This window comes from Cyrtonyx montezumae, unplaced genomic scaffold, assembly GCF_038088225.1.
Source record: "Cyrtonyx montezumae isolate F1298 unplaced genomic scaffold, pur_monq_1.0 scaffold_4, whole genome shotgun sequence".
Taxonomy (NCBI): Eukaryota; Metazoa; Chordata; class Aves; order Galliformes; family Odontophoridae; genus Cyrtonyx; species Cyrtonyx montezumae.
The window spans coordinates 13,938,878-14,083,056 of record NW_027072045.1 but is presented as its reverse complement, the minus strand read 5'-3'; the positions used below and the strand labels follow the sequence as shown (position 1 = coordinate 14,083,056).

The window sequence follows — 144,179 nt, the reverse complement described above, 5'->3', positions numbered from 1 at the left end:
AAGGCCCTTCCAACTTGGGCTATTCTACACAATCTTATCAAAGATACAGCCTCTATTCACACCATTAGAACACATGGCAAAACAAAAGGGAGTCCCACGACTTGAGCCCTGTTCTGATCCAGGCCCAAATGGCAGCAGCGCTTGGTACTGTCAGGTTCTGACCCCACTGTGCACCTTCCTGCCCAAAGCCATGACAGTAATGCTGAGCAGGACCCAAAACCTCTTCCAACGTGCTCCCATCCCCACTCTGTTCTGTGCAGTAATAAATAGTGATCAATCTTGACAGGGAGCATCCAAATGCCTGGCATGCTGTAGAAGGTGAGGGCAAGGCAGTATCTGCCGCAGAGATGATCCCTGGCCTGCGTCCCACAATGACCCCAGAGAATTCACACCACCCGCTCCCTCCTCTTGAAAGGTGATAACAAAGGTGTGAGTTTCTAAGCCTGACTGGCTCATAGAGTTAAAACCCAATGAACCTGACCAGATCAGTGATAAAGCCAGAGCTCTGCTGAATTGGTCATTCTCTTGCTCTCTCGTTCTCTCGCCTGACCCCTCCTTTGCATGGTTCACAGAATCGGCAAAACTCCCTGACACAGAAACTGGAAGACACTCGATCTGTCGGTAACAATTTCCAGCAGCTTTGATGGGAACAGGCAGAACACAGGATGAATACGAAAGGGAAAGTAGAAGGGGAAAAAAAATTCCATCTCCCATTCCCCTTGCTCCCTGTCATTCATTCGTTTCTCCTTGGCTTTCTCTCTTTCCTTGTGCTCCACAGGCACCTCCTGCCTGCTGCTGAGCAGATGAAGCCTGCTCACAAGCTGCAGAAGGTGTCCCAACCTGAGCCAGGAAACTGAACAGTTCACCATAGGGGAAAAGCTGTGTACACACAGAAGCATGGATGAACTTTCTTTCAAGCCCCATCTTCTCTTGGAATGTTCTGGTTCTTTGCCCAGGCTCAGGGTTGCCAACACTGACATGGAGACCTAAAAAAAGTAGAGTGCTGATGACTACTTTCCCAGGCCACTCATCTATGCCCACCCTGACCAGAAATCAGATCAGCAAGAAGTACGTGAAATGCAACTGTGGAGATGCAACACCTTTTTCCCCCTTCTCTCTTGAAAAAGATGGAAATCCAAAAGGAAGGCTTTACTCCCTCCTCAATGGTAGAAACATCACAAGTGTGTTAACAGCTGCAACAATCCCAGGATAGAAGAGAGGGCCCAATCTAACCTTGGAAGTAATCAGGGCTAAGATTGTCACTGGAGTCACATTTTTTCTCCCCATCCAGCTCTTCTCAGAGCCCATCCTTGCTGGCTTGGAGTTATCGTGGCACATCAACAAAAGGAGACCTAGAAGACTGCAACTGCCCTCCCTGAGACAGCTCATCCAGAGTTATGCCAAAGGCAGCAGCTTGTTTCCTCCTCGGTTGATAATTACAGCAGCTAGAAAACACCACTTGCCATGTTGCCTTTAATTCGTACCAGCAGAACTGACAGCTCCAGCTACACATGCTCAAGAGCTGCAGGTAAGAGTCTGTGAGGAATTGAGCTGCACCAGCCCTGACTGCAAAGGGCTGAGACCCATCTCAGTCCTCACCATTCCCCCCCTTTGCTGTGCTTCGACTCATTCTGCCCCCTCTGCTTTCTGTACCTGCTCTGCAAGCTGAATTGGCCCCAATTGCCTACAACAGTACAGATGGAGGCACGTCAAAACCTAGGGAGTCTCAGCCACAGAAAAATCAAGGCAAGGAAAGGATGCAAATCAGACTCTGTGCAGCTGCACGGATGTCATGCAGTCTATGCTTTGAGGCTGTCCAGCACAGCCACACCAGCTCTGTCTGTTTGAAGTGAGCAGTCAAGTATCTGGACACCAAGGATAAATAAGATTTCTACTAATACTGCTTTCACAGCAAGATACTAGAAAATTTAGCTGACCTTTGTTAAATAAGCTCAATAGGTCCCCTGAGAGATGGTGAATTACTGTAAGCCAAGCATACAATATCTGCCCCAGGCCACAGCCTGCAGAAAGGATTTTTCCTGCTCAAGAGGCTGCAGTGCTCTCCCTTCTCTGGGCAACGCATCTTTTATGCCAAGGGGAATAGGGCATCCCAGCCTACAGCTCAGGAAGCCAGTTGTGCCCATCAACAAAACCATTCTCAGGCTCTGTAACAGTGAAGCTTTTGACTTGCAGTACAGGAAACCTCTCACTGAGAAAGCTAAGTGAGCTACAGAGCACCGCTTGCCTGGTAAAGATGCATCCAACACCACGTTATTTGGTATCCACAATTTCCCTGGGTGTCACTACTACTTCCTCTCACATCAGAGTGAGAAGGAATAGGGAGGGGGAGAGAGAAAATTGGAAACTACATTTTTTCTCATCCTCATTCTTTAAGCAACCCTTGGTTAACTGAATAGAGATTTGCCCCTTCATGGTAAATTGATATAAATTTGATTCAGGATGGTTTGAGCTACCTTTATTTTTCTCCCTCCCCATCTCACCCCACATCCTCAAGTCTGACCACTCAAAAGTTCTTAACTGAAACAGATCACAGATTCTAGTGCCCATAAAAATAGGAACATTTTTATGTTAGTTTTGAAATCCATTTTAATAGCCCTGAGGGACCACCTCGTTCCAGTGAGGTGGGGTGGGAGGTTGGGGCAGGACAGGACTACCAAGAGAGAGGATCATTCATTGTGGCTGAACAGGCACAATTTCATTTGCCAGGCTCTGAAATGAGAAACTCACTGCTGATGAGATCAAAAAAGGAAAAAGCTCCTCTGTCATTTTTCTCCTTTTCCCTACTCAGAGTCTTTCTTTCCTTTTCTTTCTCCTGCCATCCTCCCCAGCCTTCCAGCAGCCTCCCTGGAGACAATGGGGAAGAGAAGCAGAAAGGTTGGTGTCTCAAGGGGAACCCACACCTCTCTCGATATTCAGAATATTGCATATGAAATGTCAGAGGAGTTATCAATCTTACTTTGATGGAACAAGGAGTTTCATTTGTTAGTGCAGGATGTGAAAGGGGCCATTCAGAGCCATACACTGACTCTTTAAAACACATTTCTCCCACAAGAGCTCTGTGACTGCTCACCCTACAAGGCATCCAGGTAGGAAGGGGAACCACATCCACTCCTGCCAGTCTGCCACAGGCAGAGAGAGAGCAAGGGGCATGCAGACAAGTTGAAGTACACACAATGGCTATGGTGCTGTACACAGCAGAAGCACAGGGCAAGGACTAACTGTCAGCCAGTAGAAAGCCACGTACACTACTTCAGTTGCCCTGTAACGTCTGATAATGCAGCTCAAAATACATAATGAAGTTGCCAGACCCTCTGCTGACACCACTGACTACAGCACCTGTGAAACAAACTGAACTTAGTCCTTCTCTTTGACTACAGCCTCATCCCAAGCCCTTAGCTACCGTCAGCATTTCAACCTCTTCCTCACCTCCTCCCTAGTGAAGACAGTGCACACAAAGAAGCCTCAGCAAGGACTGGAGAGCAGCCCAAAACTGAGATATGCCATCCCCATCTCAGTGATCACATACTATTCACAGCAACCTAGAGAACTGGCTCCATAGAGCAGTAAATGAAGGTGGGATCAGGCTCCAAAGAGACCAGTGGGAAACAACAACAGATATCAGTACATTCTGAAAAATATAAATAACACTACAGTACTACAAAGTTCCCAAGAGAAACATGGGTCAGCCACGTGAAGAGTAAAGATAGGGGGCAGGACTGCTCACTGTTAAAGAAAGATAATACTGTTATGGACCATATCCTATAACTTTTATATTCTGGTCTGCGTGGTTTTCATCAGGCTTGTCAACCCTGAAGTTCAGGAGGCTGGCATTTCTAACTCTTGCCTACTTTCCGTGTTGCATGATCCACAGCCCTCAAGTTTGTGCACTGTCCCCTAGTCGGGCAACCAAAAGGGATGGGTTTTAATCTTCTCCTCATTCATCTCTTTTAACACCATTTGCTTTATCCTAAACATAAGCAGTTGTATTTGGGGCTGAACCAGATACTACATGACCCAGTTCCTTTTTCGCTTGTTACTAACTACTGTAACTTGCAGGTGGATCACATATACACAGACTCCAGGGACCTGCAAGAGACTGCAAGCACTGTTCTCTGACCAACATTTCCAAACCTTAAAAAGAAGGATTTAATTCCTAACTGCACATTCTCCACTACTAAGAACGTTCCGCTGCTCAGAAGTTAGCATACGGAGCTCAGGAGGTGGGATAAAAGCCTGGACACCCCACCGCACACAGTGCCCACCCTTGGATTTAAGAACATACTGCTGGAGAGAAGTAAAACTCCCTTAGATCCCAGGGAGCTACAAGTTCTATACAGACAAGCCTGGAAATGCTGGAGAGCTGCTGCTTCCTGCAGCACCAGCACGCTGCAATGAGGTGCTGTTGTTTATGACAAACCACTGCACAGAAAAAAAATCTCCTGGTCTCAAACCTGACCTTTCCATCAGAGGTCACCAAAAAGTCATCAGTGATTTCATCAGATATCCACCAACTCAATTGCCCTGACGTGCACACATAGCAGTAACAATGTATGGGTCACACTCATTTCCTCATGTGAGTCAGTCACTCTGAGCCCAAGGCCACCAGTTAGGAGAAAGAAAGATCGTCCGAGATCTTGAATTAGATTTCTGCTCTTGGCTCAGATCTCATTCTCAGAAATATGCCTACTGAGTGATTACAGGAATTATACAGCCAGTCCAGTGTTACAGGAGGTTGTCCGAGGGGGCTGTGCTGCAGCAGCATCAATCAGCACGGCTCTGCTGACATCCCAGCATCTCAACACGGACTGTGGGTCTGCAACATCTTTATGCCATGAATTTGGCAACTGCCTGATGATGTTAGCACAGGAAATAAAAATGAAAAAGAAAAAGATGAAAGAGTGACTATTTCCTAAAGAGAAGACGCTTGCTCTAGCTGTCAGTGATTTACAGGGTCACGCTGTTTATTTCTGACAGATTTTATTATTGATCATGCTCTTTGCTAGAAACACTAAGGAGCCCCCACACAGGAACTTGGGCCACACAGCACAAGGTGGTGTACAAATACAGAGAGTACAAGTCCCTGCCAGGGAGATAAAGGCACCTGAGTCCCACCAGCTGCTGCCACTGTAAAGATACTGCAGATTCACAGCAGGACGTAAAAGAGGCAGTAGGGGAAGATGGCAGGTGTCCAGAGGGCCAGTACATCTCTCAGCTCAGCACAGAACAAAAAGATTCTCTTCACTCCATCAAGTTTATAGAGTTAAGTTCACAAATGCTGAATGCTTGCATCATTTTTAACGCTTTCTTACTGGTCACAGGGCTATCAAAATGCAGAGGAACTGCCTGTGCAGCCAGAATCCTGAACAGGAGATTACCCAATAATAATTGCTACTATTGGTATATTAGTACAGATTTATACAAGCAGCCTCTATCAAGAGAGTATTGTGAAATAACATTTGCTTTGCTCTTTGCAGATGAATTAGAGGCTTTACAGGTTAAAAAAAATAAACACCAGTAAGCTGCTGCAAAAGCACACTGAGGTAAAGCAGAGCTCTACAGACAAGTGCACCAGCTCCTGCTTCACCTGTGATCACCCTCCCAGTGGTGTAAATTAAGAGCAGTGTTCCTGCAGTGCAGCAGTTCCTCCAGCAATATGGAACAGTGCAGCTCACTGCTTTGTCCAGAAGACCCACAGACAAGAGAGAAGCAAGAGGGCATGACCGGGCCCATGTGGTCAGCCCACACCTGCATGCTGTGCTTCACTGCTGATCGCAGCACTGGGATCTCCCATTAAGGCAAAGCCCACACTCCACAGAGTTCTGCACTGATTAGTAATGACAAAGCACTTGTTTCAACAATTTGCAATGAAAAGTCTGAAATGTGGTATATTCTGGATGCACGCTTGAGTGATGGAAGCACTGCCAAGTCTCATAATCATATGCTGAACCCATATTTTTCCCTCAAGCAGCAGCTCCTGGTCTTGTGAGCTTTTGAGATCTTCCTGATAAAGGCTTCTCTTACCTACATGAGCCACACGGCTCAGACCTCCAGGCTGGCCCAGCTGCCTGCTTCTGGTTTCCATCTCCATCCGTAAGGCACAACACATCAGCCACTGAGTTGGTTCTCAATCCTATTTGAGCTAAATCAGCCTACAAGGAGCTAAAAGCCTGAAGAACAAAGCAGTGGGAGCAAAGACCAGTCAACAAAAGTTTCGCACAATCCTGGTCTGTCAAAATTGACACAAACTTTCCAGACAGTTTTCCATGTGTCTGAAGTTGGAGTTAGAATTACCAACTCGATACACACTTATTTCACTTATTATTTAGATCTAAATAAATAAATTATCAACACCAGGAAAAAAAGTGAAATGACAACGCAGCAGGAAAGTAAATGAATACACTGGCCAGAGACGCAGTGTGGGAGCTCTATAGCAGAACTGGCAGTCAGCCTCCCTATTCAAACCAGGGTCACAGGTGGAGGTTACTCTGGGCTGTGTCCCACCAGGGTTTGAGTATCCCCAGTACTCTACAACTTCTTGCATTTGACCCCTCCATAGACATGACTGCCAAGTGGCTCATACATGGAGATAATCAGCCACCTCTGACCTGATTTGCCAGCTGCTTGGCAGGAGTGACACAGAATAACTCCACCACACCCAGTCAGTGCCTTACTCAAGTGTTACAACAAACCTCCCGCAATAGTACTGGGAGCCCAGCTGGAGTTCAGGGCCCCAGAAACGTGTCACACCATCAGCAGACAAGACAGAAAGAGAAGAAGTGACACACAGAGGTATTCTGGTTCAGTTTAGCTCCCACAGCAGGTGAGACTAAAAACAAGGTCTCCAATCCTCTTCTCACTTCACAGCATCATGAAAACGCCGCTAAAACATCCTTCCTGCAGCTTTCTGCATTTGTTTTGCCAACATTACCAATACTTCATTCCAAATACAAATTGTTTCAAGTTCAGACTTCACTTTTTCCTGTTCACAGACCTGAGAAGGAGACTCTCTAAAACATCATTCCTTGCGCAAGGAAGATGCTCAGATCTTTACCATAGTAATTCACCTTCAGAATAACTTTGATTCCTGAGTAAGATGTGAGGTCACTCTAGTTATTTATTCCTTCAACCACTGAGTGGACTAACGATGGTAAAAAAAAAAATAGCCAGAGGATGGGAATTTTCAGATGCACCAAGACATACACGTGCCTACAGGACTGTAAAAGAGCAGCAGATGGTGGCCCTGTTAAAATTACCAGATGCAAACACACAGTGCTATGGCCTGTGGTAACATTCATAGGACCATGGGACTCCTCCACTTTGGACAGCAACACACCTACTTTTTCCATTTCTTAGCTTCTGCCAGCATTTTTCTAGTTAAAGGAAAAGCAGAAGGAAAGTTAAAGAGCAGCGGCTGCTCCGGTGTCTTCTCCAGATGTTCAGCTATGTTCAGCCCGTTAACAGTTTGAGAAATCATTTGTCAGCAAAGGTTTTGCTGCCTTGCAGGCTTATCTCTGAAACAACACAGTACTTACAGAAAAAGTTGCTCTCACCCTGCCACACTTAGCATCTAGAAGCCCCTTGTCCTTACTTAACCCAGCAGGTCCCACATTCTTTCTTTAGGTTGCAGAAACCATTCAGTGCTATGAGGGATGAGGATGGGAAGAGGCATTCACCCAGTTAGGACTGCTTGCCTACACTCACCACCAATCTGAATATTACACAATAAAGTTGACCCTGTCTTCCTAAGTCCAGTGTTCCAGCACATCTCCTTGCTGAAGAAAAGCATCTTCTGCTGATTATCATCCAATTACCATTACGATTCCCCGTTACAGAGATGTAACAATATAACAGCAACCGATGCAATGAGAAGATGTTAAAAGGAAAGAAGAAAATTGATTGAATGCTCACTCATCTCCAAGGATCAAGGCTCACAGGAAAAAACTCCAAAGGAGGAATATCCAACAAGAGATCCTTCCTCAGTGGCAGTCAGCCCTTAAATGAGGTCTAAAAGCAGTGGAGCCTGGCTCCACCCCCTCCTGTCACACAGCTGAATTGCCTTCACCTGTGCTCCTAGCACTGACCAGGTCTTTTCTCCAGGTGCTCAGCTGGTGGTTCAGGCTGTGACTCAGCAGCTGCCATACAAGGGGTCAGTAAAAGGGAGAATTGCATCAACCAAGTGATGATGCTGAGATCAGGGTGGAGCAGGGTCTCATGTCCAAAGTTGTAGCAGGTCAAATTGCAGATGGCAAGGGGCAGTCACAGTGGGTCAGTGTTAGGATCTCTTAGCACCTGGTCTCCAGGACTTGGAACTGAACCACAATGACAAGAGCTAATTGCCAGAGGGATACAGTCAGGACCAATTACAAGTGTTAACTGCCAGTTAAAATGACAAGGCCAATGTCAGAGCCACTGCAAAGATCAATTATGGGATTCCTGCAAAGATCCACATGTAGATAAGAACAAAGCCCACCTGCAACCACACAGACAAACCCAGGCTAGGAGCTTCCAGAAGAGGAAAATGACTTCTTCCCTTTGAGGCAGCTGGGAGACAGAATCCCTCAACAACATCATGAATGAGATTCACTGAAGTTCAGAAAACAAGGCTGATTTATTCTAACTGGGGTTTCTGCCCAGAGGCCTTCGGTGTTGGTAGGAATGGTGTAAGGTTTGACTTTACCTACTCCGCAGTGTTAACAATCTCGTGGCTTTAAAGAGCTACCCAGAGGAACAAAAGACAGCTGCATTTACAAAGGGCTCACTGAAAAGGAGCAAAAAGCATAGCCCTATCAGCTCTGAGGAACCATCCAGGTGTGAAATCCAGATCTCCTGTACTGCTTCTTTGCTAGTGTTAACACCAGTGAAACCAGGATCACAGGTTTTAAGCCCAGCCTTGCTCTCTCCATGCTTAATTACCTGCCCATCCACAAACACATTACACAGTGTGTGAAAATGCTTCTCAGACCTCTGCTAAGGCTTCCAGTTGTTTCAGTGCAACAGACAGAGCTCTATGAATAACCTTAGGGTTTTCCCTCATGTGCAGAGCCTACACTTTGCTCTTAGGGCCCAGTTCAGCTTCTAAGCTCTTCTCCATCCACTCTGAAGGCATCTAGTAGCAACTGCAGCACAATGGAGGCTGTGGTACAAAATACCCTCTGCAGAGCATGAGGCAGGCAGAGTAGCTGCACATACAGATTTGTGTGGGGCCTAAAATTTAATCTGTTAAAAGGGAAACACCTGGGATCATGCTACTCTACTGAAATGCAAATTTCTATTCCAGGTTTTATCTCCTCTGATACCAACCTGACAATACCTGCATGATCCCAACTTATAACTTACCGGGTATCCATGCAGACTGACCTCTGGTGTAAGACACGCAGCACTCCAGATTTTCACACATGGAGATCACAATTCTCTATATGCTAACCCTAGAAAGGCTGCATTACATGGCTCTGAATGCCACAGAGGTTGCTCAGATCTCTTCAGATCTGCAGAACCCACAACAACAATGAAATTGGCTGCAACTTCCCAGCATATCACCCTCGCAGCATAACCAAGGTGACACCAAAACCCCAACCCACAAGGCCTGGCTTTCTCATCCAAGCACCCACCATTACAAGACTCAGCTTCCAAGCTATACCCAGGTGCTGTGCCCCAGGCTTGGGGACGTATCTCTCACCAGCTGGTGCAGGTTTCCTGAACCCTGTGCTGCACTGAGGCAGCCAGTCAGCCCTGCATTACCTTACCAGCTCACCTCCGAAAGGCAGCTGTAAATCCAAAGAGGCATTATCTTACCTGCCACAGTAGTGCCTCCTTGACTGCCAGCAACGGCAAAGGGACTGGTGAAAAATGCTGTAAATTAATTAACATCAGACCTCTTGTAGCTGTTTGTTACTGTAAACAAACATTTTAATATGCAGTAATTAATTAAATCTGCCATGCTGTCCCCCTCCTCCCATTGATCTTTCTTCAGCTTTTCTTCTGCTCTGCCTCATCTTTTTCGCTTGGTGAAACAGATCACTTGCAAACAGAGACACCACTTTCCCAGTGGTCCAACAGCAGCGACCCAATTCAAAGAGATCACTTTCCCCTTCTTAATCAAATGCCATTTCCTTTTTTTTTGCCCATACATACTGGCTCCTCCTCCTCTGTATATTCATTTCTCCCCCCGACACATTCCTAGACACATATCAAATGTAAATAAAGAGCTATATATAAAACTAGCTTTTTGGTAAGGATTTAAGCACTGTGCCAGCACTTCCCAATTGTACCTCCCCACCCAAAAAAATAAAAATAAAAATTCATCACATCTTCACCCTCGTACATGCTCCATGGGTGGAACCTTTTCAGCGCTGCCTGACTACATCACAAAGGTCTTTTATTCTCTCATCTCCAAACTAAGCCCTAAGCACAACCCCAAACTCCCTCTGAAGCTGTAGGCAAGTTGCACCGGACACTAATCAACCAAACTACATTTCCCAGCTAAGCTTCGATGGCCTGTTCACAGCCCCAGAGCAACACCGCTCTGTACTTTACCTTTCTCCCATCCCCAGATGCTAATAGAAACTAACCAAACTCTATGATTTCTGCCACACTGTAGGGCCCCACAGATGTCACCCATACAGGAAATTACTAGTCACAGTCCCATCCTGGTTCCCTTTAGCATCTTCAATTTCTCAGTTCCACGCACCTAAAATCATGGTAATATTTGGATGCTCATAGCACTGCCAGATGAGGATGGGGATTCCAGGTGGTCCACTTACATAATAAATGCTATGGCAACACATGCTGCCTGTAGAACAATTGCTCTTACTGAAAAGCAGTACCCTCTTTGCTCTTGTGAAGCACCTCCAAAAACTCTTTATAAGCATTCTGTGACATTTTATTGCCACAGAAAAATACCTGCTGGTTTGGGTGGAGCTAAAGCAGCCCTGTGTGAAACAGGAAGCAGCTGGGGCAGAGCTGAGCTACAGCCCCTCACCTGTGCTGGGTTATGAGGCACAGAAAGTCACCTTTCTGGGCAACCAAAACCATTGCCCAAAGAACTGGGCCTGGGCTGGGAGCTCTGAGTCCCTCTCTGCTGTCTGAATCACCTGGTACAATGCTTGCTCCCTTCATCAGAGAACAGGATTCCCACAGCCTGGGCAGGTTGGCCAGTAGTACGTCACCCACGTGAGAGCACAAGGTCTGATCCATGGCTGAGGAGCATTCCCCAACTTTCACGAGGCCAGATCCAAAGGCTGCCTGGTCATTTTTAGTCTGTGGGTTTATGCAGCAAAGCCAACCAGAGCCTGAGTACCCAGCAGCTCTCAGGAGCAGGCCCTGCATTTGCAGTTTTATTATCCATTTTTCTTTTAATGTCCTGCACACTTGAGAAACCCTGTGTGAGAGTCAGAATGAGAGAGAGGGGAAAGAGACAGCGAGGGAGAAAGAGAGCTCATCATGCCCATAAAAGGGACAGATTCTGATTAGCTGAAGTTATAAAAATGATTTATACTTGCAAACATTATTTCTACTTGTATTGTTTGCCTGCAAGCGTTAACATCACGTCATGGACACTGTAGCCAGACTCAGTCATCCCTTGAGACAGGACAGATGGCTAACGTCCCCTTCCCATCAAAGAAACCCCCCAGTGCAGAATTGGGGTGACCAGAAGAAAGACTTTGCTCTGGCTCTTGGCACTTCTGAGCCTCCTGGGAACATTCATCCTAGCGCAGCCAAACCAGCATCCCAGGCAGCGAGGAGAGCGATCCTGATGTCGGCTCCTTCCCCTCTCTGCCTGGCATTTCCCGACCAGGAGAAGCACGCTGCGTCCTGCCTATATTGTGCGCTTTCCCCGCCTCCTGCCAGCCCAGATCTGGGTTTATTTCCTCATCCGTGATTATTGTAAAGAGGAGCAGAATGAAATGCAGATGCAAAACATGCTCGTAAGAATTTCCTCTCTCTCTCTCCCCCATCTGCCAGAGAATAGATTTTAATCTTTAATCCATGAGCAATCAGCGAACACTAGCGAATTGCAAATTACAGATGTTTTACTGTCTTTGGCATTTTTAGCTTCCTCGCTTCCCCACTGCCACTCAGTGTCTTTCTCACATCCTCCCCTCTTCTGCATTCATGGAATGCCACGCGCCATCACCAAAACCATATGACACTGTCATCATTTGGTAATTAAACCTTTACTCACTTTAAATACGCAAAGCTGGCTGGGGTAAGCGGCACTTAACCCCTTCCTGACAGTCTCTGTGTATATTTAGAAGGAAGGAAAGGGAGGATGGTGGAGAGAACAGTAGGTGAGGAGAAGCCCTAAGTTTGAAATGACATCCAAGTGCTGAGGGCTCTTCTCAAAAGCATCCCTGCTCTCAGAGAGGGCGAAAGAGATGGCAAAAATCTCTGTTTGTTTCCATCTACCTTGCTGTCTGGATGTGTGTTACGACTAACAGAGAAGTACTCAGGCTCCTGTTAGACACACCAGGGGCTGATGGAGTTTGCCAGGTCCCAAGTTAAGGTACTCTCCATGAAGGCTCAGTGCAACTTTAACCCTTCACCACACAAGAGCAGACCTCGTGCTTCAGGTTGTTTACTAGCACAAGCTGTCCCAGCCTGAAGTCCCCAGTGTGACTCTCGGCTGCTCAGGAGGCCTCCAAGGCAAACTAAGTGCAGGCGTAACACGCTTGAGATGTAGGAGCACGGGTCACCCCTCAGGAGGAGTGTCCAGGTGGCTTGTAACCACCCGTCCTTTCTGCTTAACCTCCAGCAAGTTCAGTCCAGTCAGGCCCCTAGTACATACATCATCTTACTTAGTTCCTTGGAACATATTTCAGCTGCTGGGAAAGAACTTCTGTACTGCCTCAACTACAAGAGGAGAGACAAGGTACAGCACAAAATGACTCCAGCCAGAGCTGCTGAGCTGGGATGGATCTCCTGTCCTAGGGTTGGTCCCATTCGTGAGGCAGCAAGGCTTGAAGCGCAGGAGAGTGCTCATCACCCCAGTCTGTGAGAGCCACATTCCCAGTGCCATCACACTCCTTTATGGAAGGAATCCAAGACAAACCTGACATGGACAGAGTGAGACATGGCAAGAGGAGGAGAGATGGAGAGGGAAGGAGGGAGGGAGAAGAAAGAGAGGGGAGAGAGAAAAGTGGCTGCAATTATTTTGCCACAGATTGGCAGGGCCTGCTTTCCCTGTAAGAAGACTGCAACATTTGGGGAAACATAAATAACAGTTGACAAGAGACGGCACCGCAGAGACAGGCAGTAATTGTTTCACCTCCCTCTGTGCCCTGTCCACTGCAGGCTCCCAAGGAACTACCTTTGTATCTTAGCTCGAGGCAGCAGCTCAGGGCCCCTCTGGACCAGGAACAGCGAGAGCCTTAATCATTTTCTACAAGTTTGTCAATTTAACAAGTGTTTGCCCAAGGGGCACCTGTCTTCCTGCCTGCCTTTATTCCTCTCTCTGCTTGTTTGTTTGTGAGCTGGGGCATTCTGGCTGCTACCACCAGCACACCAGCTTCACACAAGCCTGGCTATAAGCAGGATGTAGCCAATATTGGAAGCAGCATGGTTAACCCCACTTTCAAAAGTTACTCACTAGTATCTCCACTCTCTACCTTCACCTCCTCTTTCCTCCACCTCTCCTTCATGTGTACACGGTCTCCTGCAGTCACAGAAACGCTGATCCTTCCCTCTGTCCCTGGCTGACTCCCTGCACTGGAGGCTGAGCCTAAGGACAGCAGCTGAACCGAACCCACCAGAGGACTGAGCACTGCCCCTAAGCATGCTGCCTTTTGGCCAAGCCCCTGCAGGACCAGGGGCAGCAGCAGGGAGCTCAGCTTCGTCCCCCTTTTGGAGCAGTAATCCTCTGCAGGGCATCAGCTGGAAGCGTGGGGCCATGAGCAGGAGTGAACACTGAGCGCTGGTGGGAAGGGGCCCTCCCCACACCCTCTCAGAGAGAGGTAAGTTGAAACACTGAACTTGGACGTTTCCACAGTACTTGAGAGTGTTAATAAAAAATAGGCCCTGAAGCTGCTCTTCTTTCCATTTTTCATTTGAAAGCCATAATAATAACAAGTTTCCATAAGAAAGGATTGAAGCACCTGGTTTTAAATGTATTCTTCTGCTTCAGATTTTTCAGGACAGAGCTGACATTAACAGATGCTGTTCCAGTTAGCCATAACCCTGAATATTATCGCAACACACCAATAGAACAATTCCAACATTATCTCAACAAAACACTGCCCCTTCTCACACTGTCTGAGCTTCTGTTCTCAGAAAGCGTTGGACTTCAGTGGCCACAGCTCCTGGGCTGTGTCCTTGGCCCAGCCCTAGCCCAAAGCCTAGAGCCAAGCCACTCCCCTGTGCAGTAGAGTACAACACAGGACACAAGCCTAGAGGTACAGATCTCTCAGCAAATTCTGGTAAAAATGAAGAACCTTCAGTCTTTCTATTTTGACTCAAACTCTAGTGTTTGCCAAAACTGTCAACCTCACAGCAAGACAGAACAGAAGCATCAGCTCTGGTGAAAACCAAGCATCCTCTAACGCTGGTGCTGCAGGATACAATGGTTTGGTTCCTGTTGACCTAAAACTTCACTTTAATTACAAAGATCAGCCTGTTGCTACCCCAAAGGGAAATTTTAAGGCTTGTCCTACAGCAACAGCAGCTGTAAGAGCATTATGGTGACCAACTAAACTTTGTTACAGACACTTGGATAGCTAGCTCAGTTTCACTCTGACTTCCCTGCACTGTCGCTTCAGTATTGGTTGATAAATTTATTCCACTAACAAAGAAATACATGAGGGACTTCGAACCACATCATCAGGGTAGGGACAAGGACTCTCTCTTTGAGATGGGGTAAGAGAAGAAAGATCTGACTGCAAAACTCTGTGTTTTCAGACACTGCTTTTCTTACGGAGGTGGGTAGGAAGAGCTCAGGCAACAAGACATTGCTGCAAACAGGCAGTAGCAATAATCCAAGAAACCTCTGCCACTATTAGTGATTTTTACACCGAGGCTGGCCTTGAGCTTTGTACTCAGGTCAGGCTGTCACTGTTACAAGGGGAGACTCTCCTGGGTTATGGTCTGTTTGAAAAAGGCAAGCAAAGGAACCTGGCTGCCTGGGTTACAGCAGGCAGGTTACATCTCACGGAAATCATACAAGAAACAAACGCCCCAAGTTTGATGGGAAATCTTCCAGGAAGACCACTTGTTGCCTTTTCTTGATCTTTGAGATGATAAAACAATGTTCTGCAAAAGCCAGGAGTACAACAGCAGAGACTTGGGATTGTTGCCTCTGAGAAGGTGTCAGTGTGAATAACAATGAACCACAGATCCCACTGTTCCATTCCAGCTGCAGGAAGCCTACAGCTGGCAGCAGAATTTGTCCCTGTAAGAGGCCCTGTGCTCTCTCTGTGTCTGGAACTGTATCACAGCTTCTCCAAGACTCACTGCCCCCAGGCCCTCCACATGCCACCGGTGGTATATAATCCCAGCCTTCTCACCTCTGGCAGGCAGGCCTTTAAGAAAAATGGGTGCAAAACCCAGGAAATGTGTGTCCTTATTAATCACTGTTAGGGCTGACAGGGGAGAGCCAAGTCTTGGGGCATATCTGGATGCAGCAAGAAGGGAGTGAGAACTGGAAAGACCACTTCCCAAACAGCAAACAAGGCCCCAGAGCAGAGCCCTGGGTGACTCAGATGCAATCAGAGAAGTGGAATATGTTTACAGGTTCCTTTCAATCTGACAGGAAGATGGACAGAACCGAAGCAGATATCCTGGGGCATTTTCTACATGCAGGGTATCACAATTTGAACAAATTTCTCTCTGCAGAGCTCCTCCGTGCATGTCACTGCCAGGAGAGACCTGGGCAGGACAGAAGGATGGAATATGCAGTTGTTCAGCACTGACCAACAGGGATCCACCAGTGTCGAAGCAGTGGGGAGACAGAGAAATTTTTAGCAGATGGACCTGATTACCTCTGCTCAGTCCTTCCAGTCTCCTCCAGCTGTCTGACCCACAGACACCTCTCCCTCAGGTGTTCCCATCTCTAACCTAGCCATTTCACTGGCACAATCAGCCTGTAAGTGCAGGAACTGCTCCAGAGGGTAGCTTGAATGGCCAGATGGACCTCCCCTGACTGCATCTCTTGTTCTGCTGCCTGTAGTGAGAGCCTCAAATAACCAGCACTCTAGCTGAACAGATCCTTATTTAGTCCTGAGCCATGTATATGCAGTGCAAAGACCTGCATACCCTCTGTTCTGGCACATGGAAAGGCCACATAGAGTAATGCATGTCTTAGCAAACCACCTGGCAACACACAACAAGTAGTGCACACCATGAACTGCAAAGGGAGATACGATGACTGCCATGGAAACAACTGCCAGCCCGGCTTTGCCAAGGAGGAGTACCTACACTTGGCCAGTGACCCAGCAGGGAGACCTAAGAATAGGAAGCCATCTGCAGACCACTGCTTCCCTTCCTCTGGGCTGCAACGGCTGTCCCCTGGAGCCAAGCTTTGACTTTGTACTTTCCCAGTAAAGTATTCTCAGGATCTGCTTTCTATTTTTCCCAGAACAAAGTTGCTGAGGTTACCCGGGATCATTCCCAAGTGAGCAACATTGATTACAAAGTTCAGATAGCTTCTTCTTCGCTCCTAGACCTCTAGGAGTCCACTGATGCTGGACTCTGCTGGCCTGTGAAGGCTTGCAGCAAGGGGATGAACAGCATTTGCAGAAAGCCCACAGGGGAGACTGGTGGACTGAAAGGACACCCCTATCAGTACCGAGAGGAACAAAAAGAGAAGTCCAGAAGTACTATAGTTGCCTTGAGAAAAGGGCTGGCAAACTTCTTGTAAGAAATCAACTCCAGATGGGCTTGCATAGAGCACTGTCACATGTACAGAAACCTGGCTGGTGGCCCGTAAAGCAAAGGTAAGGTAGCACAATAATGATCAGCACAGGGAAGGGAATGGCTGCATTTGGTGTCAGGCCAGTTCACAGGTTTGTTCATGATATGAAGCAATACGTATCAAGCACGGCAGTGGATGATACCAAATTCTGTCACCTGTCAGCTCAACAGCAATGATAGGGCCAAGATAAGATTCTCCACTCATTTTTTGCCTATGGTCCAACACAGAAGGTCCTCTGCCACAGCTATGGCTCCAATACCCATTCTTCCTTGATCACTTCCATTTCAAGTACAAAATAAAACTCTGCCTGCTCGGCACCCAGGAGTCCAAAGGACAGTCCATCCTGCAAAGCTGAAGGCAAGTTCATGTGCTAGGAGTTACACAGTTAAATTTAACTATGCTTAATCATGATAAAATCCCAGTATGAAAGCAGATACGGCATGAACACCAGCTATACCATAACAACTGCCCACAGGTGCTTTCTGATACCTAGGAAATTCACGGTAGCTTAACCCTAACTTAGCCCTAATTTTTTTTTTTTTTTTTTTTCTGGGTGGGTGGGGGGAGGCAGAATTTGCCCTTGATGACTTTGCCCTTATTATAGAGTGCTGCAGGACGAGCCATGCACAGAAACCACCTGAAATTGCCAACATTCAAGGCTTTCCCAAACTCAATTCACCCCACAGTAACTTTCTGGTGGAACCCTCAATAGCCACAGGCAGGAATTAGCTGCTTCCTGTTACTCATGTTGGGCATTTGCACAGACAGGACCAGTCACTCCCAGTAAGTGACTCGGGCTGGTTGCCAAGATCTGTGAAATCAGTACTTCAATTAGCTTGACCTTAAGCCTGTGACAAACACCTGCCAGTCACAGAGCAGGCAGGTACCCTCACACACCACTGGCATCAGAGAAAGCAGATGGAAGAACAAGAGGAAGGTGGCTTTTCAGTAAGTGGATGGAAAGGTCAGGTTAGAAAAGGAAGAGAGCTGGCCCTCAGCTACAGCACACAAGTTCCATGAGCAAGGAAGGGCTCCACTCATAAACGAGGAGAAGAAGACAGAGGAAGATCTCTCTAGATGTATTGAGAGTAAAGCAACCAGGATTTGACCTGTCAGTAATGTGGAGTGTCCCAAGAGAAGGGATGGAAGCCTTGGAATTATTTATGCCATTTGAAACTTGCTTGGATGCAGTATCTGATTATATGCAGCCTCTGCCGAATGTGTGGGGAGGCACAGCCAAAGGACCAGCCCATATTCCCTAGATAGGAGTGGTCCCTACTGGGACACAGATGACGTGAACCTCTTACCCATAGCACTGTGCAGTGGGCAGCAACGCAGCCAAATGCCACACAGCAGTACTAGGGCTCCTTGCAAGCTCCCGAATCAGTGTTGGAAAGTTTGGCTCATCATCAGCCCCTGATGTGAGTTCCTTCCTTTGCCCAAGCAGACTGCTGATTAACTAGGAATTAAGCTGGCATGAGACAAGAGCTCACTGATGTCTCTATAATGCTTCAGCTGATAGACAAAAATAACTTTTGTTTTGTCTATTCTGCTTCATCTTCTGCAACCAGATCTCACACTGGCAGACTGTCAGGCAAGGTCCTCCCGGTGCTGTCGCCCTGCACTGGCTCTCAGCTGGCAGAGAAGCACGGCTCAACCACGCTCCCTGCCCGCACTGACACACACAGCCCCTACCCACACTGACACACACAGCCATATGCAGACACGTATGCATCCATGTCCCCACACACCCACAGCCATGTCTCTGGCACGTGTATGTGTTCACATACGAGAACTTCTGGGCTGTTTGCACATGGACACACACAAAATGCTGAGGGTTGCACAGGTGTGTGTGCCTACAGTGCGACACTGAAACATTTCTTACTTCCCCCTCAGGGACAAGCATGTCACCGTGGAGGTGTCTGCATGTTTGGAGATGCCCTCCCTCAAACTGATACATTCCCCATCATCCAGCCAGGGGGCCCAGTCAGGAACCCAAGTCAAAGACTTGTCTGAAAGACAAACCTTGAGGCCAACCACACTGTACAGCCAACATGGGGGTCCAGGAGACACCCCAGCTTTCCTAAAGCCTGCCCAGGATGGTGAGCCTAAGGCACAGAGGTGCTCCTAGCACACAGACTGATCAGGCAAGGGCCTGGGGTTAGGCAGAGCTCCCAGAGAGCAATTGTATAGAGCAGCATAGGGCCTGAAGGCTTCAGCAGGGACGTAAGTGCCCACAGGGAAAAAGACTCTCTTGAAATACACCTTTGCCTTATAAGTGACACCAGGATATCAACTAATTAAACAGAGTCATAAAATCACAGAATAATTATATTTGGAAAAGACCTCTAAGATCACTTAGTCCAACTATCAGTGCAGCCCCACTGTACCCACTGACCACATCCCTCAGTGCCACATCTCCACATTTCTCAAACACCCCCAGGGAAAATGACTCTACCACCTCCCTGGGCAGTTCCAACACTTCACCGCTCCTTCTGAGAAGAAATGCTTCCTAATATCCAATCTGAACCTTCCCTGGTGCAACTTAAGGCCATCATCCCTCATCATATCAATATAATAACAGTTCTGTCAAAATAATATGTCTCCCCTCCACTGCTACACTTCTTTTTAGGTAAACTTGTACCTATGAGACCTGTTCACCAAAAAAAAATAAAATAAAATAAGAAGTAATAATAATAATAACCAAGTAATAACAATTGTTCTAAATTGTATAGCTGAACAAGAACATCAGTTGTTCTGGGTGTTTTGTTACGGATTGATTTGACTCTGACCCACATGAATGAAGGTGATGGCCCAGCTGTAGAACTGTTAGAGAGGAAAATGATCTTTATACTCTGAAATGACTAGAAATCTTGTTCTGTGTTTTTAAAGAAGAAAGCTGTTTCAACTAATAAAATATATACTGAAGTACCACTGTAGCCCCCAAACCTGGTCACAGACACAAATCAGCGTGAGATCCCAGCAGATTAACAATAAACTTGACATCCTTTCCATCTGATTGCTGAAGTTTGAGCTAAGCTTCTCCTCGCAGTTATATTAGGCTAAAAATAGACGTTTTAAAATCCTTCAAGCTGGGAGCTGCATGCCATCACCCGGCTCCAGGGGCTGAGACCAAGGGGAGCTGCTGTAGGGTGAGGCCCACGACAGCAGCAGCCAGCCAGGTGGGGGGCAGCCCCGGCGCCCTGCAAGGAGTGCACAAACCCAGTGGTACACATTCGTGCAGGGCTCAGGCTGAGCCTGGGAACGGAGTTCTTACACGCTAACAGCGACCGAGGGAAATAACAACATCCAATCTGTGTTTGGAGAGTGCTCCCCAGGCTAAAGGGCACTCCGTTCATTACTGCGTTACGATTCCTGTTGCTTCTGGGTGTTGATCATTTGCGCTTGGAAGTCTAATTCGTTTGTAAGGGCATCTGGAGGTTGAGGTGTTTTGTGTGGGTGATTTCCAGTCCTACTTACACCTAAAGGTACGTATTTTATTTCTATTCCACCTGAGCAGGCCTCCTGTGTGTGCAGCTCTCCTCGAGCCATCCTCGAACCAAGGATTTGGGCACCTCCAGCTGAGGCCAACAGAGAGCAGGCAGAGCTCAGCCGAATGGCACCGGCAGCATTGCTCTGAGGCAGCTGCTCTGTGGGCATCCCACTCTGCGCACAGAGAGATTTGGGGCCCGACCTTCCCCGCTGCTGGGCAGCTCTGAGATGCCAGCAAGGAGGGGTGGGGGCAGAGGGACATGGCCTCCTTCAGTCCACCCAGCTGGGCAGTGCCAGGCCTGACCCAGGCAGCGTGGCCCAGGGGGCAGCACGGGGGGCTGTCGAGGCTTCGCCCCCCTCCCTGAAAAGGAAACCTGAAATAAAAGGCAGAGAGAGCCTTGTGTGTGTTTTTATTATTATTATTTCTGATTAAAGAGGAATTCATTTCATCTTTGCCTCCTGCCAGGGGCTGAGGTGCCGCCATTGAGGTTAACGGTGCGGAAGAATACAAAAAAATTTCATTGAGGAGGATTATAAAAGTTACTAGCTGGAACATTAACAGAAGAGTAACTTGTAAAAAATGCAATATTACAATATTCACAAGGACGGTAGAGCGTGGTAAAGCTATAAAATTCAACATTAAAATCTTCTACAGCCTAGATAACCTAGTTAACAAACATGGCATTGGAACTACTTTTTTTCCCGGGGCCGGGGGCGGCAGCCCCCTCCCCCCCCCACGGGCCGAGGACATCGCGTGGGGACACGCGGCCCCGCTCGGGAGCTGACGAACTTTTTGTCATTAGCAAAGTGTGGGGCAGCGATTTGCCTCATCCAAAAGCACGGGCGGGGAGCGCCGGCTCGTTGCATTTGTCACCGGCTCCAAGCGCCCACATAAATAACGGCCAATATTTATCGCCGCTCCGACCGAATTCCGCCCGGCGAAGCGCCGGGAGCGCTGTCAAAAAAAAGAAAGAAAAAAAGAAAAAAAAACCAAACAAAAAGCACGGAGGGGAATCAGACGCCGTTAGCACTTTTATCACCGGCGCTCATAGTAACGTTCTCCTGCAAACGCTCCAGCCTCGAAGAGAAAATAGACGCCGCTCTCCCAAAATGAGGGCGGGCTGCCCCGAAGCGCTGCCCGGCAGCAGAAGTTGGCCGTCCTGCGGGAGGGGAGCGCACCTCGCCGCGTGTCCGCCGCGCCTGCCGGCTCGGGGCTGCGGGAGGCACGGAGTGTGCGAGGGCCGGGAGAGGGGAGCGGGAGGGAATCGCTCGGAGCGGCTGCGGAGCGACGCGCGGTTCCCCGGGGACTTGGCAGACAGTTTGTGGAGATGTTACTCCGGAGTTTCAGACTATGATAAATATGATAATTTGTATAAAATTTGAATGGGTTCTTGTTTTCAGGGAGAATGCCTCCGATGATGAATGTTCGTGATTTTCAGATAGATGGCTGATAAAAAGTGTATTGAATTGTTGAAAGCGATTTTAATTTTAATTCTCTACCTGCAGATGTCTGATAATAATAATGTCTCCTAATAAAATAGGAAGGTGTCAGTTTAAGCAGCAGTATTTCGCTTCACTTCATCCTTCCCATCCCCAGACTGTGGCAACATTAACCTCTTCTTATAAAAAGGCACATAAAATTATTATAATTACAGAGTTATTAATTTTAAAAAGAGGGTTAGCAGGATTTTTTATTATTATTAATAGAGCTCGCACAGTACCCCTGCAAGTAAATCCCCGTGTGAAACGATGGATCCGATTGCTAATTCTATTATTAGATATTGCCTAGGAATTGCCTTTCGGGTTTTTAATTAGAGTAATTGAAACTAGATAGAGGCGGGGCTAATTATTTTTATTTTCCCCCTTTGTTATTATTTAAAAGTCATCGATAACGCTCCCCGCATTCAGATCTCGGCTTCGGAAGGAGACTTGCAACAAAGCAACAAAGGGAGGGCGGCCGGATCCCGGCTGCGGGCCGGGACTCCGCAGCCGGCGGTGCGCGGGGGCCGCCTGGGGCTGCAGGGGAACACCCCCCTCCACGGCTCCGGCTGCCGCCGGTCCGGGGCTGCTCCCCATCAAACAAACAAACCGAAAAAAAAAAGAAAAGAAAGGAAAAAGAGAGAGAGAGAAACAACAACTCCGGTAACACGAAGTCAATGACCTGGCAGTTACACTCTAATTAGTGCCTCCTGCAAGCAGCCCCCCCCAGCCCCGCCACAGGCGGAGGCACATGAAGGCGGGCGGCGGCGCGGGGACCCCGAGACCCCCGCGGGCAGCAGGGCCCGAGCCCACGGAGGGACCCACGCGGGACGCGGCCGGGGCCCGCACGCTGCTCCCACCCCCCGCAAGGCCGGTCTGAGTCGGGCCGGTGGGGAGGGTGAGGCGAGCGGCAACCCACCCGACGGCGTAAAGTAGCGCGGAGGGTGCGAAGTGATGGGCGGTGTTCTGAGCTGCATCACCTGGCAGAGGGGACCGGGACTCCGTGGGGCAGCACGGCGGTGTGCCCTGTTTGTGCGGGAGCGTTCTCCAGGTGCATATCTCCGCACACTTAATGTGCTCGAGCTGTCTGAAAAAGAAATGGCTACGCGCCGTGACATATATATAAATTAAAGCCTCTTCGTTTTGATACAGTTATCCGCTTTTGTGTTGCACATTTTGTATATATATTGCCACTTAACTCCTGTCGTCCGGACTCACTTCGGTGTGCGCTGCAGTCGCGAACCCACGGCTGTGCGAGGCGAGGGTGTGCGGGGTGGGGGCAGCAGGAGCGGGGCCGCGGGCTGGTGGCAGGGAACCGACGTGCGTTGGGAGCAGGTGGAGGGCGGCACCGCTTCGGACAGGCGTTTGTATAGGGGCAAAGGAGTTGAAATAGCTGTGACAAAAATTGCCCAGAAACGAGTCTCACAGAGCGGGGAAGCAGGAGCAGCTCGGCGTGTGAGGTATTGCAGTGGAACTGCTTCTGCTTCAGACCCCGGGATTAATCAAAGAAATCGGTGCGGTTGATGAGGAGTTATTCAGCAGCTGAGCTCTGGAAAGCTGCATCCCTGCTTTCTTTATACATTTTATTATTTTCAATTGGGTTGAAAAATTAGGAGCGTTTAGAGAAAAGAAATACACATTTCTTCTTCCAGCGGGCTGGAAAGCTCTGCTTTTATCCCCCACCCTCCCCACACACCCCTCCTTCTCTATCCTTCCCTTTCTATTTTTACTTCTTCTGAAGTTTGCAGTGGGGCCGAAGGGAAGGATGCTACGGAGGCAGCCGGGAGCCGAGCGGCTGCTCCTCGACCCTCCCCCCGCACCGGGCCCGGCGGTGCCCCCCCCCCCCCCGGGGGCGACCCCGGCGCTCCGCACCCCGCGGTGCCGGACGGACAGCCCCAGCTCCCGGCGCAGCGTCTCTGTCCCCCTGTCAGGACTCAGCCCCTTTGTCCGCTGGCGGGGGGGCAGCCGGGGCCGGGCCGCAGCGGGGACACTGCCGGCACCGCGTGTTGGGCCCCCCCGGGCGCTGCCGCCGCTCGGCACAGGGCCGCGTTCCGCCCCGACGGGCCGGGAAGGGGGTGAGGGACCGGCGCGGCGCGGTGCGGGGCTCGGGCCAGTTTATCAGTTGTTCAAGGACCCTTCCCGGACCCACAGAGCTCAGGGGCATTTCTCATCTCCACTCCGAACAGGGAAGGGGGAAAAAAAAATAAATGCAGTCAGCTATCTTTAATCATTGACTCGAGGGCACATTTCACATCATCTCTCAAATCTGCATTTTTTATGAAGTGGCCAAAACGTGTGCTGGGTGTCTAATTTTCTCTCCCTTATAGGCGCTAAGAAGAGTAATGAGAAACCGGCTGGAAATTAACTTGCCTCGGCCCCTGCAGCCCGCTCCCCGCACACAGCCCGTGCCCCTGCACGCAATTCTATAGCAGCGGGACCGCAGCGGGGGGATGGGAAGGAGGGGTGGGGGTGCGGATTGGGGTCGGAGCCACAAACTTCGCCTTTCTCCGCCGCCCCCAGCCCGTGGCGGGGATTCCTGTCCAGGGACAATGGCCGCGTTCCCGTGGCGAGGAGAAGGGCACACTCGAGCCACATCTCCGGGTTTTGCTCTTCCCACTCAGGAACCTCTCCCAGACCGAACCCGGCCCGCAGCGCGCCGGCAGCTCCGCCAGTCCCGGACCGAGAGCTGCGGGAGGCGGCGGCATGGGGGAGGACATATATTTCCGAGGTTTTAACAGACGGAAACGCATTATCGCCGTCGTCGTTATCGTTCCACTTATTATTATTATTAATTCACGGGCTACAGGAGTTTTCCACAGCGCTTTTCCACCGACGCGGGGGAGGCGGCCGAGGACGGGCAACGCGGGGAGGTGTACCCCTGCCCGCCCCCTCCGCACCCGGGGCTGCCCCTTGCCCCCCTTCCCCACCCCCCTCCCCACCCCAGGCTCTCCCGCACTGTCCGTCGGGGGCCGGGAACTGTTGCTGCTGCCCGGTGCGTGTCCGGCCCGCGGTGGGCACCGCACGAGGAAGGAGCGGGCAGTGGTGCTGCGGGGCTCCGGGAGCTCCACGGCGTGCCGTGGGGAAACCGCCTCGGCTGTCATCCGTGTTTCTGCTTTCCTGTTCTAATTCTGATGTCTGCGAACTGTCTGACAGCTCTTGAAAAAACTTTCTTTTCTTTTCCTTCCTTGTCTTCTAGTCTCTTATCCTTTTTTTTTCTTTCTTTTCTTTCCTTACGTCTCCTCTCCTTTCCTCTCTCTCCTCCTGTTTCCCCACTCCCCGTGTCCACAAACTCTACAGGATTTATTTTCTTACTTTCTGTTTCCCTGTTTCCATATTTTCCATTTTTCACATTAAAATCGCATCTTCACTCTACTTATCCATCCATCCATCCATCCTGTTTTCATCTGCAAATTAAACGTCCCCTTCTTTCATTCAGTCCTTTTTTCTCTAATATCAGTAAAAATCAATGCGTGTCTCCTGTCCGCCCATCCATCCCGATTCCTATCTCTCACTTAGCTCCATCCTTTTTATTTTCCCTTCTTCCACCAGCTATACATTCCACACTACACATTCTACATCCGCAGCCCCTCGGATCACCGGTGGTGCCCCGCTTTTCCCTTCCGGCAAAGGCGACGGGGTGTCTCCCATCCTGTACCCACAACCCATTGCACCCCTGACCCACAGAGTTACTGCTCAAATCCCGGCCCCAGGGGCATCCGCCGGCTCTGGAAACTTGTCCTGAACTGCCCGGGGGAGAAAGAAGGGAAGGGAAACGTCGCCCGAACTGCGCCTGGGCTTGGTGGGACGGGAAGGACGCGACGGGGAGACCCGGCCGTGTGCGAGCATTCGGAGCTGCGCTTCTCGACGGGAGCACCAACGCAGCGCGGGACCCCCCCGGGTGCGACTGCAGCGGCCGCCCCGCGCCGTCCCGGCAGCACCGCACCGCACCGCAGTGCCCCCCCTGGCGGCCCGCGGACAGCCCGGGCCGGGCGGGCGGGGCGGGGACGGTGGGGCCGCTGCGTTTTGGTCATTTGATTGTTCCGAAGGCCGGGGTTAATCATTGCGCCGTGCTGCCAAACATTGCCAGGCTGCCCCCCTGGGGGCCGTGCCCCTCTCTCCCCGCGCCGGGGCAGCCTCGGCCCACGCGTGGCCCTTCCCACGTACCAGGACCCCGCGCAACACCGCGGCAGCAGAGCCCAGCACCGCGGCGGCCGTGCGGGACGCGACCGCGAGGCCGGGAGCACTCCTGCAGACCCGGGACCGCGGGGAGCCGGGAGCAGAGGGAGCTCGCGGCCCGATGATGCCGCTCCCCTCCCCAGCAGACCCCTTCGGGTACTCCGTGCCTCCCAGTCGGGGAAAACAAAAGCCACGCAGAGGGGAAGGCCCCGAGTTCCTCAGGGTTCTCCCAAAGCAGATAGCCACAGGCGCGCAGCTTCCTGCTCTCTCCCCGCGACCTGTTGCGGTCACTGCTGTTCCGTCTATGGGGAAGGAGCGCGACACCTCCCGCCCGTATCCCCTCGGGACTTTACTCCTTACGACACCGGTCCCGGCTATTGCCCGAAGAGGGGGACGGGGGCCTGGAACTGGAGTGGAGGCTCGGGAGTGGGGGGCTCGGGAGGGTGCCTGGGGGGCTCTGGGGATCCCGGGAGGGCTTTGCTGCCCGGCCGCAGGCGGGGCCGTTCCCGCTCTGCCTCCGCATTTCCCTGGGAACTTTCTATTCCGAAGTTAACTATTAACCGCAGGAAAGCAGGCAATTTTCTTCGGAATGCCAACTATTTCCTTCATCCAGCAGATAGATGCGGTGATTGATTAATATGGAAATTGATATTAAAATTTGGGTGGCGGACAGGAACGCTTTCCCCGCAGCCACAGCCGCCCGGGCACAGCCACACGCGGAGCGGGCGCCCGGCACAGGAGCGCGGAGCGGCTGCCGAGGGCTCTCCGGGCTCTCCAAGAAGCGCTCCAATTGCGGTGTGCGGGAGATCGCAGCCGCAGGGGACGCCCCACGGGGAAAGGGGTCGGGGCACGGCGCACGGGGTGGGGGGGGAGCAGGGCCCGCTGGGTGAAGGCAGGGATTGACGCATACGGACAGAGCCGCACGGGTACACCAGAGCCCCCGGGTCGCCCTTTCCTGGGGATCTCCAAGGCCCCGACAGTCACGCTGCCTGCCCCCCCCACCCCCCTTTTTTTTTTTCCCCCTCCCACCCTCTGCTTTTTCACTCCTTTTGTTTTTCCTTTTCTTTCTCCCCCTTGCCTCCCTGTACCCCGGAGGGGCACTTCCCGGCCCCTGCGCTGCTCCCCTGCTCCTCTGTGCCCCCCCGCCCCGGTACATCCCCCCCCGCCCCCCGCGGCCCGTCCCGCCGCCCGAGCCGCGCCGTATGAAGTTCTAACTGGTTGGTGTCAGGCAGCTCTCTCTAAGCAGCCTGGCGTGACGGATTAAACATCAACTAGTTAAATAAAAATTAATATCAACTGCCTCCTAACTTCTAATGTCATGTTGTTTATAACTAATGAACTGATTAGGGGATAAACACATCAGGAAGACATTTCTGCTTCCCTGCTCTTTCGAGAGAGATTTGCAGAATTCAAAGCAAATCTCCCAGAGTCCCTCCCGGGTTTTTCCCAGCCCGGCCCGGAGGGGGAGGTTGGGGGGGGGGATCCGCGGGGCCGCTCGGGGCAGCTCGGGCCCGGCCGCCCCTATTTAAGCCCCTCGGCCGCACACAGCGCACGGCAGCGGTGTTGGGAACGGGGCCGGCCCGGGCAGCCCTGGCTGTGCTGCTGCTGCTGCTGCTGGTAGCGCTCCGCGGCGGGCTGGAAAAATGCTCATTGCTCCTCCATTGACTCCTGGCACCCCATTTTCATATTTAAAAGGAAACTTTTCTTCCTTTGCTCGAAGCGACAATCGATGCTCGTTAAGTGTTACGGAGGAAAGCGCTCCCCGCACCACCTTTATTTCCACGGCGATCCCACGTCCGTGGCACGCTCCTCGCCTGTCCGCGCTGTGAACGTTTTCCCAAACACTTCAGAAAAAGAAATAGAGGCGCTCAGAGCCCCCGCCCGCCCCATCCCGGGGAGGCCCCGCGCCTTTAAGTACTGTTTGCCCAGCACCGCCGGCTCTGACAAGACAATAATAACAGGGGAAGCTTTTTAAAACCAATTTAGCAAATGCAGAAATGTAATTTTAATGAAGAATCGATAGCAGAATGGTTCATTTTTCCTGGGACTCCTTGTTGGAGCTGAGAGAGACTTTCAATCAATGGGGAGATGGAATAGGGAGGGGGAGGAAGAGAGAAAGAAAAATATTCGCTCGGTGATGTCTTTAGCACGGGGAATTTTTCTTATTTTCTGTGTGGCTTTGTTTTATTTGTTATTTATTCTCAGCCGAGAAGCCGGCACCGAAACGCGGCGGTGGGAGTGCGCGGCAGACGGGCGGGCGGCTCCGGCAGCACAGAGCAACCCCGGGCAGCCCAGGGTCGCTCCCGAGAGAGGGCTGGGGGCTGCCCGGCCCCGGGAGAGAAGGGGGGGTTGCCCTGTCCCGGAGGCTGCCCGGCCCTGAGCCCAACTCCGAGGAAGTTGCTCCCCGTCCCCTCGGCTCCCGTCCCCGCAGCCCCTCTCCAGGCACATATGTATGGTAATAAGTCAACAAATGAATGCGCCGTCGCGACGAGGCCCCCCCGCAGGCAGCCGGCCCGTGGGAGGGGGCAGTGTCCGGGGAGCAGAGCCCCGCGCAGCCCCGCACGGCCGCGTGCCCCCGCCGCTGTACCGGGGCAGGTGAGTCCCTCTCCACTTTTATAAGCAGCAGCGCAGCCTCTGCTTTGATTGTTATTTATTTTCCCCTCCTTTTAGCCTGTCCCGGCTCAGTAGAGCGGCGTTTCTTTCTCTGTGGCTGGCTTTTTTTTTTTTTTTTTTTTTTGTGGCGGTGGTGCTGTGGTGTGTGTGTGTGTGTGTGTGTGTGTGTGCGTTGTTATCTAAACCGTTTAGTTTTGGGTGGTTGCGCCTAGATCTCGAAAGTCAGCGGGGGAAAGCAAGACACCCGAGCGGGGAGGAGAGAAGCGAAGAAAAGGCCGCGGCGGATCCGCGCTCCGCAGCCGTCCCGGGGAGCCGGGCCATTAGGCAGAGAGAGGAGCATGGCTCAGAGCTCGGGGAGAGCAGGTAAGGGGCGGGGGGTGCTGCATATTCAGCAGGGAGGGGTGAAGCCGCCCCCCCCGACTCCCTCCTTTGGCAGGAGGCTGCCTGCCCCAGCTCTCTCTCTCTCCCTCGTCCCCCCCAGGCTCCCCCTAGCCCTCTCCATCCCTCCGCCCGCTGCCCCCTTCCGCACAGGGCCCTCGCTCTCTCCCCAGCGCTGCTGGCTCCCTGCCCCAACCCGGAGTTCTCTACCGTCTGTAAAAAGTTGAGGGCGTCGCCCGAACTCCGCGCACCCCGCAGCCCTCAGCCACCCCCCCCCCCCCTCCACCCCCCAGGCCCCCCCCCGGAGCCCCGCTTGCCGTGCTGCCCGCTCGCTGCCGACATCGCACCGGGCTCCGCGCAGACAGCATGCGGAGGATCGGGGCCGGGCCGACGTGGGGGCAGCGTAGCGCCCCGAAACCGACAGACGGGTCCCTGAACCCTCCCCCCCTCCCCCCCGTCCGTCTGCGATGTTATGATGTGCAAACAAAGCTCCGAACGAGCTCTGTCGGAGAGGAAGTGTTTTTCTCCCGTCGCGGTATAAACACAACGAGGCGGTGCGGTTCTTTGAAATTACGTCGGTAAACGGGGCTCGGAATTTAGGGATTCGGGAGGGGGAAAAGGACGGAACCGCAAACGGAGGCTGCAGACGAAACCGGTGCCGGCCCCGGGGGCGGAGGGGTTCGGTGCACGGCTACAGGGGCGGCAGGACGAGAATGGGGGGCTCAGAGCCCCGTCCCTGCAGTACTGACCCCATAGAAACGGGTGTGCGCTCCTCCAGAAATGTTCCTCGCCAGCACGTCGTGGAGGTGGATATGTGCGTGTATACACCATCCACGCGTGAGAGTTTGCATTTTCCTGATCGGATCTATTAAACGTACCGCAATTTGTTTTGTATTATATACGAATGTGACGCAGCATTACCGAAACGTAAAGGAAAAATAGAAAGGCAACGAAAAAGGCCTCCGAAAAGGAAAGGCCGGAGAGGGTTCCTTTCACTGTTCTGCACCGAATGTCTTCTGAGCCGAAACCGAAAAAAAAAAAACCCCAAAAAAAACGTCTGAAAGTTTTCGACCCCCTCCGCTCCTTTTCCCTTCTGTGTTTTTAAAGGATCTGCCGAAGTCCCTTTGCATCTGAGGTTTAAATAGGGAGATCAATAGAAAACAGTTGTAATGATCTAATTAATTATGGCAAAATTAAAAGCGAGTAGAAAATCAATCTCTGATGGTGTTGAAGATGGAATTAAATTGATAGTCCATCTGTTCACCTCCTAGACCGTATAAATATGCAACCCAAGGACGGAGCTAATGGGATCAAGCTGCCGGGGAGACTCTCTCCATCTCTCTCCCTTCTCGTTACCCCTTTCCCTCGCGGAGCTCAGCCCCGCAAACAGCCGCGCCGCTCCCGCACCGGGGCCCGCCGAGCGCCGGCCCGCAGCGCCGTGGGGCGGGCAGGGGGAAACGGAGCGGCAGCTCTCGGTGACAGCGCGTTCCCCGCCGTGCTGTTTTTAAATCAAACGGACAGGCTTTATTATGACGATGATGACTGCGGAGCAGCGTGCGAATGAATGCCCGCTCCCTCCCAGCGTCCGTCTCACAGCCGCCTATTCCCCGCTAGATGCGCTTGTGGGGCCGGGCCGGCAGGCAGCGGGACTTCCCTCCGTCCCGGCCCCTTTCCATGATGGAGATCGGGGCCGGAGGGCAGCGCCCGGCCCGGCACTGCCCGCTGCCCACCGCACCCGCGGCACGGGCTGGGGTGGTGGTGGGGGGGGGGGGGGGCCGGGGCAACCCGAGCCGCTGCCCCGGGGCCGGGGGGGCCGGGCCCCGCCGGGTTCGCCTTCCGCTCGCGTTGCCGCAGCCAGGCGGAGAGCGCCCGGGGGGGCACCCGCGGCCCCGATCGGATTTATTAATTGATGTATTGAAAAGCGGGATTGATTGACATCCCCTAATGGAAATTACAGCCCCGCCATCCCGCTGAACGCTGCCCTCCCGGCCATCCCTTCATAAAGGAACCCTTGAGGCGAAAGGTAGATTTTCATTTAAAGTGCACCGTCCTCAATTTCACAGATTAGATACATTTTAAACACAGACACACATATTGCAAATTAGAAGCTAATTTAATTATAAATCAAAACTGGGCATAAATCCGCACTCACCACAAAGGACCCATTTAGCAGGACGCAACCACCTCCCTAACCCTGGGAAATGCCCCGCAGAAATAACGCCGTGCCCTGAGCCGGGCGGAGAGCGGGCACGGGCCGGGGGGGATCCACGGGGGTCATTTCCCCACGGCGGGGAGGGGGAGAGCCCCGCGTGGCACAAATGAGCTCATCACACGGGGACCGTTTTCCCTACGAGAAAGGGATTCTCCGATAAACAAAAGTTTGCATAGATGTAGAAGGTTGGAATTCGGAACTTACAGGCTGGGAGGGAGTCGGAAGCAGCAGATTTTGAAGTCCGGCAGCTCGGGATGGACAAACGCGCTCACGCACACGCACACGCACACACACGCACCCGGAGCCGGGCTCGGGCTGCTCGCTGACGCCGGGCTCGCGGCCCCGGGGGGAGGCACGAGCGGAGCGGGCACTGCGGCGCGACGCGGCTCGGAGCGGCTCGGAACGGTTCCGCTCGGCGCGGCTCGGATCCTCCCGTGCCGCCCCGCTCCGCTGCCGGGCGTGCGCCGGCGGACCCGTCCCTCTGTGCCCAGCCGGGATCCGGGGGATGCTCGCACCGCTCCTTCCCCGCCCCCTCCGCCTCCAGCCCCTCTTTTGGAGCTGATTTCCCCCTCTCTCCTCTCCCCTCAGTCTCTCACCAGGCAGACCCCCCATCCTGCAGCCCCTCGGTCTCCCCGCGCTCCTCTCGCCGCTTCTCGCGCTCAGACGCGCTGAGCTCCGGGGCCATTAACACCGCTGTGCGGGAGTAATGACTCTCGCTGCCACTCTCTGTAATTAGGCGCCGAACTTGTGCTGCCGCGGCTCCCGGGGACAGGAAGGAGCGGGGAGAGGCGGGCAGAAGTCCCGAGCCCAGCTCCAGCCTGGTTCCGGCCCTCCCGGGGAGGGAAAGTGGAAAAAGTTTCCCTACGAACTTCCACGGCCCCACCGCGGTCCCGCAGCCCGCACCGCCGGAGGAGCGCTCACGCACTGCCCCCGCGGCCCGCACCTGCGGCTCCCGCCCCGCGCCGAGACCGGCAGTGATGGGGGCATCGAAGTGGGGGGGCGAGGGGCCCACTGCTGGGTTGTGTGCGGCACAGATCGTGCTTGGAGAAGAGAGGGGAGCGGGAAGGAGAGAGGAGGAGAGAAAGAGAAGGAGCGAAATACAGAAAGGGAAGGGAGGATGGAATAAGGGAAATAGGGAAGGAAATAGGGGAAATAGGGAGGAAGGAAGCGAAGAAGGAAGGAGAGGGGAAGAGGAGAGAGAGGAAGTGAGAGAGGAAAAGAAAGGAAGAGAAAGAGAGAGAAAGAAAGAGAGAGAAAGAGAGAGAAAGAAAGAGAGAAAGAGAGAAAGAGAGAAAGAAAGAAAGAAAGAGAGAAGAGAGAGAGAGAGAGAGAGAAAGAAAGAAAGAAAGAAAGAAAGAAAGAAAGAAAGAAAGAAAGAAAGAAAGAAAGAAAGAAGAAAGAAGAAAGAAAGAAAGAAAGAAAGAAAGAAAGAAAGAAAGAAGAAAGAAGAAGAAGAAAGAAAGGAAGAAAGAAAGAAAGAAAGAAAGAAAGAAAGAAAGAAAAGAAAGAAAGAAGAAGAAAGAAAGGGAGAAAGAAAGAATGAAAGAAAGAAAGAAGAGAAACGAACTCTGGAGGACGGTTTCACTCCCAGAGCAATACGAGCAGCGCTCCCACGCCCCGCACTGCTCGCGCCCCGCAGGTCTTCGTGCGATCACTTTTGGAGCCGCGGATCTCGTGCAGTCAGTGCTACTCTCTGGCCCGTGTGACTGCCAGAATTACCCTTTCCGGGGGACTGCAATGGGAGAGCTATAGGGTTTTTCGCTGATCCACAGCAGTTTTCGCTCCCTCCCCGTTTTTATGGGTGTATTATAGTTAGGGGTTATATAAATGTTTTTGCGTGTGATAACTGTAAATCCTAACATTTGCAAATGGCCCGGAGGCAAACTAACCTTGGACGGGCAGAGAGAGGGAGGGAGGGAGGGTCTCCCATTACTGCTGATTAAAAGGAGGCTTTAATAAGCGTCTAATTCACTCATCGGGAGTTTTATGGAGAAATTAGAGGCGGACACAAAAAGACATCTCGGTGGGGGGGGAGGCGAAGCAGAGGGGGCTCACACGCCCAGGGCAGAGGGAAGAGGCAGCTGGGTCTCGGCACCGCACACGCGCGGGCCCGGCTCCCGCGGGCGGACGGCGGCGGTCCCCCCTCTCCTCCCGGGCCGGCAGCGTGCGAGGCTCGGGAGCGGGGTGCAGACAAAAGGAGGGGGCGAGGCCGCCCCCGAGCCGCCATTCTCGGGCTGCTTGGGCCCGGCGGGGACGGGAAGGGCAGCTCCGGGGCGGAGCGGCGGCGGGAGCCCACGGCCCCGTCTGCCCGTGGCCCGATGGGGGCGCTCGCCCCGACTCCGGCCGGCCCGGTGCGCCGAGAGGCGGCTTTGTTTCAGAAGTGTCTCTTCACATCGTCGGCTTTTCCCCTTTTTCATTCTTTTTCTTTCCTTTTTTTTTTTCCCTTTCTTTTCCTTTTCTCTTTTTCTTTTTTTTTCTCCCCCTTCAATGAGGCTGTAAAAGGTCTCCAGCTTGTCTCGTTTTTGTGGCGAACGCTCTCTTGTAAAGAGGAGAGGTTAAAGTGTCGGTGACTGAATAAAGAGCAGCACACGTGGGCTATTACCATTCAGGGCAAACAAATGCAGAGAAGGGGAAAGCCAGCAGCAGGCTCGGCGGGGGGGAGGCCCCCCCGGCGCACGCCCCGCACTCGGCCCGCAGCCCCGGCCCCACCGCGGCCCCGCGTCCCCCAGACATGGAACCCACCCATGGCTCACAAAGGAGCGAGAGAAAGCGAGAGGGGGAGACACGAGGGGGTCTGAGATGGGAAAAAAAGAAAGTAGCTTTAGGGGGAATGTGCTGTGGAGTGTGAAATTGCAGCCCGTGGTGCTCCATATTGTACCAGAAGCTCTCCAAAAACTCATCCTCCAACGTGACCAGAGGTGCTCGGAGAGAGAGGGGCTCAGAGACGCGGGGGGAGGGGAAGAAAGGGGCTTTCATTCTTTTTGCTCTCCCTTCCCTATTAATCGTTCATTTAAAGCCTAACTCGCCGTTTGTGTGTTAACCTGTGCCTCCCAGAGCAGCCCCGGCCCTCCCGCAGACCCGACCCCCCCTCCTCCCCCACCCCCCGGGCCACGGTGCGTTCCGACCCCCGGAGCCGCCCGCGGGGCTTTCGCGGGGGCAGCCCTCAGCAGGCCCCGGCGCTGACCCCCACCCCACGGACCCGCGCCCCCGCCTTAATTGTCCTCTCGCAGGTCGGGTTCTACCCCTGGTTTTCTCACGCGACGCGAAATTGGTTGTCACGGGTCAGAAAAACATCCGCGGACGCTAAGCGCAGGTTTATCCCATAAATCCGTGTGTATAGTGGTGGGGGAGCGCTAGGGCAGAGCTGAACCACCCCACCCAATCACCAATATTCAGGCTGACATCGCCCAGCGACGAGACAAGGAGGGGAGACCCGCGGGCCGAGGGCCGGCAGCTCCTCGGGTCACGGCAGGAGCGCAGCTCCCGGCCGGGGATGCCCGCACCGAACCCCTTTGTTCCCGGGGCCGCCTTCGGGCCGGGCCGGGCGGGATGAGCCGCGGGGAGCCAACGTGCTGCGGGGGGAGCCAGGGCCCGGGGAGAACAGGACCAACAGAGAACGCCCCGGCTTTGTCAGCTACAGAGCGCCGGGTAGTGACGCCGATCGAAAGATACTTATCGCCGCAACTGCCCCCCAAAGTTTGTTTTTCTTGAAATTTCCGCGGAGAGGCAGGCGGCTCTTCTGAAGTGTAAATGTTTGGGGGGGGGAGGTGGGGGGGCTGGGCTAGGGAAGAGGGATCGTCGGAGCTTCTGAGAGAATAACAGAAAGGAGGGGACGGAAAGAGACGGGGAAAGGAAATACAAAAAAAAAAAAAAAGAGGGAGAGAGAAAAAAGAAAAGAAAGAAAAGAAAAAAAGAAAAGAAAGAAAAAAGAAAAGAAAAGAAAAGAAAAAAGAAAAGAAAAGAAAAGAAAAGAAAAGAAAAGAAAAGAAAAGAAAAGAAAAGAAAAGAAAAGAAAAGAAAAGAAAAGAAGAAAAAGGGAAAAGAAGAAGAAATAAAAAAAGATATAAAAAGGAAAGAAGGAAAAATGTGCTTGCTTTCTCATCCTCCCCTTCCACACACACCACATCACCTGGTCCCCCTTCCTGCCCTCACCTCCTGGCACTGTCGCTTTGATAGTCCTACAACCCATCAGCTCCGGCCGCGAGTGTAGGGGCCCGGAGCCGCTCCCATGTCCCCAGCGCTGCACACTTGTGTTCCTGCCACACTTCGTGCGGACCTTTTTGCTTTTTTCTCTTTCTTTTCTCTTTTTTTTCTATTTTCCTTTTCTCCTTCTTTCTTTCCTCCTTCTTTCTTTTCTCCTTTTTTCTCTTTTCTTTCTTTTCTTTTCTTTTCTTTTCTTTCTTTTCTTTTCTTTTCTTTTCTTTTCTTTTCTTTTCTTTTCTTTTCTTTTCTTTTCTTTTCTTTTCTTTTCTTTTCTTTTCTTTTCTTTTCTTTTCTTTTCTTCTTTTCTTTTTTTCCCTGCCATTTTTCTTGGCTTGCTATCTCTCTCTCCCTCCCCCTGCTTCTCACACACCCACCCGGACGCCCTGGGCCCATTCTCCCTGCCCTGCCGCAGGCCTCACGGCTCCAGCTGCTAAGACACTTCTTCCAGCTTTCCTCCTCACTGAGACAGGGACGCAGAGTTAGGAGTGTAAAGGCCACAGCAAAACACATTCTCGGGAATAAATCTCAGCTCCGCCGGCCTCCCGCAGCACCAGGCCGTGCCCTGAGCGACCGATCAACAGTTGGGCTGCTCGGCGAGGAATGGAGCCGCGCTGCGGGTGCGGGGGGCTGCGCGGGGAGAGGGGCGAGCGACAGGGTGGGGGGCCCGGAGGCAGAGGCCCCAGGGCCGGGAGCGAGGTGCTCACGGAGCCGCAGACCGCGCCCTCGCACCCGGAGTTGCCGGCGGGCCCTCCCCTTCCCTCTCGGCCCCGGTCCGAGGCGGACGGGAAGCAGAGGGGACAGAAGGTGGAAGGGGAGAAGCGTCCGACCCGCTCGCGGGAGAGGGTCGTGGGGCGGCTTCGGGCCGCAGCCGGGCGCGGCGGGGCTGAGAGCACGGACGCACGGCTCCTTCCCACCCGCGCGCTGCCGGCAGCCGCCGGTGCGGGGCAGCGCCCGCCGCACCCGGGCAGGTGCGGTCCCGGGGCCGCCCCGAACTTTCCCCGCGCCGCCGAGCGACCGCCGGGCGCCATCTGCAGGCGGCGGCGGGGAGCGGCGGGCGCTGCCCCGCACCTGCGCCCGGCCCTGCCCTCCGCCCCCTGAGCTGGGCGGCCCGCAGCGGGCCGGGGACAGCGGCAGTGGCGGGGCGGGCGGGACGGGGCGGCCGCGGGGTGCGCTGGGTGGGGCGGCCCCTCCGGTGCGGAGCTCCCGGCGGCCGCTCCCGAGCCCCGCGCCCGCGCTCGGAGCGGCGACGGGGCCGGGAAGAGCCGCTCGTGGCACGGACCCGGAGCACAGACGCGCCCAGGGGCTGCAGGCGACCGCTCTGAGACTCAGCTGCGCCTGTCGCGGCTCTTGGCGGAGCGGAGCGGGCGAGGAGAGCGCTGCCTCACTTTGCATCGAGCCCCCGCGGTGCCAAAAAGGGGCTGCTGGGGTTTGTCAGTGGTGGTTTGTTGTTTTTTCCAAATCATCCTTTTTTTTTTTGCACACAAGGGAAAGAAAGACGGGAGTGGAGAGACAGAAAGATAAAACATCAGCTGAAGTGCCAAAATGATTTATGAGACAGTGGAAAATATTTCATAAAGATCTCTCCGAGATTCTTTACTTAAACCAGGCAGAAAACAAAGGGACCGTTCCGTGACAGATAGCAGAGGGATAGGGAAGGAGGAAGAGATGGAGAAATGTATTTCAGGGGGTGATCAGCCCGTAGTCTGCAAACAAAATTCAGCTCCCAGCAGTTTCTGCCTCGTCCTCCCTCCTCTGGTCCTCAGCTTCAAAGGCGTTCCTTCCCCTCTCACTGTTCCTTGCTAGTTCGCAGCCACGTCTTTTTTTATCTGCATAACAGCTTGTGAAATAATCTTTAAATCCCACTTTAGCTCAACATAAAAAAAAAAAAGTAAAAACAAATAAAAATAATAAAAAAATACATGTGGAAAGTGGGAAGTCGAAATCTTTTTCCTCAAAAGTGCAAGTGGAAACTTTGCAATAATTGAAATGGGCTCGATCTATTGGTACAAAGAGATAAAAGGTCTTGCCTCCTTTCCTTTACTGTTTTTCTTCCTTCTTTAATTTAATTATTTTCCTCTTCCTCCTTCCTTCCTTCTTCCTTCCTTCCTTCTTCCTTCCTTCCTTCCTTCCTTCCTTCCTTCCTTCCTTCCTTCCTTCCTTCCTTCCTTCCTTCCTTCCTTCCTTCCTTCCTTCCTTCCTTCCTTCCTTCCTTCCTTCCTTCCTTCCTTCCTTCCTTCCTTCCTTCCTTCCTTCCTTCCTTCCTTCCTTCCTTCCTTCCTTCCTTCCTTCCTTCCCTCCCTCCTTCCTTTCTCTCTCTCTCTCTCTTTCTCTCTTTCTCTCCCTCCTTCCCTCCCTCCTTCCCTCCCTCCTTCCCTCCCTCCTTCCCTCCCTCCCTTCCCTCCTTCCTTCCTTCTTCCTTCCTTCCTTCCTTCCTTCCTTCCTTCCTTCCTTCCTTCCTTCCTTCCTTCCTTCCTTCCTTCCTTCCTTCCTTCCTTCCTTCCTTCCTTCCTTCCTTCCTTCCTTCCTTCCTTCCTTCCTTCCTTCCTTCCTTCCTTCCTTCCTTCCTTCCTTCCTTCCTTCCTTCCTTCCTTCCTTCCTTCCTTCCTTCCCTCCCTCCTTCCTTTCTCTCTCTCTCTCTCTTTCTCTCTTTCTCTCCCTCCTTCCCTCCCTCCTTCCTTCCCTCCTTCCCTCCTTTCCTCCTTCCCTCCTTCCTTCCCTCCTTCCCTCCCTCCTTCCCTCCCTCCTTCCCTCCCTCCTTCCTTCCTTCCTTCCTTCCTTCCTTCCTTCCTTCCTTCCTTCCTTCCTTCCTTCCTTCCTTCCTTCCTTCCTTCCTTCCTTCCTTCCTTCCTTCCTTCCTTCCTTCCTTCCTTCCTTCCTTCCTTCCTTCCTTCCTTCCTTCCTTCCTTCCTTCCCTTCCTTCCCTTCCTTCCCTTCCTTCCCTTCCTTCCTTCCTTCCTTCCTTCCTTCCTTCCTTCCTTCCTTCCTTCCTTCCTTCCTTCCTTCCTTCCTTCCTTCCTTCCTTCCTTCCTTCCTTCCTTCCTTCCTTCCTTCCTTCCTTCCTTCCTTCCTTCCTTCCTTCCTTCCTTCCTTCCTTCCTTCCTTCCTTCCCTCCTTCCCTCCTTCCCTCCTTCCCTCCTTCCCTCTTTCCTTCTCCCTCCTTCTCTCCCTCTCCCTCTCCTCCTTCCTCTTTCCTCTTCCCTCTTCCCTTCTTTATTCCCTTCTTTCTCCCTTTCTCTCTGTTATCCTTTCCCTCCGTTCCCGCTGGCCCCGATGCCTATGGACACCCCCTCCTCGCTCCAGCACGAGCGAAGTCTCCGGCAGCAAGGAGCCCGAAGCGCCGAGCGGGGCCGTGCGAGCAGCGGCAGCCTGGCACGGAGCACGGCGAGCCCAGCGCAGGCCGAGCTCCGTGATGCGGCGGGGCCGGGCCGGGCCGGGCCGCCCTCTCCGCGCCCTCCGGGGCCCCGCGGCGACCGGGCCGCCCCCGCACCGCGTCCCGGCGGCCGCGGCCCCCCCGCGCCGAGCGGCGGCCCGGCCCTCCTCGCCGCGCTCGGCTCGGCGCGCTGGCGAATCAGAGAGTGTCGGAATCTATTGCCTTTGTCTGACAAGTCATCCATCTCCGGGGAGGCGGGCGGGGGGCTGAGGGCGCTGCGGCTTTTAGAGAGACACACACCGGGAGAGGAGGCTCCAGTCTCCGGCCCCGGCTCCTCGCAAGCACTTCCCGCTCGGGCGCAAGTCCGCCGGGCGCCGGAGCTTCCGCCCGGCCGAGAGGAGGGGCGCGCCCGGCCGCCGCTCGCCGCTTTCCCGGGGATTGCTACTCCGCCGCCAACTTACGAACTGCCCCGGAGCCGAGCAGCAGCTGCAGGAGCGCCGCGGCCGCGCCGCCCGCCCCCCTCCCCGCCGCCGGGCCCCGGACCCCAGCCATGCCCGCCGCCCGTCCCCCGGCGCCGCCAGCCCCGAGCCCCCGCCGCCCCCGCTGAGCGCCCGCCCGGGAAGCGCCGGCCCCGTGTCCCGGCCCGGCCGGCGCCGCTCTCGCGCTCCTCTCCCTCTGTCTGCTTTTCGCTCCCGTTTTATTTTTGTTTGCTTTCGTTTGTTATTTTGGGTTGCTTTTTTTTTTTTTTTGTTAGTTTGGTTTGGTTTGGTTTTTTTTTTCTCCCCCAAGTCCTGAAGTTGAGTTTTAGAGGCGACACGGCGGCTTCAGCCGATTTCTTCCCCTTCCTTTGCCTCCCCATGGATATGCACTGCAAGGCAGACCCCTTCTCAGCAATGCACCGTGAGTACTGGAGCCCGGCTCCTTCCGCTGCGCTGCCTCCCGTCCGTCCGTGCCCCCATCCCTCCCCAGCAGCCCCTCTCCGGCCCCAGCTCCCCCTGCCCGCGCCCGAGGCCGCGGGGAGCTCCGCCCGCCCCGCCCCGCGCTCCCGGGACCCCGCGCCGCTCCCGGCCGCCCTCGGAGGACGCGGCGTTATCCCTCGCTCCTTTTGTTTTTGTCCCTTTCCATCGCCGTGCCCGGGGCAAGGGCTGCCCGCGACCGTTCGTGGATGCGAAATCAGATTTCTTTTCTTTTCTTTTCTTTTTTTTTCCCGGGATTTGATGGGGTTTTACTTCGATTTCGGTTGTCAGTGGCAGATAGGCAAATAGATGCCGGTTCCACGTTCACAGCGGTTCGGTCGTGGCGGCTCCGGGCCCCCGTTCGTGGGGTTCATTTAAAGGCTCAGCTGCCTTTAAAGGGGAAACGGAGCGAGGTGGGGCTGGGAAGCGGGCGGCCTCGGAGCTGCACGGAGCCCCGCTCCTGCCCGCTCACGTACCGCGTCCGCGACGGGCGTTCAGAACGCATTGCAAGCACACGGGGAAGGGATCCGCGATGTGCTTTCACCTTAGAGAGGCTTTCTTTCTCTAAACGGAGGAGAAGGGAAGCGAAGAGACCCTCTGCCAAGGGCGCGTAGCAAGGGATGTTCGGGGTTTTTAATTTCACCGCACGGAGAGAAAATAATTCCAAAAGAACAAATCCAAATCCAAAGCCGAGATTGAGAGCATCCCGAGCCAAGCGATGAATAATTGAGAGCGATTTGTAACTTCTGACACCGAAACTTTTGAGGACACGCCCTGCCCGCTGCACAAAAACAAACCGAAAAGACACAAATCAGAAATGCTCCGAGTTTACCGAATCCGATTTTGCCGTGAGAAGGAGCAGAGACGCAGCCACGGCCGGCTCCCGAAACGCTTGGCAGGACAGCTGTAGGCAGCTGCTCTCCTGCTCCTCAATTAACGATTTCCAGCGCACATCGCCTCAAACGCGGCGTTTAATTCCGAGCAGCGCGCGGTTGCCCCGCGCTTCGTCCTGCACGGCGCTGCCTTCGCCCCGCAGCGGCCGCAGGATTTCCGCGCTCGGAGCGTGCGGGCGGCCGGCAGCGGCAGCCGCGGCACAGCCGCTCTCGCTGCTGGAAGCTCAGCGGCACTCGGCAACGATTTGAGCTTCCGATTAAATTCGTAATCACGACGCCAACAATAATAAATCGACATTCCATTTGCTCCCCGCGCTGTGTTTCCAGATGCATAAGCGAAGGGGATCGGTTCACAGCCGAACCCCCCCCGGGCCGAGGCGCTCAGCCCCGCACGGCGCTCTGCGAGTCCTGCGAGACGCAGCCGCGCTGCAAGAATTTGAATTATTAATTTTTAATCTTTATTTTTTTTTTTTGCATCTGTTGCCCTTTAATACTCGGTAATGTGAGTTCTAAAAGGCCCTTTGAATTATTTATCGCGGAGTTGCCGAAGAAATTGCCGTCCGGTAACTTTAGAGGCAACATGTGCGGAGGGGCTGAGAACAAACGAAGGAACACAGCACACGGCCGCCGGTATCGGCGGGGGCACTCAAATCCACCCCCCCCCACCTCGCTCCGACACCCCGCATCTAATTTACGAAGAGCCACATGAGAATGCGGAGAACGGCTCGGCCGTGGGGCAGGAGCGGCGGGGGGAGGGGAGGGTGGGCGAGGTGCTCCTGAAGTGTGTGGGGGGAGACGGAAAAAAACTCTATTTGTGCGAGAGGGCTCGGATCGATCGCAGGGCAATGAGAGTTTCCACTAAGTTCAGAGCCAATAAGTCAGTGTCAGAAGCGGGGGAGAAAAAAAAAAAACCTCAGCGAAAATACAAACAGATCATTTTTCAGCGAAGTGCGGAACGAACAAAGATCTCGCGGCGAGGGATGTGCACAAGGTTAGGGCCGGGCGGGAGGACGGCGCGGCACAGCTCTATCAGCGGGATGCGGGTGCAGCCGGGCTGCCGCAGGTGCACGCTCGGTGCCGCCCGCCCGCTATTGCTCGAGGCGGGGAAAGACGAGCCGGGAAATCAGCGATGTGGTCCCGGATTAGGGAGAGCGGGGTTTCGCCCACAAAGGGAGAAACGGGCAAAACCGGACCGTTTTGATTTTTTTTCCCCTGAATGAATTTCCACTGATACAGATTCGTGTGGCGAAAAGAAAAAAAATCTCTATATGAAAGAAAGAGAAAGAAAGAAAGAAAGAAAGAAAGAAAGAAAGAAAGAAAGAAAGAAAGAAAGAAAGAAAGAAAGAAAGAAAGAAAGAAAGAAAGAAAGAAAGAAAGAAAGAAAGAAAGAAAGAAAGAAAGAAAGAAAGAAAGAAAGAAAGAAAGAAAGAAAGAAAGAAAGAAAAGCAAAACAAACAAAACAAAAAAGGATTCATGAGAGTCTGTCAGATTTTGTGGGGTTTTTTGTTTGCTTTTTTTTTTTTTTTTTCCCCTGGATGATTTTTCTTTTAAAGATCGAAAGCCGAGGAGATAGGGGTCCGTAGGCAGGCGAGCCCCGGCCGCGGGACACGCGGCGATCCCTGTTCTCTCCCTCCCTCTCCATCCGTCCCTTCCTCCTTCTCTTTTTCCGTCTGAATCCCTTCAACGCGCATCCGAAAATAACCGGAGACAGCGCGCTGTGCGGGGACACGCTGCGGGCTGCGGGAGGGCGGGGTCGCCGGTAACTGTAATTGACAATGCGATAGAAAATCGTGGAAAGCAAATTAAATGGGAGAGGGAAAGCGCCGGAGTAGAAAGTGGGGGAACCGCAGCAGAGGCTGCCCGGGGCCGCCGAGCGGCTGCGGAGTTTGGGAGCGGAGCCGTTCCCAGCTCCCGGGGCCGGCGCTCACCCCGTCCTCTCCCGGTGACAACGGCCCCGGGGAACCGCTCTGCGTCCCGGGCTGGGGCGGGGGCACGGCGTGCGGGGCTGTGCGGGCGGCTCGGGAAATGCACGGGGCCCCGCGCTATGTGTCACCTCACCGCCCGCGTTCAGCTCTGCTCCTTTCTTCCTCTTTCTTTCTCCCCCTTTTTCTGTCATTCTTTTTTCTTTCTTTTCTCTTTGTTTTTTCTTTCTTTCCTTCTTCTCTTTCCCTGTGTTTCTGTCTTTCTCTGTGTCTTTTTGTCTCTGTCTTTCCATCCCTCTCTTTCTCAATTGATTTCCTTCCTTCTCCGTCCTTCTCCCTTCTTCTCTCCCTTCCTCCCTTCATTTCGTTACACCCGCTCTCTTTCTCCCCTTTTCCCCCTGCCCCCTCACCGCGCCTCCCCCAGACCCTCACCCCCACGCACCGCAGCGAGCAGAGATTATTGCAGCGCGCGTGGCCAAGAGCCCCCGACTAACGGTGTCTTTCTGGGGTGCGTGGGTTGTTGTGTTTTTTTTATTTCTCTTTCCCCAGCAGGGCACGGGGGTGTGAACCAGCTCGGGGGGGTGTTTGTGAACGGCAGGCCCCTACCTGACGTGGTGAGACAAAGGATAGTGGAGCTGGCTCACCAGGGGGTGCGACCCTGTGACATTTCCAGGCAGCTGCGGGTCAGCCACGGCTGTGTCAGCAAGATCCTAGGCAGGTAAGGACCGCGCCAGCTCCCGCTCCCTCCCCCGTGCCGCTGCTGCCCGCCGCCTCCCGCCGCTTCCCCGCAGCCCCGGCACGCACAGCCCCGCAGCAGCGGGAGGACGCGCCGGGCCGGGGGCTGCGGGAAGGAACGGCTGCGGACGGGGAGGAGGGAGGGAGAAGGGATGGGGAAAAAAAAAAGGGGAAAAAAAAGGAAAAAAAAAACACGATAGAAGAGCGACAAAGAAAAAAAATAAACAAACAAACCCAAAGCCATCAACAAAAAAACCCAACTCACACCGATCCGTAGGCGGCCTTAGCAAGCGCACGGGTAAATAAATAAACATCAGGGAAGGGAAATAAATCTCCGCCACCAAATGCGGTGTGCGGCGTCCCCGGGGCCGAGCCGCGGGGCCCCGAGTGCGGAATGCGGCGAGAGGCGATGCGGGTGCGCGCTGTGGGGCCGTGCGGGGCTGCAGGCGGGGGCCGGGGGGGGGTACGGACCGCACTGCCGCTCGGCTTTGCCCGCGGCCCGGCCCGGCCCCGCGCTCGGGCAGGGGGCTCCGGTCTGTTTGCCGGTGCCCGGGCCTGAAAGGCGTGTGTGAGAGCACGGCGAGGAAAGCAGTAAATAAGCCAGCGCTGCTCGCTCTTCAAAAACACACACACTAAAAAAAAAATTAAAAAAAAAAAAAAAGAAAACAAGAAAATAGAGAGAGAGAGCGAGAGAGCAAGGGCGAGCCCTGGCGACGAGCAGCCCCGAGGGCCCCGCGGAGCCGCATCCCGGGGCACAGATCCCGGTGGGCGCGGGGCGCTGCGGGGCGCTGACCCCCGCGCTCTGCGTGCAGGTACTACGAGACGGGGAGCATCAAGCCCGGCGTGATCGGCGGCTCCAAACCCAAAGTAGCGACCCCCAAAGTAGTGGATAAAATCGCCGAGTACAAGAGACAAAACCCCACCATGTTCGCCTGGGAGATTCGGGACAGGCTACTGGCAGAGGGCATCTGCGACAACGACACGGTCCCCAGCGTCTCCTCCATAAACAGGTAAGGGTAAGCCCGCGGCTCGCTCGTCTCTCCCCAGCCCCACAGCCCCGCGCGGCGCGGCTCGCCCGTCCTTCCCCCGAAGGCCCCCGCCCGTGGTGGGACCCCGACCCCACGGGCGCTCCGGGACTCACCGTGCCCCGAGCCGGGCCCGCTCGGGCAGGGCTGCTGGAGGCCCTCCCGGGTGAGCGGCCCCCGCGGCAGCGAGGATCGGAACGGAGCTGGCAGCCCCGCTCCCGGCCGGGCACGGCACGGCACGGCACGGCCCTGGGGAGGCCCGCGGCAGCGCGTGTGTCCCGCCCGTTCCCTGCTGCGGGGTGCGGCTGTCGTTGGTGGGGGCTGGGGTCGGGGGTGACAAAAGTAACGGTGTGACAGGCAGAAAATGATAGATACGGGCGGAAACGGCCCGCGGTACTTAGGGTCGTGTATTAACCTGCCGCGAGGTGCTCGGATGTTTGCCCACTGCGCGTCCAAACGCTGCGCACTTCGGGAACGCTGTTACGGGCACAGCAGTCACCCCCGACATAGGGCAGTGTCTCTGCACAGACCTCGAGTGTGGCTGCAGAAACACAGCCTCCAGAAACACAAGGACACGGGAGTGCTGGCAAGGGGCACATACATGGGCACCAAAACCGGCAGGGTGTCAGGGTGTAGGGCCGGGAAATTCTGCACGCAATCTCGAATGCACGGAGCTCCCATTGCAATGAAAGTACACAGGGTGTGCATAAACGTGCACAGATTTTCCTCGTGCCTACATAGATAAAACCACACGCGTCAGTATATTTGTCCTCTTGATATACAGCGAGTTTAGCCAGATTTTTAAAAATCCGGTGTATTTATAGCAAGGGAAGAAAAAAATAAATAGCAGGGAAAACACAGCGGTATTTTTTATCTTGCGCTTTACGTGGCAGATTTATCAAAATATGTCTAATAACTCAGGCTGTGTATTTCTAAACCTGGCATTCTATATAAATGGGTTTTAATATTTTGCAAATGATATGGAATTATCCCAAATCATCTTGAAAACAGCAGGTAGAATTAGCTGCTGGAATGTACCTTGGCTAAGGAAGATTCCCTCAGACACACTGTCTCTGTAATATACTGCTAGGCTACCCTAGGAAATTATCCCTGTGTGTGCCATCTGTATTAAAATGGTTATTAAGTTATGAACAGGGTAACATAATACTGATCGGCTAATTATACACCCTCCTAAAAAACCTCCAGGTCTCTGCTCCTCTCTCAGTCAGGTACTGAAATAATAACAGTTTGACATTCAGACACCTCGCACGGGCAGTGCGGAAGGACGCCCGCTCTCCCTGGGAGGGACTGAGCCGCAGGTACAGGGGAGCTTAGGGACAGCGGGGGCTGTGGGCAGCAGGGGTGGTGTGCCCCTCTGCTGGCTCGGGCGTTCTGATAATTGCAGACCCCCCACTCCCCAAAGCTCCTGCCCGCTGCACTCGGTGCCACGCGGGACTGTGGAGTCCCAGTGAAGAGGCTGAGAGCCGGGCGCCGCGCTCAGCTGTGCAGCCGGTGTGCAGCAGGGCTCGAGCGCGTGCCTCAGTTTCCCCAGCTTAGAGATGCAGTTTGGAGGAGGGACGGATGTTGGTTGGCCAGTGTTTGTAAAATGCTCTAAGAAGGACGAGGGCTTTGGAACTGTTAAGAGTTGCGCTGCTGGAGAGGCTCGGCTGCGAACCACCATATTTGATATGTATTCTGCTGGCGTCTGAGTGTGAAGCCACCAAGGACAAGTGCCAAGGCACAAGTGCAGGTTGCAGAACTTTCGGGTCCATGCAAGACAAGGTTGGCACTGTGAGCAGGGAAGCACTGCAGGAGGATAGGAAACGGCAGTGCAGGAGGGCCCAGTGCTGTGGCCGCGGGCAGTGCAAACTGCAGTGACTTCTCTGGCTCTGCACACGACACATGAGCAGAGTGCTGGTTTGCAAGGCAAACACATTTTTTCTACCTTCTGTGGTCAAAGTAAATCTGGAGAACAGGTTAAATGCTCTCTAATGGCACAGCGTGCTCCCCTTACCCACTGTACGGTCGCAAACTGGAGCTCCTCTAACACTCCAACCCTTGAGCTGCCATAGACTGATGTCAGTTTTGAAACCAACTTGCTAGAAATGTGCTTTTGTATTTTCTCAAAATATGGAGTTTACAAAGCAAAAACATCATTGGCGCAATGTCTGGAGCTGTCAGAGCTGCCTGGCACCCAAGACCACCAGGAAAAGTTATCTCCGATCCCAGAAAGGCTGAAAATACTGAATGAGGATCTCCATGTATGTGGGCAAAAGTACCTCAGGTTATTGGAAGATTACTCAAAAACATTTGTATTACATTTTATTTTCTGTCATCCTCAGTATTAGCCTAGCATGAACAAAATCTTTAAGGTGAAAGACTACAAAGCAGTGCTGCTTCAATTCCACTTTTAAAGTCTCCCCAGAACATTTTTTTAATTTACTTTCCATTAATTATTTTTTGTGGTCCATGAATTGGACCTGCATTGCGCCGATCCGTCAGCATTGCACCGGCGCTATCAGGATACATTTGGGACACCCGTAACTCCCACCGAGCTTTACCTGAAACTTGTTCACTCCAAACTAACACAGGTAAAGGCTAGCTACAAACTAGAGCAAAAAGCTATGTTTTAATGACGTCCTCAACATTCAGGAAAAAAACATTCCTCTGTCTTGTTATAACTATGGCCAAAAAAATCTGGACAAATAGTACAGTAGTCAGTGCACAAACCACACCAGGGCTGGCGGGGTGGAGACAGAGCAGCTATCATCAGGAGCTTCCCTGCTCCCATTTAATGCACTGGGTACTCTGCATGATAACCCTATTGTGCACGCAAGCAAACACATACACACATGTACTTGTGTAAATAGGCATACAGACAGCGCATGTAACTGAGAAGCTGGGAAGTGACAGAAGCTCTTAATTTTTTAGTCAGCAGTTAATGTTCATGTCAAAGCCCTCAAGCACCTTACTTCCCACAAGAACTTTTCCATCTATCATGTGAGTATATCCACGTTATCTTCAGTCACCCTGGTTAGAATACTTCAGCCTGCTTCACGCACAGCCTGCTGTAAGCCCTGTGGTGGCCTCCTGCCTTGTCTGCAGACATTAATGGGAATTCTTGCTCTGTTTTGCAGCATGCGCAGTTAGCCTAAGAACACAGTTTCATGGAAAGACAGTCATCCTTGAAAAACATTTTCAATTAGACAATGTATCTTAGTGGGAACAGGACGGAGCGCATCATGGTTGAGCTGAAAGCAGTGCAATGGACACTGTAGTTTAAGCCTTATTTTCTGCTTCTCTTGGAGACTAAAGCAGAGCAGAACAAACCACACATAACTTCTTTTCGGCCAATGCTGTGCTTAGTACTGAGGACTCCCTGTTGGTCTTCTTTCAAAGAATACCAAAGCTAGAGCGTTTACGGAGTTCAACCAGCCTCCTCCTGGGTATGCTTTGGGTCTAGGTTCCTGCAAGCAGATCTAGCTAATGCTCCATGGCAGAGAGTTTAGTGGATACATTATCTTGGTTGAGCTGTTAGATTTTCTTTCAATTTTCTCTTAAGTACTGAGTGTGCGTTGATTTCTAGTGTTATGTGCTTAGTTTGGGAAGATGCGTTCTGTTGCATTATCTAACAATCGGCTAATGATTCCTAGTTAAAGCCTCCCATGGTGACTGCTTTTACAAAATACATATGGGGAGCCAGACACATTGATTCAGGTTATAACGAGCAGTGAAATGCACTTGTGTGGTGAAATACTGAGTGTGAGGACACTGTGTGGCCACTGGCAGGCCTGTAGTTTGGAGCAAAGGAACAAACTCTGCGAGTCAGGTTTCTCTCACCAGTTCTGCCATTAACCTTATGGCTGGTCTCACTCAGGTCACACAGACTCCTTAGGAGAATGTTACCATCTAGGAAATGAAAATGACGGGTTTTAGCTACCTCTGTAAAACACTGTGCGATCTTTTCTTAATACGTCCCGTGCAGCTCAACATGTGAGAGGAAAAGGTTCTAAACCAGAGCAAAGACCTCTTCCGTCAGCCGAGGCTTTTGCCCACACGAGGGCGAGAACTGGGCAGGCTGTCAGCAAGGTAGATGCCGTATCTCAAGACAAGGATCAGGTCTGCAGCAAGGCAGGCGCGTTAGGGCACAGTCTGTGTCATATGCGGAAGAAATGAGTGTTACGTAAACAGAGCGTTCTGAGTCACTCTCACCAACCTAGCTTAGAAATCCCCCAAAGGACATCACAGCCAAAGTCCCTGGGAATCTCTCCCCATCTTTGCCAACTCATCTGGAATTCTTTAGGGCAGGCCATGGTGCCAGGGAGAAGTCTGAAGAGTGCACAGTACCTCTAATGGCAGCTTGTTCAGACTGACCCCAACCAGTGATGGTGGCGTGGTCTGCAGTGAAAGCTGGGAAAATGGCACAGTTCATGACCAGCAAGTGCGTGTGTCACGCAGACCTATAGCCACTGCCAGCACTTAGCAGCCACATGTCAGTTTGCTCAATGGGGAGGCCAGGGATCAGCCTGGCCACGTAGGCTGGGTTAGCCTCTGACTGACATCAGCTTGGTGCAAAGTGAGGGTGAAGGGGGCTTGTCTGGCAGCACCAACACAGTTCAGCAGCTCTTGTAGGCTGTCCCTCCCTGCTTCACACCGAGAACCTTGGGATCCCAGCAAACTCAATTTCCTGAGGCAGGGCATGCACTCAAGGAAGAAGGTTTCTACCGGCATTTGCGTTCAGCTGAGCAATGAAGGCAATCGGGTCGCACAGGGCTTCATTACAAGGAAAGCAGTCCTTTAAATTCAGGCTCTTTTCCATCAGACACAACCTGGTATTATCTTCTTTTCATCATTGCAAATAAAGGACAGGCTCATAAAGCAGAGGTTACAGACAATGTTACTGCAGCTGAAGGAGTAAATGAATGCCCGCAGCATTTCTCTTTGTCTTATTCCTCATATCTGGCCACTGGAAGGTTGTATGGTGGTAGCTACAATAAGCTGGTTGCATTTTTTTTCTAATTTTCATATTACACAGATAGCTCAACAGAGGCAGGTTGTGAGAAGTGACTGTAATGGGAAGTTTTGAGCTCCTTGCTCTGTGAACCTCGAAGTGCAGAACCACATCGGTCCCTTTGTCATAAAAAATCCCAGCTCTTCCTTTTTGTATAGACATACAGAAAGGTTGATCTTTGTTGGAAGTTAAACATTTCCAAGCTTTTGCATCCGGTGAATGATTGCTGCTTTCTGTTACAGAGGTAGCTGCACTTCAGCGCTGGGTGAACGAGTCTTATAGAGCTAAACCTCATTTACCAGAATCACTATTATGTGAAAAAACTCATTTGGCTTTGGGAGAAAAGAGGAGAAAATATAAGTGGCTTGGCCAAGCAATGACGGAATGGTGAGAACAATATAGTCATCTGAAGGACACAGTCCATCCAACAGGAAACAAATTATTCACGTTTAAACAAAGCAGCATAGCCAGGAATGAAAGGAGGGAAATAAGAAAAGAAACATTCAAATGGTAGCAGAAGGCACCTCCTGATATGGAGGTCCATTAAGTTGTGGGATTGCATCCCATAGGAATTCCTAATTTCTTGGAATATATATAACTGCATGGCATTAATAACACAAGCAGGCATACAATAAGAAATAATCTTGCATTGGCTAAAGAGATAGATAATACTCCAGCGGGCCAGCTGGACCCTTTATGATATGATGACGCGATGCATACAAAACAAAGTCATGTTTCTAGTCATGCCTTGAGTATCTAAAAAGATCTGTCTCTGATCCTAAAGCCTGTTCAAACAAAAGATTTCCAAATTTCTCGAATACAAAAGATGGAGCTTCAAAACATTTGAACAAGGCTGAGCCTTGCTTAGATTAACTTATCATGGTCTTTAATTAAGGCATGTTGAAATTCAAATGGTGTTTAGGCTCGCTACTTAAAATCAGGAAAATATTTAGGGATCCTGCTTTTGGCAAAGATCTCTGTAAATGAGGAGGTAGAGACTTTCAAAAGCATTTGTCACTGGCCTGACAACAGGGCAGCTAACTAGGACTCCAGGAAATCCCATCTGTGTGTAGATGGCTCTGATAATGATTACTACTCCTGAAAGTGCCAGAAAGGTTTGAGTTTTGCTCCCAAACAATCATTCTTTAAACTGAGAGCTAATGGGAATGAGGATTTTTTCCACTGTAATAGCAATTAATCTGTTGGAGCCTATACACGCAAGGACATATTTACCAGTCCCGGCTGATTAAAAACGTTAAGGCAGAGCCCTAAACTGCTACTGGCATACAAATCATGAGTACCAGTAATACAACATGGGTTTGTTTTTACTTGTTTTCTCTTTTTTACCCTAATTTTTAAAAGGGATTTGGATACCTGACTCCCATTAAGCAACTTTTAAAAGGTCTCAACAATGCAGCCCTTTGAGTCCTCAGGGAGCCTCCACGAGCCACGGATACATCCGCTATTAAATGAAAACTAAAATTCTCATGCTGTTGCTTGGCTAGAGGAGCTGGAAAACCAACAGCAAACACCGTTAGGTTTGTGATGGAATACTAGACAGTATGATATTCAGCATCAGCCTCCAATTTTCTCTAGTGCCAGTAACTGAGAGCTGATGTGGTAGCACATACATGGCTATCTACCCAGCTGAAGATCACAAATCTAATCACTTGGTTTCTAAACTCCTCAGAGCGCACTTACAAATATTCATTTCCAATCAATTTGCACCTGCTAATATTTCTGAATGCTCACATGTGATGACAGAGCCAGAAGCAATGCTGGTGCTTCCTATTTCTATTGCAGTAGCATAAAGAGGCTCTGTGCATAGATCACAGCCCATTGTCCAAAACAGTCACAGCGTAAATAGGAATTTCTTTTGAGAGGTTCTTTTAGAAAATCACCATACACATGTGCCTTTCTTTACACTCTCACCTTAGCATCTACTAGACTCATAATTCAGACAGCCTTGAAGGTTTCAGGGATTAAGCAAATGCGTATGTTCAATAAAAGCAATGAGACATCAGGCCAGGGCTTAGCCACCAAAGCCAAGTGTAGGAAATGGCAGAGCAGAAGTGGAAGCTCTCTTCTCTGGGCCCTATCTGACAGGCGAACGCTGGCCAGACCATGACAGCCTCCCACTCTTCCTCGATAAGCAGGCATATAAATAAATAAATAAACTGCACCCTAACTGCACTGAGAACTCAATAAAACAATCACATCAAATATGAGGAGGTATAAATCTCGCGTCTGCACAGGTAACCCACTCAATTGCTTTTATTATGGCTCAGCCTGACTCCATTTATTACCATCCGTGGCCTGGGTGAAGGATGTTTGCATGCAGGGTGGTCTCCTGGTGAAATCCTATCCCTAGAGCAGTGACAATCAGCCCATACAGAGGTGGATTTTGGTGGGGAGACCAAAGGCAGATTCATCTGTCTGCGTGAAGACCAATCAATAACCCTGTAACGAGACCCCTTGTCGCTGGGAAATGGACAACACCATAGTTAATCCTGGAGCCACAGGAGAGAAATAGCTGTGGTTGGGTGTGAAAAACAGCAGGATGGATTCATGATGTTTCAGTCATAGAGACAGAACAGGTCTCTCCTTCTAGGTACGGAGGACAGACGGGATAGGAGACAGAGGGGCACATTTATGTGTATCACAGGCAAATGTGAGAGGTCGGGGTGTTCAGGGTGGCATGGGAAGGAAGAAAGATAGTGCTATTCTGTGGCTTTTTATAGGACATTCATATGGAGACTGCGGAGAATGCAGATCTGTACCCTTGGAGAAATGTGCCCACTGGTTGGGTATTACATGTCAGCATATGTCAGAGAACATGCATCTCCTGGCAGGCACATCATAGATGGTGACACAAAGTGCTGGTGGGCTCCAGGAAGCACAGGCAATGCGGTCGGGGAAAGATATTCCTTTGTCTTCTGCCTGGCCTGGGATTTATGCATGTACCCGTTTTGACAGAAAGGAGAAAGAGTGACATGCCAAGAGCCTGAGCTAGCGGGCTGTAAGTTCCCAGAACACACTTACACATGAAACATTTACCCCAACCTCACTGCTAAAGCAGGAGAGCAGGTTCTGGTGCCTCGTCCCTGCCTGTGCAAGCCACTCCTTGCTGCTGCCACCCCCCAGCTCTGCCATCCCATCGGCACTTCTGAAATTTGCGGCTCCTCCAACGCACACACATGCATGTGCACAGAGAGAAGCTGGAGTGTGCCTCTACTGATGGTTTTCTCCTGGGGGGCAATTTAGTTTTTCTTTGTTTTGGTTCATTTTGAACAACTCTCCTCCCTTACAAGGCAAGCCCTGTGCTCTCTACAGGGCAGGGCATGGGTTTAGCACCCAGTCCTGGCCAAAGCTACGTGGCACAGAGAAGGGAAATCTGCTCAGCCACAGTGCCCACCACTGCCTCTCAGCATGCTCCTGCTTCTCCACAGTTATTTCAACAATTTTTGGTCATCTGCCTTGAAAATCTGCAGCACAACGTAGCTATGTAACAGTGCCTGCTGGTAATATTTGCCTAGATTCAAGCCCAGAAAGATCTCTCCTTGTTGCCTAAATTCTGGCTTTCAAACTTGAAAAATTATATATTTACACAGAAATTATGCATACGAAAAAATACATAAACCTTTGTATATAAAATCAATAGGGAAGGGAGGAGATCTAGAAGAGAAGAGGAGAGGAAAGAATAATATTTTTCAAGACGAATCCACATTTGCACACTGTGAGAGCACAGGGAGATGCCTGGCTGGGATGTGCCATGTGCATGTGGTCAGGGCTGAGCAAGCAGGGCAAAGTGGACAATGTGTAATGCCACAAATCCCCTCTCCCTGCTGAACAAACAGCAAATTTAGGGTGTTAAAGAGACAACATTTGCGGTGCTGCCTCTGACAGACAGACAGCTATAGCATGAAGAGCGCGTGAGCACTGCTGGGTGGCACCAGTGGGAGGAAAGGGCAGGAGATGATGATGAAGTGAAAGGCTAAAGCAGATGTGAGTTGGATATTGCCAAATGAGACACACTGCAGTTTACATAAGGCGGTCCTGGCCACTATGCCAAAGGGAATGCAGCCTCCCAGTGCTGCCATCCAGCTCCCTTCTGTGGCTTCAGCAATTTCAGGAAATGCATTCTTGAGCTGGGGTCTGTGCCTAAGGAGGCAGTGAGGATGGGGACAGGGTGAGCATGTCCGGCTGTGAATTTCTGGGAGGAGCATGTGCTGGGCAGCAGACTGCACATGTGAGAAACCAAAGGGAGCATGGCTCCTTGGGGTAGATGCATGAACAGGGCAGTGCCTCGGCACACCAAAGGCAGGGGATGAAGAGATCCCAGGGAGCAGAGTCTTTGGGAGAGTAAATGTAGCTCAGAGCAGCACTATGCCAAACTGAACCTTCGCAAGGTTTGAATACACTGCTGGCTCATTCTGTGCACAGGGATGTAATTCGAGCATGGAAAACTGCATGCATTTCTGCAGCTAGACTGCTGAGTGCCTATTGTTCCTTCAGACAATCTTCTGTGTAATGGATATTTGGGTTGGACATTCCCCCTTACCCCATGACATGTGTATGAGGAGGAGTGTGGGCGTATCACTAGGGCAACATGTCTGGCTGGGAGTGTAGGCTTATAGTGAATGTATGGAGCTGGCTGTGGGAGAACCCAAACATGGAAACAATGCCTCAACCCAACGGCTGCTTGCCAGGACGCACAGGATAGAGCCAAGGCATGGTGCTACACACCTCCTGAAGGGGGCACCCAGCACATCTAAGGGAATACATGCGGCATGATGCATTTGGAAGGGCTCGGATGCGTACTTATTCTTCCTATACGTGACCTAGGGCTGCAGGAAGGGGGACCTGGGGCACTGGGGCTGGGGTGTCACCAAAGGAGTTATTTCTAATGAGAGCCATAGCTTAACACACCGGACTCTGCCCTCCTGTCCCCTCCCCTCCCACTCCTCTCCTTGTTACCCAGGCTATCTTGTTTGGGTTAAGAGGCCAATTTCAACAGACTATAATTGAAGAGTGAAGAGAATCTGATAAGATAAGGAAGGGACATCATTCCTCAAGGGATCAATAGAGGTTTCATGTTCCTCCTTCCCCTGCTGTGTCCCTAACACGCTAATGCTGTGTGTCCATGGGCCTCGTTTATTTGCTCTTCTTGTCTGTGAGCCTGAGAAGGAAGAGTGGGAGCAGGGGGTGGCTGCCGACACCATCTGTCACACGGCCAGGAAGGAAGGGACAGCAGTGGTGATGTGGGAAGAAAGGGAACAGAGCAAGAGAGAAGTGGTACACCTTCCTGGCAGGGCACGTGGGCCCAGCTCCAACCCTTTGTCTCCATATTTTGTTCCACAGAGAAGAACAGTGACTATTTCTCCAGATGAAGGCTTGCTTTTCCAAGTGTCCCTAACCCCAGCATGGCGCAGGATGTGAGCCAGGCCCCACGCAACAGGGCTGGGCCAGCTTCTGGCGAGCTTGAGAGTCGTGGGGGTCTGGGGCTGAGATATCTTCTTCCAGCCGATTTCTTTTTTCTCTTTAACACCCTGAGAAACAGACGCTGAGCGCCAGTCAGTCATGCAGCGAGCATGTGGCAGAGTTGGGAATACAACCCAGATCCCCTGACTCCCAACCTCGGGCTTTAACCACTAGACCATGCTTCCCTCTAAGCCACCTTGAACTTTCCTCGGTGAGGATGGGGGCTGCTAAGCCTCTGTGGGCTGCAGTTTACCAAGCTGTCAGGAGTGTGCTCACTGGACCGCCTCACCAGAGACAGCCTTCCTCACGCACGCTAAAAAAGTTGAAAAGAAATTCATTTCATGGCCGGTGGTTGCTTAAAAAAGGCGATTCCAGCATATGTATGTGATAAATGTTAACTGTGCATTAATCGCATTAAAGAGGACCCTATAAACTTTTCATTTCTAATTAAATTCTGGCCGGTGATTCTGGCGAAGCCAGCACACTCCGCGCCTTTGTTTATGTGGAAAATTAAAATGCAAATACAATGGAATTTATTTCCATTACTAGAGTGATATGCTGGGCTCCTCTGTTTAACAGCCTCCAATTACTTCCAAGCAGGGCTCCCTCCCTCGCTCCCTCCCTCTCCCTCCCGTCACCCTAGGATGCTGCGGGGCAGGCGTTGCTGGAGCCCTGAATGGCTCTGCGGGGCTTGGGCAGGAGCATGGGGGGAAGGAGTGGCAGAGCACACACACAAGGAGGCAGGAGAAGGAGCAAGGCTCAGGCTGATGTGAGAGGCAGCAGGGAGTTATCTGCTTGCAGCCTCACTGAACGACAGAGACTGAACTCACTGTCTTGCCCAATCCCAGCTGCACAGATCTAGTGGGTAGAGACCGTGGCTCTCTCCTTCTGGGGCACTCTAGTGCCAGGACAGAGCTGAGGGCTTTCTCTAGAAGTTCTGCAGACCTCTCACAGCCCTTCTCCCAGGCTTTGTCTGGCTGAGTGCTGCCGGCCAAACCCTTGTGGCGAGGAGGTGCAGAGCAGCCCAGTGCCAGACACTGCGTGCACAGCACAAATAAATCCGTGCGGCACTGACACGCAATCATCGGCAGAGAAATAACCCTGCTCCTGCCCATTTCCAAGGGACCAAATGTGGCTGCACTTGGGGCAGCAGTGCACAGCACACACGTCAGCAGCCACTGCACGAGCCCAGAGACTCATGGCACCTTTAAAGCACTCAGCACACATTTTGGCTTCATGCAGCTGGCACAGAACCACAGCCATGCATGCAGATATAAAAGACCACCACCCAGTCAGGTACTCACACACACCATGGTGCCCTGCGTGTTAGAACAGATGGGCACACAGGAGATCCTTCCAAAGGAAGAAACACACTTCATTGTAGCCATGCGTGGTCATTTGTAGATCCTTGCACGGACTGAAATGTATGCAGAACCACACAGTACAGTCTTGCATACATTTTTTGAGAAATTTAGGACACATGGAGATTTATCCAAAGCCCATAGGCCAACTCCTGAGTGCTCTAGCAGGCACATGCACATTTAAACACTGACATGGCCTTAGAAAAAGACGTACACACGCATGGACATTCCCATGCAGCCATGCCACAGGGAGAGCTTGGAGCCAGGGGGTGCTCCAGCTGCGTGTGAGCACCCCAGGGAATCACCCAGCGTGAGTCATCCTGCCCCAGCGGGGCAGGGAAACAGGAGAAGGACACATTCACTTACTAGGCTGAAAAAAGGCCATTACCCAGTCAAACAACCCGATCCCTGACATCATTATTCAATACACAGGAGCCCTGAATTGCGCACTAACTCAATCACAGAGACACACGATTACAAAATAATACTGATGGAATCAATGAAACAGACATGCGGTCATACAAAGCGCACACACCCCGGTGTTAATACACAATAATAGCTGCCCAACAAGCAAATACAAAAGAGCCATTCAAAAACACAATGGCAAAACATGTGGCCTGCCCTCAAAGGGGTGCAGAAACTCAGCAACAAAACTCACTGTTGGCAAAGGGGGCTGACAGCAAAACTCAGGGGGTGAACAGAGTCTGGCTCGCGGCAGCCCGGTGAGCAAGCAGCAAAGGCCCAAAGGATGTGCACTGCGCATGGGCACGGGTACATGGGACATGGCCCTGAGATGGGCTGCTGCAGGGCAGCAACACCTGTGGTGGTGCCCAAATGCACAGCGTGGTCACTGCTACACGGCAGCACCCAGGCTCACCGCAGCACAACACAGCAGGGCCTCACTACAGGCAGAAGGGCTGCCACCCTCTGGAGCCAGTCCCTGGCAGGGCATGGCACGACTCTCCCAGGATGTGCCCAGCACTGGAGGGGAAGCAAGGATGGGAGGCTGCTGTCAGCTGCACGGTGTGCGCACAGGAATTCCCCTTCCTCTCCCAAGTGCGGCTGTTTGTAGCCATTAAAAAGCCCAGGTCCTCATGCTGGGTGTTCAGTGAGTATTGATTCAGTCTGCAAGCAATTTTAATATTTCTTCAGGGACTTTCCAGCAACAGCACAAGTCATTAATTCACCCTCCCAAATTGCTTATTCAATAGCAGGAACATGGCTCCTGAATAAAGTCCCAGAATTTATGTGACTCGCATGAGTCAGGAGGTCAAACAACTGTTATGGAGCGAAGTTAAAAATCCAAATAAAATATTGACACTTTTTTGGGGAGCGGGAGGAGGGGGAGTGGGGGAAGGGGAAGCAAAGGTATTTAAAATAGGGTTTTGTTGCAATGCCCCCAGGATAAGGAATGGAAAGAGATTGAAGACAAGTTGGAGTTTGTAAAATCAATGGGATTTATTGCATATCCACTTGGCATTTAATAACTCCTTCCTTCCCAGCTCTCCCTGCTCTGTTGAGGCACGGGCAGACGAAGCTGTCCACCAAACCCCAGCAGCCACCCAGCACAAACAGTGTCCGTGTGGCACAGGGCTGGTGGCTCTGCAGGGCTGTGTGCCCCGGGACCAGGACCCATCACAAAGAGTGCTGCGTTGTCCCCTGCAGTATGTGACAGCCCACATCTGTAGTTTTTGTGGGGAAGAAAAAAAGATGGGAGGGGAAACCGAGGCATGGAGCGAATTAGGATTGCTGCTCAGTCAGGGAGCCCACCGACAGCATGGCTGGGCCAGGACCCAGCTCTTCCAGAGTTCCAGGCAGCAGGCTTGCTGCTGCAGTACACTAGCTTTTAGGAGCATTAAAGCCATGGGGCACAGAGGCGAGGCAGCACCCATCCTATCTCACAGAGCCCCAGGACGCTCCGGACAGCCCCAGAGAACAGAGGTGCACCATGCGGTCACATTCACTTGCGGCTAGATGCTCACAGACATAAACACATACATGCTCATACCGAGCTCATTGCTATTCAGGGAGCACGGCCGCCAGATTACACACACGAGTAGGAACATACCTGCAGACTGACACACATGCAAATGAATGTGCGGGCAGAAACACAGGCCCGCGCTCGTGCTGGTACAGCACTGCAGCTTTGTGTATCCTCTGCACACACACAGCCTGCGTATCCACACCAAAAAAGTCCTGCAAACTGATGTGCTGCTACAATTCTACATTTTACTTACAGTGCTCTCTTAGCTAGTTGCACAGAAATCCGTACCCGGTTGCACTCAAATACGTTCTGCACAAGCATATTAATACACAGGACTGTCTCCTTGTATTAGCCTGGTAACTGTTTCAATGACACTGTGCTAATTTTATACCAAAGATCTGAGGCTGTAGTATCCATCAACCAAAATGTATTCATTAGCACTAACTCCATAATGAAACGAGCACACAAAAAAAGAGCTAACTGTGTAATCAAGAAGTACTTCGTGGCTTGGGTTATTTAGGTGAGTTTGTTGTTCGCCTGGTCAGTCTCTTTGTGAAGGATTAGGTCAGGTGCTTCATCTGAGTTGAGATGCACAAAAATGCAGTTTCTCAAGGGCTCTTTTTGCATTGTGATAAAAATAACATTTGTCTACGATTTCCTCCTGCTCTGTGTTTTGACTAAGTCTATAGTGTGGCTTTAGAGTTCAACTTCAGGTAATGAGAAGTTTGAAATTTCCATGAGTATACTTTCAAAGATCAGGATTTTTGCACAAACAATGTTTCTGTGTTACTTCTCAGAATGCTCTGTTTGCAGTTGGTTTTGTGATAGCCTTGTAAAAATGGCATGATAAAACATAAAATCTTTGGACCACCACATGCTACCTCTTGGCTTCTTGGACTAGAAAATACTCAAGGTTAAATGTAGGATAGTTTTCTAAATACCACTGTGTATGTTTCTCTGTACATCTCCGCTTTAAAGTCCTGACTGCATCCAAACTTGTTCCTGTGCTAAGTTGGATGAAAAAATGGATGGGGGTGGAAGTATTCAGACCCACTTTGTTCAGTTAAAGAGATCATATTTTGAAATAATGGAACTGGAGAAAAATGACTAAGGGTTCTCTAGAATCCTGCACCTTTCAGAAGGAGGACTTTGTAGTTTGGCTGAGCTAGAAACAATACAACACTCCCTTGCAAACACCTGTAAAATGTGAATAATGGAATATTTACAGCTCGCAGCTTCGGGCAGTACTGAACAAGCAGCAGCCCTCTCCTAGGCTGACAGCAGCCAGCTCAGCGTGCTGGCACAGCCCAGTCCCTCCCCACAGCTCAGGCATGGGAGGAAAGCCACCAGCATGGAGACATGGGGATAAAGCAGCAGTGGTGTCAGAGAGGCTCACGTAAGCACTGGGGCTCCTGGGAGCCTGCTGTCAACCTGGCATTGCTGAAGGCATCCCAGCTGAGATGGTTTCATTGACACAGCATGGGCAACAGGCTTGCTTACATAGGGACAAATGAGAAAATTAATCTGAATTAACTTTGAAAGTACATTGGTTAAAACCATTAAAACACTGTTTGGATGAGCATCCTAAATTGAATTTAGTTTACTGCGTTTTCCAAAGTGAATTAAGCTAGACTAAATTAAAGCTGTCTTAATTCTAAACAAAGGTGTCAGAAGTGTAATGCAGTTTAGCTAGACCACTTCAATTTCACACTTCCAGTTAACTCACATTAGTTACTTTTCATAGCCATATGTAGGTAAACCCTTAGACTAACTCTTATGGACACAGATCGGGGCTAGAAACTGGGACCTGGAAATCCAGCGAGCTCCCAGCAGCCATTGTGGTTGTATGGGAATGGCATACAAGCAATGTCTTGCTCAGGGTCCATGTGTGCAGCCCTGCACTTGGTTAGACGGGTGCCAGGTACACAATGTAGGAGCAGAACAGATCTGCGCTGCCAAAGTTATACTAATCCTAATTATAACGTATAAAGTTATACTAACTAAGTAAATGCATATACAGTTAAGGGCCTTACAGCAAGGAGCCACATGACTTATATCCACGTTGATACATATTAGTTATTATATAATGGATATTATAGCCTTGTTATGGATGATTCTAGGTGGTTATGACTGACTGTTTGTAATAATGGTGCCTGGTGCTGTACAACAAAATCAATATAGTGAGCTAGAGATGGCTACAGCCACAGGGCTGAGCAGCCTATCTGCCATTAACTCTGTTAAAAACTGTAATGGTTGAATAAATGTTTATTAATTCTTCATGGGGTCTGAATACAATATGTGACCCAAATGTTTAACTACACATAGCCACAGTTGTACATGTAGGCCTGCAGGAAAAGATAAACAAGTACATACAGCACCATATGATCAATTACATCCCTCTAAAAGACAAATGCTGGTGCTCCTAGGCCACAAACAGCTCTGACATGGAAACGAACATATAGCCCATGCTGGCTAAATTTCAGACCTTTTAGTCACTCATATGAGCCAAGCAGACCAGCTATGAATTTGTCCTTCCATTAGGAGAAACTGGGAAAATAAGCATGCTGTCTTTGGAGGTGGGCACCAGCTCTATGTCGGGTTCCTGTGTGTGTCACCTGAGCACTCCTGCTCTGCTGGGTTCATATGTTTGCCTTTGCTGGCAGTTTTGGGCAGCCTCCAGAAGGAGGGATAAGGAATAGCAGGAGTAAGGACTAGAACAGCAAAGGAAAGATTCAGGTTCCATGTGGAAATTTCCAGCCTTTCAAGCACGACCTTCTGCTGCTGAGGGTCCCCCTCCGAAACCTTCACTGTTTAAAATCAGGGTTAATACCCCTACACTGCCAAGCCTTGGTGTTAAATAAATCCCAAGTTAGCAGCCTCCATAATGGAGAGATCACCATAAAATAGACAAGATTGTAAATAAGAGTGTACTTGCTTTTTTTCTTTGCCTCTGTTCTGGCCTTTGGGAGACAGCCAGATCCCGCTTCCACCTGTTCTTCACAGTTGTGGAAGCCAGAAATACCTTGGTTTGAAATGAATGCTGAAATTTATCTTAAAGATCTAAGGTTTTACTTATGGCAAAAGGTATGGCAAAGCTTGCAAGAGAGCTGAGAGTTATCTACATTTATCTGTTTCCTCCCAGTTCAAGCCTCTTCTTCTAGTACACACGTCTTCTGTTAATCAAAATGAATGTCCACAAGGAATTCGGCACAGACTCCTGAATTTTAATAACTGGAAACGGGCTCAAAGCAAAGCTTTCAATTAAAAGTTCCCACGCTCCAGATTAAGATATTTAACCTTGGCAAGCCCATGTGTTTCCGTAGGTCTCCCTAACTCACCTGCTGGCACGGCTGCTGTTGCGGCAGCTCCAGCGCGTGCTGTGCGACGGTCACCGAGAGCTGGCAGCTCGTGGGCTGGACCCTCTGCCAGCTCTGTGCCACCGCAGCTGTGCTGCTGGCAGGACCCAAGCTGGCTGCTCTGCAGGGGACTGGTGTCACTGGGACCGGCAGTCACTGCAGTGCAAGGGCACTCTGTGGCAGACTCCTAGAAAATGATCAGCATCTAGCGGCTCAGACGTTCGTGGGCATTTTCCCTCTTCACTTACATTTACAGTGAAGTAAATGTAGCCCCTGGCAGTGCTTTTTTTCCTGTTCCCTTCCTGCAGCTCGTTGTTGTTCCTGAAGCTTTTGATCTTTTGTTGCAGAGACTGTGAGTTTGTTGTCTGGAGCTCCTAGGATGGATACTCCTGTGGATGCTCTGTGTTGAGCATTTGCTCTGTGGTTGCCTGTGCTATCAAAATTCAGACTGGATGAGCCATATCGTTCCACCCACACCTGTGTTTCCAAGAGCAGCAAAACTCTTTTTTGTCCTTTAAGATTTCCTTAATTCACCTGCAATCTGGGCTGTCAAACATCTACACCCAATTTGCTTCCAATATTTGGTACACTGAATGACATCTTCTAGATGTTTGGATTATAACACATTTCTGGGTTTCCTGACTGCAAAAAAAAAAAACCTTCCAAACGTGAATGGAGTGTAATAAAAGTGGAAACACCTGCCTGAGGACATTTCTATGCTGCAGTCACTGCTGACTGCAGCTCATGTAGATACTCTTCAGCCAGCTCCAAGCACTGGATGGCTGTGTAGCTCTGTGGAGCACAGCCACGCTCCCTGCTCACCTTCACGGTTGCACCCTCGTGCAATGGGCTCACACAGATCCCCTTGGATAAATGGGAAAATGTTTCTCATGACCTGATGCAGCAATGTATTCCACAGTGTCAGTCTAGGCGACCTACACGCATGGGGTGGAATGCTGTCAGCCTGTAGCCGTGGGATGCAGCTGGGTGCTGCTGCTCCACAGACGAGCTGACAGAGCAATGCCCCGCTTGGCATGTCTCCCCACTCCCAGGGACACCTTTTGCTTCACCTTTCCTTCCTCCCACTGCTCTTCCTTACGTCTCGACTTGTTCCATGTAGCGCAGCAGAACTGCAATGGGCAGAGATCTGCTAGAAGCTGAACGTTAATGCTCTGCTCAAATTAAATGAAATAAAACCGTATGGTGTCATCATGGGTCACTGATTTAAAACAACAAAAAAATCCTAGCTCCTCTCTAAGCCCTTCGGATAGTAAAACTGCTGCTGTCTCTTCTCAGTGTGCAGACAAGCAATGGTCTTTGCAGTGTGAGAAAAGGGCAGGATTGGGTTTTCTCTGGTGTTTTAGTGTGAGCAGGCTCAGCTGGAACAAGCTGGCACTTCTCCCCCCCTCCTCCCCCCCTTCAGGCATGATGCTAGTGCAGCTCCAGTTAAGATGATGGAACCACACAGATTAACAGCAGATAAAGGGCCAAATCTTCTCAGAGAGGGCAGAGATTGTGTTTCAAGATAAGCAAGGCATCTCCATTTCTTCCTCTCGTCTATTTGGAAGGTTCAAGAAAATAGGCAGCCACAATTCAGCCACCTCTTAGCACTGTCTATCTAACCAATCTAAGCGTTCCACCATACCTGTGCTTATATACTGATGCCGTATGTGATCACCCTTCTTCTCTCTCCCTTTCCAAAAGCCAGGGAGAAGGAAATGCAATTTTTGTGACAGAAGAGAGTTTGAATGCACAATTATTGCTTGTGGCCCCAGAATATGGCAAGGTTTGGAAGCATTCTGCTCTCTTGGCAGACAGTGCCAGAGCCTCGGGCCTGCTAGAAAGGAAGCAGAGTCTGCTGCTCCTGCCAATGTCAGCTGTTGTTCTGAGGGCTGCAAGTGTTGCAGTAGATTTTGAGAAGGTACTGCCCCCAACACTGATTAAAATTATGCTATGGTTTTGGGGGGCAACTGCAGTTCTGAGCCTCCCAACTAAACTTGCTGCATGACCACTGCAGTTAGCATAGCTGAAACACAGCTCCCATCTCCTCTGCCCAGCTCCCTTCCCTTCACAGGCAGTCACTGTCAGCAGGGTTCGTGTCACTTCTGCTTCAGGAAGGGGAATGGAGCCAGCACCGTGCTACAGCTCGCTGAAGCACTTCCTTGGCCCCTGCTCTGCCTGAACCTGAGCCCTTCTCCCCTCCTTCCAGCTGTCCTCGCAGTGCCCCAGGTGGCAAGGCAGCGCTCCTATCTTCACAGTTCAGGCAGGAAACAGAACACAGAAACACCATTTGTCCAAAGTCCTGATGAGAGTCCATGACAATGCGAGGAACCAAAGCTCTTCCCTTAAGTAGGATTAGGCTCCAACTGTCAGACTTCATTTTCCTTCACCCTCCAAATCCCTTGGTTGCTTTTCCTCACCGAACTATGAAGCTTGCTTTCCATTCTGAACTTTGTCAGACAGTACTTTCTCCCCATTTTTTGCTGAACAGAGAATTCAGCCATGCCTAGGCCCATGCACAGAAACATGCAGTCTCTACTTTGTGCACGCACATCGTGCTCAGAGCTCTCTGTGCCTGCACAGCACCCACCTGCAGGTGGGATATTTTCAGCAGCGAGGAGCCCAAGGCTCCCTCTCCCCATCTCTCTCTGAGGCATGCTCTGATGCCAGCATCACCAGGGGTCCCCAGCCCTGAGGCACAAAAGGTGTGGCTGTGTCGCTCAGCCCCACACCGTGTCCCTGCAGGTATGGCCGTGCTAACAGAGTGGCGAGGCACTGCAGTGACAGCTCCTTTGGCCACTGCAGCCGCCCTTAGACACACAGCAGAGAGCCAGGCTGAAGCTTAGCAGGGTTAGCCTTCCAAGAATGGCTTTAATTGCCCAGTAATGCACACCCTGGGGTCTTGTAATGTGCTTCTAATATGGAGTATTTAAAGTACGAACACTCCAAAACAATTACAAGGGGTTTGGTGCTTCACAGACTCTACCCTTCCACTCTGAAAAATTATCAGTGACAAAGGAAGATGATCACAGAAAAGACACCAATGCTATATGAAATCTGTCAAGTTTCCTTGATGCAGCAGGACACACGATGCTTCTTTAGTGCAACTTCACCTGGTTCTTCCAGGATTTAAGGAGATGCTACACTGGGACTTCCAGAGGGCTCATCCATAGCTCATCTCCCTCCGATGAACCCCACCGGGCTTTCACCTGGGCTTTGAGATACTGTCTGAAATCTCTCCCAGCAACAGTGAGAGTGGAGAAACCACAGAGTATGGCAGTCTACAAGACAGCCTGGACAGAAATGTCAGAGAGGCAAGGGATGTTTCTTATGCTCTGTCATTCTTTAGCAAATAACTCCTGAACAGGTCTAGGGGAGATTTTTCACTCACTTCTTTAAAAGGTGAGAAATTCTGGTTCTCAGAAAGGATTACATCTCAGCTGATTTTATCTTTAATTTTTTTTTCTACATCCTTGATCGAATTTGATTCGAGCTTGTAATTGTCAGATTACTGGAGACGACTTTTCATGTTACTCTGCATTTAGAATCAGCAAAACAGATTGCATTAAAGCTGCAAAAGAAAAACCAAACTAATAGAAATCAAACACTGGAAATTCCTGGTCTAATGCTGAACATTTAAGAAACTCAGAAGCATTCGAAGCAAGCAGTTGGTTTCAGTCGGAGCTATCTGAAGTATTCACTCTAGATAGAATTACTATACGTAAACTGTGGTAACTTGCAAATGCCAGGAATGGACTTATAATTCACAGTACGATACTATGTACTGTAATGTTACTGTATGCCATTACTTATGATAATGTCACATATTAAATTCAGATTGTGAAATGAAGTTTGGTTGCTTTACTGCCATCAAAGGTCTATAAATGTCCTGTTGCTGAAACTTCAGTCAGTTATGGATCAAAACTGTATGTTCTCTGAAACTCAGAGTAGACAACTCATACAAAAATCTCCCACTGGAAAATGAAAAATGGGGATTTACAATAAGTGCCAGTTTATGCCCCTAATTAAACACAAAGGCCGTTATTGGAGTCACTGACTGTGATGGAATTAGAGCAGAGATGAAATTAGTCCAAAGTGACAATTGCTATTGGAGAAAAGAAAGGCCTTTGAAAACATTGGCATTTACTTCTAGAAATCAGCACTGCTGAGTGGTGTGCCAAGATCTGTGTCCCTTCCTCTTCTGGGAAGAGCGGCAGCAGTGTTCTGCAAAAGGCATGTCTTTCTCCAGCATCTAGAGGCAAGAACAAGCTGCAGAAAACAGCAAGAGGTGACAAAGGGTTTGCTCCCTCTCACAGAGCAGGAGCACAGTGCTCCTAAGTTTGGGGCAGCTCTGTGCATATTTCAGTCTCTGTGAACGGTCGGAACCTTTCGTCAATCCTGAAGTTTAAATACTGCATTACTATGCTGCATCTGTTGCTACAGGGTGAAGTCAGCCTCCTTCACCTTTTATCTGCTGTTTCACTAGGTGGTCTCACATACACGACTCACTCGAAGCCTGCTTCAGTGACAGCAGCAATTCTGGGGAGCAGTGTTGGTCATCACTGCCCCAAATAACATGACCCTGGGCGACCCTGGCCAGATTCTGTGCTCCAAGTTAGGTTCGGAGACTTCTCTCCTTCCAGTGTCAGAGTGAGGCCAGGCCTATGTGGCAGAGGAGCGCTTGGCCTGCCTCTTTTTTCAGCCATAGGAGACATCTACTAACTCCTTAGGTTCAGCCATTTAATGCCAGGAATGAGCTGAACCAAGCCACCTGAGGCTGCAAAGCCCAGAACGCTCGCACTTGCTCACTGCTCCTGGACACTCTTGATACGAAGCCAGCCTCCTTTGTAAGAAGGAAATATTTCCAACGGAACATTTTACCTCAAGGTCACCAGCTGGAGCTGGCCCTGGTTGGTAGTGACCGACAAACATCACCAGTTGATGGCTACTTGGTGAAATGAGCTCGTGAGTTCACTCTAGCTCCTGATGGACACACCTTTGTGCACACTGCTGCAGTGGGCACCAACCAGCACCCTGAGCTGAGAGCCCAACAACAGAACAGGGAAGGAAATGGAACCTCCCTCATCCTTGCCTGGGGTTTCCAAGCATTATGGACAGGACTGCTATACACAAATCATCTCTCAGGCAGGTTTTACTCTAGATGGCCTTGGAAACATAGCAGTTTCCACGCAGCATAGCTCCTGCAGCAGGAGCAGAGTGGCTGATGCCAGCTGCCTGTGTGAGCGCGCAATCTGATGTCATATCACAGTGCGAACGGGACTGTCTGATGTCATCTCAGTGCTAACAGGACATGGTGTGACATGTCAGCTAAGGCTGCAGGGGAAAGCTTCTAGTCCATTCACCATGCTGCACTACAATAGAACATAACATAGTATAATGTGTAGGTTAACTTAGACACCCGCAGGCAGATTTTTGGAGATGGATGGATGGATGGACAGACGGATAGATAGATACATTTATACAAAGTATACATACGTTATATCACTCTATTGATTTTTAAAAAGTTCCAGGTCTGCCTGACTATAATGAGATTTTTGAACTTTGTGTTGCAATCAATGAGGGGAATATTATTGGCCTGGAGAATTGATATACCCGCTCTCTGTGGCTTGTTCTGCTCCTGGACTGCCCCTGCCCCCAAGGTGTACGATTCCATCAGACACTTAACCTCTTTTACAGTGTCATCAGGCTAAAAGGAATCTAATAGTGACACGGGACTTGTGCTCAGCACTCTGGCACTATTGCTTTCCTGTCACAAATAATTTATAGCTTTCTATTTCCATCCCTTTGCCTGCACCCCATCCCCTTTTCCTGTTTCTCTGGGCTGGGGGAAATCAATAAACTCACACAACCAGAGTGGCACTTCAGGGGGCTTTAGGGGGAATGTGAGAGGAAAGAAAAAGAAAAAGAAAATAGAAAAGAAGAAGAAAGTTGCATTATTTGCCCGAGCACTAACTCCTGAGATCAGCTCCCACCTCGTGCACACCAGCATGACCTCAAAATCCAGCCCCTTGGCCTGAGGCTCTCTGACACATCTTGTCCATGTCCCCCCCACAGCTGTGAACCAGGCACCTCTGTACTATGTAGGATGAGGAGTGGGAGGATTCTCCATTCCCAGCCAGAGCCCTGACATCACCTATCTGCAGCTATGTCCAGGGTGTCCTCTGTCCCTTCAGGAACTGCCCAGGTTTCACCATCTAGCTGTGTTTTCCAATAACCTGAGGTGATACGCTCTGAAATGCCTTTCTCCTCCTACGAAGGCTTCACTTTGTGAACCCATGCTTTTTTCAAAATGTCCTCCCAAAATCTTTGCCCGCCTCTGTCCATGCTACGCGTTTGCTCTTTGAAGTCTTGCCAACTCTTTCTTTAGCATGAATTTCTAAGAGAAGCCCTTGGGTGGGCAGGGAGAATGCATTATCTGCTTTCACTTTCTGCGGAGAGAGTTTTGAGGAGAGGTTAAAGCTAACACAATGCAAGGCTGACAGTTCCAGAAACTAAGCCGAAAGAGCATCTGCAGCCTTCATCCTAATTGGAGAGGCTTGTTTTAAGCTCAGAAAAGAATTTGGTCTCCGTGGCCTTCACAGGTCATGGCTTATTTGCTGAGCCCCGTGGTAAGACATGGTAGTTCCTGAGCCACAGCTACCCAGCATCTGGCAGTGGGCAGGCTCCCCAAGCAAGTCTTAGGGGATAGTGATTTTCTTTCACACTGACCTCAGCTGGATTTAAATCAGTGACTGAGAGGTGAAAGATTGCATGTAACAAGAAAGCAAACACTCACAATTGCAGTTCAGTTTATTTTCATTCTGAGCTGCACTGTGAACTTTGTGGCATCTGCTGACATCTTTTTGGGTTCCTGTGCTGTGTTCGTGCACGACCTGATAAACAAAAGCAGCATCCCTTTGCTGTAGATTCTTTTTCCTGGTGACCTATATCCCCTCATCATTCTATACAGGTGCTTTCTGCTCCCACTGTCTCATTTACAAAGAGTAGGGCTTTGGGAAAGCCCTCCAGCAGTTCAAATCTCCCAGTTCTATGCCAGAAAGGAATTTCTGAAGTATGCAACAAAATGAAATCTACACCATTTGTAAATCCAGCAGTGTCTGTTAGCTGCAAAAGCTGCCTTGTGAGCACACTAGAAGATCTGACCACAAACAATAACGCAATCGCTAACACGTAGGAAAGGCTGGACCCCAGATTTCTCCCTAAGCACCATAATCCTGCAGTGACTACATTGTTTGGGAATATGACAGAGTACAGCAAGGACAATTCTGTGGGAGCAGGACCACTAAAGCACTAGAATCAGGACCACAAGAAATGCTAAGATGGTGCTCTGCTGCATCTGGATGTCAGCTCAGGCCCCCAGCTCTCGTTGCTGGAGTCACAGTGTAGAAAGGAGCAGAGAAACTGCATGAGGAGCTGAGTTCTGAACATGTTTTGCTCTTTTTCCAGGATTATCAGAACCAAAGTTCAGCAACCTTTCCACCCAACACCAGATGGGAGTGGGACAGGTGTGGCTGCACCAGGACATACTATCGGTAAGGAGACTGGCTGGGGGGTTGGTGATGGGACAGGTGGGAATGGGAATGAAGCTCAGCAGGGGCGAACAAGTGTGACAAGCAGGTGCTAGGAAGAAGGGAGATGGAGGGAAAGAAACCTCACCAGAAAGCAGAGGTTTCTGTTCTCTGCTGCCTAGGAGCATTGCAGAGAGTTTACCCAAAGGAGTTTGCCCAAAGCTAGCCTGTCTTAACACTCCTTTCACTTGCTCGCTCTCCCCTTCACCTCCCTAGAGAGAAGTACTTGCTGCCATCCTACCCAAGCACTAGCCTTCACCTGTATTCTCCTTCTTACTTGGCCTTGCTTTCCTCCCCTCTCCCTGTTTCTCATCTCTCCCGTTGCTGGAGCTGGCCTGTTTCTGAGACAGCAATTCACAGATCAGGACATGTCGTTCTGATACCTCACCACAGAGTCCTTCAATGTTCTAGCTCTGCAGTCAGATATCCCATGGGTGTATTTCACTAAGAAAATGCGCTTTCTGCTATGGGAAACGGGCTTATTGAGGTGAGCAGAAGATGGAGGCTGTAATAAAGCTACCAAATGTCTACAAGTCTGTTGTGTTTAAAGGTGTTGTGCTCGACGTGTGATGGGGTGTTGTTCACTGATGTGGGTTGTATGGTGCAAATTGCTGCTGCTAGCACGAGGTTATCTAATGGTAAATCAGAGCAGGAGAAAACACGTAGTATTATGGGATATGGTGCTTATCTGTGTCCTAAGACGCTGTCTTGGATGTTGTTGGTTACTGAGAATCAGCTACTAAACAAGGATTTACTGGAAAGTGCTGGCCTATGTGAAACAGAGCTGGCAGATATACTCCTGTACATGAACTGTGTTCAAGAACACAAAGGAATTAATGACTCAGTATGGAAGAGCATTTCTGGATGCCCTTTTAATCTGGACTCACTCAATGGCCTGGGAAACACTGACCACATCAGATGGAGTTGGCAGCTATTATCCCTTCTTGGAGGAGCAATGCAGTGTCTAGGGAATGAGTTGGCAGAGCTGGGAGGGTGTCTGCGAGTGCTGCTGCTGGAGCCTCTTGTTGCTCTGGGGCGTACTGGGACGCGTGGGTCTACATCGGGCAGTGCTGGCAGGTTCTGCTCTGTTCTGGAAAGCCTCTACTGGAGGTACTGAACACTTGTGCTCAATGCTTTATGAGCTGAATGATGGCTAGTGGCTTGAAAGGGAACCAGGATATCCTCCTAACGACGAGGTCATGCTGGCTTGTAATGAGCTTGCCTACAGGATGTACAACTCTACTTGCTCTAAACCTTAAAGCCCTAATTATTGGGAAGTAATTATTTCTAATCTGGGTGACTTGTCTTTTTGGATGTATTGGAAACTCCAGAGCAGTCCTGGAGAGTCCTGAGTGGCTGGAGGAGTCTGCCAATTTACACTGATCTGTTTTAAAGAAAGACACAAGACTTTTATTAATCTTGGTTGGAGAACGTATCACGAGCCCATGGTTTGTTCTAGTAGGGAACTGAATCTATTGGCCCAACACTGAAGAGCTTCTCACCTGCACTAAGAGAAGGTGATTTTTCATGGAGTGTATTGGGTGGACACGTTAGAGGCTGGTCTGGCTGAGACAGAGTATGTGCACTCCAGGTGGAAAAACGTTGAGAGGAAATGATCTGGCAAAATATGGATAGTCTGTGAGCCCCTGGGGAATGTGGCCTGTGCAGCACTGCACTCAGTTTCCTTGGATGCCCTGGGAGACCTGCTCTGAACTGGGAAACAACAACACATAGCTTCTTGGTGGAGCACACCGGCTCGTTGCTATTGGCCCTGTACTGGAAGGCTATGGAGATTCGGTATATGAACAGGATGGCACAGCTAGGATTCAGCAGCATTAGCAGAGCAGGATTAGTGTGAGTCCTTCTGTGTGTGGGACAGGGAGCCTGCTTAGTGCCCAGGCCCTCCTGTGAGAGTAGTGGTATGTGTAGCTTTCAGTGGGGGGATCCCTGAGTGCTGGCTGCTCTCCTCATGGCCCTTTCTCCCTTTTCCTTTTGTCCAGTGCCCAGCACAGCATCCCCTCCCGTCTCCAGTGCCTCCAATGATCCAGTGGGCTCTTACTCCATTAACGGGATCCTGGGGATTCCTCGGTCGAATGGCGAGAAGAGGAAACGTGATGAAGGTAGGGGGAGGGGAGAAGCTCATCCTCCCTTTTATATTCTTTGTCCCCATGTACAGGCTCCAATTTCAGGCCAAGGTTTGCAGCTGCTCCAGGGGCTAGATCAGTTTTAGCAACAGAGACCAGCTCCCCGCCACTGCCCTGCTGGCTTCAAGTGCTCTTCTTCCGAGGCCTTTTCATGACAGGCTGTGTCTCCAGACATCTGCTCAGCAGGCAGAGAACTGTTTCCATTGCTGGAGCTGATCCCAAGTTCATTCACTGCTGGAAATGGCTGGAACTGAGCTCCCTAGGTGCCAGCAGGTGCCCAGAGTTGGAACTGCGGGTAAACAAGGTTTCCCCAACTCACTTGTTTTCAAACCAAATGCCATCACGGAGAAGTATCAGCAACATGGGGTATCTTTCCCTCCTCTTGCAAACAAGCTCCTTCACCTCGGTGTGCCATGAGAGGCATTAGCTGTGGTGGCTATAAAGGTCTGGATTCCATGGGTAGTGTCTATACAGTAGAACTGCCATGCTTGTGACAAGTGGAAAGCAGAACAGGAGCTCTTCTGTGGCCTCAAGGTTGTTAACCAAGCCTTCCAATAGGGATCTAAGAAACTAGGATTAAGCTGTTTCCTTCTCTTTCCGACTTGTTGTGAAGGACTCAGGGCAAAGTGAATCTTGAAATGAACCAAAAGCTGGAGCCTCAGGTCCAGAAAGACACAGTTGGAATGGATGGGAAAAGTCTTGGTGTGTTTATAGTGCTTTTGTACAATTTTGTCTTTTCTAATATGGTGCGTTCATGAACTGAGGGCTAGGAGGTGAACTTTTCTAAGAGTAACATCTGACCAGTCTATGCAGCTCAACACTGCCTTCAGGGTGTTGGTTTTGCCTGTTGCATGGGGCTCTCTTGGCAGTGTTGGTGGCTCCCTGTGCTGTGTGTGCCGTAATCCCAGGCTGTGCGGTGTACAGCAATACCAGGGCTCTTTGTGATGCATGGTAAGAAAGTTCTTCTGAGAGAGATGTTGCATTCTGAGGTTCCTCCAGTCACTTCCTGAGCATTGATGCAGGTGAGGTTCACATTTCTAAATTCTAGTTCTGAATAAACAGTAATCCTAAGAAAAGGCCTGACCCATTTCTTCTTAATACAAACTAAAACTAGAGGCTGGAAGCAAAGACCCAATTCATCTCCTATCAAAGCAAATGGGAAGACTTTTGCTGATGCCATTGCAAATTGGATCAAGACCCAGAGGAAGATCCATTTCCCAGCTAGATGGCAGTAGGGCCTAGCTGAGAGAAAAGTGTAGCAATGGAAGGGCTGAGTCAATGCCTCAAAGTCAAAAAAATGTCAGGAGTAAGAGACTGAAAACATTGTAAGCCTCTCCAGCATTTCTTATCATTACTAACAGAGGAAATAGTGACATTTCAAATTGAGCAAAAAGTTTCTCTAATGGTTGTGTATCTCTTGGCAGTATTTGGGGTTTCTGTGAACCCCTGTTCTCATTCATTCCAGCTTGGTGATCACAAGCTGTCAGTGTTGTACCTCTCTATCTCATTTCAAAGTGAAGCAGTTCAATCTGGCTTTAGCAGCTACGCTTTTTAAATGCCTGCAACGATTATCCTACTTACATGCAGCCACACAATCAACACCAGGCCTGGAATTTCAGATTTTTGAAGCAGTACAATTAAACTCAGAAACAGATATCCAAGATCATGACACTTCACAAAGATTCGCTAACAGAAAGAAAACTCCCTGCGTCCATCTTTAATTCATCTTGGATTTGATTTTTGAAGGGCGAGAAGCACTGTGCAACTTCCTGCTATTGGCCAAGAGCCCACATATCTCCTTAGAAATCAAAAAGGTACCAGATGATCCTGGAGGTGTGGGATCTCAGTAACGTGACACAGCTGAGAACTCCTTAGAGGAGAGCCTTCATTCTGCCATCCTGGGTATCTGCCTCAGGGAGATGTCACACTTCTGTCCCAGAGAAACCTCACAAGGGATGCCTGGCAGCTGCTGAACACCCCTGCCCAGGAGCTGAGTCCCTGTGCTCACAGTGGCTTTAAGGAACACTGACAGACAGCACCACAGCAGGGCTGTACACTAAAGTCAGAAGGTCCAAGGGGAGGTTTTGCACAGCCAGTTACCTGCACTCCCTCCCCCTGGGCGACCTGCCCTGCAGTGCTGAGAGCTCTGGGCACTCCTAGCTGAGATGAGGATTAAGAAAAGAAAGCAAGAAATCCAATGCAGGTATTCCTTTCATTTTCATTCTGGATATATAGGCCTTCTCATGATTTCCCAAAGCTTCTGAGGACTGTCTTGTTGCAATTTCTTAACTGCAGGGTTTATTCTCATGTAGAAAAGCACATCTACTTTCCCAGCACTTTGGGAATGGCTCTTCCCTGAAGAAGGCAAAGACAGCAGCACTGTTCTCCTTCTTTCTGCTCCATTGGGCCAGCTTTGCTGCAAGGATGATGTCTTGTGAGGAATGCAGTGCTGCAGAGAAAGGGGAAGGACCAAAGCGCTCCTGAATTCTGGCTCCTGAAAACCCTGTTGGCAACCCCTGTGCTGGCTGGGGACAGGGTGGGAGAGATAGAGGAGCCTCTGTCTGAGCACGCCCCCTCCCCCAGGTCCTCTTTTCTGCAGCTGGTGCTGCATTAGACAGTAGCACAGATGATTAAGAAGAGGAGAGATAATTACGTGTCAAGATGATGTAGCAGAACTCCCAAGTTGGACAGAAGGAGCCAGAGGTGGGCTCAGCGATGGGCAGTGACAGCCAGGTCATGGAGACGAGGGGGACCAATACTGGTACCAAACGTGCTGGCCTGGGAAGAATATGGCACTGAGAGCAAGCTAGATCTGAGCATCTGAATGGCAGCACAGCCTTGTGGTGTCTCAGCCATTTCTCCCAGTTTCATATGATCAGCAAACTTCCTGAGAGGGCACTCTATTGATCTAGATTGTTGTTGTTCTGTAGTTCCATAATCCCCTTCTGACAGCTAAAAGGGCGAGAATCAGGGTGAGCCAGAGGAACAAAGAGAAAATTAGAAGGACTCCAGTACCACAGTCTTAAGCAGTATATAGAAAGACAAGGGAGAGAGAGGGCAGATAATGTTTCTGATGGTTCCCTGCATCTCCAGCTGAGTAAAACTTCGAGGACCTTTACAAAACTACTCTTATTAAAGATAGCTCTTTCTCTCAATAGCAGGCCACAAATGGACTTCACTGTAGATCCAAATTCTCATTTGGGATTTGTGTTCCAGCAAGACTACTGTTGTAACAATCCCAGCATTATTAATCTTGGTCCCTGACAATATCTGTAGTATTTTACAGCATTACTGGCAATAATATCTGCAGTGCTGACAATGGCAGAGATAATATCCCCCAGTATTATTGGCATTAGCAGGGATCATATCTATAGCCTGTTATTGGTGCGAGCAGACGTAATGTGTCCAGTATTATTAGTATCAGTAGTAATAAAACCCACAAGCTTGTTAGTACAATCAGTGCTAATATCAGCAGTAGGTTTGTGGGAGAGGAGGGGACAGAGTGATTGCTACTGTAAATGGCAGTAATACTCAGGCTGTTTGCAGTAAAGGAATCCCCGGTGGGGATGGGGGAGCTAACCTCGGAAGGCAGAAGTTCCTCCTTCCCTCTCTTCACCTGTCACTTGGATGATCGTAGTGATTTACACTGAAATAAGTGAGGCAGGGCTGTGTCAGCGCAGGGGAACAGTGAAGGGTCACTGCTATTTTGGCAAGTCAGTTACAGGTGTTACGATGCAGGTGATTCACCGTACAGTTCCAAATGGGGCTGTGTGCTGCAGGCTGTGGCACTGAGCTGCTCAGAACGAGGTACTGATGCAGCTGTAGGAGCATTCAGCAGTGCTGGACGTGTAGCTGCAGGTCAGGCAGTGTCACTGCGGTGCTATGTGTTGCTCTGGTACAGCATGTTCAATTTTCTGACTCTTACTATCATGGCCTCTGCTGAGGAGCATTACAGTGTTACAGGTGGCTTTCTCTTCTCTCACTTCCAACGGGGACTCTGACTGCAGAGCAAGGTTTGACAGCAATCAGCTTAAGGGATTTCCAGCTTGTCCATGATGCCTGCATTCCTACTGGGAAGGCAGAAATGCCTCCATCAGTGGAGTGTGGAGCAAGGAGAGCTGCTACGGTCCCAAAACAGAAAACGGTTTATTAGATGCCATCCCAGACCACAGTGTCTTGAAGAAAAATTTGAACTCAATAATTTCAGTGAAAGGGAGGAGAAATGCACGTGCTTGCAGAGATCTCAGGCTTTGAGCAGCTATACAGCAGCTGTGTGTGCCACTGCAAGCATTATCCCATTTGTGCTGCTCATGGTGGCAATGATTCTATCACTTGGAAGATGCAGTTGTGACATTTCAGGTGACTTCATGTCCTCGTCAGTGCCATTGATGTGTCTTTGCAGGCGGTGTGACTGTGCTTATCACGTTGTGGGTTTCTGACACTAACGATGAGATAAGTGTACCCTGCTGCACTGGAAGCCATCACACTGTGCAAGGAGGTGGTGGTGGGGTGGTACATCTGTATCACTGCGTGAGCAATGCTGCTTCCAGCAAGTGACTCGGTGCCTCATGGCCGGCTGTGCTGTACTGTCACTGCCACTCAGGCAGTTGCTACTGCAGTTGATATCATTTGTTGATTAGTGTCAGACTGTCATCTAATCTTGACTGAAGTCAGCAGGGGTATGTCACTGCAGTGCTGTCTTGAGCACTGTATGTTTTCATGGAACATGATGGAGTCACTCCACAATATACTGGGGTTGTTTTAGGACAGACAGCATGCTTACATTGTCATCTGCAGTGTGACGGTGTTCTACCAGCAGTGTAGTGGTATGAGGGCCCTTAACTGCCCTGAAGGGAAATGAATTTGTTGTCTTGTGCTACCTGTGCATGCCTGCAAGGCATTGCACCTGATCGTATTGTGACATCTGATGTACGTTCATGTCAGGGCAATGGGTGGATTTCTGCTCTCCCAACATCACTGCTGCTGAAGGCAACAGAGTGGGTTTGGACCCCTGCAGGTGACACAACAGCATTGCTGTGGTGTGGCTGCATTGTTTTGTGCTGTGATTTCTTGCCACCACAGATGATTTGTTTGCACTATTCCACACGATTGCTTTATTGCAGGTCTGCAGTAGTCTCAATGACACCAGAGACACATGCAGTTACGTTACCTCAGGCACTAACTCCCCATTCTGATCACCCAACTCAGTTGCAGGGCGTGCACCCAGCAGTTCATGGCTGTGTGAGCACAGTGAGAAATCTCTGGGGTGTTGCTCATAGCACCTTCCCCCTGCTCGGCCCAGGACAGTGCAGTATCACACTGCGTGGCCAAGTTCCCAGTGTCTTCCTGGTTGCAGTGATGGTGTACTGCAGCAGACAGCAGTGGTTACAGGGAACTTCCAGATTCACAGCTCCTACACACACTAGAGGTAGCACTCCTCTCACTCCAGATGAAGATGTAAATCAAGAGGCAGTTTATTCTCAGCAGCCCCTCATCTCTCCCTCCTGAGGGTCTTTGCTGGTGAGATTCTAAGAGAACACGAGGCAGGTACCTCACAAATGAGCTGCAAGGACAGACAGCAAAGGGAGAGGATGTGTGGAGAAAGCCAGCTGGGGAGTCTGGATAAAGGAGATGGCAATGCATAAGCAGCACAGCACAATCAGAAATGTGGGCTGCTGCATCACAGAGCTGGAGCCTGCCTGTAACAGAGAGGGACAGATGTCTGTGTGCACACAGCCTGGCAGTTCGGAGGGTGCGTGGCTCGGGAGGGCTTCAGGTAAGGGGGTTTAACAGCTTGCATCACAGGCAGCCATTTGGACAGGTTGCTCTGCTTCTGAAGCTGACACTGCTGCTTAGTTTGGCATGGTTTGGCACTATCTGAAGACAAGCTGGTTTGGTTTTGGCTGTTTATGTGTGCATCTCTGTGTATCTGTGTACCTCGGAATGCACGCCTGTTTGTTTTCTGTATCTCTGTGTTAGGGTGGGTGCTCTCCTCGTATCAGTGTTTATTCTACCAGGACGAGCAGCAGGGTAGACCTGTGACTTTGTGCATGCACCCAGATATGTGGAAATCATGTATGTTAAGCTGTGTATAATACTGCCTAGTAGGAGTATGCATAGTGTGGATCACCTGGATGTCTGGGTGTGTACAGCTCAGCATTAGTGCAATGTACTTCTGTGAATGCCAGGTGTTTGTATTCACACGTTAAGCATATATGTGAATGTTGCATATTTCTATGTATATTCTCTGTGTATGTATTGTTCCACAGTTGCAGTATGACTGTATCTTTGTGGCTGCCAGATACAAGCACTAGTTAGTGCTGCACACCTCTGTGTGTCGTTGGTACAGAGGGTACATCTGCACTGGGGTTATATATTCGTGCACATGTTTTATATGCATATATTGGCTGCTCTTGCCTGTGTGAAGGTTGTCTATTTCTGTAAATAGTTTGCATTTGCTTACATGATTTAATTTTGCATATGTGAATTTAAGGAAATTCCACTGAGTTCCAGGTTTCCATTTAGTTAGTGTATGTATGCTGTTGTAAGCTATTTGTTTACTCAGATATTACATGTAATTGACACATACTGCATTAGTACTTCCTTGTGTCCCAGACTGCATTCTTGTGTTTTCAGATGTGACTGGCTGTGTTTTGTGAGTCTTACGCATAGAGCATTTCTTGAATTTTATTTGTGTGAGTGCCCTGAATGCATGCTTATCTGACTGCTTATTGATGTGTGTTTAGTTTGTGGCTAGATCTTCTGTGTTCCTGACTCACTGTTGGGAGGGGCTGTTGCAGCTGATGTCAGCAGCAGTCAGGCAGCCACAGCTCTTCCCGGTGTCTCTGAGCACCCCACGTGCCCACCTGTGGTGCAGGGGCTGCTCCCTGGCTGCGCTGGTGCCTGTCCCTCTTGTGATCTGTACCCTGGGTCTGCCTACATTCAGAGCTGGCTGCTGCACTGTCTCATGGACTTAAAGACTACAGGAACACGGTGCCTGGATCCTTGAGGATCTCAGGGCACAGTGGGTGACAGAATAAACTCCAAGAGGGATAGGAAGAGGTAGGAATGTGGAAGCAAACTGCGCTTTTAGATGACTGTTGGTGACGTGGCAAGGAGACATACAGCTCGTATTAGCAGTGGATCAGGGTGCCACACTGGTGGGAGTTAGAGATGGTGCTGTTACTGGGTCAAGAGATGTGGCAATGAGACTCAAGGGCAGTACTGCTACAGAACCAAGGTGATGTAGCACTGAGGTGCGGTGGAGATCAAAGGGCCCTGCTCATGGCCTAGGCTGATCAGTCAGAACAGTGAGGGATGGGAAATCCCTTTCATGAGTCAGTTAGAAAGGCAAAAGAGAACAGGGGGAGCAGAGTAGAAATGATCTGAGGTAACTCCAAGGACATGCAGGGTGGCTGCAGAAAGCAAGTAGCCAGCAGTGTGGGACATGCTTCATCTCCATGAGATTGGTTGCATCCTGATATCCAGAGGTAGGGCAGTGTGGACACAGTGGCTGTTTGCATCATAGTGATGGAGAGCAGGGATAACTCAGTGATGACATCAGGTGACGGACATATCCCGTGATGGTAGCCATGGAGTGTGTGGGCAGGGGCACTATTCCCAGCTGCTGGAAAAACAAAGAACCTAACGGGCAGTAAAACAAAAACAAAGGAGACTTGGAAGCACCTGACAGCCCTAATTCATCACAGCCCAAGATTTTTTTTCCCCCTCATGTTCCCATTATATTTGTTTGTAAAAGTGGAAATCAATTTTGAAGGTAATTTTCTGGAAAGAATGGAAGGGAGGTGGGAGGGCCGGATAAGGCAGAGATGGCAAGAGGAAAAAAAAAAAAATTTAGGCCAGGCACAGCCCAGGGGCAGCTCTTGGCAAGGTGAAAGAAAATTGCATATTCAATCTCCATCCATGAATCTCCCTTGCTGCTGCCCGCCTCCTGCTCGAAAACAATGAAGGCTTTCTCCCCTACGCTGCACAACGCCTGAGTATCAGCACTCACTTTAACTTCAGGGTCATTAATTCACCTGATTATTGCAGGAGAGGAGAGGGTTGCAGCGGCATCCGTTCTAAAGAGCCCTCCCCTAGCTCATCCTTTGATTAGTTTGGGGTGGGGGGAGTTGAGATAATGTGTTGTCTTGGACTCAGTTTAGAATGGGAGGAGTTGAAGAGGGGGTTGAAAGAGGTAGCAGAGGAATGGGAAAGATATGGCCCGGGCTCTTGTGGAAGGGAGGGTCAGAAACAGTCACCCTCGCATCCCTCTGCTGTGGTGTTATTGCAAATTAAAAGTAGCATGTTCCACTCCGCAGCTATCTTTCCGGGAGGGGAGGGGCATGGGTATATGTCGGCACGGGGATGAGGGGGATCTTATCATTGCTTCTTCAGCAGCCCAGCATAGTGTCACCCTGTGAGGTGACATTTGAATTTACAATTCCGCTGAGAAAAGCCATTAATTCACAAATTAACATTTCTCCCTCTCTCTCTAGCTCTCCCTCTCTCTCTCCTTCTCTCTCTCTCTCTATCTCACATGGATGTGCAAGCAATTGAAAAGACAAAGGAAATAGCCTTAAGGAAGAGACTTTACTGCTACTCTGTCTGTGCAGAGATTGCTACTACTGCTTCTAGATAGATAAACCAATTACCTGAGCTGCTCTGTTCATGGCAGCCTGCTATTACCTCTCTTTGTAGAGCTGACTCCATTGCTGGATTACACCATGTGTATCTCATTAATGTAAACCAGCATGATACTGGGCACTGTCCCTGACTCTTATTGCCAAAGCCCATTGCTCTGTACCCGGAGAGAGAGCTGGGAGAAGAGTGGGGCACTGAGGTGAAGGCAGTGCAGCACATGCCTGACGACAGGGACAGGCCTCACAGAGACTGCCTGGAACTGAGCTCAGAGCCTCAGAGAGGATGGGAGCTTCCCATCCTCGGAGCAGTGAGGATGAGTTAGTCTCAGTCTCCTCTGAGGCTGCTCCACTCTCAGCACTGCCCTGACTTTCCTCCAGGTGTACTCGTGCAGGACAGTGTTTGGTGCAGCAGCAGTGTGAGCACAGACGCTGCACGTGTGGAGATGCAGATGTAGCTGACAGTACCTGGGGGCTGAGCGATTTACAGAGACATGCTGCAAACCTCAGAGTACAAATCCAAAACCAGTGTTCAGGTTTCTGAACAGAGAAGGCCAGACTTCTCTGTAGTGAAGTCTACTCCATGATGACTGTGGAGACATCCAGCAGCAGAGATAGCTGCTGGGCACTAGTCCCACATCACTTCCAGTCATGTTCTGATTTCATCCTCTGCTCTTTCTCATGTGCTTATTTCGGCACTGGGCAGCAAGCTGATGCTGCCTGGCCCATGTCCGTGTTGCCAAACCTGTGGGGCAGGCCCTCACACGGTTCTCCCCACCTGCTCCACTGTGGTTCCTCGCATTGCTCCAGCCTGCATCCGGGCTATGGCACTGTGAGCCTCTGGGTGCTCCTGCAGGGACACAGCAGCTGCCTGCCCCGCTCTGCCTGGTGACACAGCAGGATGCATCCTAGCAGCACAGCTTACATGGAGACTTGGACATCAGTCTTTGCTCACTAAGCATTCTACCTATATAAAACCAAATAGAAATCTTCTCCAACAGGCTTTTCACCCCATGAGGATCTGACAGTCCCTTTTCAAGCCACTCTTGTAACTTTTATGAAAGACGGAAACTTGCAGGAGGATTGAAGGATAAATGGAATAGAACAACTGCTTCTGGAAGCCTGGTCTCCATGTGCTCAGTGCATGGAGCATGCGCCTCTCCTTGGCACTGCCATGGCTCCTTAAATCTTCCTAAAACCTTATCCTCTTAACAAGAACATCTGCCTCGCTGCCATTTCCCGCGCCCCACACAGTGCACAGCACATGGCCAGGGAGCAGCATCCCGCAGCAGGCGCTGGAAGACGGATCGCAATCAGCAGAGGCATCGGCAGGCAGTGCCAGTAATTCAAACCATCCTGACCGTTCAGTGAACCTGAACCTGCTGACCTTGACAGCACAAGACAACAGCGGCCTCAGGAATCCCAACCTTTGCAGAGGCGTTGGCGGAGGACAGCTCGTGCTCCCTTCCATTCTCTCCCTCTCTCCCCATTCGCATCACAGCAGCCAAAGGGCACAACAGGAAATCTTCTGTGCACCCTTTAGCTCCTAATTTGTCTATCTTGCTCCCAAATCTGCATCAATGCAATATTAAGCATCACTTGCTGTTTATAGATGGAAATCATTCTCACAGAGGAGTGTCTTCTCCCTCTAAAGGAAAACACTAAGCACCTTGTTCTCAGCCGGGGCCAGAGAGGACCCCTCCTCCTCCCTGAACGGGACCGCTGCTGTTTGAAAGGGAAGCTGGAGCTCTTTGCTTCCCTCGGTGATAGCATCAGACCCTCCAAACTTGTTTCCCTGGATCCCAGGGGGAAGCAACAAGATCTCACCTACTGATTAGCTCATGTATATTCTGGCTGGGCAGAGGAGGGCAAGGAAGTGACAAGAGCAGGGCAGAGAGGCAGAAAAAGCTACGTGATTCATTTTGCCACAAGAAAAATGCAGTTTGTGAACATGTTAAGAGCCTTTCAGGAAACACTGGATTTCTTCCAGTTACCTCAGCGGCTGCCAAGCATGCCTGCCACAAACAGCATTTTGTGTTGGCCTACAGAGGCTAGGGTAAGCCCTAAGACCTTGCACAACTCCAATAGCAATAGAAGACCTGGTAGAAACAGTTAGACTTACCCAGCCAGTCAGACATGGCTAACGTCCATACTTCTTGAGGGTGATCTTGCCATGCATCAATAGCTGTTAAATGCATTTCGTGCCAATTTAATGCCTTTTAAAATGTTAGTTTTGTAAAGGGGCCTAAAAATATCACCTCGGGACACATTTATCCTTTGCTTTTGCTTCACCCACCCATACATATTGCAAGTTAGATCCCATTAGCTTTGAGGTACCAAGTTCTCTTCTCAGACAGAAGCACAGTGCCTGACCCAGGAGCTAGGTTTTGGATGTCACATCTACTTTTCCATTTGGATGTGCAGTATGTCAGTGCTTCTTTCTCTCACTGGTTCTGCCTTTGTTGAGAGCTCAGTGGTGTTATTCTGCTTTTAAGCTAGGGGCCTGCACTAGGACAGGCTCAGGATGCATCCAGTCAAACCTTAATGAGGTGTTCATTGTGTATGAAATGTTCATATATTCTTGAGGTTCTTCCAGCCCTCTCTTAGACGCATTAGAAAAGGCTGTTATAGAAAGGACAGGCACATTTCCACATCTGGTTTCCCAAAGGAGCTGTTGGCTTTTCACTTCGGTTTTTGGCATCTAATGCATGACAAGGTAGACACTGAGCACAGGAGCTGACCTTGCAAAGCAGATCAGACCTATCCTAGGCTGTGGGCGAACTTTACTAAATCTCAGTGAACTAGAAAACAAATCAGCCACTGCCTGAAAGACACCTATGGCTCTCCTCTGCACAGGCTCTGTCTGTGAAACTGATTGCTACCAGTGACTGAGTCCCCTCTTACAGTTTGGAACACATCTCCAATCTAAATATTGCATAGGTCATATCACCACAGGATCTTTCATATATCAGTCAAATTGCTAATGATTTATAGGTATTACAGGAATGAACACATTCAGAAAAGGAATGTGCATGGTGCCAATCCAAGCTGACTGCAGCATACTGCAGGCCTGTAGCTCTCCCATTGCACAGCATCTTGCAATTACCCATCCTAAATAATACATCGTTTATTAACCTTCTCATTCTAAAGATCTCATTTACTACTCAAATGTGGCTGACTCGGATGGACCGTGGCAGATGTTGAACAATACAGAGCATCAACACTGAAATTTTGCTGTGCCATGTCCAAATGAAACCACAAGAGAATTAAGATATGCTGTGGGTAATCACTCAGGCTGGATTTTGTTCAGGACAGCCAGGTTAATGTCTGTACTCTTACAAAAAATGCCGTGGGAATTTTAATGACTCTGAGTGATTGGAGCCTTTGTTTTATGGCACATCAAAAATGGCAGCTCTAAAAACACTCTGCTTGAGCACTGGTTTAGTGCTGACTCAGAAGAGCTTCCACTAACATGATTCACCGACATCTGGCTCAGGGGTAGGCCTGGCCTTCAGTGACTTGGGAGGTTACGGTAAAAGCATGTGTGAGGGGAAAATAAGGTAGAATCAAAGGGAAGGAGAGTCTGGAGCAAGAGAGACAGAAGGAGATGGGGGATTCAGAAGCATGTCGATGGGGGATCAGCCAACAGGGTAAGGAGGAATTTGTATTTTCTTGACCACATTAAAGGCATGCGTGGACTTATCTGGGTCTGCTGAGTCCTAGCACTGGTAGCTTCACACTCAGGTGCCAGTGGGCTCCACTGGGCTCTCAGGGGCCTCCAGGCCATGGGCAGTGGGGTTGGCAGGAACAGCCCGGTCTGTGCTCCCTCCCTTGCCTCTAGCGGTTCTGATGGCAGTGTTGATTTGCATGTCAGGCAAAGCACTGCTTGTGGAAAAAAAACCTTCCAGTGTGGCGGTGTCAGCGCTCGCTGTTGTTCGACAGTGTAAAATTAAATTAATAAAGCCCCCAACACAGGAAAACATAACAGGAAATTAATGGCCTTTACTGTCGCTCTGATGCAGTCATTTGCAACCCTGCTTTCCGCACCAAAGACTTCATAAATGCAAGCAGTTTCTCTAAACAAGCATAGTTAGGGCTGCATGCAATGTAATTTTTTGCATTGCTTCTGTCCTTTGAAGCTAACAAAAGGCACCCGGTTTTATGTGCTCACCGGGGGGTGGGGGATCCTGATGAGAGGGAGCTCCCCAACAAACTGCTTAGGAAGATGAGGGGAGGCGGCAAAAGCAGCCAGCATACATCGGTGCTGCTAAGCACATCCCAGCCCTGGCAGAGGGAAGAGCTGGGCTCCCAGCTCCTGCCTCCCTGCTGCAGCTCTCTCTGAGCCCCTGCACTAAAGGCAGTGTGCTGAGCACCACAGCAGTATAAATCAGGGTAACCCTTCTGATAACTTTCAGGATGTGTAAATCAGTATAACCACTGAGTGTGAGAGACTTAAAAGATTTATGCTAACTTGGGGATCTGGCTGGCTGTGTGATAGTGTTGCTTGCTCCTCCACCAGCATAAACAAAGCAGATGTACTGGCTCCTGGAGGCAGCTGCATTTCTATCTGGCTAGCAGTTAAGCCTAGCAGTGCTAGTGAGACATACTGGACCCACACTCTGTCCTTCGTTACAATGGTATAAATCCCCAGTGACTACTCAGAGGTAAGGGAATTGTTGTAGATTTACAGCAGCCTGAGAGCAGAATATGTGCCCTCACCTCCAGAATATCCAAAGGTCACAAAGCAGTGGTAATGGTTTGCACAGAAAGCTCCAGCTTTGGCTCCCTGGGCTAGCACACCTCATCTGCACACCTGTACACGCCATCATGCACGCTGTACATGCATCTGAGGCAGCTGTTTGCAGACTAACACCTGGGAAAGGCCTTTACTGAAGCACTCAGTAAAACTGGATGTGCTGATTTTGCTATTACATAAAGCTAGGTCTGCACAGACTAAGTTTCCCAGGGCCAAATTTGCAACCACACATTCAGATGCTGTAGTAAATACATATGATTTTCATATGCACACACACACTCACTTCCTTAAATGCACATTTGCATGCTCCCTTGATAATCCTAGACAGATCAGAGTACACACTTCATTACACATTTGCACACACAATTCATTTCATTTACATTCTCATTGAGCATTGCAGTTTTGCTCATGCGAGCCCTGCATTAATGCCGCACTGCTCACCTCTGCTCCTCCTGCTGCCTCTGTCCCACGCAGCCCCATGCTGCCCAGCCCTGGCACACACCTCACTCCCTCGCAGGCACATACTCTGCCCTGTGCCAGCAGCCTTCCTTGCTCACAATTCCTCACCTGACCTACACTCTAACTTCAAACAATAAAATCCCTTTGTTTCTGAGTTTTTCCTCTCTGAGCCTGTGCACGTAACGAATGCACAGTTCATGTGTTGCTAACACACCTAAATTACACCAGGACACATGGACTGGTGCAATATCATCCATTTGCATTCCCAGATTCAGGTTTGTGGATTCCCTTGAGGCGAATGGACACAGCAACCTAAGCAAATGCAGAGCTCACAAAGCCTGATCCACTTCCCTGTGATGACAGTTCTCCAGCATGTCTTCCAGTGTCTCTGTTTCCGCAGGGTACTGTCCCTAACCTGAACTCTTCCCATATCTTTCACTGTCAGTGTGGATCTCTGATAAAATTCCTTCTCCGCATACTGCTAGATCTTGCCAGCCCTTTCTATGCTCTGCTGTCTCTGTCCAGCACTCACTTGGGATCTCTTCCGCCTGAGTTTGAGGTATCCTTCTCCCCACCAGTTCAGTTATGGCAGTCAAGCACAATTCTTGCAGCACTTAGCCCCAAAACACCACACTGACCTGTCTGGAGAAGGTGCTTTCTTGCACCCTGCTCAAAGGACTGCAGAAATTATTCTGGAAGGAAATGGACACCACAATTGGCAACCTCCATTTTCCAAATCCTCCTGAGTGTTACCCAAGTGACTGATGGGAGCAGAGTATTGAATTAATAATCACTGTGGATGCAAACGGAGCTTCTAGAAACTGCACAACAAGCTGGTGCGGCCCAACTTGTCCAAAGCGGGACACATTGGCCATGTGCAAATGTGTGATGTGCTCCCTCAGATGAGGTTCCTGCCCTTGCTGTCTCCCCTCAGCCCTGCTCAGACAGGGTGCCCTGCTCCCTGGCAGCTGCCACCAGGCCAAGGCAGCACGAGGGGCTGCGTGGGGCTGGCTGCCGTGAATGACAAGCGCCGGCTATTGATCGCGTTCTGAACTCGGCCCAGCCGATAGAAGGTAATTAATGACTCCATTTGCCTCAGTACCAAGGAGAACAATTGAGTTTGAAACTGCAACAACTGGCAGCACTGTGAAGGGCCCCCAGGGGATGGACGGGAGAGATGCCTGACAGGCCACGCTGCGCTGGGACACAGGGCACGTCAGAGGGGGAAAAAAGAGAAGGGAGATTGGATAAAGGGATGGAGCCTGAACACAATGCACAAAGGCTTGGGAAGGGGCAGCTCTTGTAGCAAGGAGGTGGCTACCAGGGAACGAGTCACGGCTACCAGACCATGTGCTATAGAGGGAGTGGAGACGTGCTAGTCTGCAGGAGAGGGCAGGACCTGGCTGGGGCAGGGAGTGCTGTTCTGACAGCCAGCTCAGCATTGCTGTGTCAGTCAGATGCATTTCCCTCAGAGGCTTTGACAGTGAAATGGATTCTGCTGTGTCCCCTGGCTGGCAGCTCTCATGTCCACCATATCACTTTTGCTGTGGCCAGGGTTTTATCGGGAATGCTGCAGGACCCCAGCATTAGCAAGGGCTGCACAGGGTACACACAGAAATGTTGCCAGGGCAGCAACAGCCCTGCCCCAGGAACTGAACGCTATTTCCCTGCCTGCACACCAGTTGTACAGGTTGTCATGACCTTCTGGAGTGCTTCTGTGCCAAAGAGGTGCTCCCACGCCAGCACTACTAGGAGTTCTCCTACATTACTGGCAGGGATGGTCCTATCCAAGCCTGAGCAAGGGTGCTTTCTGATCCCCCAGAGCTAGTGGAGTAGCTATCTTGCTACAGCTTTGTGCTATTCGTACGTGATGGTGACTTTGGGGCTTCCGGGCCTGGAAGCATCTCTTTGTTTGGAGCTTTGTAATGGGCTCAGTCCCTGTGTCAGATGTAGTTACGGTTGCTCCTGTGTCCTTTGGCAGAGGATTTCCTTGTTATCTGTCAGGATACTTCTGTGACACCTGTGGAGCACTTCTGTGCCATGTCAAAGGTTTATGCCGAGTGTTGGCTCTGCACCTTCCCTCCACAGCCCCCTGGGAGGAGAGATGTTTCCTGTCACGCATGCAAGTCCAGTCCTGATCATGCTGACAGCAGCTGTGTGCTCTTGTGAGGAACACAGTGACCGAGGCCATGGTTCGCCTCTCAAGCTGTTTGTTACAAGCCTCTCGATTTAACAGAGAGGTGCCTGTGTCACAGTACTGCAGAGGTTCCTGCACCAGTAAAAGGGGACTGGGAAAAGTGATGCCACTCCCCAGTGGCAAAGCTAGTACAGCTCCCTACTTCCAGGCTCATCTAGCAGCAGAAAACATGCTTCACCACAGCACTCCTCCCACAAGCATCAAGAGCTTCTTTGGCAGACCTCACCTCTTCCCCAAAGTCCTCTCTGTTCATTATTGCCACCTTTGCTCACACCCCTACAATTGCCAGCTCCCGGAATTTGTGTATTACAGTATCTGAGGCTTCTCCTGAAAATCCAGCTCACAGGGCCAGATAAGAATAGCAGCACTGATCTGAAAACAAAGTTAGGTTTCTGTTCTTTGCAGTTTTAGATGAAAAAGTAAAAACACAACCTCTACAGATTTTGACACCATAAAGCAAATACAGGGGATTTACAGCCCTTTGGTTTTGAAGAAACTATAACGATTCGTGACTGTGAAAATCTCAGCATTAGCAACGCAAAGCCTATAAATCTGTTCTGCAGGATCATCTCTATGAAACTTCTGCTTCGTAACTACAATCCTATATGCACAACTCATATTACTGCTCTGTGACATTTGGGATTTGTGTGCCCTATCACCATTAAGCTGTAGAGTAAATAACTCCTAATGACGATACTCCACCAGGGAATAGTATAGAAGATGGTATATTTCAAGTAGTTCTATACAAACAGTTATACAGGTAATACAAAAGAGAAGATGGCTCACCTTTAAGATGACAAGGCTCGCAGAGGACTCCACATGGAAGGGATCTCCAAGAAGAGATCCTTCCCTGGTGGTGGTCAGCCCTTAAATGGGGTTTGAGAGAGGAGGAACTAGGCTCCACCCCTTCCACCCACACAGGTATATCACCTTCACCTGTGCCCCCATGGCTGACTTGGTGCTCACCTCAGGTGACCAATCAGTGGTTCAGGCCGTGATTCAGCAGTTCCCATACACTCCACCCCTTCACGACATGAACCACTGATCAAGTAACCATAAGGTGAGTTCCCCTTGATACAGAGACCCAATACATCGCGACGCTTACATAATTGCCCGTCGCAACGCATGCTGATGTAATCTGATATGAGTGATGATCGGCGCATCCGTCGAACTCTTCTTTGGGCCAGTGCTCGGTGGTATCTACTGGAAGCATGTAATCATACAGTGCAGGTCCATCTTACGTGTCATCAGTCCCGGTTAGACCATCACCAGATGCTTCACATGGTCTTATAACAACTCTGGAACACTGCAGTATTGTTTTGATTCCTTCTGGTGATTCATAGACTTATGGGGAGTAATACAAGTGTTTTAGAGGTACCAAGAGGGGAAGATCCGCTTTCCAGGGCAAGATACAGGCCGTATTCCTGTCTTGGGTTAACACTTCAGCTTGTACAGGGGCACGCCCTGGTCGCCTGTACCAGACCCTTTGACCCGATGTCTGTGGCTGTACGACTATATCAGGCACCAAAGGGGGTGTCCTGATCTGCCACAGAGACATGATAGGGGTCCCCTTAGCAATGAAGACTGGAGTGTTAACCATTATTTCAGTAGGCCATGTACCTATAACCGGAGGAGCTACCGAACCCCCCACCTCCAATAATCTCCCCCAAGGTGCAAGTAGGCCGCACCATCGTGGTCCTACCTGCACCTTCCAGGGCCATTTTATTCTATTGGTACCTGGTTCTTACGCGCTCCGTCTCCCCTAAGTCTGCTACTAACTGGGCTGCCTGCTGTACGATGGCTTCTGATGCCACCAACGGATTTAATATGGAAACCAACATCCCATATAGGTGGGAGGGGGCCTGCTGTAGTATTAGATCTCTCATGCCCGCTGTAAATTTTTCCGTATCGGGGCTTTCAAAAGTGTCCGCATACAGAGCCTCCCTCATACCCAGTTCTCTGATATAGGTCTGGAGGTCCTCCATAGAGGACCACAAACCAGTATTAAGAGGGATATCAGTTTTATTGGGCCATGTTAAGCGGCACGCAGCCATCAACCAATCTATAATAGAATGGTTTTCCTCATTATAATGGACAGCTGCATATAATCTTTGTCTTAATGCCGGGTTTATCGTTATAGATGCTAATTTTGACATTTCTGTTCCATTTACTAAAACACTTTCAGCTCCTGCATCCCATAACCTTAGGAGCCATGATGGTATGCTTTCTCTTGGTTTCTGATGGAACCGTTGTACTAGGTCCATCAACTCATTAGCTGTGTATGGACGAGCGGTCACATGGAGGCAGGTTTCTGCAGGGGGCCATTGGTCAGGAGGCACCCCTGCTGGTCTATCCTGTACCTTCTTTGTTTTTTGAGTTATAATAGGCCGAATCTCGAATGGGTCCATCATAGATGGAGTTTCGAGATCTGCCTTAGAGATCTTTTCCCCTGTCATATCAGAGTCTTCTTCCTCTGATTTTGGGGTGTCTTCTACCAATATATTCCTTATTTGTCTTGTGGGGACATTTAGGCCAGGCTTTTTGGTTGTTAACGTACCCAGCTGTTGTTCCAGTTTCTCAATACGGTCTCGTAATAGCTGATTTTCAGTTTCCATATTAACATTTGCGACATCTAACTTGAGTATGGCCATTACTAATGGCCAGGCTACTGCAGAGGCAGCTAACCGCCGCTCCTTGGTAATAAGTATGTCTTTATCTAATCCTACAAAGTAGTCAGTCAAATAAGATGGAGAAGGAGCGGCAGTCCCTGGAACCCGCATGGGTCCCCATTTCTCAATAACGGATGCCAATCCATAGTAGGGTGACCCCATGAATCCTGGAATTAGACCAGGGATTATCTGTTCTAGGGGGGTAACGTTCTCCCCCTTGGCCCATTTAAATATACTCCAAATAAACGACATTATGGATTTAGTTAGAGCTGCCTGGCTCGCCAAATGTAGAGTAAATAACTCCTAATGACGATACTCCACCAGGGAATAGTATAGAAGATGGTATATTTCAAGTAGTTCTATACAAACAGTTATACAGGTAATACAAAAGAGAAGATGGCTCACCTTTAAGATGACAAGGCTCGCAGAGGACTCCACATGGAAGGGATCTCCAAGAAGAGATCCTTCCCTGGTGGTGGTCAGCCCTTAAATGGGGTTTGAGAGAGGAGGAACTAGGCTCCACCCCTTCCACCCACACAGGTATATCACCTTCACCTGTGCCCCCATGGCTGACTTGGTGCTCACCTCAGGTGACCAATCAGTGGTTCAGGCCGTGATTCAGCAGTTCCCATACATAAGCCCAATACTACTGCAAGCTGTTTAGACAAGGTTCACCCCTAGGTAGCCCGCAGTCCTCTGTCAAAAGTTTCCTCCCTTCTGTACATTTTAAGGCTGACCTGCCTAAGCTATGATGTGGTGCTCCCCATCTCCAAAGCTTCTCTCTAAATTAAAGCATTGCCTTTCTCCTTACAACTTTTTCACTCCCTTATCTATTCTGTCGCGCTGATTATTCCGCTTCCTTATCTAACCCCCTTCCCCTCCTTTCATCCTTTTCCTTCATTTCCCACTGACTGTACAGGCCCCTTCTTATCAGCTTGTCCTCAGTGTGCCAAATGCACACACACACACACACACACAAACAAATAAATAAATAAATAAAAAGGTCAGTGAGCAGAGCAGCAATAACCCCTAAAACAGTACTATCAGAGGGACATGATTGATCAATTGAATTCCATAGCAGCTGAAAAATGTGGGATTAAGTAGTGTATTATACGCACAATGAGTTGAGGCATGATGTTCATTTCAAGTTCATTTCGCCAGCCCTCTGCCACCAGATCAGGCAATCAATAGGGGCAGCAGATATCATATATCACCTCTCTCCGTGCTAGGGAGAGAGCACCATAATCTCTCGCAAATTTAGAGTGACAGATTTGTCAAGATCTGAAGGGCCTCTGAATAAATGAAGGAAAAGAGACTCCTACTGAGACTTGGGAAAGCTGTAGTTTCAGCTCCTTCACACAAAGGCATGGCCCATGCACAGAAGGGGATGTGTGCACAGGGCTCAGCAGGCAGATAGGGATTGTAAATGCAAGTGCATGTGTGCACAAACCTGACCAAGCACACAGGGTAACCTACTCAGGGTAAAATCTGGTTTCCTGACAGCGCAAGCTCACTCACTCCAAATGCCATGCATATTGTAGGGCTGCCATCCTTGGAAACCAAATACAACCTATATCAGCTACCTCACACAAATGGCTGCTCAGGCGTGTACGGCAATGCAGAACCTAGAGCATCTCAGAATCATAGCCTACTGCAAAAATACCCATGTGCATAAATGGTGTGCACGATCACACACACTAACCGATACAGCCCATGCAGACTGCACTGACAGTGCAATCCAGCCAAGCCCTTGCTTTGTTTTCTCTTAGACAAATATGTCATAAACTCTAGCTTTCAGAAACTTAAGGAATTTCCCCTGTGCAAATAAGACTGAAGAGAGGAGAAAATGTCAGGATCAGAGCCAGTAAGCTCTGCTCTGGTTAGAGGTGGAAAAGAAAGAGAGAAGGGGATGCTCGAGGGAAGGCTGCTGGCTGGGACAAATCAATACGTAATATTTTCTATGGTCTTGAGAGTGGTACTGTACTACGTTACTGTATATAATGTACTATTGATTATATCATATCATATAATCACCTATAAACGGATATATCTCATAGCCAGAAGGCAGTGGGCTCAGTTATTACTTTGGGCCACCAGCTGGGCATTAGCCGTGCCAGAAAAATACCCATCTTAGCACCATCTATGAGCTAGAAGTTGGAGCAGCAGAGTGGCATGGGCTCATGGGAACATTGCCTGGCCACGAGCACATTCACAGTCACATGGAGAAGGGAAAAGGTCTACACAGATCCCTCAACCACTTCCTTGCAAGGCAGCGGGTTGCAGAGATTCACAGACTAGAAGATTCTGAAAGAGGCTGAAGTATGAGGAACAGTAGCAAAAAGGCAGAACGCTGACAGTAATGTAAGTGGGAGAACCTGATCTTTGTTTAGGCAGGGTTATCAGACAGTCAGGCTTGTGTCTGATGAAGCAGCGGGCAGAGATTCTGCATGGAGGGTGTGGAGATATATCAGCATGGGTAAGACAGAGGATTATAACCGGTCACACCAAAGTTAGACCGAGGGGTGATAGCACAGATACTCGGCACAGTTGGAGAAGATTATAACGAGCAGACTAGCCTCAGATGAGATGAAGGATTATGACAAAGGAAGATTCACTTCAGCTGGGACAGGAGGTTATAACAGACAGACTCACCTTGGATGTGACAGATGCTAATAGCAGGAGACTCACTCACTTTAGATAAAAAGGGGTTATAACAGAGATAAATGCACCTCATTTGAATTGGGGGATAACAGGGAAAAAAAAACAGGTGGGTGATAAGATGGTTTATCACAGGGAAAGCTTCACTTTGGATATGATTCACTTCGGGGCAGGACATTCATAATGGACTCATCTCAGAGGGGATGAAAGGGCTCTAACAGACATGGGGTGGCACAGCAGAGACTGAGACACCTGGAACATGACAGGAGGCACAGCAGGGAGATTAGATTGTTCTAGAGGGCTGTTGCAGAGACAGAGATGCACTTCTGGTAATGCTTCTACAAAAAAAAATAAATAAATAAAAGGGCTTTTTTTCCTAGTAAGAACAAAGGATCATAAGGAAGGCTGATTCCCACTAAGGAATACAATAAGCGATACAATAATTCGTTTTGGATAGAAAGGGGGACTGTCATAGACAAAGATTCAAGTATTTTAGGAGGGAATTTTATAACTGAGATATGGGTTGTGATAAATCATGAGCTAATATGTAGCAGAACGGGACAGAGATCATAACAGAAAGTAATACATGGTGGATGGGACAGAGTGCTCTGCAGAAAGAGGCCCTTCTCTGCTGAAACGTGGAGTCGGGTACAGGATTATTCATGTTATCCAGGGGGCTGAAAAACCCATCTGGGATATGGCAGGCCATAATCAGATGAGAAGGAAACTGTAATGGAGATACGGCTTGTACTGGAACTGGGAAGTTACAACGCAGACTGCTCCCTTCCAGCCTGCAGAAGAGGTCTCTCTCCATTTCAGGCTTCCTCAGGCCTCTGCAGCGTAAGCCCATCCTCAACGCTCTAGATTTTCTGTGAACTGCCTCTCTGGTAGCCTCCTAGCGATGCTAATCGCTGTGCTTTGCTCCCATTTTATGCTCAGCAATGGAGATTTGGCAATTTTTAACACTGAAAATCAGTGGAACCATAACTCATCTCTGAGCTGAGCACCATTCTCCACAGCCCTGCTCACACTGGGCAGGAGCATCCCACAGAGCAGGCCAGCAGCCAGCGCAGACAGAAGGGGCCTCCCAGCCTGCAGCCAGCCCCCCAGAGCAGCACGGCTCCAGAGCAGCGCAGGGCCCTTCTCCTGCTGCCCTGCTCTCACCCGCACCCGCTGCCGCCCCGTGCCAGGGTGCTGCTAACTCCCTGTTTTCTCTGTCTGTGCCCTGCAGATGTATCCGAGGGCTCCGTTCCCAACGGAGACTCCCAGAGCAGCGTGGACAGTTTGCGGAAGCACCTTCGTGGCGACACTTTCACCCAGCAGCAGCTGGAAGCTTTAGATCGAGTTTTTGAGCGTCCTTCTTACCCTGACGTCTTTCAAACATCAGAGCACATCAAATCTGAGCAGGTGAGGGCCCGGCCTGGCAATACGGACCCATAGGTGCCTGTAGGGTGATGGCAGGGAGATTCCCTCACAGAAGCCCCTCTCTCTTTCTTCACCCCCTCTTCTCACACTGACCTGTCACTGCACACACATTACGTTCACGTTTTACAGCACTTTCCAGTTGTATTACTGTACTGATGTACACGTGGACCCATCCTGAATTTGCCATCCGCACGCACACCGCTCTCCCTAAACCTGAGGTCCTTTCCCCAGCGCAGTCACCCACCAGCCACGTGCACACGCCCTGCGATCACACAGCCACGAATGCCACCACACCACGGCATGGCACAGGAGCTCCCACACTCTTGCATCACACAGCGAGCAGCAAGTGGCAAGCTTTATCAGGCTCAGAGCGTTTTCTCCCTCGGCCCAAGACTGAGACTTGACTCCTGTCTCCAGCCCAGTTTTCTGCACTCCTGCGGCACTGCCCCCCTTTCCCTGCCTCCCCCTCTCCACCAGCCTTTTATCCCAAAAGCTGTTTGTCTTAATAAAATGAAAATCAAAAGTCTTTTTAAACCGCCCCAAGCCATAAACCAACAAAGGAAGAGAAGGAGAGGTTGGCTGTGGACTCCCTTCATCCCAGAGTCCCTGGGTTTATTACAATGAATAACCTTTATTTACTTTCATTAGACTATTAAGCACCAGCACAGTCATTTTTCCCCCTGAAACTCTGAGCAGGGCCCATAAAGCAAATCCGAAGCCTAATTGAGTTCATTTTAATTTCTCTCCGATCACAGCGAATTACTCTGGTGATAAATCAGGGGGCAGGCTCACCCCCAGTAGAAGGCCTAATTTGCAGCTAATTACAAAACTGATTTCTACAGGAAGATCAATACGAGAAGGAATTGGAAATGACGAGGCAGTCCTAGGCAGGCAGGGACGGGGCGGGGAGGGGGCAGCGCGTGGGGAGCCCGCTGCAGGAGGGGGAGATGTGGGGAGGGGGCTGGGGAAGCGCCTGGAAAAAAACGCAGCAGAAAGAGCAGAAAATCAGTTTTAATTTAACGTAATATTAATCAGAGCAACTTTTCCTGCTGTTCTGTAGCCTTCCTGGTTTCTCCAGCTCCCGCGTCTGGTCCGGAGGCTGCCACAATAAAAAGGCAATTACCAGAGCCTTTCGGACAGGACACCCTTTCAGATTCAATGGCTCTCTCCCTCCCACCCTTCTGTTAGCCATGTGGCTCCCCCCTTCCCCAATTTCATACCCCAGTGCACAGAGTGACAGAGGCAGAGGATGAGGCTTCTTTGTTTGTTTTTAAAGAGCTAGGACAGGGACAGCGGCACAGGGGACAGAGCTGACTGCAAGTGGCCAGCATCAGCAGCCTCCTGCAGCCTCAGGTCCCAGTCTCGCCACGGCCATCTTCTGCCCCAAGTGTCCTTGTCACCGGGGCAAACATATCTCCTTTGTTGTTGTCCCCCCCCCCCCCGAGCTTGTATAGGTGGGCATATCCTCTGCCCACAGCACTGAATGAAGGCTCAGCCATGTCACAGAAATGGAGGCAGATCCCATGCCCAGCCTGACCCCTCATCCTCTTCACAGCAACACGCAGGAGGGTGGAATAGCTCATCCCAGGTCCCCCACCTGCAGCCCTTGTCACTTCATCTTCTCCATTTCCTCCTCCTCCTCCTCTTCCATCTGTGCAGGGGTTTGCATCTCTCCTCTTCCTCCCTCCCATCTGTACACTGCTCCCTTTCTCTCGGCGCATCAATAGCAAGCTGTCTTTCTCCTCTCTTCCCCAGGGTAATGAGTACTCCCTCCCAGCTCTGACCCCTGGTCTCGATGAAGTCAAATCAAGTCTATCCACCTCTGCTAACCCAGACCTGGGGACAAATGTGTCAGGACCCCAGACGTACCCTGTGGTGACCGGTAAGCTGCCTGACCAAACAGCAGAACCAAGCTTTTAATTTATTTCCCTCATCACCATTAGCTTCTGCTTTTTCTGCTAATACAAGATACCCCTCTCTGGCATATCTGGACAGAGACAGAAAGACTGTGGAGGAAGTTAGGGGCCAAGGGAATCTTGCAATTCAGCGCTGACAGTATGGGGTACACCTGGATGTGCCCAGGTGTGACTCACAGACAGGCAACCCCAAGTGTGAAGCAGACACTTGTATGCCCCGTGGCTTAGGGATGGCTGCCAGGGGAGCGCAGCTATGTCCACATGTGCACTGTGATCTTTTCCTTTGTGTCTGTGAATGAGAGGTTCATAGTTCACCTATAGATGCATTTGGTTTTCTCGGGGAGAAATACTAATTTAAGTTTTCTTCAGCCCTGGCATTTGGAGTGGGCATTGCAAACTAAATACTGAGGTCTGCTGAACTATGACTGTGACTTCTGTAAGGCCAGGAGTCTCTAACAGCAGCTGGCAAAAGAAGGTTGTTCACAGCCTCCCTCCTTCCCTTACTTGAGGGCACATGAAATCTAGGTGAGGCTGGGAGGAAAGAAATGATAGCAAGTGCAACACAGCAGAGGAACTGGGATGGCAGAAGTACGAGGCAATTTGGGCAGCTGCTGCTCCACAGATGCTTCCTCTACTGGTGGCACTGTCCGGCCTGGTGGCACGGCACTCCGTTAGATGGCCTTGCCCATGCATGCGTGAGCCATAAGGAGACACCCTGCTGCCAAAGCCCCTTCTTCTAAGGCTTCAGTTGCTGCTGCTCCCCCTCATACGCTGCCCTTCTCCTAAGTCGCTTAGGCAGACAGCAAGGCCCAAGGGATTTGCCCCTCTTTGGTATTTCCCTCTTGCCTTACAACCATTGTGGCCCCTCTAGAACTCTCACAGTACAACAGACAAGTAAGTTATGACAGAGGTATAAACCCTGTCAGCAAGGGAAGGACCTATTGCCTCTTGGCCCAAAAGGAGGCCTCTGGTGACCAAGAACTATCAGCAGTGGAGTTTCTAGCTCCATTTTTTTCTTGTAGAGGATGCAGTTAATAGCCTTGTGACTGAGGCGGGTTGATTGTTCAGCAAACGCTGAGGAAAGGGATGATGTTGCATGCAATATTTGGCTACCAGGAACTCTGAGACCAGGCAGGATCAGTAGCAGCTACCCCAGATAGAATCATAGAATCACTGAAGTTGGAAAAGACCTCTAAGATCATCTAGTCCAACTGTCCACCTACCACCAATGTTGCTCACTAAACCATGTTCCTCAGTACTACATTTACACATTCCTTGAACACCACCTGGGATGGTGACTCCACCAAATCTCTGGGCAGTCCATTCCAGTGCCTGAGCACTCTTTCAGAGAAGAATTCTTTCCTAATATCCAACTTGAACCTTCCCCTGGTACCTCTAGTCCTATCACTGCAAGCCAGGAGAAGAGGCCAACCCCCACTTCACCACAACCTCTTTTCAGGGAGTTGTAGAGGGCAGTAAGGTCTACTCTAAGCCTTCTGTTCTCCAGACTGAGCAATCCCTCAGATGCTTCTCATAAGTCCTGTGCTCCTGTCCCCTCACAGCTTGGTTGCCCTTCTTTGAACACGCTCCAGGACCTCTTTGTCTTTCTTGTAGAAAGGGGTCCAAAACAGAACACAGTACTCAATACTCTGTCTCATAAGGCAAATACACAGCCAGTGTGAGGACTACAATATGGCATGGAGCACCATGAGCAGGTGAACTGCATATTTAGGGAGTACCTAGAAAGCTTGACACCACTGACCCCTCAAGGCCTTTTCTGCTATCAGGCTTGACCCAGGATCCTTGTAGCCAAACAGTTCCTTAGAGTTTCAGAGAATGGCTCAGCTGTGGCAAATTTGTTCTATTTTTCTTTGTATTCGCATGTGCAAGAGAAAACTCAGCTGGTGTCTGCCTACCATTTAGCAGATCTACAACTCTTACAGGAAACACTCCCCTCTGCAAGGGGGGCAAAGCCAGCAGGAGAGCAGCACTGCCCTTCCTTCATGGAATGCAGATTCCCTTAGCTGGATTGAAAGGTGAGGTGCCTACAGTCACAATTTAATATTCAAAAGGGCCATTAAAGTAATCCTTTTCAGTCCTTTTCTCTAAGAGGTGGAGCATTTCAGACTACTGACGTGGCAGCTGGATTCTTGAAGGCTGGGGACACTGCACAAGCTTCGTATATGACCCTCAGAAAGGGGCAAGAGGAGATAGATTTGGACCCATAGAAGCGGCTGTGGGCCGAGGCAGAAAGTCTCCTCTTTGTCCCCCTCATCCTGCACTGTCCCCACCCTGCTCCCTGCAAAACTCCCAGCTCGGCTCAAGAATATCCCCATCTGATCCATCTGGATCCAAGAGTGAGAAAAGTTCATTTCAAACCCAGCTTGACATTCCCAGGTGGCAACTTAGTGCTAACATCTCAATCTGTATGCAACATTTCAATCAGCGTGGAGTAACAAAAGCAGAACTATTAGCGCTGGGAGATGTTCACTGGTGGTAATGATGGGGAAACTCAGACAGTGGAAATGAAAAGGGAAAAAAGGCTCTCAACACCCTGAAAGGCAGCAGGGAAAGAAGGGCAGAGGATTTTTCCTCTACGCTTAGGCCAGGATCCAATGTTTGGATTAATGGTGCCATTACCCAAGAAAGGACTTCAGATAATGTTCATTCTTAAAATGTTTTTGTTGGCAATTAAATGGTTGCAATTATTGATCTTCACTGATTCGGTACCCCTGATTTGCATAATCTATTAAAGATGAATGATTCATGATATGGTGCTGTGGGGATGGACAGTGCTTTAAGGAAGGACCAGAGAGGTGAGGAACTCAGGGCTGCCTCCATATCTACCTCTGGGTAGGAGCCAAGGAAGAAGCTGGGAATTCACAGCTCCCTCTCTCCAGAAGGGATATTGTCATCATAGTGAGTACTAAATTGCTGGTTGCCTGGTTTGCTACTGTAGTGTCAACTATGAATGCATCTCTGCTCTTGTCCCAGGGCAATCTGTGAAGCCAGGCGATATCTGAAAAAATACAGTGTATACCCATACAGTGTACAAACTGTGAGTTCAGCTATTTCAGGACATAACAATGTTTCCCCAGCTCAGTCTTCCTAAGCAGAAAAGGTACCACTAGCTCTTCCCAAACCAAAGCTGGTTTCTTGGATTCTTGACCTTTCAGAAGACCTTAGAGAAAGTCCTCTATTCTCTGGCTCTTGACTTGTTTGCCATAGCACATTCTCTCATCTCTCACAGGTCTAAGAACACACCCCTCCAAACAACATCAAAACCTCAATAATAAGTAACCGAAATATTAAGTACAGATGATGTTAAAATCCCTTTAGCCATCTGTGTGCTTCATAGAATTGAGAGCTGGAAATGCTGGCAGCCACCTTGGAGCATGCAGGAAAGCACCCCCAAAGCCACATTCATCAAGTTCTGGTCAAAGTCACTAGGACGGGAAACACATTTCCACTGCCCTTTATATAGAACAGACTATGCAGATATTTGCCACTTTCACATGAAGTAACAGAGAGAAAGCTCTTAAAAGCTGCCTGAGAATACTGCCTCATCTCTTCCTCCACAGGCAGGTCAATGAGCCAGCTCCATCTTGCCTCATGTTGCATGTCCACAACAGTTGAACTGGCAGAATCCCTGCCGAGTTTCTTGGGCAGTATCTTTGGATATCAGTCAGGTTTCTTTGAAGCAAAGACCCAAAGTTAAACGTACCAAGATATGGCATGTATGTGCAGTTGAACACTAAGACAAGACATCTGTTGATCTGAGATTTTCTACTTCAGTTATTTCTGTGAAAGGCAAACAGATCAGACAATATAAATCTGTACAGGGCTAGGCACATACAGAAAACTTCAGTAGCTTTCTTTTATCTAGCAGTTTCCACAGGTCTTTGATTTTTAGAAAGTACTCAGCAGCTATCACCCCAGAGGTGGGCTGAGGAGAATCTCAAGCTTTCAGTCACTAGCAACTGGTGCTCTTTAAAAGCAGAAACTGTTTACAGAGCTTTGAACTGAGATGTCATGGGATCACAGAATCACCAAGGTTGGAAAAGACCTACATGACCATCCAGTCCAACTGTCCACCTATCACCAATAGCTCCCACTAAACCATGTCCCTCAACACAGTGTCCAAATGTTCCTTCAACACCTCCAGGATCGATGACTCCACCACCTCCCTGGGCAGCCCATTCCAGTGCCTGACCACTCTTTTGGAAAAGTAGTACTTCTTAATGTCCAGCCTGAATCTCCCCTGGTGCAAGTTGAAACCATTCCCTGGTCCTATCACTAGTTACACAAGAGAAGAGGCCAACCCCAGTCTCACTACAACTTCCCTTCAGGTAGTTACAGAGAGCAGTAAGGTCTCCCCTCTTCTGCAGACTGAACAATCCCAGCTCCCTCAGCCACTCCTCATCAGGCCTGTGCTCCAGACCCCTCACAGCTTCACTGTCCTCCTCTGGACACGCTCCAGGGCCTCGGTGTCTTTCTTGAAGCGAGGGACCCACAACTGAACGCAGTACTCAAGGTGCGGCCTCACCAGTGCCAAGTTTAGAAACTGGTGTCTTCAAACCAGACTTAGTTCTGGGGACTTAGGTTAATAGCTGTGAACAGAATCCTTTCCCACTCCACTAGCTAGCCCAGAGGCTATCCGGCAAAAAGGCACCATTGTGGGAAATCAAATACAATGGACTTAATTAAATCCTGTCAGTTCTAACTAAATAGACTTCTTTTACCAGCCCACTGCAACAGTGATCTGCAAAGAGAAGTAAGTGATGCCCAAGAAAAGAGAGCAAAAAAAGATGCACATCATCAACTTCTAACATTGACTGCACCAGGAATATGTGCACACTTCTCTTCCTGTTAGGAAGTTTATGAGCTCTTCTGTGCCATGGTTAGTCTCTGTGATCAGGAACAGGTATATTTTAAAATCTTTATCACCCACCAAGCTAGCTACCAGGTTCTGTATAGAAAATGTTTCCTTTTCACTGGGAAACACATTTTTCCCAAGAAAAACAAACGTTATCCAGGGTGAGAAATAATGACAACCACCACTCACAGTGTGACAAACAAAGGCACCAAACAAGCACAGATTCCATAGGTCTCACTTTCTGCCAGATCTTCATCTCTTGCACAGGATCAGATATTTTTGCACTAAGTCAATGTTTAAAGCTCAGTTACTATTTTAACATAAATGTATGCAAAAATAATTATAGTTACTGAAGCTAAGGCTACTTGATATGTCTAAAGTCATGCAAAAATAGAAGTTAAACACACCTGATTTCTATGAAAGTTTTCAAGAAAGTTGGGATGCTAAGCACAGAGAAATGGCTGGCTAGACATCTGGGTCCCAAGTTTTCTGAAATGATAAACCATCTTTTGAGGACCTTACCCTCCTGCAAGGTGAAAAGATAATATTTTCTTCATTTCAGTTTAGTGAGTGAACTGAAGAGAATTTTGTTCAGTTCAATAACCAGGTCATTCAAAACTAAGAAACAAACTAGGATTTGAAAAAGCAGGAGCATTTGTTTTCCTCTGTCAGTGAGTGAATTAAACTTGGTGTGAGAGGATGAGATCTATTAGTTCTAAAATCAGTTCAATTTCCTCCATGTATATATATATCTTTTCCTTCATTTAGTAAGTCATTTTTAATGTGAAACCTGCTTAGAAAGGCTTGCCTTTTTTTGTTCCGACATATTTGGGAAGTCAGGAAACGTGGTCATTTTATATAATTAGCATGAATAAATTGCAAATACTGTTTTTAATTGAATTCTAATTTCCATTCAAATACAACTTGACACAAATCACAAAGAAAAAAGTTAATAATCTAATAAAATAATAACATGGACTCATCTTTCATTATTTTCCCATATAGTAATATGTAAAGACAAATTATGTTAAACAACATAATTGCTTAAATAAATGTGCACAGATGCAGTTCACCTACTTAGCAAAAAATAAATAACCATGCTTACTGTAAATTTTATATTAGCCTAAATATCATCATCCTAAAATTCAACCTTTTAGAAAAGAGCCACATAGTGCAAATGTAAACCTGGTTAATCCAGCTTGCTTTTTTCAATAACGATTAAAATTGACCACTAAATTCAGTTGTACTTTTCTTGTTACACTGAGAGGGGGATTGCTTCCTTCCCTTTTTCCTTGTTCATACTGGTGAAAATTTCCTCTTGCTCTGATTTCCTTCATCTTCTGATACCAGTGAGCAACAGCTCTGGTGAAGGCTTGAATGAGCTGACACAAGACTTCTACAGAACTGCCAAGGGCTTTGGTGATGGTGAATCCCCTAGATGCAGACCAGCAGCCTGCTGCTCACCATCATGGCTGCAGAAGCCAAGCAGCCTGTTGGGCACATCTCTGGCTGCCCCAGTGTCCTGAAAATGGAATATGATAATCACTCACATGGCTGCTGCATGATCGTTATGATCCTGCCTCATCAAAATGAAGGAGATATTTTCCGTGAGGGCACTCTGCAGAATGGAAATGTGCCAAATTAAGCACATGGAATTGCTGCAGATGAGGGACAGGCAGGATGAGGAATGACACCCAGTTCCATATATTGCACTTCTGAACTAAGTGCTTGCTTCTGCAAAGAGGCTGCAAGCTTCTATTTAAGTTGAGGAAGTGGCAAAAGTAGGTGTCCTCAGGACCTCCGAATCTCATCAACTGTTTCCCATATCTAAAAAGAGATTATATCTTCTTATTGTGTCAAAGAATTTGGAATGGCAAAAGGCATCACTACTATTCCCTTACTATTCCCTGAGGCCAACTGGCCAAGAGTGATGGATGATAAGATGAATGATCCCTGGAAATGACAGGAATAGCAGGGGGGAACAGGAATCACATGAACTATTTCTATGCTTATCATGGAAGCTTCACTAACAATAACTTTATGATGCTGAAGAAAGCAACTCATGGACCCGAAAGCATAGTGAACTGAGGAACACAGAAATGGATGGGACCAAAGGAAATAGTGCCTTCCCTAATTAGCATATAAGTGTAACAGTAAGAGCAGTGAATTGGCATTCCCTGCCCAATTTCCTTAGCAAGAGGTGGCATTTAGGCTGCCACACACTGTGACAAAAAGGGACTTTCTTTATAGAGAAGAGAGTTACACAGTCTTGCCAACAGTTCAGTTTTTGGCTTTTCTTTTGAGGCTAAATGAAGGAACAAATAAATATGGCTATGATGAAAATTTTTGTGATGTAGATATTTGCTAACTGACAGCAAAGACAGTGCTTTATAGCTGAGTTAAGCAACAGCTGTCAGCAGATGCTAATAACTTTTGATCTCCATCAACTCTATTGGATTTAACCAGGCCAGCTGCTTGTACAATTAAAATTGCCCACTGCAGCCTTTCAGAGAAATGGAGAGCTTAGGGCAACCTTTGGCCCCTCTTTGTAGGGGTAGGATTACTGTGGACTCCCCAGGAAGATGTATCCTATCTTCTGATCAGCAGACTATCCTTGTAATGCAAGTCACGGAGTCACCTATTTGTTGTATTAACTATGTGAAAAAATAATGTGCTCTGTTCTAATTACATTTCCCAGCATATATTTCAAAAGCATTTTGTTTAAAATTTAACATCCAAGCCCCAGCCCACCAGGGAACATGAGTATATGCTTCTCTTAAGGTTGGCTGTAATCTGTAAATGCAACACTCAAACGGGCTGTGATGCAAGAAAGAGGACAACAGTATGAACTCACTGAACTTGTGTTTGCCAAATGTACAGGCACAACTTTTTTCCCTCAGACTTTGAAGTGCATCTTCCTTTATCAGTCCCCTCTGCAAACAAATGTAGTTAAAGCCACGTAAAGTTCACTTCAGTGGTGTTCTCAAGTGATTGACATTAACAGTATTCAACTAGTTTCAAAGATTAAGCCCAGGTCATAGGTGCATCGGCAGCTCTATGGTTAGCTAGGTGTGATGACTACAAAAGCTCAGTTTCTCTCTGAAGTAACAGACAGAGGTAGCAGGTCAGATTACAAGGAGAGCAGCAATTAATTAGATCAGATGAAAAATATAGGTTTGTAGAATTCAGTTTTGTAAAAAATGGGGTATATGGATTTAAAAATTTGACATCAGTGGTGTCAACAGTTTTTACTCTCTTGGAAAGCGATTCAAGAGCAAACCTTTTTTTGTTTTTCCTTTTCTTTTTCTTTGAACATATATTTAATCGACCCACAAGTTAAGTACTGGGCTAGGAATCTGGATAGATCTTGCAGAAACAAGATAAAACCTGGATGCTCAAAACTTATTTTCCAGTCAGAAGGAGTTTAAAGAGTAGGCAAGAAATGCACAGTGAGGAATAGATTGGTTTTTAAGTATTTTTCAGTTGCTCTAGCAAAAGTCTGTTATTAATGCAAATAAAGAAAAAAAAAAGATAGGATGATTTTTATCTTCATTGCCACTTGCATAATGCTCTTGCAAAATAAAGCCAGGAAAAGTGGTTCTTCTGACATGGCAGAAAGCAAAAGCCAAGACAGGCTTGACAGTTTGGTCTTCTGCTTGACTTTTCTGAGGCAAGATTCTCACATGAGATGAAGCAGTGCAACTCCACAGACTGTTGTGTAAATGCACAGTTTATGAACACTGAGGATCACATCCCATTCTTCTTGCCACAGTGAAACCTTCCTAATGAATGAATTTATTAGCACAGGGGAAATGTAAATACGGAAAATTTCAGTGGTGGGTACAAGCAAAGGGTTCAAAACCACGCGAGATAAAGTTTAGCTTTGATGCAGGCTTCCTGCATGACCCTGTGTACATCTTCTTTGTGCTGAGTTCCTCACAGACTAAACTGATCCCTGAGGGATGCTGTAAGGGTATGTGCTCTAAAGAGTATGAGGCATTGAGATCATAAAAATACTTTAGAAAGACACCAGGAAAAGGACTCTAAACGTTAGCAAAACCATCAGCAGTGTCCTCAAGTGGGTGTGCACCATCTCAGAGTGCAGGGATGTGCCGTCTTGATATGCTTCCTTTACTGCAAAGAAAAGGAGCACTAGAGGCAGCTAGCTTGTCCTCCAAGAAACCAGCAGCAAAAAGCAAGCTGCTTTTCTAGTCCTGTGAACTTCCCTGCTTCTTTCCCTTCAGCAGCAGAGAGCGCGATAAAAGCTGAGATGAGTCTCCGTAGGAACCCAAAGCTGTGAATCTTCCTCTCACCCTGTCTGGCCAAAATCCCTTCATTCACAGGGGGAATTTAGGCCAGAGATCACCAGTTCTAGTTCTCCGCCAGAATAACGGAGGAGAGGGTTAGAAAGGAAGAAAAACAGCCATAACTCAGCAAGTACAGTTGGAAAGAAAGGAGCTGGAGATGCAGAAAATATGTAGTCCTCTGCTATGTTCTCAGCTATATCCCCATCCTGCTGACCCTTATAAATTTCCCCCACCACGACACTGGGTGATATTTTTTTGTTGCTTATAAACAAGGCTATAGTGTGCCATTTAGAAGAAAGGAGTCTGGAAGAGGAATAGCTTTCTGCTCCCTTGGAGAGGGGCTACACCTCATCCCATCCCCTAGACATTCACAGGTCCATTTCCATACCAGTAAGATGCTGTTAGATATCTTGGGCCTCCCCGGTACCATCTCACTGAGGGACCCCCATGAGACTCAGATTTGCCACGAGAGCTGGCTTGCAGGCCCTAGTAGGACTTGGGACAGGAAGGGCCAACTACGGAACTCCCTTTCCTGCTCTCCATCCCATATACCAAAAAAAAAATTAGAGATTGGAGAAAATCAGAAGTGGAAACAAAATCGGTGCAGCTGAAGTTTGAGGTGGTTAAAATGAAAAATGGGACTGTGTCACTCACGTGTGGATAAATAGATCAATCAATTGATCTCATCTGCTACTGACACACTTTGAAGCTATAATTCACTGCTGGGACAATTATTCCAGCACAGCAGAAGTAGGAGTTCTATCAGAGACAGAATCCAGGTGCTCTCAGTAAGTGAAGAGAGGGGTAAAATTCGTACTGCCACCCACCAGTAACAACGCACGGGGTATAAGCTATGTCCACACAGTTGCAGAGTGGAAACTGAATGACAGACAGACAAAAAGATGCGTAGAAGTCTGAGGTGTGGTCGTGCAAACATTTGGTGTCTCACCTTGCCCTCCTCTCCTCTGCTTTTCTTAGAGAGCAGTGCTCAGCAGCACTGTGTCCCAGTTCTCTTTGCCATCTTACTCTTGACTTCTTTATCCCCCTGCACTAAGTGGTGCTGCGTCTGCAAGGTGTGAGGAATTTTTCTTCATAAGCCTTGATGTGTTCAAGAGAAGGCTAGGCTCATCTCTGCAGCAAGCCTGACAGGGGCTTTAACAGCCTCAGAGCACCAGGACAAATAGCTTCTGGTCCCTTAACCCTGCACAGCTTTGCAAGGCAAGGCCTGGCACTGTTATTCCCATCGTGAGGGCTTTAGGCAGTCTTTCAGGCTGAAATCCTCTCTGTGGTGGCTGGGCAGAGCGGAAATCCAGGGGCTGGATCAGATTGGCCTAATGCTACAGCAGCTTAAGCGGTCTGTTTTACCAGAGATTATGGTTTCACTTACACAGAGCGCCTGAAAAATGCCACGGTTTAGGAAGGATTATAGCTGAAAATTCCATGCTTTAAAAGAGAAATAAAGCAGGGGAGGGACTAGGAAACCCAACGTGCCCAGGGGCTGTGCAAACAGGATTAACCTCTGCCCACAGCACCTCTTGCTTCTGCCCACCCACATTTCCCACGTCCATCTTCTCCCCAGCGGCTCCCTACACCTGTCCTTTCCTGCACAGCACAGAGAGCAGCAAGGAGCCAGGACAATGCCCAGCACCAAGGACTCCCCAGTTTATTTTGGCAGATCTGTACACTCCTTGACGTCTGATGACAGTGGAGCCAAGAGAGAAATAGATTTGGGGTCCTCCACCTACTGACTGGGCACTGGCTTAAGGAAGACTCACTTGTAGGACTGTAGGGCAGTATCCAGCAGTAAAAAGCAGAGCCTGGAAGCTGATGTGCTGCTCACTCTGGTGACTCTAATTAACTGGGTAATAATCACCACAGAATCAAGCTTCTGTTTATCACATCCCTAAGAAAAGTTCCATGTCCAACAGAACTTCCAATTACAAAAGTGGAGGAGAAATGACAGTCCCCCCTGAGCATACCAGAGGCTTTCCTACATGATCTAAACCAAAAGGAACTGCACTCCTTTTGTCCAGAACTGATCCTTCCCAATCAACTGACCCATGACCATATGTCTTTACTGCAAAGGAGTCTCACAGCTCATGGATCTTTGCTGGCCATCCAGGTTAGAGGTACTTGGAAGAGAACACAGATGGAAAATTATCCTTTCGGCTAGGTAACAAACCTTTGGAAACAAATGCCTCAGGATAAACAACATTCACAGACAGAAACTGCCCAGCCCTTTATTGTTGAGGTGAGCACTGCAGCCTCACAATATTGTGCTTGGAGTCAGTTAAAGCCGGTTCTACTTTAATGAGGCCAGATTCATGGTCTAATTATACGTCACATTTGTACCTCTGTATAAATCAAAACCACCACAACTAACTTATCTGCCATCATAGCAGAGAGATAGCTTTTATTAATTGGCTTTGTTTACCTGAGGAAGATTGGTTTGCTAGGTGATTTGGACTACATGTGAGCATGTCATCCATGCTTCTCTTTCAGCTGTTTAAATACAGGACTCCAATACTGCTGACCCAACAACACCGGGCGTACTGGAGTACCACACTTCAGGTGCAGAGTTCTACAATTCCCAGACTTCTTACCTGGGAGCTCAGTTAAGAGCAGCTTCAAAGCTCTATCTATTGTGCAAATCTGCACATCAGAAATGGAGGTTTAATGCAAACACTAATTAAAATAAGACCTTATATAAGTTTCCCACATTTCCTCTCCTCCATTGTATCTGATCATCAGCCTATCTGTATGGGAACTACCAGAGACAGTACTGGGTGCACACCACTGTAAAAAAGATCAATTGATTATTTATCTATTTATTTACCTATTTAATGGCACTGTTCAGTTTTTCTTTTTAACCACTGCAAACTTCAGCAGCACCTCTTTTGTCAAAGCTTTTAAGGAGCTTGACTTGACGAGCTTTAGCCATTACACCTAGCATCCTCTTTAACAGGTGCTCATAACCATGCTGCTCTCCTGGGGAAGGTTACCTTGGGTTTGAAGAGACAAAGGGGTGTAATTCCCTGGGCCAAACTGTGTGAACATAGCATCGTCACGTGAGCAAGAGAAAGCAGCAGGAAAGGGAGCACAGAAGCTTCAGAGCATTCTTCTCCTTCCCAACCCCATGCTTCTTCCTGTCCTCCTTCTCCCGCATGCTCCCTCCCACACTTCCCTGCATCCCATCCCTCCCATCCGCCACTGCACTCCATTTTCTCGTACCCTGCTGCCCTGCAGAGGCATCACTGCAGTCAGAGCCTAGCCCCCGGGTGCATTTACTGCTGTTGTCTCAGCACTGGCTCCTCTGATCTACTCCTAACCTTTTTATTTTTTATTTTTGTTTTTAAATTAATTTCCCTGTAGATTTTAACCACTTCATTTTCATTTACCCATTTTGTTCTTCCTCTCCTCCCTTCCCACCCTCCTCTTCCTCCCCCTGTTCCCTTTGTCTGTCTGTGTCCATCCCTTACCCTACCACAGAAAACCTCTCCTCTCCCCTCAGTATAAAGCAAGAGCCTCATGGAGCCTCTCTCACCCCTTTCACCCCCACCACGCCGGTCGGCTCTGGGCAGGCTGAACTTCAGCCCTTCCACATGACCCTTTCAGACGATGCGTCCACGCCTTGCTACAGTGCCTTCCTTCATCATGGTGCCCACTTTGGGCAGTCCAGCAGCCAGCCTCTGATAGCAGGTAACCGGCCTTGGCCACAAACACAGTGGGGATGCTGCAGGAAAGGGGGTCAGTTTCACCTGATGGGGAGACCAGTGAATGCTGCAAGCTCTTTGAGTGCAAGTGGGAAGCAGAGCAACGGTGTTCCAGTTCTGCGTATGCAGCATGCGTTCCCAGCTCCATGGAGAATCAAAGGGAGACTTCACGCCATTCCTTCATTTTTGTAGAATAAAATGGGGGAAAAAAAAGCTGTAACTACACAGAAGTGACCGGGTGACCCACTTGGATGGGCCTGGGGCTTAGTAAGGAAATATGTGTACAGCAAAATCCTTCATTGTCTCCATAACCATAACTCCCCTGTGTACAGCGGGCCCAGCAAAGGTTCTGTGTGCTAGCCTAAGGCAGATGGTTGCAGCTTGAGTAAGTTAGCCACCCCTGGGACTGCTAGCATGGTTATTCAGCATGGCTTGTGAAAGCTACCAAGTGAGACCAGTATGCAGTCAGTAGGTGAGCAGTGCCCCCACTACACTGTGAGCTGCACTGAAACAGCTGCTTCCATGGCACCTCCGTGTGATAGGCCAGGCAGTCAAGATAAAAGGCATGGTCTGAATGTCATGACCAGGAAGAGTGGGTTAGAAACTCTGAAGTCTTATAGCCAAGCGCATACATACTTGTGGTGGCCTTCAAGGGAAGGACAGAAGGAGGCGGCAGAAATGGAGCACTTAGGTACAGCAGGCTGGAGGGGAGGAAGGAGAGTAGAGTTTAAGGTAGGTATCAAGGGAAGCTCCTGTGTGGGTGACTGAAGCATCACTGCTGCAGAAGCTCAGGGGTAGCTTGGATGAAATAGAGGCAATCTTTTTAGGTGATGACTGAGAGTGCTGTCACTCCACTGTCAAAGAATGTAAATCAGGCAAGTTCTTCAGAGTGCAGACCACAGTTCCTAGTGCTCAAGAAACATATCTTACCTCTACCTCTTTCATGTTCCTATAGTTTTTTTTCTCTTTTGACTTAACATCCTGCCTTTGTCTTCTCAGATATTTGTGTTTCCAAACCTCCCTGTAGGACAGTAGCAAGCAACTACAGAAAAGAATTTTGCATTCATAACCTTGTCCAAATCTTACTGCAGCCAATAAGAGCCCCCTAAGCTCCAGGTATTCCTTTAAGCCAGGGCTTCTACTGACAGATTTTCTCCAACAATGTGCTTCAGTGGGGATAGTGTCATATATGACCACCCCCTAAGCTGGAAGGCACTGTGTTTCAGGAGAGGAACTTGCCTTAGGATCTTTACAGAGAATTAGACTTGGAAGAAAGTGTTCAAAAGCTCAAAGAAAGGCAGGGTGATGAAGATGAGGTTCTCACTCAGAAGGCTCCAGGAGAAAGGAGGGTGACTAGAACTGGAAGCATGCTATAAGCAGGACAAATGCTAGTTTTGCCATAACCTTCCAGTACAATAATTTAATTATCTTGTTTACTTGGTGGTAATGAGAAGAGGTAATGGAAGGGGGTTGCTTCTATGTAGTAGTACTTAAGAGTTCCTCTGCAGGATTCTTATTCATCTTAGTGATACTGTGCTTGTTTGTTACCTTCAAGATTGGGATTTTGACAGATGATTACTTCCAAGCAAATCTTCCACATTGAATTTTGAATATCAGCCTCTGTGAGCTCACATCTGAATAAAAACATAGGGGCGTATGCGTGCAGATCGGGTAGCAGAGTGAGTGTGTATGTATTCTCACACGAATGGAGGTGTCAAAATGAATTAATTATGCCTGTTACTATATAACGCTCTCTCTAACTTTTCAGTGACACTGTTTTCTCACTCATCATCTACATCTCTGAGTAGCGAATAAAGAAAACCAAAAATACATGAATTTGAAGCATAAATATTTTCTTCCCTTAAAAGAACGTGAGAAAAAAAGAACTAGGTCTAGTTGATATCAGTCATACTGCCTAACGTGCAACTACAAATCACTAAAGCAATAGTGGTGATAAAAGAGTAGAAGAGTGTAGAATATAAATCCTCAAAGCATTACATATATTTATTTCTATCAGTACTGGGGAGTGGCTGGAAAATGGCTCGATCTCTGCCTAGCAGTTCTGTGGCCATTTTTTCAGACAAAGTGAGCTAGGAATGTCAGCTGTGGCTCAGGAATCTCTTCAGGGAGAAAGAACTTGCTTTTCGTTTTTCTTGAGCAAATCACCTCAGCAATCTTTAGTCAAGATCTACAAAAGCAACGACACTGCTTTAGCCCACCTAATTCTAGAGAAATTTCCTCCCCCAGGGGTAATTCTCCACGTTGATTTTGTTTTCACTCTGCCATGTAACTGTTACTTATTTCTGACACCTCTGACAACATCCATGCTTGTTCTAGGGCTTGCTTATCAGTTACTGTTCTACCCTAGTCAAGCTAAAGCAATTCTTATTCTTCCAATCACACATCCCAGCACAGTTCCAGTGAATCCAGTGGTCAGTGGAACATCCTTAAACTGTCACTTCCAAAGGTATGTCAAACTCCAGCTCTCTAAGAATAGGCAGTATAGGCATCACTTCAGAAAGGAGCAACAAATGGCACAAACTTCTTGGTGAGCTACAGCTCACCTAGGGAAGATGAGAGACTTTGGATGGCTGGAGCAGGCTGAGATCTCAGTAGGCAGCACTGGAGGTTGAGCTGTAAATCTCCCAGCAGCTGCAGAGGAAAGATTATCTTAATTTATTTACCCTTTTTTTTTTTTTTTTTCGGTTTTGGCTTGAAACTCCCAGCAGCTTCTGAGATGATTTCAGTTCATTTAAATGCAATAAGCACTAACAGCAAAATGCCCTTCTGGCTGGCCCATTTTCAGGCTAACCAGTCCAAATGAGGAAATGCCTCTGGCATCAACCAAGAAGCCTCCAGCTGTACTTCCTAAGAGATGAAAAATAAACTACCATCATCCACTTGGCCCATACCTCTTTCTAACATCTTTGGTGGAGAGAAGATACCAAGACTTGGAGAACTACTAACAAAAACCTGTATCTGTGATAAAAATGAAGTGACATTCAAATTAATTTGCACAATTCTGTTATTATATATTACACCAGCACCTGGAAGTTGTCCAGCAACTATTGATCTCACGATAAGCACTGTGCAAATGTACTGGGAATGTGCCCTTGCACCAAAGAGTTTGCAGCATAAAAAGAAGCACAGAGAGGTGAAGTGACTTGCCTAAAAGTGCCAGCAGGTGAACAGCAGAAGTGGGAACAGAGACAGGAGCAGAAAACTCTTGGATCACTTTCTAGTGCCTTACACATCGATCATGCCCTTAGGCAACATCACCACATTTTTGGAACTGCATCGACTGCTTATAGAAGGGACCCCAGCTACTCTGGCAATTAATGTGCTGCCATTCTCTGTGCAGCTTAGGGCCATTTTGATCTACTTAAAATAGATCCAACATTTCCAAAGGGCTAAAAAAATTGACAGTGAAAATAAATTCTTTTGAGCCTCACAGTGCTAAGTTTTAACATTCATCCTTATAGCCTGAGATCAAAAGTGCCACAATCTTCCCCCAAAACTTTCAGTGGAAGGTCAGTACATATGTGCTGCAGGCCGCACAGCACTTGCCCATCAAACTGCTAGTCAAATGATGGTGGGACAAAGGTGATATCAAATCAATACTGAATGACCCTATCCCTACTGATCGCCTGTTCCAATTCTTTCCTTTTTCAGGTCGTGATATGGCAAGCACCACCTTGCCTGGCTACCCACCCCATGTTCCCCCAACTGGACAAGGCAGCTACCCAACCTCAACTCTGGCAGGAATGGTTCCTGGTAAGTCCAGAATTCAATAATGGTGCACACGTGTTTGAACAGCATACCAGCAGTGTAACAGCTTTCACAGTTGGCTTTGTTATTGCTTTGCTGCCATTGACGTCTATTCTTTTCACAAATAATATGTCAGGTGCCTAAAACCAAAGTAGCTCATCACCCATTCTGCAGTGTATGTCTTTCCCCTGGTAACTGATTCACTGCTGCTATGGGCAACTAGCTATCTATAACCTGTGCCAATTAATTGGTAATTAATTAACCTTAGTATTCATTAACTAATGCAATTATTTTTCAATGATCCGTGCAGATTATTATGTACTCCTCGTGGCTCAGGATATTCAGCTGGTCACTAACTTAGGGTAACAACTTACGTCTGTCTAAAGACAGGGCTTCAAACTGCAAACCGTCAATGGTAATTTAACACCTGCAGGTTTTGGAGACCTGGTGTCCACAGCCTAAACTAGCTAAGAGCTCAACAATGATTAACAGCATTTCAGGAGAAACTATTCACTTTCAACAGCCAGCAACTTACCCACTTCCTGTTTATAAGACAGTGCCTCCAGCTCAAGAGCTCTGTCTACCTAATCCTACACTGCAAGGCAAACTGTTCTTTTCCCACCCAAAGCCTTGGAAGAAGCACATTCGTTTGGCAAATGTCTTGAGTAATGCTGCCCAGGGTATGGGGAGCTCAGGGGATCATTTACCCTTGAAAAATTGAGAAGGTTATTCCCACAGTCTTTACTCTCCAGTTCTCAGATGACAGCTAGCCCAAGTAGATAAATGAAGAGGCAGGATTTTCATTTCTCAGCCACAGTAGCTCAGGACTCAAGACTTCATCTGCACTGCTTTCTGCTTATGGGAGCTGCAATAGCTAATGAGCAGGTAGAGCCTGTTCTGCAACCTCTGCTATCAGAGGAATGACTCAGACAGCAACTGTGAAGTGTAGTGGCAGAAAGCTAAGGGAAAGCTTTTAGATCACTGCAAAATGATTTCCAGGGTTTGTGAGTCTATTTAACCCTCATCCAAACCTTGAAACAGCCAGCTAAACAAGCTCACGCTGCACAGCACAGTTAATCAGTGAAAATATCACCAATAGGGAATGTTTGTAGGTCAGCCTTAACACCTTTAAATGACAAATCACTGTTTATATACCACAAAGTACTAGCTAATGCCTATGGTCACATTCTGCAGCTAGCAAGATGCCTATTGCATATGATCCTAAGACATATAAAAAGCTCTTGCACTATGCTGAGACCTTCAGATCAGGTAAAATGGATACCCTCCTTAAACCCCCTTCAGTCCCTCAGTATAGATGGCTGCTGAATTTTTGGGGTGCTGCAGAGCTTGCAAAACTCAGGGCATCACCTACGCTGAGTTTTTCTGAGAGAAGGTTTCAACTTGGCTCCAGAATCAGAGGAGCACTACGATGATATAAATCAATTTTAAAAAGCACTCCGTAACAGTAATCAAATTCAGTTAACAACATACATGTCAGTTATAGTTCGTAGGTCACGCAATACAGAAATGATTGGTAGCACTAAAATAGATGACTCTTTGAATACTTATTTCTAAACCACAGGCAGGGTTCTTCTCAACTTTGAACACACAGGACCTCATGTTCAGTGTCTGCTATGTAATTTTAACACCCTCAATACAAGGGTGATACTGACACCTAAACTGGGACAATGATTTTAAGACTGCTAATCACAGGAATAATTTATCCAAGAACAGGAGATCTGATGCAGAGGCTACTTACTGTAAGATAAGAGCGTCTCTAAAAACACACAGCTACTGAAATTAAAAAGAAAAAAAGAAAAAAAAAAACCCAACCCTGAAAAACTGCTAGGAATAGAATGATGAAGAAGAAAGTTGAGTTATAATCCAAAGAGATTATTCAAGTCTAACAGACATCTTTACATTAGAACTGATGCCCAGATTCAGTCATGGAAAGTCTTCCTGACGCCTGCTCAGGCATCCTGCATTAGTTACTGCATCTTTCTACATAGTGCCGAGTCCTGGCTGTGCTGGTCAGGCCCCGCTGGTCAGCTCCAGCCTGGCAGCCTTTCTGTTCCTGTCTTCTTATGTGATGGAAGCCAACAAGCTGGAGATAAAGAGGCTTCCTGGGTAGGAACACAAGATCAGCTTTAATAGGTCACACCGCAGGTCTCTTCAGCCACTGCTCTCTGTCAGAGGCCAAAAGTGAATCCTGGGAAGAGTGCAAGAGTAAAGCAAGCCAGTATCAGCACTTTTGTGAAAGACCTCTCTGCCTGCAACAAGTAGCAGCTCAGAGACTTTCTAAGGCAGTTGGTAGCTTCCTGTTTAATATTAAACACTGGACAGAATTCCCCTCCACAATTTTAAGCAGTGCCACTTGAACCAATATAAGCCTTTAATATCTGTAGCAGCCTATGGCAAAAAGTTCTGTAGCTTAACTGAGTGTTGTGTGAGAACTACCTCCCTTATTTGTTCTGAACGTGCCACCTGCTAGGCTCACTTCATGCCTCATAGTTTCTGTATTAGAAGACTGAACGTACCAAGATTTAAATACAGATACCAAGAAATACTGGTAGAGAAGGTTCCCAGAGTGCAAACTACACCGAATATGGGCCTCAAGAGATCGATCCTCTGTGCTTGCTGCTAAGAGTCCACGCCAAAAAGGGAAAACAAAGCAGCACATCACCACTGGATTGCTACATCCCCCTGAGGCCAAAAAGACCAAGAGCCAGTGCATCAGGTATATCAGAAATAGGAAGCAAGGGATTACTGACAGGTAAACAAACATCACTGTCCAATATAAGCAAACATGAGAAAGAGGCTCTATTTTCCCTAAATAAAGGCTCTAAGCTAAAAGCAGAACTTGACCAGAAAGCAGAATTTCCAACTCATGCAAAATTCTGATTTTTTGACATTTGTTTTCATCTTGCATTGGGATGAGGAGTCAGAATCTTGAAATAGTTCAATTTGCAAACATCAGGATGAAACATTTCAATAATGACAACATGTTCTAGATGTCAGGACATATTAAAATAATAGAAGAGTTGAAAGGAAATTAAATGAGATGAGAAAGGCAAAATGAAGCAAAACAAGGAAGCTGAAACATCATACTTTGTTTCAATTTGCAATCATTTCAGAACTTTTCCTTCCAAAACTGCAGTGAGCTGACAAGCACATGCAAAACATTTCCATTTCGGTGAGACAGCATTTTCCAGCAGAAAGCTGTTTCTGAGAAGATTGACCAGTGCCAACCATAGCTTTTCTGTTCTGCCCATGACAACCCTTTACTGGAGTTCTCCCCCACGTAGTCTAGAGAAAAGCTTGTCTCTAGTGACTGTACATCCATGCAACATGGTCAGTCATGCCAGCCAGTATCTTGGAAGTCTATGTGCACAATGCAGTAAGATACACGTCCTGCATTTGCAGTTGCCTGTAATCTGGGGTGATGGGATGGACATAGATGGAAACGAGCAGCCCCTGCATGCACACCTGAAAAAGCAGGAGTTAATCACTCAGAGAAGGATGAAATTTGTGCATCTGAGAAGTGCTTCCTGCAAAGGTAACAGAGCACTTTGATCTCTGGCTCACTTCTTCCGCTTTCCCAGAAAGTCCATCAAGTTTCTGCAGATAGTTTTGGTGAAGTGAGCATTCTCTGAAAGGAACTGCAGTTTACATAGAGCACAGAGCCTGCAGAGGGCTGGTGATGGCAACGGCAGGGAGTCGTTAAACAGAATCCAATGTTGATGAGGAAATTACACTTGTTTCATTAGTGATCCGGGAAGGCGATAGCTCAGTTCCTCTTGGTCACAGTTGAGCTCAAAAGCTCATTATCCTGCTGCATGCATGCTTTCACTCCTCGTCAATAAACACTGTTTCCAGTGGCTGCCCTCTCTCCTCCCTGGCTCTCCATAGCTGGGGCTCTTTCTCCTCTACTTAACCCATGCTTTAGGAATGCTATAAACAGTTTAGGGTGACAACTAGAAAGAAGGTGAGACAGAAGCCTTGAAACATCAGAACTTCTCTACATCAAGAAGTTAACTCTATGTGAGGCATTTCAAAGCAGTAATTCTCATTTGCATTGGTTTTTTTCTTCCTTGGGGGTCAAATTCATCCAACTATACCCACAGATGATTAGCTGTAGAGGTAAACCTGGACTATCTGCTGTTTTTTGCCTGTGTCCTACCCCACGTCATCTTAGGCACCATAATAGGCTTCACCTATTCCTTCCCAGACACCTCTTGTGATTTCCAATGTAGAATGTTTCTAGATACGAAAATACGCTGAGTTATTGTCACTAAAACAATGTTTATTAGGGTCTGTCATATTAAATATATTTTTATGCTGAAACTAAAAACTACTGTAAAGGAGTTTTGGATGGTAAATGGTTTTGAAACATACACTGCTTTGGTTATTCTGAGCATCTTTAAAGGACCCAGTGGGACAGATCCTTCTCAAGTTTAAATCACTGCAAATACACCAGCTTCAACAGGCTTCACTTCTACCACTTGAGAATACACATTTTTTGCTTTAACTCTCCTTTGAGGGGAGATTTGCAGAGATTACAGTATAATTAATTGACATTTCTTCAGTAATTGCAACACAAGCATCCAACACAGCAGCACAAGATGTGCTGCCTCCTTTTCCTCCTCCATGGCACCTAGCAGGGACCCCAGCTGCTCTCCCAACACTTCTTTGTTCTCCACACGCCCTTTGGAGCAGACCAGAAGCTATGTCACGCTGTTCACTCATTGCCTTTTGAGCACATAATGCTTTTCAGATGTCACCCATCGCCTATTGGTACTGCATCAAATTGAGTCACATAATGACTATTTTTCTTAACAGAGTCATAGTTTTTTTTTGTTTCTTTTTTTTTTAAGTTTTGGGAGATTTATTTAATTTGAATGCAATACCGTACCTACCAGTTCCCAAATATAATTCCCCTAGCCCTGGGCAGACATCTATAATACAAAGAGATCCAGCTCCTTATGGACAATAAAACATTTAAGAAGAATGCAACACTCAAATCCCTGTTCAGAGTCTTATTAGATCACAAAGTTCACAAGTTTTGTGGTTTGTGCCTCTTTCGCCAAATGTGAAGGAGGGATCCATTGCTCAGCTTGTCTTCCACATTCAAGATAGCACCTAATGTAATGACCATCGGATGTTTCTTTTCTGGAACTGGAATACAGAAATTTTTCTCTGTAACTCACTGATTAATCATAAACGTGAGTCTCTGAATCACTTTCATGACTAACATCGTCAAAGAGTAAGAAAGAATGGGAAACATATGAATCACTCTTTTTGTTTTACATTTAATCCTATCCTACTCTCAGAACAGCTCCAATAACAAGCTCAAAAAATATGCTTCTGCACCAATACATTGTCACCCTTCAGTGCCCCAAAGACAAAACTTAACTGTGCATACTGACAGCAACAGCACTGCTGGTTCTGAGGAGTTTATTGAGAGTGTTGTACCTTAAAGCTCCCGTGCCACTTCTTGTCACCGACACTATTTAAAAGAAAGTTGATAGATGTAGAAAAAGCTTGCATGTGCAATCATACTGCAGCCTGAGAATCAGAAATCAGAAGGCAAAGCCAGTTTGTTTAATATTTGTATTTTTAAATATATCGTTTTAAACTAATTTATTCATTATGAGGTCAATCTCTTGATTTTTAATTGTACAGATAAGCAACACTGCACACAGAGTGCACAAAACCTATGGTGACCTGAAGGGCAGGGTCCCAGCTGGGCAAGGAAGCTACATACACTAGTTTTCCTGATGGCATACGGACTCACCACAAACACTGGCTCAATGACACAGTACAGATAGATCTTCATCCTTAACTGTATTTCACACCTTCCTTGATTTCTTGCAGGGAGCGAGTTCTCAGGGAACCCCTACAGCCACCCTCAGTACACAACCTACAACGAGGCCTGGCGGTTCAGCAACCCTGCATTACTAAGTGAGTACCACTTTCCCACCGCACCCCCAGCTTCGCGCTCCTTCTGTTTGTCTCTTTGTTTTCTTTTCTCTGTTTGTTTGTTTCTGAAAAGGGTTCTCAAATATTTGGCCAGATGAAGGGTCTTTTTGCTCACTCTCTAGTCCAGTGTCTGGATGGGAATATAGATCTCATGCATCAGCTATAATCCTCTTCATGAAAGAGCTGAAGCCAGTTCTTTCATGAGATCACTTAGAATTCCAGCTCAATTCTGTCTTTTTGGGCTGCATCCGCAGTTTAATCCAGATCAGATGCTAAATTCAAGTTCCACTATTGTCTCCAGCCACAATTAGCATCCATCCAAGGTCCAATCAAAAACCCAGATAAGCTTTTACTCCTCTCCCAACCTAATCTTTGCTGAAGACCTGGAAATCCAGTAGGAGTTCTTATAAGATCAGGTGGAACACTGTTTAGAATGTGAGACAGCCTTCAGCACTGCATCTATAATTGTCAGTTGAGCTTTCTTGTGGGAATATATCCATCTGTAGTAACTCCACTATGACCAGAAAAAGTCAGTTTTTTTTTTTTTCAGAAGGGAAAAAATTATTGTAATACCCTATCTTCTAACACAACAACTCTTTGCAAGAAAACAGGAAGATATTTATTATATGTAAAATAAATCAGCTGTGATTATTAACTACATATTTACAGGGTTTAACAACTGGATAATAGATGCACATTTTATTCCAGTGTTGTTAAACCTCAGTAAATGCAATCTTAATAATCAATCACTATTTAACAAACATTCAATAACTAGAGAGCTTTCATTCCCACATGTGACTAAAATCCCAAGTATAAAACAAAGTAATTTTGTTCCCTTTCCCCTCCTGCTTTTAAAACCAGCCCACCATACCTTAGCAGACACACTCAGCACATGCTGAGAAGCTCCCTGGTGCCCTTAACCAAGCACGGGGTAGGGTATTTCTGTTCAGTGCTTGATGCTTCCCTCTCAGCTCCTCAGTGATGGTTAGAAGGACCAAGAATAGCTTCCCACAGAGGGCCTTTACACCCAGGGGCCTTGGTAACTTCTCTTTGAAGCATGGCCTTGGAAAGCCTCCACTGACTGCCTCCCACTGGCCCCTGCCACAGCCAAGACCACAAGGTTCTTTCTTTTGCTCCCTTTCCTTTTCCTTGTTTCTTTTGGTTTTAGTTCTCCTTCGTTTCTTTTCTTTGTTTGCCTTTTAATTTTTTATTTTATTTTATTTTATTTACTGTTTGTCCTTTCAACCAGTCCATTCTTCTCCTGTGTTAACTTTCAGGTTCCCCTTATTATTATAGTGCCACATCCCGGGGCTCCGCACCTCCCACTGCTGCCGCTGCCTATGACCGCCACTAGCTACCATGGAAACCACATGAAACTGCAGGGTGACAGCTTAGGCCTCCATATTGTACCTGTCTGACCCATCCCTCTGCCCCTGGGAAGGTGAAGAGAGCCTCGCCGTGCCTCCCCGCAGCACACCTCCCTCTCCACCGCTCACCACGCCAGACTGAGAACCCCGTTTTCCCTGCATCCCCCTGCACCCTGAGGCACCTCAGGAGCCCTCCACAGCACCTCGGCACAGCTCAACCTCCTGCGCTCCCAAGACTGGAGGGGAACTGGCAGCCATTGCCTTGCGGGACCCCATTCTCCTGGGAGCGGTACGGGCTGGGGGAAGTAGGGAGACAGCTGCTCACAAAACACTGATCCCCAAAGACATGCTCCTCTGTGGTGAACTCTTCAGAATGCATACCCTGTGACCATCGCCCTGTTTCCCAGGACAGAAGGAACAGCCTGGGTAGACCAGAGATGGTGGCACTAAGCCCTGCCCATCTGGCAAACAAGAGAAGGACCAAGTGACTTTCTGTAACTCCCCACGCACCTCATCCCACCCCCGGGCATGGCTCCTGGTGCTGGCTGCGCGGTGCCCTCGAGGCCAGAGCTGGGCTGAACCTCACACGCACCCACAACTTCTGTGACACACAATCAGCTCAGACAGGAGGATGGAGCAACAATTACAAACCGACCGACGAAATGAAGAAATATATAAATAGATATATAAATATAACTGTGTTTTTATGCTTTGTCATGAAGGTCTGTAAAAAGGATTTAAAAAAAAAAAAGAACAACCCCCCAATTTTCTAAAAAACCCAAGCAAACAAAAACAACAACAACAAATCAAAATAATAATTAAAAAACCCTTCAAAAATAAAACTCCAAGTCTCACCCCTCCCCGCCACCCAAATGGCAGACCAGTTCCTCTGACGCTTGATGCTCCTCTTTCACTCTCTCGGGTTTTGTTTCCTTTCTGTTTTGCACTACAATGGGATGGTGGTATTGGAGAGGATTGGATGCCAGCTCCACTCCTGTCGCCTCCTCCTCCTCCCCCTTCCCCAAATCCTGTCTCTGGGGAGCAGTGTGGACAAGTCACATCTGACAAAGTTACCAAACACATCAGTCGACAAAAAGCTCTCTGAGTCAACAAATGTTTTCCATGTCACTGGTTGGCAAACAAAGAAAACAAGCCCAGCTGCACTCTAACTGCGCTTTGTGGTGGAAAGGAAAGTGTGGGGCTTCACGTGGGCCCATCTGATTGCCCTCCGGACAGCTGAGACTGAGATGGACAAATTCAGGATTGGCTGGGATTATTGCTTGGTTCCCTAGCCCTTAGGCTCCTCTCCTTTTACCCTGATCCCTGTACCCATGCCTACATCCGTTCACTCACATCCCAACTTTCACAATTTTACATATGTCCAGCACCCGTTCTCCAGATCCCCATATCCTACTGACAACAGCCTCATTATCTGTATCCAACACCTAATTTCCTAACCACTCCAGCCTTACAATATGGGCCCCTCTTCAATTTCCAGTCCATCTGCTCATATGCCTGATAATTTATGGGCCTACATTCAAATCCATATGCCCACATCCTTCCAGCCAGTCCCAACATGCAACCTCATCTTTTCACATTCAGCCCTATATTGTGTACCCTAATATTTACCCCTTATCCCAAATGCTCACCTGATGATTCCCTAGGGATTTTCTGCTCTTTTGGCTCCCAAGTGACTAGCAAACACTGTTCTGCAAAAGGCTAATTGTCAATAGAAATGCTTATTACTCCTGTATTGTCAGCAAACTCATAAACTGTTCCTTGCACTGACACTTCTTAAAAAATACTCAAAGAAAACATGAAGGCAGCTATAGCCTGTCCCCAGGGCATCAAGTCCGCCCAAGCAGATCCTTGTTGCTTTAGAGAGGTTTCCGATAAAGCGAATAGGCTGCTGTCCATGGACAAAGACAGGATTGAGGATCAAACTCCCAAAGGGCATAAAAGCAAATGGTACAGTCCGTACAGCCAACGTTACGTATAAAATCCAGAGTTCCCCACCACTGAGATGTGGATGCAGACTCAGCTTTCTGTTCCCAAGTTTAACTTGTATGAATGAAAGCCACCATCGGTAAAAATCAGTGTTGATCCTGAAGGCCCCTTTCACCTAACACTTGTAGCCCTTGCATGGCTCTAGCTGATTATAGGTCTGTGTCTTCTTTAACGGAATGCCCAAATGAAAAGGGTATTTGGGGGGGTGGGAAGGGTGGGGGGGGTTTACATAGAAGATAAAGAGCTACAATCTGTTCCTGTACAGAATAAAGTTAAAGAGGTTACTTCTGATCTACTATTTAAAGTGTTATTCTGCACACCTAACCTCTGAGTAACCTGCTGCAAGTAGAAGGGTTGTGTCACTGTCACTGAGACCACAATTTGGCCCGTTATCTCATTTTATTCTACACGAGAAGCAAAAATCAGAGTAATGTCTAAAAATGTACCACTCTTCCAATGTTTTCCTCCATAGACACCAGACACATGCTGAACCCTGTTCATCGTCTCCCTTCTAGTCCCTCAGTAGAGCCCTTGCTCTACCTGTGCCCAGGGCCACAGGCAGTACATCCCAGTACTGGCCACTAGGACTGAGGAGGCTCAAGAAAAGGAAACTGTCACACTTCACGTTTAGCAACCTGCATCCCAGGGGCCACCTGCTCAGAAATGCTCTTTCTCATAAGCGTGTTTTGCCAAACGTGAGACATGAGATAGGACACAAAAGCTGGATTCAGTTGGCTCACTCATGGCTGGCTTGATCTGACCCTCTGAGGGACAAATTCGCCGTCGGTGAAATTCCGCTGATAAAAGAGGACTTCCACCGGGCATTGGGTTGGTCTGGAAAGTACATAGTGCAAGTAGTTTGATCAGGAAAACCAAAAGGAAAGCAGAATTATGCAAAGGACTGGGCAGTCTAATCCTCTTCCACCACCATCTGTAGACCCCCATGCGAATGTACTGAATTACATTTGCCAAAGAGTTTCTTGTGTTGATTGTTTTGATTTACAGTCGGTGGATGCATTGTAAAGCAGTATTATAGCTAAAGTCTAGTAGCTGACACAGGGATTTATGTGATGATATTATGCGGAAGAAAACCATCAATATTCATATAGATTCCATTAGACTGGACTATGCAGGAAATGCAAAAATTTACCAATTATTTAATATTATGTTATTTGCAAAAACAATTGCTGCTTTGTAGGAAGATAATGTGTGTAATGTGAAGGCAATTCCTCTTGTATATAAGTTCATCTCCATCTTCATCATGGTAGTTATTAAAACAGCCTCGTCTCATCCTGTAGATAAGGAACACTCTGTCTGTACTGTGCAAGTCTTGTTGTGCTCACTGAAAACAAAACACTGTGTTCAATAAAGCACAGCACAAACCCAGAACCTGAGGGAACAGCCAAACCTTGGAAGGACCCCTTCCCCAACTGGCCAACAGTTGTTGTATTATAAATGAATTATTTTTCATTGTTATTTTAAAAGTTTTACAGGAAAAGAAAAAAAAATTGGAGGAAAGAAATTGCTATGCAAAACCAGGGAAGTCTATGACTCACATCTCTCTCCTCCATTCTGCTGTCTCTTCCCTTTCTCTCATCTCTTTCACATACTCCAATTCACTTCCATCCCTCACTTTTACTGTTCTTCATTCCCAGGGCACTTTTCTATCCAGAGCAGTATTACTGGTATGGGAGCAGATATCTGGGAGTTCATGCTCCCCAGTTCTTCACCTGGCTCCAGAGAACCTTTGTCAAGTTCAATTTCTCCCCTGAGCCTCAACTCCAATCTTCTGTAAAACAGGGATAACAGTAGCTCCCCGTCCACAGAGGTACGGTGCAGCTGAATTAATTAGCACCGGCTCAGCGCTTTAAGAACCTGGAAAGAAAATTCTATCGAAGTGCTAAGTATTATTCTGAATAATAATGAACATTTCCATTACATTTCTCTCTTTTTACTTTTCTCACAAATAATTCTTCATTTCTTTATTCTTCTTCTTCAGCTCTCTCTTCATTTCTTTCACATCATTCTTAGCTTTTCTGCTATGGTTGCTTTATCTAATGGACCAAGCAGAAATGCTGTGCAACTGCACCTTCTCCTCTAACAGTTTTTTTTTTTTTTTTTTTTTTTGAGGGGGAGAAATCTTGTGAGTTCTTAAACGCCATGTTTTCCTGGGAGGAACAGGGACCATGGTATTAAAAACTGGGCAGCACTTTTGAGTCCTGTTCTCTGAAGCTCTGATGTCCTTTTGGCCCAGTGGGATGTGGGGCAAGTGGCTGGAAGCATTGCACAGGGCGGATCGGTTAAGACCTGGGGTGGGAAGTAAATGAGCCCCACTGTGTAGAAATGGGGCCACATCTGTGCGCTTTGTGACCTGTCAGCAATGATGGGTCACATTCAGAACAAGAGTTCAGAACTGATCACACAACACGAGGCTGACAAACAAACCTCAAAAGGAAAACAAAAAGCCCTGCACCTATTTGTCTTCTTGAGTAGAGATTAATATAAGGACATCAACATTTTCCTAAAGGAATTTTTTTGGTTTACTGAACTGTTGGAAAAAAAGACCCTTTCTTCCCTAAGGAAAAGCAGGCTTATCAGAAAAGGATTATAGCTGCCTTCGGGGTCTGACAGAATGAGGGCTTCTAGAGGACCCCACACATACCATTTTGTGCTCCACAGCTGGGTCAAAGATGGTAGCTAACTTGCAAAGCAGGAAAGGGGGAACAAACAATAGCAATTACAGAACTGAATGCAGATCCAACCTTGTGCAGCTCTGCTCATGATCTCCAGGCTGAGCAAGGGATAAGACTACGGAGAGGACCAGTGCCAGGGGGCAGAGTCATTTCCATTCTAGGCTGTTGCAGCCACTCTTGGCTTTTCCTCATCGCTTCAGTTCTGTTCAACTCTTTTTTTTTCCTCACATGAAAAATAAAAAGGGTTTTTTTGTGGGGTTTTTTTTTTTTTTTTTTTGGTATGTCATTCTGGTAGCTTCTGGATTGTTTCTCTTCCCCTCTCTCTCTCATTCCCTCAGCACTCCTCTCTTTTCAGCAGATTCCCTTGAGGTCTGCAGGATGTTATGTTTGCCATACCTAGCACCCTTCAGGCACAATGTGAGCAATGCCATGACTGCTAGTCATCACCACGTGATGGAAGGCACTGCACATGCAGGCAACCCCTCCCAGCACAAGACAGCCACGGAGCCTGCTCCTGCCATCCTGCTCCGGATCATTGCCAGTGGGACTCTGTCTGATATCGATCTCACACAACTGGTCCCCAGTGATCCATAACACATCTGATGTCCCCAGGTAGCTCAGAAATCAGAGTGGTGCTGGGTAGCCACCACGTCATAGTGTGGGACAACTTAATGCCCTCTGGCACTCTGTGACTGTTTCCCCGTAGCCCACTGTGAGATGAGCTTCTCTGCCTGCCTCTAACATCTCAGATAAGCAACCAGCACCTCTCAGGTCTCATTCCCACTCCCTCTGCTGCCCCATTGTTAGCTCCATTAGAAGAATCCTTCCAGCCTGATGCTTTGTTAGAACTTGCTCTTGCTGAACTTCTATCTTGGTCAACAGCAAGGCAGAGCCAAATGCAGTCATTAATAACCCATTCTCCAAACTGCTCATTGTTCGCCTAACAAAGAGCTAGACATTTTATTAAGGTGTGCTGTAAACACACCGAGTAATGAGGTATTCGCTCGATTTTTCCTCAGTCAAGCATTAATTCTCCAGGAAGTCGAGCGCAGTTTAAGGTCACAGAGGCGGAGTAAAAGCGTAGTGAGGAGTCAGGCTAGGCTAAATCAATTCTCCTTCTCCAATTCTGAGTCATTTACAAACATTTTCACAACAGCCCATGAAAGTCAGAGGGACAGATTTTCTGCTGCTGTGTGTGTATTGCAAGGAAATCTGTGCAGGAATGCTGTCAGGAAACCAAATGCTTACACAAAGCTTTCGCTCAGCAGACAGTAAGAACATTTCCTTTTCTTTCAGTTTATGCTTCCCCTTTCAATATTAATAGAATGGGCTGAAAATCTTCCAACAGGGCATTTTCCATAAGTGAAAGTCAATTTGTGGAAATCCAAACAGTCTGTAAAAGCAATTCAATTTTCACAACACTGCAGTAAAACTGCCAGGCAGCTCTCTAGAAGCAGGGAGCCTGCCTTGCAGGGCTCACCCGCCAGGCAGACGGGCCCAGAGCAGGCTCCAAATCTCAGCAAAACTAGATTTCCACACTACGAAATCTCCCATCTGCCAGGATTACCTTTATCTAACAAAGTTTAGGTGACTTGAGTCCAACAGTGGACTAACATACGGCATCCTGGATGTTAAACTGAGTGAAATTTGCTCATGTATGTTCACTATGAGAAATGAAATGCAAAGAATCACACACACGTGCACCAGAATAAAGCAATACAGCTTTTCAAAATTCATCCTGTTAAGACAGAAGAAGAAAGAAGTAAATCTTTCTCTAAAGAAGAGAAGTCAATCTTTCTTTCAAGAAGAAAGATTGAGAAGTAAACATGATCATCTCATTTGAAATCCTGATGAATACAACTCAGAAAATTGCACCCTGAGGTTTCTGTATAAGGCTCCATAATAGGTAGTTGTACCATAGCAAAACTTTCACAAGTGACAAGAATTCATGTATCTTTCCAAAAAAATAAAACAACAACTTGCACAGAAGAACAATTTCTACAACTCCAAATTGTATTTTGTTCCTTTAATAATTGATCTGAACTGGCCCATTAACTGTTGACATTCTCCCATAATCAACAGGCAATCTCAGTGTGAGAGTGTGGTGTGACTACGAAGACCACCAGTCTGCCCATGACAGAGGAAGATCACATTCTAAGATATTGGGCAACACTAAGAAAAGATATCCACTTTCTAACTCCTCTGACAAGAAAAATAAAGAAAAGTTTGAACATTCTGAGATTTTGACAATTCTCTTCAGAAAGAAAGTCTTTAGTAAGGTGTACACAAGGAAAGCATTGGAACACATAAGCATTTACAGTACCAGCAACCAACCCAGATGATACACATCCAAAGATACGAAGTGGGCTGGTGGATGACACTACTGGACCGTGCACAATCAGTCCCAAAAAACTGGACCTGAGGAAACAGCAGAGGGGAGAACAGCAAACACACCTCTGTTTTAAAGGGGAAAAAATGACCCTAAAAATTACCACCCAGCAAATCAACACACTGATGCTTGTATTCAAAGTGAAATACTTTAAATATTACAGGACGATGAGGACACTGAACAAGCAGCCATTAATGAAGATATGCATGGTAATGTCTGTACATAAACTCTTGACTGCTTTAGAAGAAAAAAAAACCTCAGAATATCCTCAGGACAATTAACTTCTGTGATTCAGGAGCTGCCTGTAGTGAGGCAAAGGAACTTTGTTACAGCCCATATTGCCAGCTCCTAGTGCTCAAAAATTATGAACCAAGTACACACAAAGTCACAGGATCGATTGGGAATCACGTGATTTGGATATAACACAACACTATCATAGAATTGTAGAATCACAGAATGGCCTGGGTTGAAAAGCACCTCAAAGATCATCTGGTTTCAACTCCCTGCCATAGGCAGGGTCATCAACCACTAGACCAGGTACTGCCCAGAACCACATCCAGCCTTGCCTTGAATGCCTCCAGGGATGGGGTGTCCACAGCCTCTCTGGGATACTATTTTGCATACAAGAATATACACTTAGAAAAAATAAAAACGAAACAACTTTTGACTTCTAATTTTCTCAGTCTCAAGACCACTATGGTTACACCAGTAACTACATACCCCTTTTACTCAAGAGCCAGAAACACACTTCAGTACGTGTGCACCTCCCCTCACCACAAGGACCCTATGGTTTAGTGCTTTCAGAAGCAGTTCAAGTGTTACAAGACCAGGTGATGGCCCTCTAAATGCTGACCAGGCTGACAAGAGCTGGCTTGGTATAGGGATATGTTTTTTTTTTTGTTGTTGTTGTTTTTTTTTTTCCCTGCAATGTTTTAGTGGAAGCTGCTCATCCAGAGAAGGTTTGGTCAGTGTGAGTTAAAATGCCTACCTAGGAGGTGCAGAATGGTGTTATGCCAGCTGCTCGGAAAGGACCCTTTCCTGCTGTCCCTTAGCAGGAGAAACCCCACTGTCATCCCCGGCCACTTGCTTCCAGCGCCATTCTCACTGCCTTGCTCGGTCTCTTGCTGCAGACATGACTCCTCTGCAGGGCCCCTCACATGGAAATCATGGATTCTCTATAAGCAGGCCTTGGTGCAGAGGCAGCAGCCCCTTCACCACTGCCACTCTGACTTGCTGCGGGCACATCTTATCAAACGCTGAGCAGCCTGAATGGAAAGCACCTGTGACTGCAGTGTGGGTGAGAAAAGCATTAACAGATTGCCTTGGCTCAGGGCAATGCACAGCCACAGTTTCACCCAGAACTCCACACCAGTCTTTGCAGAAGGATAGGCCTTCAGCTCAGAGGAATGCAACAAAACGGCTTCACTTTTAAATTGGCTTTTTCCAAAACATATTCCTTACATCAGAATCACTCTGGTTTTGCCTCTCCGAGTGTTCAGAAGGAAATGAATCATTCTGCTTTAAGAGACACTGTGACAATGAAATATCACAAACACTGAGACTTCCAGCCTGAGACCAATTTCAAACACACCTTGTTGAACACTTACAAAAAGAAGACACTCAAAACCTACACAGAAAACCCGAAGGGTATAAGACTGAGCAGTGCGACATTTCACACAGCTCTGTGCCACTGTCTGCAGAAGGCAGCAGTGTTTTTCCTCAGCAGAAGCCCTGCCAGCACACGGTCCATCCGCAGTCCTCACGTGGCACATGTGCGAGCTGCGCTGCCCAGCAGTAAGGCACCAGCCACACCAGCACTTCCCTGACTTACATACGACAGTTGAATCATCATTAAGCAGCAAGTCAACCCAAAGCCCCTTATTTTCAAGCCCCTTTCTCTAATATCAAGATCAGTACTTTTAAATTGTTTTTCAAAACTTCAGTTTGCTTTTACAGAAACTGCCTTTAATGTAGACGGGGAAAGCGAGCCTGTGGATCTAGATTCCCTATACTGGCAGCTATTCTTCTACTGATTGTTTTTTGTTCTTACTGTTTGCTAATTGAAAAAGATTGAAAATCACTTCTCCAGACACGCTTCAAATCTCAGAGCATGACATAAAAGCCAGGAATCCAAATTTCTCCCAGCAATGCCTAGCTAACAAACTAGCTGCCTAACCCACTGGGAAAGTTTATGTATCCTATCCCCTGCTAAAGCTGAGCAGAAATAGGATAATAGCTTGCTTGTGCTAGCAGCTGAGGCAACCTTTTATCTCAAGCAGAAACAGTTTGCACTCAGAAGCCCCAGACTGATTGTGTACAGAATTATCTTCTTAAATGTCAAAGATTGCCTGTTTTAAATTGAAACGCCTTACAGGAAGAAGAAGAAAAGAAAAAGTAAAGAATTGAGCTAAAGCTGCAAAGCTGAGAGCCCAAAAGTTGCCGATACAGGCAGACCAGACATAACTCTAAGAGCACTGTGCAGTGGCAACAGGAGAGAAATTGCATGAACTTGTCATACTTCTTGCTCTGGGACTCCGTGCAGCCTGTAAGTTGCATGGAGTACCATTAACACAGAAGTCTGCAGCACCGTGAAGGAGCCCCTCATGCACTGCCACCCCTGTGCACTGCCCTCCTCCACCACCCACCTTCGTCCAGTGATTCATTTACATCACACAAGTGCAACACGCTAGCAGGTTACATTTGCTAATAAACCAGGATGTGAGCATGTTATACCTACTTAGTATTCAGTTTGCTCTTTTATAAATGATCTGGTAGAGAATCAGGCCCTCCTCTCCCCCTCTAGCTGACTCTCATCTGATTCTAATTCAATTTCTCTGCCTATTGTTTATTTCACCGCTCCCCTGTGAAGTGTCAAATGCTGATGTTCCGTCAGCCCAGAACTGTCGTTTATATTTGTCATTCAGTCCTTGTTAAAAAATAAAACAGGACTGCGCCTGCCTTGGCGCGCTCTGCCTGGGAATTCCCTGTGGTAAAATTAGTCCATTTAGATGGAAAGTTTTGTGTCACTCCCCTGTCTAAATTGGCAGATCTGGCTCTTTTGCAAAAACCAATAAACTGTGAACCTTGATGCATCTGTCAATCAAACTCATATTTCATGAGCAAAGCCAGATGACAACAAAAGCTGGGCAGGCTCCTCCGATTGGCTCTTCTCATTTAGGCATATCAGGAGGCACCTGTCACTCCTCTGGCTCTGCACCGCGCTCGGGGGTCTCCGTTCACGGGGTGCTGAGCCCTTCCTGGGGGCTGGGCCGGGCCAGGAGAAGAAGGAAGGGGGAGTTCAGCTCCTCGGCTGCAATAGATCTGCAGCTTGGCTCTTTCCTCATGGCTCTGGTGAGAGGCAAGCAACTGGCATCACCTTTTGTTCTGGCTGTTCTTTCCCACATATTAGGTAAAAACTTTGTATTTATATTCTGCAGGTTTGTGGGAGTTAAAAGGAAAAAATGACATGCTATCTCGCTGGGGAATGAGACACAATGCCACAGAGGAAGAGACATATCCTGAAGCCATCCCAAAGCATGTACCACACCCTGCACCCACTGCAACAATGTGCAGGGAACGTATTCCCACCGCCCTGCTCAGCAAGGAAGGGACATGGACTGTAGGGAAGTGTTTGTTATATGGGCATGAGAGAGGCAGAAAAACAGCAGCAAGCAGCCCCAGCTCACTCAAAGCCCTGGGAGGAGTGGGATGAGCTCAGGAGCTGATGGTACTGTAGGAATGGCCCCCTGAGAGGTCAGGCTCAGAGGAAAGCCCTCTGTGCCCAGCTTTCTCTGCAAAATTCTGAACTCCGCTGTATGTACCAAAGAACGGTGCCAAAATTTTACTTACTGTTTCTTCAGCACTCAAAAGGAGAATCTAGCCTAATTTTTCAAAGTGCAATCATTTGCATATTTGCATTAGGTTGCCAATGAACCGTTCCAGAAACCTGTACTTCCACAGAGCTGCTGCCTGATGACGGATTTATGTCATCTCCTAAGCACCCCATCACAAACCCCATCTCACGCACCTGTATTTTCTCTCCCTACTTTGTTTTGCTCAGAACAGCTCTGCCATCATATGTCACTTACACTGCTTGCAGATATCAGTGTAATTCTCTTGGCAGTGCAGCAAGCAGACAGTTCCCTTAAAACCAGACTAGGACATTACTGATGCTCACAGTTGTCCAAGTTGTGAAAATGTTGTGCTTTTGCTCCAGTTAAAGATGTATGATAAAGGTGAAAATCTCAGCCTTTTTAAACAGTTGTGAGCTCATTGGTTTCACAAACCAGTTTCAAATACAGGCTCAAACAGGCAAGACAAAAAGCCAAAAAAACCCTAGTGATGTTTAAGCTCATTGCATTATTCTTGCAGGTGGAGGACAGCATTTCTTGCTTACTGAGTGTTCAAGACTTGGTTTGCCAACCAGACATACAAAGTACTGGTTTTCATGCAATAAAACATAGACCAGATTATGCTAGTTACCATACCCATGCACATCTGCTGGGCTAAGTGCATAAGGTCAGAATATGATCTGTACATCGCTGCTTAGGATCATGACAAAGCTGAAGTACTGCTGCCAGCAGGCAGCTGCAGGGGTACTGAATGACACACAGAGAGGTACAGCCACAGGCTGCAGTCATGGAAGGAAACGTTACAGGCCTTAGGCATTGTCATTATGAACATATATTACCAGTTCACCTAGAAATACTGAGAAGAGTCCATGTGTTGTGTACTGTGCAAACTAAGACATCATTCCTGTCCTGACCAACCTACTTATAATTAGACAAAACAGCAAGGGGAAGTGACTCATTCAGTGCTGCTCATCTGATCACTGACAGAATGAGAACGACACATCAGTCTCTCACAGATCCATGCAGACATGGGGAAAAGCAAAGAGGGATGGGATGTTCACTACCAACCCAGCAGAAGGGTGCTGGGATGTGTTTGTGTTCTTAGAAGGGACTAGAGGTGGCTGCTCATACCCACCTTACTGACAGGCCTTGAAAGGTCTGCCACATCCCGGAGGAAATGAAAGATAACGAATCTTCAAAACAGATTTTCTACTTGCTTTATCCTTGGACAGCAGGGGAATGCTTGCACAAAACGTAAAGAAAGTCCAAGCAAATCCACTGGAAATACTGTGACAAAACCTAACAGAAACTTCAGGCTGTAACGTAGTGGAAAGCAAGCACTGACAGACAGCTCACAGAAGCACACTGACAGCCCAAAGAAAGGTCATAAAGCTGTTAATACAGGGAGAGGCTTAGCCAAGATTCCCAGAAGAAGCTCTCTAAAAAGTAATCTGTATTCAAGGATCTGAACAAAGGGCACAACTTCCCCAAATCACTGACAGCCTAGTACTTTCCCAGATCATGAGCTGTTCGCTCTTTTTGCAGATGCACTCAGGATTCGAGTGCAATTTCCTTCCGTGATTTACTCCCAGGTCAGTATTCTGCTTTGAGGATTTACTGGCCAGTAATCACTGAGAAACCAGCCCGTCTTCTGAACTGTATTTTGTTCCTTAGTTTCACTGTTAGAATATTTCAGAGTTCTGTTTCCACATTTGGGACTGGTCTTCAAGGGCTCCAAGCCTCAGCTTGGTATGTACATACATATAATTCACTATTTTTACCTTTAAATTTTACTATAAATCAGAAAGGACTTCAATTATATCCCTTTCTCAACTATTTCATTGTGCTCCCCGTCTGTTGGGGCCTCTAAGTGCTATGACAAAATACTCCATAAACAGAAAACATTTGCTGGAAAAAGGCCTTGAAGTACCAGTCATGGGTAACATCCTGGCGTGGTCAAACTTGGGGCTAACTTCTCTGTTTTTACTGACTTCCCAGAAAATCCTGCTCCAGGACAAGATTCCACTAAGTAAATTTTCACCAAAAAGAAGGGAAGCGGAGTGGAAACAAAATTAAAAGGAACTGAAAATGGCCTTTGATTATGGAAACCAGGCAGTCTCTTCATCAGTATCTCCAATATCGCTCTGTGTCTATTTTTATCTTTGGGTATGGATTGCCTGTTGTGATCCATTATTGTTTGTTTATTCATGTGTTTTTCCTCTTCATGTGTATTTTGTTCGTCTGATACAGTGAAAGCAAAAAATCAATAATATTTTTATTTGCTCTGAGACCTATTTGCCTTCACAAACTGAGGCTGAGAGCAAATGTCAACTGTTCTCTCAGAAGAGAAGGAGACTTCAGAATATTTGGGAATTGTGAACAAATCACCTGAATTATAGCCCAGATTGAAGAGGTCAAAGAGAGAAGAACGTGGGTTTTAGGAAGACAGTTTGAAAACCAAAGCATTACGCATCACCCTTTTGTGATCATGACCCGTACCTCCTCCATGGAGGATGTTACATTCCTAGAACAAAGACGGGTCCCTCAAGCTTTCAAGGTAGTAAATCAGTACTTATAACAGACTCTGCTGTTGAATTCCAGCATGCCCCCAGTGTTCGATAACGCACGATACTGACAGCAAGCAACGTGACAGTCATCTACAGCTCTCAGCTCCAGCAAGGACATTTTGACTTTCTGTCCAAGATCACTACATTTTCTCAACAGTACAGCCATGTGGATATTTATCTACATCCAGTCTCTCAAACTCAACAGAAAGCTCTGTTTTAGCTCAGTTAATGCCACAATAACGGTATGACAAGCTACTTCCATCGTGTTAAAAGAAAGATCAACTGCAAGTTCTTCACTCTGCAAAGAGAACTGGTCAGCTCTGTTCGTGACTGAGTGCCCACTTGGCTGGGAGATTCGTCCTCAAAATTTACTTTAACCAGCAACACACAGAACCAGGTAAGAACAAGCTGCTATGCATTTCCCCAGCATACCGAGGATTCCTGCTTCTCTTCCAAGATCAACCTCTGGTGCTATCTTAGAACACATGTAAGCATCTTTAGGAACAACAGACTTCCCACAGCTTCAACTAGAATCAGGAGCACAGCAAAGGTTCTCAGGAATCACTAATCAAACAGTAAATCTTCCTTACAAGTCTCATGTAACCATAAAAAGCTCTTGTTCATGATCACAGTCTACAACTTTCTACAAACTTTCATTCCAGAATTAATCAATTCAAAACAAGGCAAAATATTTTTATCATTCCGCTGCTTTCCACATCGAACATACAACAACAATCTCTATCAAGTTCATTTGGACTCCAGTCAGAAATCCTAGCTGAACAATTCATTTGGAGATTCCTTCTAATTCATAGCCCTTTTATGTCTTCATGAATTTTCTGTTCTGTTTTCCAATTATGCCATTTTCTTACCTTCATCTGCGCTCCACACGGTCTGCTGCTGTGCTACTCAGGGCATTCTTTGACTTCTGCATCCCCTGGTGTCAGGAAGACTCTTAATTGGAATTCATCACAATGGTTCCTGAACATTCCCCTAAAGCCATGCCAGAGGCTTCCTTAACAGAACCATAACCTGCAGGTCACAAGAACACAAGAAAAAGAAGACATTTGATTAGATTACAAAGCAGAAAATTCAAAGCTGACTAAAATTTTTTCCCCAATAGCTTTTATTTTGACCAGTTGAATTTATAACCACAGGAAGTCACCAAGACTCCAGAAAACAAAACAAAACAAAAACAAAGAAAAAGAAACCTAAAAAACAGTCTTATAGATTAGAATTCGATAAGCACTGTGGAAAGATATCATTTCTGGGAGTAAGCCAACTGCAAGCTGCTTGAACTCCCAGAAAACTGCAGATTCCTCCTACATTTGCCCATTGCATGGTTCTTCTGCCTTCCTCTTAAGAATCTGCTGAGACTACTGCTAGAGATCATAGACCTTAAAACCAAGAGCCTGACCCACTTACAAACCCTGTGTTCCTAAATCCATGGACTTAGCATTAAAAGTGAAGAACCTGCCTGTGTCTCTGGCCTGCACTTCTGATAAAAGCTGAAGGATCTTGTATGTTGATTAATTTTTAAGTTGTCTATCTTGCCATCATGTCTATCTGGCTGATCTATCCTACAAAAACTTTTCTGTTTCTATCCCAGAGGTTGAGCAACACAAGTGAAACATGCTCATTTGCTCTATTAATGTGCCCTATGTCATGTTCACCTGACTGGCTCAGGACAGCCTGATCATAATCACTTTTCTCATAGCTTGATTTGCCTTCTGCATCCACTCCTGTCAATCAGAAGTCTGAAGCCAGAAGAGCTACACTCGTGTAAACAGGGTATAAGTGAAACTGGAATCTGGCATTGACTTTTAAGATAGCTGTTTTCAAGTTCATTGCCACAGCTACCCCAGAGGAGACTCCAAGCACACAGTGATCATCTTGTCTGGCCTCTGATATGAGATACCCATAGGGCTGCTCTGAATTAATTCCTGCTGCAGGTTCTGTAGCTGGGGTTGAGCTGGGGAAACTGCTTCAGAGAACATTCACTACTACTAAATATAAAGGTTCTAGTGCCAGAAAACATACTGAACCCAAGCTAAAATATTTTGACAGGTGATTACCTGCACTGCTGAAAACACAACACATTATTTCTGGTTGAATATACCTACTATCAATGCAGAGCTGCTGGAGCTTCAGATCTGTGTTTACCAGGCTGCAGAGCCTTCACTACCAGCCCTTATATTCTTCACTCTGCCATTTACAAGCCGCAACACTGCTAATCTTGTTTCTATTGAGAAAAAATGCACTTTACAATTAATGTGTACCTAGACTTCATGTCTTAGTCTTTATAAAAAGACCCTTAACTCCTGTACAAGCACCTTCCTATCAGCAATCAAGAATGCTTCTGTTCTATGGAATGGAGCTAACTGGAATCTCCTTTCACAGACATCCCCAATTCAGACTACTCTTTTCCTGGCACTGTATACATCTCCCAGAATCTCTGATTTAAGTTTGTCTGTTTGCTTGACCTGTTGGCAGAAAAGTCACTGCTCTGGTATTATTGCTACCATTGACAATCTGTTTTAGTTCCTGTTTACATTTTTGCTTTTTCCCCTACCAAACTAGAACAAAATGCTGGCCTTCACTTTAAACAGCTTATACTTTAAGATCTCACAACAAAAATAGCTACATTCATGCACTTCCTCCATAGCAAGCTACCTCAAGTCATGATTGTTCTGGATCCTCTCAATTCCAATGAACTATTTCTAGACCGTACCCTTTGCACTACAGATGAGTCACAGCTTTTTGACCTGTGTAACTGCAATGGATACCTGTTGCTAAAGCCTTCAGAAGCAGTTGCCTGCACCATTTCCTTGGAGTAGCCATACCAAGAGAAAGATAAAAGTACGTTTTAAAAGTCTTCCCTTTACCAGTGACATCTATGCATGGTTATCTCTTCCTGTGTTTCCTCCTACTACTGTTACTGGCTTTCCAATTTGCAGGTATCCTACAAACAGACTCTCTCAAATTCCCCTCTGAAGTTTGCCTATGCCACCTTACTACTTCCTTCAACTCTCACTCCGTCTGCTCGCATTTAGCACTAGATCTAGTCAACATCTAGACCATGCTAAGAACTAAATCTATAAGCCAGAGTCACAACATTACAACAACAGATCAGTTACAATGTAATTTTAGTTATATCAGAATTCCTTCATCATCCCCATCTTGTCTTGAAAGATGAGAAACGATGCAATTTGAGGCTGTCAAAGCCAAACATGAGATCAGACACCTCCTTTTGATCCATGTTGAGGGAAACTGAGGGCCCAAATTGCTGAAGTCTTTCTGTAGAATATGACTCCTTGGGTGCCCCTGACTAATGGACACCAATACACACTGTGAGATGCTGAATACTCTTCATTACCTACTGAAACAATGTTGGGGCATACATCAGCATGCTGAGGGTTAAGTGGGTTTATTCATAGCTTCCAACCCACACTGTTACGAGAGTAAAGTAGGGATCCAGACAATATACATGGAGGCTTGAGGCTGAGCCCAAGAGATAATACACAAATACTTGCTTTTTCTCATGTAATTTTTTTTACCCAGGCCATGGTGCAAATTGTGGAAAAGCAACCTCCTGACTCCTGTCACAAGAGAAGCAGCATTCCCTGGCTGCCTCCCATTTCACCCCATCCCTCTCATGACTGAGCCACTGCACTGAGTTGGACCGCAGGGAGGCAAGGAGGTAGAGGGTTTAACCTCTCTCACATTTTATTTTTCTAAACAATCTCCTCCTCCACCTCCTCTTTCTTCTCCTCCTCTTCTTCCTCCCACCCACCCCCACCCTGTCCATCTCCCCTCATCCCACTCACACACCACTCCCCCCCTTTACCAGTATCCAACACTGTCAACCCAAACACATGATAAATTGCCCTGTCAACAGAATTCATTCAGGGACCAATTAATTCCACAGAAATGAACCAGGAGCCATCAGTTGCTGAAAAACTCCAAGTGCAGGGAGCGAGGAAGCTAGCTTTGTGAGAGAGAGAAAGAGAGAGAGAGAGAGAGAGAGAGAGAGAGAGAGAGAGAGAGAGAGGCTTGGGAAGTTAGTCTGACAGAAATTGGTCATTTAATGCTTAAGTGCACCGTAGACAGCCCTGTCATAGCAGCCGGCATGGCAAAAACTCCCCCAGTGCTTTATTTATTAATTATGTGGAGCAGCACGGGGGTCACTTCACTGTCTCGATACAGACTCATCAACTTTACTTCTTGTCACCAGAGGAGGTCCCTCAGCATGTGGGACAGCAGGCCACATCGCGGTTCTGCCTCTGCCACCCCACTACGACACAGCCTAAAGCAAGTTTGCAGGAGCAACACCTGTGCCCTCAGCACGAGTGGGCAGCGGCAGGTGGGGCGGCAAGAACAGCGCAAGTGGGAGCAAACCATCATCGTGCTGCTGCCCGGCTCCAGAGCAGAGGTGGTGGGAGCCTGGAGATTTCATTTGCAAAGCTTCCTCATTATCCTCCTTCACATTCTCCTTAGCCATGATGCCTGCAAAAATCTGACAGCAGTTAGGCTGCTGATGTATTATGAGTACTGCCTATCCTGCTGATCAATAGCGTCTCACTGCTCCGCGCTCTATTCCCTCAGCTGTCTTTGCTATCCACTACTGCTTGACTCATAGCTGCGAGCTCTCTGAGGGCAGGACCATCTCTCTCCTCCGTGCCAGTACAGCACCAGGCAACATCCAATCCTGATCTCTGAGGAATGCTCCTTAAGCGCTTGGTAGTAACAGAAATAATTATTCTATCCTTTTACAGAACCAAAGAAAATAAGGCTGGAGAGGACTGTAGGAAATCATCAAGAACATCCAGACTGCATCCATGCCAGGACAGGATTAACCATAGTTGAACTATTTCTAAATCTTTTTGTCTTGCTTTCTTTTATCATGTCCCTCTCCACCCTGCTGTATCTTTAGGACTTGAAAACATTAATTTCCCCCTGAGGAAAAAAAACAAACATGAAGCCAGGCCTCGAGATGTATCTCCACCTTTAAGCAATAAACACAAGTATGTCCTCACCATATGGCAGAGATGTACAAGTGATGCACGTGTTGCTTTTCACATTCTCCTGCTGACTGGAAAACAGTCAGATGCATTCTGGAGTAACTCAGTATAACACGTATTTCCCAATCCTCCATATAAAAGCTCAAGAACACAAAGAAATCCTGGCAGTGATGTTGCATTGGCACGGCTGACCCATACAAGCACAGTGAAAAGCAACCATCTCCCTCCAGACCTGATTCAAAGAGTCATTAAGGTTGGAAAAGATGTCTAAGATCATCGTCCAACCATCAACCCATGCTCGCTGTGCCCAATAACCATGTCCCTGAGTGCCACATCCGCCCTTTTCTTGAACACCTCCAGGGACAGTGACTCCACCGGTTCCCTGGGCAGCCCATGCCAGTGCATTGCCAATCCTTCTGAGAAGAAACATCTTAATACCCAACCTATATTTCTCCTGGCACTATTTAAGGCCATTATCTCTCATCCTTTTACCAGATTAGTAGTGCCCAGCACAACTGTGGTGCCTGACCACTTCCAGTACACATCATCTGCTCCAGTGCCCGAAGATAAGTTGTGCTTCAAGATTTTGGGTTCCTGGACTTGATTTTTCAGCTTTTGGAAATGTTCAGATATGGGGCCTAGGTATATTTCTTCTGTAGGTATCTGTCTGTGAGCGTCTGTCCTCAAATGGCAGCAGCAGCTTGAATGGGAGAAACACTACAGTTTAAGCTCAGTGAAAATCCATTGCCTTTACCTGTCCCAGCCCCAGCATGGCCTGCAGAAAGGCACGAAACCCTTGTGTTGCCCCGTGCCATGGTAAAATTTGGGCAGAACAAGGTAGCAGGTCAGACACACCTTTCAATTTTCTAAGATAGGTTTTGTTTTTTCACAGTACGCCAGCTACAGGTTACCGTGACTAAGTACAGGTGCACCCTGCCACGATGGAGCTAGCAGTCAAGGCCTTCCTAAACAGATTCCCTGAGCCCCCCAGTTCCTGGAGCAGACTGACACAGTTGCAGCTCCACAACCACTGGACCCCACTCTTCCTGTGAGCCCTCCAGAACGTAGGGAATACCTGTGCTGGTTTCCTCGAAAGAGAGATGCTTCACATAAGCCTGGGAAGATCCTGTTCTGTGTTCAGGACCTAACAAAATCTCTAAAGAGTGTATGTGGAACAACAAAAGGCTCAAAGTGAACACCTAATCCAATGACAGCCTGTATTTATGTATCTATCTGCATCTGTATTTATGACTCCTTTCTCCCAGTTCTTACTCCATAACTGATAAATCTCAGCATGTTATGGAAGACAGAGCCTGATGAGGAAACTCAGCTGACAAAGGACTATTCCAGCCACACGGGACCTTACACAGCCCTTCCAAGCATTTCTCAATCAGGCTTTAAGGAGCCCATTAGCATTCATTTCTTACTACTAATCAGTACTTCATACAGAAATTTAGATGGAAAATGCTTCTTGCTCTTTGCTTTCACATTGGATGAGAAAAAAAATCTCATGTTTCAGCCAATGAGCAACACATACAGGCATAGATGTGTATAGCTGAGCCATGGGATGAGCGTGGGCAGTACCTGTACCCCAACTCAGGGTACGGGCACATGTGCAGAAGCAGGATCTGCTCCCTGCACTTTCTGTAGCCATTACAGTGCAGCACTTGCACTTGGCCAAAGAAGAAGCCATTTTCACAGTGGAAAATGACAGACTTGATCATCCTAGAGATCACTGCTAGTTCTGTTTGTTTCATTCTTATGCTTTATCCAAAAAATAACAGAAAAAATAATGAATTTAAAAAGTGAAGCTCTGTTATACAATCATCTGTTTCTCTTTTAAAAAGTTCTTGTTTCAGAATGGAAATCACATTACAGGCTAATTCTCTCCTATTACAGCTTGTATATCGGATTATCGTAACTTTCACCGTACTGTAAGTATTTTGGAACGGCGCCTCCAGTTCCCAGATACCACAAATAATGCTGAGGTCACTCATTTCTATTAAAAAAACCCAACAACATAATAACAGATAAATATTTTTAAATATTCCTACTTGATGCCAGAAATAATCTACACTTTCACAGAGCAGAGATGACAGGATAAATCAGATATGAAATAGTTTTGATACAGAGGACCTAAGAATAATCAGGTCAGAAAATTTACTTTTGTCTTGGGACAGACTGTTAGGGAGCTGCTGATTGCCTTTGCTGTTGAATGAGACAGTTAATAAAGATAAAACGTGTTCTGCAGAACAGGATATTTTGGTCTTGCAGGATCGCCCTGTGTTCTGCTGTAACAAGGTTGTGCCACGCTCTGTCCTCAAAGAGCTCACTTTGCAGGCCAGAGAACTCAGCAAGTCCCTGCACTGCAGTTCTGCTGTGAGCCTGCAGAGCAGTCAATGCTTTGTACTGTCTGTCCCTATGCATGCTTCTTTCCCAAAGCATCATCTCCTGGCAGTATGCAGCTATTTGCCTCTGTGAGCTCAAAGACAAGAAGCCAACGGCTCTCAGTTCTCAATCTCAAATTACCACACCATTGCCCATCAGGTACTCTGTGCTGCAGTCGATAGCAATTCATGGGAGAGAGATTGAGAGGGAGACTCATGGGCAGAGACCTCCATCACCAACACAGCCTTTTTCCTGCTTGAAGGTGCTGCATGGCACTGAGTGCTGTGCACCACTGCTCTCACAGCACAGGAGTCAGTGCTGGGACTGCATCGCTTCAACAGAGGGGTTATAGTATTGTGGCACAAAAGAGCACACGCTGCCCTTGTCCTGGAAATCTCAAGTTTATGTTACCTTATTCGATTCTTTCAGACTTAGTGGAATTTTCAACCCAGGATTCACTGTAGGAATATAGGATTCACCCAACGCTGCCCAGAGGGCACTCAGCAGCTGTCCTTCAGGTACCTCTTTCTACAGGACCAGCCCATGGGGATAGCAGAACCATGGCACCAGCGTTTCACTGCCCACCTGGGATACAAAGAACCTCCTTAAGCCTGAAAGGGAGGAAGGCCCACACAGTCCAGGCCTGTATACAAAAGCCTGGTGTAACAGAGACCTGCTGCCACAAAGGTGGCAGGAGCTACAGGCGCTGTGTGCACAGCAAGAGTCTTGCTTTGGCCCTGGAGCTTAGGAGTGCTTGTTTTCCAGCAGGTGAAGCCAAGCTGTCTTCACTTTCTGCATGATGTATGCTTTCAAAGAGCACCTGAATAATTGATCTGAGTGCGGACGGTCACCAACCTGACCTGTTTGCAGAGCCAGCTGGGAAGCAGCATTCCTGGCAGTTCTCACCTCCCACAACCTCTCCTTGACACCCGATCCCAGGCCAGCAGCTGCCCCAGCTCCCGTTGCATTGCAGCTCAGTGCCGTGTGGTGCCAATGTGGACCTCGCAGCTCACAGCCTGAAGTACGGGTTCACCACTTCATCAGCACAGTGGGGCATGAGAGCAGACACCGCTCCACAGGTCTTCTTCCAAGGACAGAAGGAATCACCCTCTGGAGGGAAAGCTCTGTGCCCCACAGCTCAGCTGCAATCCTCTCCAAGCCAGAAGCAAAGATCTGTGCAAGGAGCACTATAGGCCTGCCTCTGAGCTGAGGCAGAGCCAAAGCTCTACAAAAGGGAAGGCCTTTTGAATGCAGCCAGGAGAGGAACACAAGGCCTTCTGCTAATCCTACTCTGTTGCTCTGTTGTTCCCATCTTTCTCAGTCAATTCTGCGTTCTGAGTCAGGTTTTGTTCAGCCTGTTGAACTTCATCCTGACCCGACAGATACCATCCATCCATACATCAGCACGGCCAGAAGCAGAATCTGGTGCCATAAAGCTACAAGGCATACACCTTTCACTGAGCATTCAGTCTGTGGTGTAACGGTGACTTGATGCTGCACCAGTGCCTTGATTTTGCCTGAATACACAGAGAACGTGACAAAAATGTATTTACTATTGTTTACTTTAGCAGAATACTTATTGATTCACACCATCATGAGCAAGGTGAGAATCCCAGTGAGTGAACACACACGCTCAGTAAGACAGAGCAATTTTTTAGTCAGTTCCCTACTACCACTCCATAAAGCATACTTCTTTCTCTCTCTGAGTAAACAATAAAGTACAATACTATCCATGAAAGCTTTTCTGATGTCAATATATCGCCCTCTACCAATTTGTATGCCTAGGATCAGTATATCACACTAAGGAGCTGGTCTGCTGCTCTCTTTTCCACTGAACTGTGTGTGTTCTCACTCAAAGGGGTGGGGATGAGCAGAAAAATACCACAAGTGTAACTATAGGGTTTCACATGCACCTCCTCCATACAAACAAGGCATGATACAATTCCTCCTGAACACAGGAACTGCCTCTCTGGGAGCTTTCTAAGGGCATGTGTGAATGGGCCTCACCAGCGGTTTCCAAGCTCTGCACAGACATTGCTGCAGTTGGCCTCAGGCCGATGAAGGACTTCCCAGGAGCACAGAGCCAGGCCCGTTTTACAGCTGGGGAGCTGAGGCATAGGAATTAATTACTGCGTGCACCGTTACACAGCAGCTCATAGCTCAGCGGAGAATCGAAGTAATGTCACTTGTATGCCATTTAATGTCACTTAGTATTTGATCCGCTAGGCTGTTCTTCCCACAGCTGATCACCCTTCTGTATGTAAATCAGCCATACAGCTGGAGGAGAGGCACTGCAAACTAACATCTTGAAAGCAGGAAAGAAACTGCTGAAGAAGTCTCACTAAGGAAGCAATGTATCTGGCACAGTCTACACTGTGGAAAACACTGTCATTAGCTGCTGAACATGAACAGGTATGGAAACCTACCCTTTTAAGGCTCGTAGCTTGGCTCCCTCAACTTTTATCACCTTTCAGGCAAGTGGTGACAAGTGTCTGTGAGTCTGGAAGTGGGGCTAAACTGAGCATCCTTCAGGACCAGGACTAGATTTCTGCTGTGCTATGTACTGCTCGTGCAGCAGGGCTCTCGCTGATGCTCTTTCAGGAATACCAGATACGATAACTCACAGCAGGTGGACAGGTTGGGTACATCCAGACAGATACCTCTCCAGCCTTTTTTCTACTCAAGTAACCTATCACAGAACAACAAATTCCATAGTATGAAACCCTGTCCCTTGAGGAGGAAAGATAAAAGATTTTAAGTACGAGTTAGGGGACAGAATAATAGCTTAGTCCTGGAGTGCAAGGACACACAGAAACAACGCTGTCTGGATGTGCTGTCCCTATCAAGCCCGTGAATCCATCCAAAGGAATGTCATTCCACACACAGCACCTGTGAGGCCATGGTTAAACAGCACAATGTGCAGCTTTGCTAAGAGGGAGAGCAGCGAACACGAAAACGCTGAGCTGTTTTTCTTTGGAGAAATCAAGTGTGCTTCAAAGATAACAGGCCATGAAGATTAAGCTGCTACTGCACCAAAGGAAAAAAGCAGATGGAGGCACCAGTGCTGCCACAGCAGAGCACACAGCGATGCCGAAAGGCTGGAGATTTTTATCAGGCCCCGCTCAAGGAGGACTGTAGATTTCAGCTGCGTAAGGGGAAGAGAGGCAAGGAGGAAAGAAATGAGAGGAACGTGAGGTAAAAGGATTTCATTAATTACGAGAGATTAATTAGCACCA

The 144,179-nt window shown here is 48.3% G+C and overlaps 1 protein-coding gene across 4 annotated transcripts; it reads left to right on the top strand.

The window, feature by feature from the left end:
- Nucleotides 1-28,623: 28,623 nt before the first annotated feature.
- Nucleotides 28,624-120,247, top strand: PAX2 (paired box 2). 4 transcript variants are annotated; one of them, XM_065746287.1, is made up of 13 exons: nucleotides 28,624-28,663; nucleotides 28,894-29,044; nucleotides 39,634-39,744; nucleotides 43,168-43,333; nucleotides 44,163-44,360; nucleotides 69,036-69,121; nucleotides 71,158-71,277; nucleotides 93,911-94,086; nucleotides 95,860-95,986; nucleotides 108,693-108,902; nucleotides 112,589-112,690; nucleotides 118,559-118,645; nucleotides 119,960-120,247. In XM_065746287.1, the coding sequence occupies exons 2-13, from the start codon at nucleotides 29,020-29,022 to the stop codon at nucleotides 120,079-120,081; spliced, it is 1,530 nt and encodes a 509-aa protein (XP_065602359.1). In that variant the 5' UTR covers nucleotides 28,624-28,663; nucleotides 28,894-29,019; the 3' UTR covers nucleotides 120,082-120,247. The 4 variants fall into 4 exon arrangements, with proteins under 4 accessions (XP_065602359.1, XP_065602358.1, XP_065602361.1 ...); XM_065746286.1 differs by having other exon boundaries at nucleotides 43,165-43,333; XM_065746289.1 differs by lacking the exons at nucleotides 28,624-28,663; nucleotides 28,894-29,044 and having other exon boundaries at nucleotides 119,941-120,247.
- Nucleotides 120,248-144,179: the final 23,932 nt, after the last annotated feature.

What these genes read in the sequence shown, in the direction of transcription:
- PAX2 (XM_065746286.1), top strand. Translation starts at nt 29,020, where the DNA reads ATGGCTCAGAGCTCGGGGAGAGCAG. An exon ending in GAAGAGGAAACGTGATGAAG is followed by an intron (nt 71,278 to 93,910) that starts GTAGGGGGAGGG and finishes TGTGCCCTGCAG; the next exon opens with ATGTATCCGAGGGCTCCGTT. An exon ending in CAGCCAGCCTCTGATAGCAG is followed by an intron (nt 108,903 to 112,588) that starts GTAACCGGCCTT and finishes TTCCTTTTTCAG; the next exon opens with GTCGTGATATGGCAAGCACC.